General features: G+C 41.8%; 4 protein-coding genes and 2 long non-coding RNA genes across 16 annotated transcripts; 5 read left to right on the top strand and 1 right to left on the bottom strand.

Moving 5' to 3' along the window:
- Window positions 1–2,964: 2,964 nt before the first annotated feature.
- Window positions 2,965–36,172, top strand: CILK1 (ciliogenesis associated kinase 1). Of its 2 annotated transcripts, none has more exons than XM_067565444.1 (15): window positions 2,965–3,060; window positions 3,951–4,000; window positions 9,485–9,748; window positions 14,178–14,232; window positions 15,377–15,498; window positions 17,806–17,885; window positions 21,722–21,854; window positions 22,911–23,082; window positions 23,687–23,854; window positions 24,862–25,176; window positions 25,704–25,894; window positions 27,524–27,675; window positions 30,351–30,479; window positions 32,975–33,088; window positions 35,697–36,172. In XM_067565444.1, the coding sequence occupies exons 3-15, from the start codon at window positions 9,648–9,650 to the stop codon at window positions 35,852–35,854; spliced, it is 1,890 nt and encodes a 629-aa protein (XP_067421545.1). In that variant the 5' UTR covers window positions 2,965–3,060; window positions 3,951–4,000; window positions 9,485–9,647; the 3' UTR covers window positions 35,855–36,172. The 2 variants fall into 2 exon arrangements, with proteins under 2 accessions (XP_067421545.1, XP_067421544.1); XM_067565443.1 differs by having other exon boundaries at window positions 2,973–3,185.
- A 4,016-nt stretch (window positions 36,173–40,188) lies between these two features.
- Window positions 40,189–42,584, top strand: LOC137164595 (uncharacterized). Its single transcript, XR_010923136.1, has 2 exons — window positions 40,189–40,351; window positions 41,934–42,584. It is a non-coding gene; the product is annotated as an uncharacterized lncRNA (long non-coding RNA).
- A 25-nt stretch (window positions 42,585–42,609) lies between these two features.
- On the top strand, window positions 42,610–57,648 carry LOC137164591 (glutathione S-transferase 3-like). Of its 4 annotated transcripts, none has more exons than XM_067565451.1 (7): window positions 42,610–42,634; window positions 46,182–46,288; window positions 48,182–48,233; window positions 49,691–49,823; window positions 51,774–51,915; window positions 54,210–54,341; window positions 56,781–57,648. In XM_067565451.1, the coding sequence occupies exons 2-7, from the start codon at window positions 46,202–46,204 to the stop codon at window positions 56,907–56,909; spliced, it is 675 nt and encodes a 224-aa protein (XP_067421552.1). In that variant the 5' UTR covers window positions 42,610–42,634; window positions 46,182–46,201; the 3' UTR covers window positions 56,910–57,648. The 4 variants fall into 4 exon arrangements, with proteins under 4 accessions (XP_067421552.1, XP_067421550.1, XP_067421549.1 ...); XM_067565449.1 differs by lacking the exon at window positions 42,610–42,634 and adding an exon at window positions 43,981–44,396; XM_067565448.1 differs by lacking the exon at window positions 42,610–42,634 and adding an exon at window positions 43,982–44,401.
- LOC137164594 (uncharacterized) lies at window positions 46,943–89,960 on the bottom strand. Its single transcript, XR_010923135.1, has 3 exons — window positions 89,801–89,960; window positions 59,969–60,042; window positions 46,943–47,088 (listed from the first exon to the last, which is right to left on the bottom strand). It is a non-coding gene; the product is annotated as an uncharacterized lncRNA (long non-coding RNA).
- Window positions 63,878–87,240, top strand: LOC137164592 (glutathione S-transferase-like). Of its 6 annotated transcripts, XM_067565452.1 has the most exons (8): window positions 63,878–63,919; window positions 64,038–64,085; window positions 74,673–74,779; window positions 74,989–75,040; window positions 80,838–80,970; window positions 81,681–81,816; window positions 85,902–86,033; window positions 86,404–87,240. In XM_067565452.1, exons 3-8 carry the CDS (start codon window positions 74,693–74,695, stop codon window positions 86,527–86,529), a joined length of 666 nt encoding a protein of 221 aa, XP_067421553.1. In that variant the 5' UTR covers window positions 63,878–63,919; window positions 64,038–64,085; window positions 74,673–74,692; the 3' UTR covers window positions 86,530–87,240. The 6 variants fall into 6 exon arrangements, with proteins under 6 accessions (XP_067421553.1, XP_067421556.1, XP_067421557.1 ...); XM_067565455.1 differs by lacking the exons at window positions 63,878–63,919; window positions 64,038–64,085 and adding an exon at window positions 65,950–65,966; XM_067565456.1 differs by lacking the exons at window positions 63,878–63,919; window positions 64,038–64,085 and adding an exon at window positions 65,951–65,966 and having other exon boundaries at window positions 74,678–74,779.
- A 1,208-nt stretch (window positions 89,961–91,168) lies between the features above and the next one.
- Window positions 91,169–103,610, top strand: LOC137164590 (glutathione S-transferase-like). 2 transcript variants are annotated; one of them, XM_067565447.1, is made up of 7 exons: window positions 91,169–91,284; window positions 94,191–94,297; window positions 95,393–95,444; window positions 96,128–96,260; window positions 97,194–97,335; window positions 99,718–99,849; window positions 102,347–103,610. In XM_067565447.1, exons 2-7 carry the CDS (start codon window positions 94,211–94,213, stop codon window positions 102,476–102,478), a joined length of 678 nt encoding a protein of 225 aa, XP_067421548.1. In that variant the 5' UTR covers window positions 91,169–91,284; window positions 94,191–94,210; the 3' UTR covers window positions 102,479–103,610. The 2 variants fall into 2 exon arrangements, with proteins under 2 accessions (XP_067421548.1, XP_067421546.1); XM_067565445.1 differs by lacking the exon at window positions 91,169–91,284 and adding an exon at window positions 92,321–92,344.
- The last annotated feature ends 207 nt before the right edge of the window (window positions 103,611–103,817 follow it).

The following is a 103,817-nucleotide window of genomic DNA, read 5'->3' as shown; positions in this document are numbered from 1 at the left end:
TTGCATGCTGGGAATCACTATTTTTTTAACAGGCCAATCAAAACAAGAGTGAGCCCTGGCTGCTGGGACGTTTAGTCTCTGATGATTAGTCTCAAATAGAGAGGGGCGCAATGGCTGCTGGGACCTGTAGTTCCTGCGGGCTGCACCCCTGCAGTTAGGAGCAGGGCTAAGGGAGAAGGGGGCTGCAAAATCCTCCTGTTGCAATAACATGAGTGTTTCTGCCAGAGCTAGGTGCGTTGTCTGCCCGCCTAAAGGCCAGGCCCAGGCATTGTTGTCAGGCTGCGGCTCTCAGCCTGATACTGCCCAGGCTAGTGAGGTGGTCTCAGGACCCAGGAATGTCTCATGGGAATTGCCCAGCAGACATAAGGGTAGCCCCAGGGCCTAGCAGCTCTGGATGGGATTGAGTTTGGGCTCCATTCCCGCAGGAAACCTCTTCCTTGCCTGGGGTTCCCATGAAACACTACCAGCCTGCGATTCCCTCGGTACATGTGAATACAATATCATGTCAGTGCCTGCTGCCATGTGATGTAACATAAATTACACACCAGTCATGGGAAGAAAATTTTGAAGACCCTATGTTGGATTACTCAGTGGACCATTTATAATGGCCCACTAATACAGCACCATTTTCAACCTGTGAAATCCAAAGAATATAACAAACTTTATATGAATCGTTTTACCCGCCACTGAAGTGCAGCCACTTCTGGGGTAAAAATAGGCAGCTGTCTAAGAATGTACACAACAGTGTAGGTCCCAATCCTAAATTGATATCAGCTAGCCCAGACCTTTGGAGCATGCAGGTGCAGAAGTCCATGTTTTCTAGTGGATTCTGATGCAGGGTCATGGCCAACCACAGACTTTAAGTAGCATAGGGAAAGTAGAATTGAATATCCTTTCGCCACACAATCATGAACAGTACTTTACTACTTGTATACTGTATATTCTCCCAAACCCATTTCACTTGTGGTCTGAGAATAAGGATGAAAAGTTTCCATTTAACTTTTTATATCATTTTCCTTTTATAAGGAAGTGAAAATATGAATTTAGATCATATTAGATCTATTAGAATTTAGATCATCCTTCAATTGCAATCCATTGCAAAACTCCCTTTGACTTAAATGAAACAGGATCCAGGCTTCTAGGATTAAATTCTGCCCTTCATTGCACAAATGCATCTTAGTGCAAAGTTTGTCTCTTACAGTACAAGTTCTTTCAAATCCAAGTGACCTAATGGTATCATATACTCTGGCTGGCAAAACAGGACATTTTATCTGTAGCTCTGACTCAGAATCCTATCCTACTTCCCTCCAAGTCAACAGCAAAACTCGAAAGACCTCAGCAGGAATACAACTGAGAGCCAAAAGATTATCTTTAAGGCTCAGAGCCTGTAACTTCTTTCATGCAGGAGGGCTGCTATAACCACACACAGCCTCACTGTCTTCTCTGGGGCTCCACATGGGCACCAGAGTATATCCATATGAAACAAGTTGCAGAATCTGGGCTTAATTTTGTTAAAGCACAGTGCTAAGTATATTTAGTAATAGTCAAGTTTTATACATATTTTCTCTCTTGAGAGCTTTTAAAAAAATAATTTTCAGCAAAACTCTCCAGGTCACCTGCTTTTTAATAAATAATAAAAAATGTAATGGTGCTCAATTAGTCAAATGTCAAAATGAGTAAATTTGGGTAACAGAGGTTTCTAATACCTGTAGAAATTTCAGTGTAAGTATAAACAGACATCAGGGGATATGACCCTGATTTAGATACTTGAGAGTTTTAGATTACTGCAGAGCAGATAAGATTGCTGTGTATATGCAAGCTTTGCAGAACTGTCATGAAAATGTATCATCCCACACACAAAATATACTTGTGTGTGGGTCTCAATAATAATTATGAAAACATTAATTATATTCTTACATTCTTTTTACAGATTACCCCAAGTTAATAGGCTAGTAGAATTTTATAAAACTGGGATATGCAGTTATATACATAGTTGTGAGATATTACAGTAATGATTAATGCCAGATTCTTCCCTTCAATAAGCATAGATTACTCCTATTGGTTTCACTGGGAGTTACGCATGCTTATCTGCGGGCAGACTTTGACCCTTCATTTTTTGTTTTAAATTTAAAAATAATAAATGCTGCAAAGCCTGGATTTATCGATATTTGTGTCTGGCACAAACTCTAGCTTCTCAAATGTTTAAACCACATTTCTGGAAGTTCTATCACACTTTCAAATTAAGGCAGTTTGAGAAAGCCACTGTGAAATAACTATCACTGGATGTCACTGAGTTACAGTATATAAAGTCAGGCTTTTGAAAGATATGTATTCCACTGCACAATACATTGAAAGGCTGAGCATGTGGTACTCCTGAGTTCTGAGTCCAAGTCAGACAGTGCACTGTATGGTTGTGGAAAAAATCATTATATGCTTCAGTTTCCCCATTTTTAAAAAAATAAATAAAAATCAGAGTGGGGAAGAGAGAAAAACATGCCCTCCTTGCAAAGTGTTGGTACTTAAGTACTTGGTGCCCAATTTATTATTCTCATCCATTTCTCACTACTTAATTCAGCCCTCTAAAGTCAGAGGTAGCTGTGAGTGCAGAAGGAATGAAAGATCACCTGGTCCTTCAGGTTTGTACAGCTATGTAGGGCCTTGATCTTCTCAGCTGCTCTGTGTTGATGAATACCTGGGCAGCTCACTATAGGATCAGGGCCTAGCTGATAATTATAAGATATTTACACTTGCTGGCTTAATATTAGCTCAGTAACAATCTATTAATCGTTTATTTTTTGTATTTGCTTGTTGTTTTTATATTTAAATTTGTCTTAAAAAGTGATTGGATTCTCTCACATGGAGATTGTTTTTCATGAAACAATCTAACCCTGTCTATAGTAAATGAATCCCATCCTGTTTGGCTGCTGTGGAGAGAGAGAAAGAGTACTCTGCAAAGAACAGGCCAGAGAGGGGAGCTGCTGGGTAGCTTTCACCAGGGAAAGCTCCTGGTTGTCCCTGATTAGTAGCCACATTGTCTATTGTTTGTTTTTCTGCTGGTTGGTGAGTGGAAAACTCCTTCTCTTTTCTTCTCCGCCTCAGCGCAATGATCCTCTGGCAGCTAGAGCAGCCTTGGCTTTTCTCAGATGGACTTGCTGCATGGCTTCTTGTAGCAGGGTTTGTACTGTGTACGTTGTGATTTACTAGTGCAGTTTTCTCCTAGATGTAAAAAGCATGTTTTACAAACTGTCTGTTCCTCTTAACAGCTTTTCTGTTACTTTCAAATTGCTGTGAATCCCTTTTAAGGGCTCTACGAGCAATTAAAAATGTCCTTTTAGAGCAGTATTGGTAGGGTTGTAATGTAAATGTGACTAGACATGACAGATTTGGAGGCTCCCGTGAATCAAGTTAATTCTTTGTGTTTCTCTTTCCAGTCATGTGGGTCTTACCCTGATTCTAATAACTGGGTTTAGAAGGAGAATGTCAGTTGCTTTGGATTTGTGTTTACCTTGTGTTTCTTTAAAGTCATTTGTCCCCCGCCTTCAACCCCTCTCCCTACACACACCATGATTTTAGGCCTTTTCTGGTGACATTTAAAATAGAGCTGGTCATGAAAGTTTTCTGACTTGGCCTACATCTGCCTTGGGAGGGATTTCAAAATAGGAATTTCTTATTTAGTAGCAACCATTTTTCATTTGATTTGCAGATAGTGTTTTGATTTAGTATGACCTCCTTAATATAAGTGTTTATGAAAATTATTCTATGGGGAAAATATCAGTTGGCCTAAAAATATGACCAATTGAATTAATACAGATTGTCTTTTGTTTTTACTTTGAAAATGATGATTTAAGACTGTTGGCAGACAAAGCATAAGGCAAATGTTAAATTGTTTCTCTGCTTAGAAAGCTATACAAAAAACCTCTTATAACTGAATGTATCTATTCTTTTGATAGAGCTGTGTAATACTGAGTAACTACCATACAATGGGCTGGATTCATCAAAGGTAAATGGTTTTTAAATTTACTAATAAATGGCTTGTGTGTTCATGGAAAGTGCTGTTAACTAGTTAAGACGCTGCTAGCTATACTTCTATTAGACTTCGGATAAAGCTTTTTACAGAAAGCCAGAATTTCATAAATACTGTTCTATTATCTCCATCCTGGCAGGGTTTAAAAACAAATAATGAAACCCATTCATAGGCATTGCAGTCTCATTTGCTTTAGATTTATTTTTAGAAATAACTTTTGTTAAACAGCAAAGCAAAATCCATCATCAATACATACCATCCTCACATGAATCCAGCTCAGTATCACACATGTTTGTTTATAAATTTTTCCTACTCTTTCTAAAGGCCTGATCTTGTGCACATGGGTAAATTTACACACAAGTAGTCTCATTGGAGTCAGTGATTTCAGTTGGATTACCCCCTGCATAAATGTTTGCAGGATGGCACTCTGAATCAGTCATATTCCTTCTTTGGGGGTGATGGTAGGGGTGAGGAGCTTTGCCAGATGTTTTCTGGCATTGTGCCTAGCCTACTGTTAGTAGCTGAAAGACACATAAATGAGTTTAGAGGATGTGACCCATACTTGGACAATTTGAGAAGAGTTTCTGGAGCTTTTCATTTTTAAAAGATTCTTTCAAGCTAATTTGTATAATGTTCTTCATATTATATCTCAAAATGCTTTACAGATACACTTGGAACTAAACAGACAATGTCAACTTAAAAACCATATATAGTAAACCAACACATTTATTTGCAGAGATTACTGACATTTTAGATTATCACAACTGAAAGAATTTTTAAAATTGACTTATTACTGTTTATGCTGTGCTTTTTGCATTTCTCTCAAAATGACAGTGAAATTAATGAAATCAGTTTCACTTAGTTTATAGTCAGTTTCACTTTCAGATTCTCAGAGCTGTAATGTTTGCCTTTTAAAGGCTAGAGAGGAATATTTATTAGCTTAAATACTATTTCATTGACATTTTTAAAGGTGTTTTTAACTCAGTAGAAATTATTCTAGGTTTTACAAAAAGATGTTGGGTTGAATTTCAGTTCACAATATGCTGTAAATAATAATTAACCCTGTTTTTTGGGCTGATCTGCAATAATAAAGTTTTTTTTTATTTTGTTGGAGTTTGTTTTGTTTTAAGGGATTTTGTCCTTTTTGACTTAAGCCAAAAATTTAGGATTTGTTTTGATTTTATTTTTTCTGTTTCTAAAAAACTGAAAATCATTAGTCTTTAACTTTTTAAAATTACAATAAAACCGCTCTTTGTTAAATTCCAAGCCAAACCCTACCCCCCCAAAAAAAAAATTCCTGCAGTTTTTACTTGCTGCACGGCAGCCAGAAAGTAAATCAGATAAGCAAAAGTGAAACTGTCTAGGGCTGCTCTACACAGGCAGCTTGAGCTACTGCCAAGTCACATTGACTTCAATAGGGCTTCACCTGCATGGAGCATCCTGCAGGGTTCGGGGTTGGGCTGTCTTCATGACCCAAAACGAGAGAACCATAAAGTGAAAACAGAGCATAAATGGTGAAAAGGAAATTGGATACTGAAACAAGTTTAAAATCCTAAAGCCTTTACAGCAAGAAAACTGTACTGATTGAGATAAATCACTTTACAGATTGGCTTAATTAAATGGGTACAATATGTTCATGTTGACAAGGCCTGCCTGATATTAGTGATGTAGGTATGGTCAAGTTTAAAAACTCAAAACAAGCATCTTTTTTTCAACTTGACCATTGCCTGCGTGTGCCTCTGTGTCCAAACAGTTAGGCCAAAAGTATCCATTCATTTTGGTGCTTAAATTGCTGTTTAACCAATTTGAAACAACTGGGGCCAGATTTGCCAAAGTGTAGAGAACATAGGATTCCAGTTGACTTCAGGTTCCAGACTTCTCCAACTGGCATCCAAAATTAGGCCTTGATCCTGCATTGAGCAACACATGGGTGGATGTCTGTGGCCACATGGAGCCTCATTAACTTCCATGCACAATAGTGTGATTTTTAATGCACACTTTTATACACAAATATATATTACACTTCCAACCTTTGAGGCAGGCTGGGATTGTGAGTTAAACATATTTACTGGTTTATTTCTGCTAAAACTATAGAGTGAAATACTCTGTTGACATTTTTTTTTCTAGTCTCATGGTTTTGAAATTTGTATCTAATCCCTCTCATTAGCCATGTAACTGAAAGTTATAGTGAGAGATGTATAGGGATGCTGTCAACCACACCATAGGCCTAACAAAATCAAAGGGAGGCAGATAGTGATTTAGATCCCTACAGGAAGAGATGGGGTGGAAGCACAAAGGAGAAGGAGCATCAGTTCTGCTGCATGATCCTCCCCCTCTGGGAATGTTCAGTTCCACTACGTCAAGGCTCTTAGGCCTGCTCTACTCTTAAAATTTAGGTTGACCTAGCCATGTCACTCAGAGGTGTGAAAAATTTGCACTCCTGAGCTCCATAGTTAAGTTACTCTGTACTCGCATACAGAGTTGATGTGGCTAGGTCGACACAAGAATTCTTCCATCAACCTAATTACTGTTGCTCAGAGAGGTGGAAAAACCCTTCTGTTGCTGTAGAAAGCATCTATGGTACAGCGCTACAACGACACACCTGTTTTAGAACCAGTAGTATAGCCCACTGCCCTAGCCTTAGATTTCATAAATTCCAAAGCCAGAAAGGACCATTGTGATCATCTTGGCTGACCGCATGTATAACACCGGCCATAGAACTTGCCCAAAATAATTCTTACAGCAGAGCCTTTAGAAAAACATCCAATCTTGATTTAAAAATTGCCAGAGATGGAGATCCATTGTTCCAATGCTTCATTCCCTCGCTGTTTAAAAAAAAAATAAATGTATGCCCTATTTCCAGTTTGAATTTGTCTAGCTTCAGCTTCTAACCAGTTAATCGTGTTATATCTTGGTCTGCTAGATTGAAGAGCCTGTTATTAAATATTTGTTCCTTATGTAAGTAGTTAGACTGTAATCATGTCTCCTCTTAACCTTCTCTTTGTTAAGATAAATAGATAGACTCAAGGAGCTCAGTCACTTTAATCCTTTAACCATTCTTGTGGCTCTTCTCTGAACCCCCTCCAATTTATCAACATCCTTCTTAAATTGTGGACACCAGAACTGGACACAGTATTCCAGCAGCGGTCGCAGCAGTGCCAAATACATCCTGATCAGGGAGGGCTGCCAAGGGGTTGGGAAGCTGTTGCTGTAGTTATTACTCTTCATGCCTTCCCTTCAGATTTTTGGAGGTATCCACTCTGCACTTGCAATCCCTTGGGGATGGAAATATTGTGTGGATGATGGGCCAACAGTAGCTTAACACCAACCTTTGGCTGGGCACCATAGATCATGGATCCATATTTGCATCCACTAAGATTAATACATCATAACCCTTTCATGAGGAGAGTGTTTGCTGGGAACTCCACAAGGTCTGCCAGATTTTTCCTGTGTTTAGGTCCAAAATTGGACAAAGTCATCTCTTGTGCCATTATTATTTATTACACTGTCATTTCTGGAAAACACAAGGAGTCTTGCTTTGTTGTGTAAATTTGATATTGAGAGACCTGATCTACTGGTCTGATCACAGCTCTGAGAACCAGGAATTAGTTATAATCCTGAGTCTGCCACTGACTCCTCGGACGTTTGTTAAATCACTTAAGCCAAAATTTTCACACTTGAATACCCAATTACCTGATAAAGTGGCCAACAAGCAAGTTGTACTCCAAAGCTCCGTGAACTGCTGCTGCTATGGACAAGGTCTTCAATGTTCCATGGCGAGCTGTCAAGCAAAGCTACAATCAATACAGTAGACACTCTTTTTATTTTGTTTGTTTTAATATATATATATATATATTACACTTCCAACCTTTGAGGCAGGCTGGGATTGTGAGCTGTACCTGTTTACTAGTTTATTTCTGCTAAAATTATAGAGTGAAATACCCTGTTGACATTTAAATTGCTATCTTCAGGTTTCCATTAGCAGTCTGTTGGGATGAATGGGCAGTTCACACCTCTCAAAACCATTGATTCAGGCTGTGCAGCCCAGCTGCATGGTTTGCATTTGGTTTCCATTTCAAGGTTAAAAAGCTTGATGCTGCAGCACAATTGTTAATCAAAGTGTGTATTTTGAGGCAAATTCTGATGAATCATGGAGTATGGTAGGGAGAGTGATTCTGTCTTCTCCATAGGTGATACATAAACTGACAAAAGCTGTTTTGACATTAACGGATTTCTTTCCCACATCAGATCAGGTTTACAGATCAGATGGGGATGCAGACGCAGCCTGTTTTAGGCAGTGCTTAATTGCTGAGAAAAAAGGGAAACCTTTGTCAGCACCTAAATTGATTGGCACCGTCCCAATGTATTATAATAGACTGCTGTTCATGCCAACTTGCAGATGTGATTCTTCTTCCTATTATTCAGCTTCATTCCAGGGTTTTGACTAATTTACATACTGTAGGTCACTTTTGTTCCTTTTTGTAACTAAGTTGATTTAGAGAAGCTAATAAGTATTTTTCATCTTTATTTTCTATGATTCTTTTATTTGTGCTGTGTCAGGTAATTTGGATATATAAAATATTTCCTAGAGCCAAACTTCTCCCTGGGATAACTATCATGGGATAAATGTAGTCCTGTCTGTCTTGAGTGTCTTTCCCTGTTTGAGCAGGGGTTCTCAAACTGGGGGTTGCAAGACTCTTAGGGGGGTCATGAGCTGTGAGCCGCGGCACATCCCGGGGCTCTAACTGTCAGCTCCGCACATGCCAGGGCTGATAGTCCAAGCCCTTCAGAGCTGGGGGGCTGGAGAGCGGCAGCAGCTGCTGGCTGGGTGCCTAGCTCTGATGGCAGCGCCATCCCCAGCAGCAGTGCAGAAGAAAGAGTGGCGTGGCATGGGGGGTTCATCACAGCCTGAAATATTTTCAGAGAGGGTCTCAGCAAAAAAAGTTTGGGAACCCCTGCTTTAGAGGATATGTATGACTATCACAGAGGGATGTCTTAGAAAGTTAGGAAAGTAGTTTGTTTGAGCTGACTGCAGTATGACCTGTGAGTTACTGACCCATTTACTGGATAATTTTGCTAAAACAGATGCCCTGCCATAATTAGAGATGCGCAGTTCCTTTGTTGGGAGACTGCTATTTCCAGGCCATGAGAACTCATTCAGTGCCTCAAGTAATTGTAGTGTTGCTTATTGCCACCCATCGGGGTTGCCATCAAGTCTGATGCAAATTACAGGCCCTGCAGTTGCAGCTGGCCTCTGGAAGGGTGTAAAGGAGTGGATGGTCTCCTTGCGCACATACCTATTCCAGGCCAGACCTGATTTGGCCCTTTATTTTTATACAACCAGGAAAAGAGCCCGTTTGTACTCATTAATGTCTTTGGGGGAAAAAAGGAGGCTGCAAACAAGCCAACTTAGAAAAATGCAAAAAACCCACATTCACTGGATTGTGTTCTGTATTTCAGACCAAAGGCTGACCCTTGAAAACATGACTCTTGTGGCAGTCCTGAGTATTCTGTATTTATGCTGCCACAGAAAGAACTGGTTACACTCTGAGAAAAAACACATCCGCTGCAGGGAAGTGTGTACTAAAGATTGAAATGAATTTGCGGCCAAAGGATCCCCGTCATGAATAGATATACTACTATCAAGCAGCTTGGCGATGGGACGTATGGCTCCGTCCTCCTAGGGAGAAGCATTGAATCTGGGGAGCTAATTGCCATTAAAAAGTGAGTTGCTTTATTCCTTAATGTAATAGTATTACACTGCTACATAGCCAACTATACATCATGTGTTCAGTTTTGCAACCAGGTCTGAGAATATACACCTCTGCATCTTAATTCTCAGCCACTATACATGGAATATAAAAAGAATATTCTAATCACCCAGTGACAATTATTGTATTGAGGGGTGGACCGATTAGGTCACCGTTGTCTGTTACTTATGTCCCTTTGTAATACACAGTGCTGAGTTTCCCCATATATTTCACCCAAATTGTTTGAGAGACCTACTTAATTTCCCTCACTTAACTGCTTCAGAGACCACTTAGTTTTTAAATGGTCCACCTGTCTAAGGCCTGATCTACACTTAAAATGTAAATTGACATAGCCACGTTGTTCATGGGTGTGTAAAAGTGAGTGCCATAGCTATGACCACCAAACCCTCAGTGTAGATGCAGCTAGGTCAACGGAAGAATGCTTCAATTAATCTAGCTACCGCTGCTCAGGGAGGTGGATTACCTATAGTGATGGGAGAACCCCTTCTGTTACCACATATTCTGTTAATATAGAAGCGTCTATACCATGGCACTACAGCGGCATAGCTATGACACTGTAGTGCAGACAGACCTAACTGTGATAGACACAGAGCCCTGCAGGTACCTTCCCAAAATACCAGTTCTGATTCAGTGACACAATTAAGAGAACTGGGTAGAACATAGCCACCATAACAGTTTTGCATGAACATCCAGTAGCTAGTTCAATGGCTCAGCAGCCTGCCACGCAAAGGGAATTGAGAGTGTTGTAATTAGCAGGTGTCTTTCCTACCCCCTCATCCTTCCCGACAGCACAAGGGGCAAATTTGTGAGTTACACAGTGTCGTGGGACAGAACAGCTCAGCAGTGCTATTCTCATGGCCATTGCGAGGATCGTGAGCAAAGAGTCATACTAGTAGAAAGCAGAACTACTAGTGCAAATCTGTCATGAGAATATTGGCAGGTAAAAAGATCTTTGATCATCTCATCAAATATTTGAAGGTATTCTAATAGCTACTCTATTAGAAAATCCTATCTTGAGTGAAATGGCAATGTCCTTTTATACTGGCCCAAATATTTGGGGAGTGTCTACACTAGCCTTTAGTAATGTGTTAGAGTACGTCTACACTACGGAGACTATGCCAGTGTAACTGTTAGCGTAATCCCTTAATGTAGACCCAGCCTACACGGATAGTAGGATTTGTGCCATCCGTGTAGGAATGCCATCTTCCTGAACAACAGTAGCTATGTCAATGAATGCAGTCTGCTGTCGACATAATTGTCTGCACTGGGGGTGAGGTTAATGTAGCTATGTCTGTCAGGTGTGTATTTTTCATACACCCAACCGAAGTAGTTAAGTCAATGTTTAAGTGTAAGCCTAGCCTTAGTTACCTCAAGTGAATTGGCAAAGTCAGGTGTACATCAACCTTTGAAAGGCGAAGGCTTAGATGAATTTACCTCCACACACACACACCCCGTACCACAAATGGTTTGTTTCCTGTTTCAAGAGTTAAGTGTGTTCTCTCTGTAACAGATGGAAACATTCTGTCCTGAACGTTTGCCCTTGTTGCTGCTTGGGTGTCAAGACTACTCATCTGGAAAGCATTTCTTACTGTTTCCATAGCAGAATGATCCAATATTATAGACTCGCTGTGCCAAATTCTTGGTGTAATTGTGAAATAACTGTTGATTTTTGACAATGGAGTTATTCCGTATTGCCACCAGACTTACGCCAGTGTAACTGAGGACAGAATTTGGCCCCATGTTCCCAAAGCTTCTATTGACTTTGTGAGTATCTGTGTGGAGTAGGTTTCTGATTGGTTCTGGGTCAAATGTTTTGTTGCTTGTAGAAGATCTCAATCCACTACTAAAAAAGTGTTCTAGCATAGACACTACCTGAAGCTTTCACACTGCTTGTATAGCCATGTTAAAGATTGCTGAAGCTGTGTTTTCACTAGGGGAAGAAAAGCGTATTTTAAATGTTAAACTAATCCATTTTACATACTAGTGAAGACACGTGGTAGTTCTACCTAAGGGTTTACCTCAGCCAGCTAACATGGGTTAAAACTACAACTATCTTATCTTCACTAGGGTGTAACATAGGTTGGTTAATAAAGGTCAGAAGAACAATGTTTGACAACTGTTTTCCACCATTGTTGTAGTCACCATAACTGAAACATAGTTTCCAAGTCAACTTGTGCAGCATGGTTGGGTTTGGTTTTTTTGCTAACCTAAACCTTGCTAGAGATGCCTTCCCTTTGAGGTTTCAGCATAACCCCAGCCAGAACCTGCGGAACAAACCAGGACAATGGAAGAAGCAATAGTCAAATCATGTCATCTTCAGGCACAGGGCAGTCACTGAAAAGTAAAAACAAACAAAACAAAAGCCTATTGGAATGATTTTTTAAAATGTCAAAATACCAAGGTCAGATCCAAGCTGTAAAATGCCTGCAGTAACAGTTGGTGATTTCTTACTGAAGTGAGACAGAGCTGTTATGCACACACTCTGGTTCTGCTCACAGTAGGGCATGTGTCTGAAAACACTGGGCCCATCTACACTATGGAAATTAACTGCGTTTTAAAGAAATTACCATACTTTACTTATAACACACTATGTTTACACAGTTGCTGCATGGTAAAAAGTCCTACTACAGGTTGGAAGTAAAGATGAAGCATCTCTTCTATGAAACTGGGTGCATTAAAGCAATATTGTTTGATAGGTTGAAGAGAGAGGCTAAACAGGACAGGAAAACAGGTCTCAGCTGGTAAGGTTAGTGGAGGAGAGGATCTTTTCAGGGGAAATAATTAAAAAGTGTGGGGAAACCTGGATACTGAAAAGTGAAGAAATTGAGGTATAGAAGAGGGGGAAAGGAATAGAGGGCACAAGAAGAAATCAAGGTGCAAAAGAGGAGGAAATAGCAAGGGAAAGAAGGAACAAAAATAGTCCTAGGTATAATTGGATTTTTTTTTTAATAGACTTGCTTTGTTCAACATTTTGAATCTGATTTAACTGCTAAGACATTTACAAAAACAATCAATTTCTCCTTCCTTTGGCTACATCTGGGGACCGAAGTAATTTACCTTGAATTGAAAGGTGTTTTAATGCTTTAAAAAAGAAAAGTATACGAAAGAATACAACTCTGTAGAATAATACTTAACTGCCATATAGCATAGTTTCTCAGCCTGTGGTACCTGAGACACAGGCAGGGGGTACGTGGCAGTCGCCTGGCTTCGAAGGCAGAAGGTACGCGGCAGCCGCCTGGCTTCCCACCCTGTCCCACCTCCTAGCTGGGACGCTGAGTGGCAGCCGCTGGCTTTTTGGGATGCCGGGCGGCAGCCTCCTGCATCCTGCCCAGTCCCAGCTCCCAGGTGGGAGCCCAGCAGCAGCCTCCTGCACCTTGGGAGCTGGGCTTGTAGCTGAGTGGCTGCCACCTGTGCCCTGGCTCTGAGCGAGAGACAGTCTCCCACACCTTGGCTTGAAGATGGGCAGCAGCTGCCTGCCCACATCCCTGGGTCCCAGCCTGCGCAGAAGCCTCCTCTGCCCCAGCTCGGATTGGGTGGCAGTCGCTCACCTTCCGGGCTGGCAGCCAGACAGCAGCTGCCTGCAACTTGCCCAGGTGGTAGCTCCCCTCCTCAGCTCAAAGCCCGGTGCCCCGAAAGCCAGGTGGAGAGCCCAGTGGCTTGCCCAGAGCCCAGTGGCTTGCCCAGAGCCCAGTGGCTTGCCCAGTCCTGGAGCCAGCTGAACCCACAGGTTTACTTGTCAATTTCACTGCTCTAGTTGAGCAGTGAAATTGACAACTATGACAGCCCAGAATTTATCAGTATAAAAATCTTAAGAGGGGCCCACAAAGTGTGATTTGCCCCAGGCCTGCACTTCCCTAGACCACCATGGGGAGCGCTGCTATTCACTCTGGTGGGCCACTAGTGCTTGTTCATCCCTCACAAGTTCCCACCTGTGTGAGGCGAACACCACGTGACCCCACCATCAGGCCATAGTGAGTGACTGGCGTTGACCTTTGCTTCTGTATGGAGGAAGGGAAGGAGGAGAGAAACAGCAGGGGATTTTGTGATCTGCCACAGCCACACAGCATTGCAGAGCTCTCCTACTTTACAAGAAATAGTCGTCTAGCGGTAAAGGGGGAAAAGATTGTATTTCTCAGAGTGGAAAATTGAGTGTTGGGATACTTATTAAAATTTTCAGAAGTTAGAGGGCACTTGCTACTTAAAAGGTTGAGAAACACTGCCATATAGCACCTTTCATCTAGAGATGTAAGGTGCTTTGACAAAGGAAGGAAGTATCCTCATCCACTTTTTTCCCTGATGGGGAAACAAAGGCACAGAGGTGACTAATGGAGTTCAGACTGGCACTGACTGTATTATTTCTCTTTTTCCCCCTCATCCCACAGGATGAAGAGAAAGTTCTATTCCTGGGAGGAATGCATGAATCTTCGAGAGGTTAAGGTACTTTTCAACCCAGTGTATATGAAGCCTTTTACAGTAGAACAGTTTTCCTTCATGTTTTTAGGTAACCTAAAACACATTCTGGCTCTTTTGCTGAGAAAGACCTCATTAGCCCTCCCTGCAGTAAGAGCTGTGGAGTATATTCATGATAGAATGAGGAAACGACAAAGCTTCCTTTAAACTATCACAAGCTGTTTTGTCGTCACATAAAAAACTCTTTGCCAGATTGTAGCTGGTGGTGAGAGGGGTCCTGCCAGCAAAGCTACAGTCAGCAGCAGCTGCCCAAGGGAGAAGATAGTCATCTGATTTCTAGCTCTTCCCATGGTAGGGCTGCTCTGCAAGAACTCTTTCAGGAGCTGGGAGTAGCATTGTAGTGTGGATTTTAGGGTTGTATATTATGCCCTTCACTTACCAATTGCTTTTGTGCATACACTTCTTTCCATGCAGGTCAGTCCTGTTCTTGGATAATTAGGCTGGAGACACAAATAATTAGTGTGTGGTGCTGGTGCCAGCTAGAGTTTGCGTGCACACTAAGGAGATGTCAGCACTAGCTGTTGTTCCTTAACCTCCCACCATTGCTACCACTAGTGCAGCTCCAACAGCAGCAGTGCTAATGGGAGCAAAAGTGTTGACAACTTCAATCACTTCTCTTCGAACCATGCTTAAAGCCGGATTTGTCTGTGTTGTTACTACCACTGGTTATAGTAAAGGTGGGGAAATTTTAGAGGTAAAAGACGTAAAGGTGAATTAAGGACTGAGTTCAGTCCAAAATCTGATCTGGCTTCTAGCAGTGTAGGTGGGCAAGTAGAGTGGAAGGTCTTCCAGTGAGAAGTTGTGTTGGGAGAAGATACAGCCAATCAGGTGTGTAGCAGTAAGCCAGTTGGGTGTGTCTAACTGGCCAGCTAAGCACAATTAAAAGGTAATATGTTTGCCCAAATCAACCTGTACACATAATTCAGAGCACTTGCAAAAGTATATGTCAATTGCTTTCTTTGGAAATCTGGATTTAATTCTGTAGCTGCCAGCTACTTATACAATTAAACAGCATTTCAGCTTAGCTTGTGCAATAAGGGCTTCAAGCTAAGAGAAATGGAATCCTTTCTTCTAACAGTGCGTTACATTCTTTTGTATTTTGTGCTTCTAGTCTTTGAAGAAATTAAACCATGCCAATATAGTAAAATTGAAAGAAGTTATCAGGGAAAATGATCATCTCTATTTTGTATTTGAATACATGAAGGAAAACCTTTACCAATTGATGAAAGAAAGGTATGTACATTACATCATAAACACATTCCTGATACAATCTTATCTATAAAAGTAATGAGTTCATGTTTCTTGGGTGTCTTTGACATCCGTGTCCTTTAAAGGATGCTGTTATGTTTAGACTCCAAATGTCAGCTTAGTTTAAAGTTGTATATTACAGTAGAAAATGTGGCCCTTGCTCTATTTTAGGGTTCATCGACATGAGGGATTTTTGCACCCGTATAACTATATCTGATGCAAATCCCCAGTGTGCACATATTACACCAGTGTAAAGCAAAGCACATCTCACTGGTGCAAGCCCCTCTTCATACGGGTGCAGCTCATCTGTACTGGGGATTTTCAATGATGTAGCAAAATCAGTGTAAAACTCCCCAATGTGGACTAGCCCGTAGTAGAGTTCAACTGATAGGCCAGGCTTTTCAGAAAGTGACGATAAAGATCTAGAACACGTTTGTCCTTTGCATGCACAGATACTGCAATGGCATACACAAACTAGGCATTTGTGCATATGCAAATGGATAGTTAGATACTAAAATAACATTTTGGGTGCACATGTGGCATGCATGGATGTGCATGTACATGGTGTGGGTCAGGTTCACTAAATTAAATGGACAAATGTGTTTAGGCCTCAGGCCTTATTGTATGAAATTCTGAAACGCAAGAAAATGAGTATGTATTTTACAGTACTGTGATAGGCTACCCCCTTGGGGTGAGGATGGGCCCCATCTCCCCTTTGATGTCCTTTTCCTGAATGCTGACAATGCTGTAGAACTGGTCTGAAGGTTGGGTGTGGTCCTCCAGCTGTAATTTTAGAGACAGCCCCCCATTCTGGTGGCATAAAGCAATGCAAATGAAACAGACAAACAAAATAATCCTCCTGCCCGCAAAACGGTCCAGGTTCACACTGCTGTTCTCCATGAGGCAAAAGGGGAGTAGTCTCAGGGGTGGGAACCCAGATCCCCTTCACAGAGTGTCCGTAGGCCAGGCCAACCGCTCTGGGCTCTAAAGAATGAAGCTGAGCAAAGGTAGCCCCTTTCTTTCTTCAGCTTTGCTGATAAGCAGCCTGTGCTCTGTGGTCTAGCTCAGCTTATATCAGAGTGCCACCCTGCACTGGGTTTGGATCCTCCCTTTTAGGAACCTGCCAGTCTTCAGGGTTGGCAAGCCTCACAGGTGTGCCAGGTTGGGGCTGATTGTGCCCCCAAAGCTCTTTAACCTCTTCCTGACCGGGGGAGAGGAGGAGGGACCTGACCCACCACAAATACAAATTATACCTATCTGGTATCACAAAATGCTTTTTAGCAAGGATCTGTGGATTTTTTTATTTATTTTTAAATACTCATGGAAACAAAGGGCAATAAACGGAGTTCCACGTGTGCATACAGGAATCTTACAGTGCAGGAAATATTGCATGGCATAAATCCCACAAAAGTATAAGAATTTTAAACATAAGCCTGTTAAACTATGGTCATTTCTTTAAACCTAAGCTACAACTGTCAATTTTTACACATTGGAGAGGAGAGAAAAGAACTCTGTACCACTGCAGTTTAAAATGGAAGTCTGGCTCTAGTTGATGACCTCACTTTGGTCTGAATGAGTTCAGGGAGAGCTCAAGCACAGGGAATTCAAGGATGCTCAGGTCTCTTCGTTTCATTCTGGGTAGGCTCTTTCCAGTGAAACTTGTAACTGATTTCTTCAAGCTACTGCCTCTTCCTATTGAAAGAATTGTTTAGCCCATGAGTCTTGATCTTCCTTTCCTCAGTAGCAAGGGCTGCCACTAAACCTGCTGCCATGGCAGCTCCTCTTAGAGGCTATTGCAAGGGGAACTGCCTGTGGGGAGGGCTGCCTTCATGAAAACAGAAAGAAAAGACAAACAATAGGAGCCCAATACCAGGAAAAGCTTAAAGTAAGACTTCTGCTCTTCCATATTGCAGAAGTGAGATAATCAGGAAAAGTACCATGAAAAGTGTTATAGTGAGATGGGATCCTTCTGAATCCCTGCAATGTTGTGGGAGGTGCTTGAAGCCTTTTTTTGCTTTTGTTTTGCTTTAAGCGTCACATTATGTTGTGCGATTTGGCTAGCTTTTTTACTTGCGGCGTTTGGTCTTAAAGGTAGCTTGAATACCACAGCGTATGGCACTGCCATAAACGCTGCTCAGTTCTTGTTGAAAAGCAAAGTACACTGAGGTGCTTATAATTGCTTTCCTAGCTGTTCTTACTGTTTGGTTTTTGCGTAGGTGCCAAGGAAAAGATAAGAAGTTGATGCAGTGACACAGCGATTAACCTTTGTTTTTCCTTTTTTTTACCCTACAGAAACAAATTGTTCCCTGAATCTACAGTTAGGAATATTATGTATCAGATCCTTCAAGGACTTGCATTTATCCATAAACACGGTAGGCTGTATTTTTGGCTCTAAATATTTTGAACTGGAGCAAGATAGTGTCTCTGTGTTAGTTTTAAAATAAATAATGAAATTCCTCCATTAGATGGGGCTAATAATAGGACACAGAGCTGTATGCTTTCAGGTCACTGATTCCAAGTTGGGTAAGGTTGCCAGTGACCACAAATCATTCTGTGTAATAGCCTGTGATGTTCAACTAAACTGGCAGTTTGTCCAGTTCCTAATGGATAGGATTCCACATCACAAAACTACCACCACAATTGGCATTATTGGGCATCCTTGTTGACAATCTCAGAAAAGACCCCAAAGATCAGGCATGGAGACTAAATTATCCTCTTCCCTCTCCAGGTGGTAATTTCAGGTGAGGGCTAATACATGTTGGTGGGACAATGTGATGATGTTTACACTGATGTTACTTGTGCTCTCAGTGTAAACCTACCTGTGCTGTACCTGTTCTCTGGACAAACAAAGGTTTCCACCTCCAGAGTTTATCACCTTGCACGTCTCATGACCATTATATTTCACACACACACACTACATAATTTATCCATACATTATTACACTTCTGGTAAAATATCCCTGTGATAAATGGCTTTGACAGCCTTAGAATAACAATAAGAACTGACTTTGCCTGCCAGCCAGCACTAATAAGACCTGCCTAAGTAAACCAACGGTTGAATCAAGCAATTATTTCTTTTTTTAATTGTAGAGTTTACTCGCAATGTTTTCCCCCGTGCATTGCAATACTGTCTTGTAAATTTTTAATATACTTACAACACTGGGTGTGAATCCTGCAAGCCCTCCACAGGCAGAACACCATAAGTGGAGCTCTGTGCGTGGAAGGCTTACCAGATCACAGTCTCAATGGGACAAAATGGCTTATGGAAAATAGAGCCTGTCAAACTGACTTGATATCTTTTTTTGACAAGGTTACAAGTTTTTGGTTGATAAAGATGCTAGTGTTGACATAATATACTTGGACTTCAGTAAGACGTTTGACTTGGCACCACACAACATTTTGATTAAATAAATTAGAATGATATAAAATTAAGGCACACAGTAAATGGATTAAAAGTTGGCTAACGGATTGGTCCCAAAATGTAATTGTAAATGGGTAATCATCGTTGAATGGGAGTGTTTCCAGTGGGGTCCTGCAGAGATTGGTTCTCAGGCCTATGCTGTTTAACTTTTTTAATCAATGACTTGGAAGAAAATATAAAATCATCACTGACAAAGTTTGCAGATGACCCAAAAATTGGGGGGAGTCATAAATAATGAAGAGGAAAGGTCACTGATTCAGAGAGATCTGGATCACTTGGTAAACTGGGGACAAGTAAATGATTGTTCTAATATGGCTAAACATAAATGTGTACAGCTAGGAACAAAGAATCTACAGAATGGTGGACTCTATTCTGGGAAGCAGAGACTCTGGAAAAGACTTGGGGGTAGTGGTGGATAATCAGCTGAATATGACCTCCCAGTGTGACCAAAACAGCTAATGCAATCCTGGGATGCATAAACAGGGGAATCTCAAGTGGGAGTAAAGAGGTTATTTTACTTCTGTGTTAGCCACTGGTGTGACTGTGGCTGGAATACTGGGTTCAGTTCTGTTGTTGTCCACAGTTCAAGAAGGGTATTGAAAAGTTAGAGAGAGTTCAGAGAGGAGCCATGAGAATGATTAAAGGATTACAAAACATGGCTCTTAGTGCTAGACTCAAAGAGCTGAGTCTTTTTAGCTTCACTAAGAGAAGGTTAAGGCATAACTTGATTACAGTCTAAGTATCTATAGGGGGAACAAGTTTAATAATGGGCTCTTAACCACTCTTCAGTCGGGCAGAGAGAGGTATATAACGCAATCCAATCGCTGGAAATTGAAGCTAGACAAATTCACATTGGAAATAAGGCATACATTTTAAAGGGGAGAGAAACTAACTATTGGAACAAGTTACAAAGATTAGATGCCCCTTCATTAGCAATTTTAAAATCAAGATTGGATACTTTTCTAAAAGATCATAGAACCATGGGGTTAGAAGGGACTTCCAGGGCCATCTAGTCTAACCCCATCCCAAGTTGCAGGGTTTGTTAAGTCTAAACCATCCAAGGCAGATTGCTGTCCAAGCCTTTTTTTGAAAACCTCCAGTGAAGGAGATTCCATGACTTCCCTAGGCAGTTTGTTCCATTGTCCTACTGTTCTTTCAGTTAGGAAGTTTTTCCTGAGATTTCATCTAAATCTGCTATGCTGTAGTTTGAACCCATTGCCTTTTGTCCTGCCCTTTGTCACAAGGGAGAACAATTTTTCTCCATCTCTAGGAATTCTAGGATATGCTCTAGGAATTCTAGGATATGCTCTTTGTGGAGGTTCCGTGGCCTTTGTTAGACAGAAAGTCAGACTAGATGATCACAATGGTCCCTTCAGGCATTGGAATCTATGAAAATTACTTAAGTAACATACTTAGATTGACTTATAAAATGTGTCCCTGGTAATGGCCCTATTTGCCTCCACTCACATTAGTGGGTCTTAGACATGCCCGTCAAAGGGAGCAAGAAATCTCTACCTGTCACAACAGGAAATCAGATATTTTAAAACATTAATGTAAAATGATCTGTGGACAAATATCTAACTCATTGGTATAACCTGGCAAAGAAAGCCCAAGTATTCAGGATGTTTTGTATCTCTGTCCTGCATATTATAGCTGTACAAAATGTAACTGATTCGTTCTGAACAAACTGCTGTATTATTTTGCTGATCACCTGCACTCAGGATTGTGAATGATTTTCTGCCAAGATGTTGTGAAACCCAACTCTTCCTTGTGACTGTAAGATTTTGCCATAGAGGAGGCAATATGGTCATAAGACTCTGAGTCCTGAGACCTGAGTTCTCTTTTTGTATTTCTGCAACAGTCAGACGAGTCACATAAATTCTGTGGCTCTGGTTTCCCCATTTGTAAAACACACATAAAAATCAGGATATGACAGTACTCAAGTATATTGATTTCAATTTTTTTCCACTTTATTTGGGGCTTACCCGGATCTGAGCACCTTCCAAAACTTAAAACCCACAAATCAAAAATGTCAGTATGAAACTTTAATCAGTTGTTCTACTTACAAGTTTACCAGTGAACAGACTGTCTCCTAAGCCACTCCATCCAATCATAACCCAAAACCCCACTTAAATCATCCTCCAGCCCCTCCATTTGAGACCCTAAACCTCTCTAAATGCCTGCAAGAAAAGGACAGACTTTCAAGCATGCCCAAAAGTTTAAGAAGTCCAGGCTTTGGCAGAGCAAGAAGAGAAGCTAATTCCATAGTCAAAGACTCTGTATGGTGAGCACAATTTTAGCAACTCCCTCTCATTTGTATCTGCTCCACCTCAAGTGCCTTGCTCATCTCCACTGTGGCTGGGAAGCCAAACGTTTGTAAAGTGTTTAGAGATGATTAAATGGAAGAAACTGTAGAAATAAAAAAAAAATCATTGTTTTTTCCACAGACTTTTTTTAATTTAAACTGGGGGGAGATTTTGATATTTTAGCCACACACCTTCCATTTAAAATTAAAACAAAATAAATCTGTATATCTTCCATTAGCATTAAAGAAAGATGGGCAGGGGGTGCTTTGAAAATCTCAATTTCTGTATACTTATCCTCACTGTCTGACTAAAATATGTAGATGAGCAAGGTTAAGATTATTTAAGACTATTGTGATCTGGTTTTGGACCTATAGTAGTGGCAACTGAAGTGAAGGAATCTAGATTGGGGGGGGGGGGGGGGAATAAAGGCTACAAATGGGTGTAAAACTGCAGTGCAGACTGACATTTAATTTGAATTGCAGGGTTCTTTCACAGAGACTTGAAACCTGAAAACCTCCTTTGCATGGGACCAGAACTTGTGAAAATAGCGGACTTTGGCTTAGCCCGAGAAATCCGATCTAGACCTCCTTACACAGACTATGTATCTACAAGATGGTAAATGCAATGTAAATGTTTGGCTCTGATTTATGAAATTATGCAAATGCGGCGCTCGGGAGACGAGGGGGAGTGCAATTGACTCGCTGCCTGAGGGCACGGTAACTGTGGCTCTTTGTCTCTCACTGGTTGGCCACCCCTGCTATAGAGCTACTGAAAAGACTTTTACAGCAGTAGTAGTGCTGCTCTAGTTGGTTGCTGAGAAATAGCGTGGGTGGTGGGAGAGAATAACAGTCAGCCTAAAAGCAAGCATGGGAAAAGAAGACAAAATAACCAAGTTTATTCAGTGGTTCCTGTCACATGCTCACCTAATCCTAATAGATGACCCCCGCTCATCCTTTTACTCTTAAACCAAAAGCATCCAAACGTCATTCTCAGCTTCCTTCATCATTCCATCTTGCTTCAGCAAAGAGGAGTTGGCCAAACACATCTCTGAACTTTCAAATGTATTCCAATCTGAGACCAAGAACCAAATAGGCAGGAACACTGGTTTTTCCTCATAAGTAGGATTAGAACCTTGTCTGATAACACAAGCTACGCTGAAAATTTTGGTCAAGTCCATATTTTTATTTTTTTTTAACATTTTAACTGACAATCCACTTTAAAAAAAGAAATGAGTGTGAGGAGAATTGCCACACAACTTCAGTTGTTGAGAATAACTCTGTACTTTTCACATAGGGCCCTGTTCTGTGACTTGCTCAGCACTCTCCACTCTCATTGACTTCTCTAGGAGTGCTGAGCACCTCTCGGGGTTGCTCAGCATCTCCCATGTTTGGGCCTTCAGCTCTTAAATTGCTTCATGGTGTGAAGCGCCTAAGAAATATGAGAGAGTGTGAGAAGGTGAATGAGGCATGCTGGGAACATTGCGTGCCTTCAAACCCTGACTCTAAAAGAGATGTGGTCTTCTGTATTGGTGGGGGTTGCTGGGAATCCTTTAAAGGATCTTTTTCTGTCTCCAGCTAGGCAGAGAATGAACAATCACAGGCTGTCTCACTTGCGGTAACCATGTTCTGCAATACTTTGATTTGTGAATGCTATAAACTGTTGTTTTTATAGGTATAGGGCTCCTGAAGTTCTTCTGAGGTCCACTTGCTACAGCTCTCCCATTGATATCTGGGCTGTTGGCTGCATCATGGCAGAGGTTTATACATTAAGGCCTCTCTTCCCAGGTGCCAGTGAAATCGATACTATATTCAAGATTTGCCAAGTACTGGGGACACCAAAAAAGGTAGCTAAGTGAGATCCAAGTCTTCAATGTATATTGCTTAGTGCAGCAATGATCCTATGCCTAGGGTATAAAAGAGACTGTCACTTGATCATCTTCATACTTGTTGCCTTCGTCTGGTACTGATCTCAGAGATTAATGTTAACAAAACATACATTTTCTGGGAAGTCAACAGTTTAAATTTATACCCTTGAAAACGGTGGTGTTAGAAAGAAAAGACATGTTGAAAGGAGAAGAATTTTATCAAATAATTTTTTTTAATTTCCAATGTCCTCAAGCCCTTTCAATGGAATTAAAGTTTTGTTTACATTTGGGGGCACATGTCTTTTCTGGTTCAGTGGCTAGAACAAACAAGGAGGGAGGGGGCTGACAGTGTCTTCTGATCCCATTTCTGCCATTGAGCTGGTGCATGATCCTGTATGGCAGGTTTCCTGGTTGGTTTAAAAAAAAAAAATTGTCACAGCAGTGCTTTGAGGTTAGCTAATTAAGCCTGTAAAGCACTCCAATCTCATTGGATGAGGGTGCTGAAAGTGAACAGTATTGGTACTTAGGCATCATAGCTCTTTATGTTTGGGTTTTTCAGTGATCAGAATACTAATTCTTTCAGAACGACTGGCCTGAAGGCTACCAACTTGCAAGTGCCATGAATTTTCGCTGGCCCCAATGTGTACCTAACAACCTAAAGACCCTAATTCCTAATGCTGGAAGTGAAGCAGTTCAGCTCATGCGAGACATGCTACAATGGGACCCCAAAAAGCGACCCACAGCTACTCAGGTTTTCATTTTCTTCAGTATGTTTTTGTGCAGTTGACAGTTGCATTCACAGCACTTTGCCTTTGCCCCATTAATTACCCTCTTCTTCTAAATTAGAGAGGGTGTAGACAAGAGCCACAGGAATGATTAAAGGTTTAGAAGATAATGCCTGATGATCAAACTGAAGGAGCTCAGTCTGTTTAGTTTAACAAAGAGAAAGTTAAGGGGTGACTTGATCAGTCTAAACAAGAAACAGAAATTTAATAATAATCTTCAGTCTAGCACACAAAGATAAAACAAGGTGCAAAGGCTGGAAATTGAGGCTAGAGAAATTCAGGTGTACATTTTTAATGGTGAGAGTAATTTAACCATTGGAACAATTCATGAGGGTTGTGGTGAATTCTCCATCACTGGCTATTTCTAAATCTAGAATAGATGTCTTTCTAAAAATTCCTGTTTGAAATAGAGCAATTTTTTTTAAGTCCTATGGCCTGTGCTATTCAGGAGGCTTGGCTAGATGATCACAATCCTCTTTTCTGGCTTTATAATCTATTAATTTAATCTTAGAAGAGGCTTGATTTTTTGCAAGTTGCAAAGAGCTGAGGACTCGGCAGTGTGAATGATGGGTTCTAAATGATTAGTATTGCAGATAATGGATGAGTCTTCGGTTCTGAAGGAAATTATTTTTCTTACATACTATGCAGTGCCTGATCCTGACCAGTGCTTTTGCCCACTATTGCACAACAAAGCAAATAATATATTGCTACTGTACCAAAAAAGGATAGAAAGGAAACATTTTTAACTCCTTCTATGTTAGGTGCACAAGCTTTTGTGTAGAGGTTAAGGCTTCTCTAGTACTTACTCTAACCTGAAGCAGTAGGATCTGTTGTACAGAGTCATACCTCCATAGTCTGTAACACATGGGAAAGGAAAAGAGTAAGTTAAGACTGGACCTGTCCTATATGACTAAGCTAAGGCAGAGATTCGGGCTTTCTCTGTTGAATACTGATGCCTTTTATTGTGTTTTAGGCACTTCGATATTCCTACTTCCTGGTTGGGCACGCACTGGGCACCTCTCACTGCATTCAGGAACTAGGCAAGCAGCCAAAAGAACTCCATGATAAAGCAGCATTGCACCATGTTAAACCTGTCCCTCCTGCACAGCCCCCCCTGAAACCCCATGCCCGCCTCTCATCTAGACCATTCCAGCAGAGCCAGTCTTCCCAGTACCTGATGTACCCATATAAGGCAGATGCCTCGGTGACTGACCACGTGACCCATGTAAGAGAGGACAAGCCTACTCAGGTGCTTTTGCCAGCACTTCATAGTCAAGTTACTCAGCAGGTGAGCGGTAGTCTGGGATAAATGATAAACTTGCTGATGACTTTGTGCGTTTTTCCTTAATTGGTGGTTTTCTGGGGGTTTTTTTTGTTTGTTTTGTTTTTTAAATCTTAAACAATGCCATTCTCATACCTTCATAAAAAAGAGAGAAATGGGAATGAAGACTAGCTTTGCTCTCTTCTGTCGCTGATGTGAATTGGGAGCAGCAGCACTGAAGTCGGTTGGAGTTTTTCACAGTGGAGTAAAACAAATAGGTGGGCCTAATTCTCATTTACTCCAAGACCACTTTGCATTGTAAAGTGGCCATAACTGTAGCTTACTCACTTCAAGTCATTTTACACTGCCAGAGTGGTGTAAAGTGATCAGTGGTGTACATGAAATTCAGGCCCAATTTAGAAGAGAATTGGGCCCACGAGCATTGAAACTAAGAGTCAGGTATTCAGCAGAGCCTATAACTGATCTTTGCCGCGTGCATATGCAAAATTTGCACAAAGTGCAAACATTTTTCTTCTTCTTTTTTGTAATAACAGAAAATACCAGTTGGGCTAGAGAACACAAATGGTGAACTTAAACCAAAGACTAGGCGAAGATGGGGACACATTACTAGAACAATGAACGGTTCTGAAGATTGGGATGACTTGGAAGACTTTGATTTTAGCTCTTCCCTCACCAGAACTGATCTGAAAAACAAGAGGAGACTGAGTGATGAAGCTCTTTGTAGGTAAGCTGATGTCTTCTCAGCCCACCCCAACTAGATATTTGCTCTATTTCCTTCTTCGTCTCCTCTTGCTCCCTAGTATTTTCTCCCTGTGCTCTCTCTGCCTACGTAATTACAGTGGCTCCTAATGTCTCAGTGCCAGTAATGGATCCTCTATGTTTATATTGGCTTTTTTATTCTTCCATGTGGTCCCTTATGCTTGGAACAGCCTTTATGTTTGTTTTATTGCACTAGGCTCCACCCTTTTGTTCAGTTTCCCTCTGACTAACATGCTTAACTTGTGAAGTCTTTCAGTGCTGATCTCTCAAATGTATCTTTACTACTTCATGTTTTGATCCATCTCACTGTGTAACACATCTCAGCTGTATTGTGTGTCTAAATTCGGCTGCCAGTTTCCTCGGGGCAGGATCAATGGGGAAAACTTTCAAAGTGCCCGAGTGATTTAAGTGCTCTTAAAAATGGGACTTAGGTTCTTAAGAGCAGGTCTACACTTAAAACTCTGCTTCAGCACAGCTTCAGTGCTTAAGTGAAGACACTCCTCTGCTGATGGGAGAGCTTCAACCGTCAGGATAGTTAATCCACTTCCCTGAGAGGTGGTAGTTATGTTCCCAGGAGAGGCTGTCCTTTCAGCATAGCAAAACACCATGAGCGACACAAGCGCTTATGCCAACAAGACTTGTGTGAACAGCACTATGTCGCCGGGAGAAGCTCTCCCGTTGACATAGTGCCGTCTACATGGGAGGTGTTAGGTTGGTATAACTCCTGAAGGACATAATTATACCGATATAAGTCTGTAGCGTAGACCTGGCTTAAGTGTATGTTTACACTGCACACTACGGGCTAGTCCCCTCTTAAAACTTACAGCAGCACAGCTGTATCGGTGCAGCTGTGCCTCTGTAAGAGCGCTTGTGTAGCCACATTATGTGGATTGGAGAGAGCTCTTGCTGACATAATAAAACCACCTAAACAAGTGGCAGAAGCTATCCATGCAAGTCTTGCTGGCATAAGCACTTGTGTTGCTCAGGGGTATGTGTTTTTTCACATCCCTGAGCAACAAAAGTTTTGCCGGCATAAGTGCTAGTGTAGATAAGGTCTGTGCCTGGGCTCTGACTCAGGTTTGAGGTCAAGCCCTCTTCTATCCCACACACGTAAGTGAGGTGGGTTAGCAAACGCTCAGGACCTGGTTCTAGGACACTGCTGAGGGGGAAGGAGAGGGTCAGCCCAAGTCCCAGTGGGACTTCAGTCCAAGCCCTGTCATTTTGTAGGGTGATGCTGCCCAAACCACAGACTTAAGTCAGAAGGTCTGCGTAATGCAGTATGGACTTGCTGGACCTGGGTCTCAGAGCCATACTAACAAGTGTAAGCCCAGGTTTACAATGCAGTATGAATGCTCAAGTGCAGGCTTGGAAACACTGAGTCCACAAACCCCGTCTTGCAGACCGGGGTATACAGTGCAGCACAAACATACTCTTAAGCCTTTGCTGATGATATGCAACGCCTTCCTTTATTTGTACCCCACCAAACCTGTTTTGAAGAAATAATTTTGTGGTGGCAAGGTGAAGGGAACACACAGTGTGAATGAAGTGTACCCGTTGAGTTTGGGGCTAAGCCCAGTGGTTTCTCTTGGTACAGATTTGAAAGCATTTTGGATCTGAAGCCTTCAGAGAGTCTGGGTTCTGGCAGCAGCGCACCTTCCCATGCTTCCTTTCCACGGCAGGACACCCCCACATTGCGAGTTTCCGCAGCCAAGCAGCATTACTTGAAACATTCTAGGTATTTACCTGGTTAGTAGAAGATATTTTTCTTGACCTTTTGTAATGGTGGTGGGAAATGGTAATGGATACTTTGGGCCTGATCTTAGGCTTAGAAAAAGGGCTGTTGCTTTAAAGAAAAACAGAACACTGAGGTGGGAGAGGCTGCCTTGGTAAAGGAAAGATGCTTACAACAAAGAGAGAATGTTCTAGCATGCCAGAAACAGAGGTAAATCCTGCCCGCTGGCATGCTGGAAAGGGATAAGTGCGTCAGGAGCAGCTCTTCCGCCTGCAGTACGAACAGTCATGCAAAATAGCTCTTTGGCACACAAGTGTGTGCTAGAAAATGTGCCCAGCTGATGTGCCAGGCTCTGCATTATGTTCCCGAGGCTGGTCTTCTACGTGGGAGGAGCAGCATATCCCCAAGATGCCTAGTGACTATGTAGTACTAGCAGCAGCAACTGGTAGGTGATAGCAGGTTGACATTCGCTTTCCTGCTGCCCAGGGCAGGTGCTAAGTTCACCCTGCAGTGTACTGAAGTTACCCAGTGTGTGGAATCCAACCCTACACTTTCGCAGAGGAGTCACCTGCCTCTATGTCTGCTGTACGTCCTCAATGTGCTGGCACCAGCAAGGGGGCAGAATCCAAGTGTGCATGGGCACACGTACGCCTAAGCTTCTCTTGCGGCAGTCAGATGGTATGCATGATCTTCACTGGGAGTGAAATGTCCCTATTTGTGGCATCGTAGGACTGGGCCCTCTCTCTTGTCCATTTGTGTCACAAGGTTTTAGGGATCTGTTTTGTGAGCATCCAGCAGGCAAGTAAGCAGCTCCTGACCTCCTATTTTTACTGAATTTATTTTGACTGAGTTTCACTGTGGAATTCCAGAGTGAAAAAGATTTCAGCTATGCACCTCTGGAAGAACACAGTACAAGTAGAGAGACCAAAGTACCAGGTGCTTAGTGGGACTTCACACGAATGTTAGGGGCAAAGCTCCTCTGTTAGGTTTAGAGATAAGTGAGCAATTGATGTTTCAGTTTGGAGGCCAAACCAAAAAATCTGGGGAAAAATTCAGTTTGTTTCAAACAACTGGTTATTTCCATTCCTCCCGCTTCCCTCCCCCCCCCCCCCCAAAAAAAACAAACAAACAAACAGAGAACTAACAAACATTTTGTTTGGGTCGAAAATGAAATGTTTTGAATGTCAAGTTGCTAGGACTTTATTTTGGCATGGAATGTCACTTCATTTTTTTTCTAAACAAACTGTTTCTACATTTCAGAAAATTTTGGGTTTTTTGGCTGAAACTATTCGCCAAAGTTAACCTGAATTTGTGCACTGTTTCAGTGCTCCAAAAAAACCTGAAAAACTTTGTGCAGCTCTAATTTTGATGATGGCAGACTGAGTCTTAATTTTTTTCCTCCCTTCCCTTAAATACAAATGTACCTGTAATTTTAAGATGATGATTACAATTTTGAACACTCAGTAGTTCGTGTTTTAATGGAATTTTGGGATTACTAGTTATGCTGCTAAATGTAGATCTTAAAACACAATGAGCCCAAACCTTCTCTCTCATATATTATATTGTATTGTGCCCAAATGTGTGCTAGATACTCCCTACGTAAAATTTAAAAAACAAAACAAAAAATACTTGGCCCCTGTCTCAAAGAGCCTACATGCACACAACTCCCACTTACATCACTGTGCACAGATAGGAAAGCAGAATAGGGTACTGTGAGACCCTTAAATTGCCTTTCCGAACTTGAGTGTTTAAAATGGTAACCTGGTACTAGCATGAAGTGCTATATTTAGTCAGAACAATCCTTTGCAATTATGTAGCATTGTTCATCCACCAGGATACCAAAGCACTTTAGGTACTTGTCCTGGTCCTACAAGGGGATCTAACTACCTTGGTCCTTATTCTCACATGGACTCCCACTGACTTGAATGGGACTCAGTACAGTAGTGAGGGCCTAAATATGTGGCTATCTTTGCAGGAACCGGGCCTATGTATGTATGTAACACAACAGATAGACCAGTGGTTCCCAACCTTTTTGAGTGAAAACCCCACTAGTTAATATTAAGTAAAACACCCCCTCCTCCCCACCGGCCATAAACACACACAATTCCTATAAACACTGAAGATGATCAGACTAAATTACATTAATAATAATAAATTACTCTTACCTGAGTAAGAAGCTGAGCCTTCCCTGGTGCAGTTGCCACTGCACACCCCTTGTGGTCCCGCCTCTTCCCAACCCTCATGGACAGAAGGTAATAGAGGCAGCGGGTGCTGGCGGGTTGACCGGGGCTGCTCCAAGCCCCCACCGGCATGGGGCTTGGAGGAGGGGCTGCTCCTCTGCTCTGGCCAGCGTGGAGCTTGGGGTGCTGCGCACAGCTGGCACAGGGCTCGGGGGAATGATCTAAATATTACTGAAACCTCATGGTCCCCCTGTAATCTTTAGCATGCCCTCCCCAGGGGGGTCGTGCACCCCAGGGTGGGAACTGTTATGATAGGCAACTGGTGTGAGTGGATAGGCAGTAACCCAGGTATAGTAGGTGCTGCTTAGTGGAGTGTAGAGAGATTTTTGGCTAAGGTCACTGGGGCAAACACCTGCTCAATTTATATCTCTATGCAAATGTAAACCGGCATAATAGTGAATGATATGAGGATTTCTTAATAGTTAGTTATATCTTCCTTTTCCCAATAGGAATAAGCACAAGGAATAGCATAGTCTCCAGTTCAAGCAAGGATTCTGTTACGTCTAATCCGTGGCCCAGTTCTACTTTGCCTGGAAAAGCTTCGAGTGTGGGAGCAGGGGTCAACGGAATTAATTCAGGTAAGAAGTGGGATTCAGACATTCTAAGAGAACTGCAAATTTTGTAATGGCCTCCCTGTTACCCCAACCCACTTTAGACCTTTGGCTCCCAAAGGCTGAGTTGATCTACTCCATGTTTAGGATGACAGACGGCTTGAAATCTAGTCAGTATCATAGCTTTTCACATACTATCCCAGCCCGAGTTCCTTTGCCAGTTTTTGTGAAATAATTTTCCTATTTCCAACTCTCCCCCTTCTACCTCCCCCCACCTTTTGCCATGTAAACAACCCACACACAGATGGGGAGAGCTGACTGCATAGAAGAATGAATTAAACTGACTACACAGAGTGATTTCAAATCCATAAAATAATCAATTTTTTTCATCTAACCTCTTTCAGTTACATTAATATTAGGTGGTGTTGGAACAATTGTAGCTAAAAAGAAAAATTCAGAGGGAAGCATGATTTTAGTTGGTGGTTAGAGAGACAAGGTGGGTGAGGTAATATCTTTTATGAGACCAACTTACGTTGGTGAGAGAGAGAAGCTTACACAGAGCCCCTTGTCAGGACTGGGAAACAATTCAGACTTGTCTATATTTACAGCCCTGTGGTACATAGTGATGCCGCCTTCTATGCTGAGGGAGAAGACTCCACCTCCCCGAGATCCAGTAGCTCTGGTGGTGGGAGAAGCCTCCCCATTGACGTAGCACTGTCTATGCTGGGAGTTTGGTCGGTAAAACTGCGTCACTCCAATATGGATTTTCCACACCCCTGAGCGACGTCGTTCTACTGACCTAAGTTTGTAATGTAGACCAAGCCATAGGTCTAGCCTACACTATAAACTTACGTCTGTACGTCTCTCCCGTCGGCATAGGTAGTGTCTTAGCCTTGCAGCTGCTCTGCTGTAGCGCTTAGCAATGTCTACACTACACTTATGTCAACATTATTCATCCCAGAGTGACATAAGTTACACCAACATAAGCGCCGGTGTGGACAGCGCTAGGTCAGGTGGGAGAGCTTTTTCTGCCAGCATAGCTTCTGCCGCTCGTGGGGGCTGGAGCAGTTAAGCTGACGGGAGAGCTCTCTCCCGTCAGCTTCGAGTGGCTACTTCAGAGAGCGTACAGCAGTGCAGCCGCGCTGCTGTAAACTCTCACGTAGCTATGGCCTCACTGCTAAATACAATGTGGAACAGATGTTTAGCATAAGTAGTTAGCACATGTTTCAAGGGACCATTCAAGGAGAAGTGGCCTGTTAACACCTCCCCAGTCAGAGAGAGGAAAGAAGCAGGGAGGCTTGTTAGTGGGTTATAGATTGTTGTAATAAGCAATAAATCCAGTGTCCTTTTTTAAAAAACATTCTTAAAAATAACATGTTCCTTTTTTGTTTCAATCCCTGTTACTTGATTTGGAGTAAATAATAGGAGGGAGTTCTTTTAAAAAAAATGTAATTTAAATATGAATGACTATGTATTACTACCATAAATGATGGTCATAAATAGTCACCGGGCCAGGGAAAGAGAGGGAAAATGACTCTATAGTTTGACAGACCGGGCACTCACTTTGGTTCTTAATATGGCATAGCTCTCACTGATTTCAGTGAGAATTTTGCCTAGCAACAAAGAGCCTAATCTTGCAAGATCATAAAAGGCCCCTAAGGAAGACACTCAGCGCATTAAGATCAGCGGTAAGGAAGGACTGCTAGAATTGGGCCCCCTAAGTTGTCTCTTTTCTGCTAGGCCATGTCTAAGCAATTGGTGCTACAGCAGCACACTTACAACACCGTAGTTATGCTGCTGTAGCACCATAGTGTAGATCAGTGTTTCTCAAATAGTGTTCCGGGTTCCGTGGGCTGAGTTGAAAGGTTCCGCAAAAAAGCGGAACCATGGCGCCAAAATTAACAGAAATCGCGTGCTGCCAAACAGCTGTGATCGCGCCGCCGAACAGCTGTGATCACACCGCGGAAAAGCGCCGCCGAAACCACCTACACCACGCCGCTGAAAAGGGGAAGATTTCCTGGACTTGTCGGTGGAGGGTATGGCATGGCCGCGCAAGGGTGCCATGGCGAAATATAAATGAGAAACACTGGTGTAGATGCTTCCGACAGCAACGGATGGGGCTTTTCCACTACTGCAGGAACTCCACCTCCCCAAGCAGTGGTAACTAGCTGTGCCCGCGCTGGTGGTGATTAGGCTGACATAGCTATACCGACCTAACTTTCAAGTGCAGAGCGGGCCTGAGTGTTTGTTTCATACAGTGCGACGGTGCCAGCCTTCTATCCAAGTACCCAACAGGCCAGATCCACAGCTGGTGTGAATCAGCATAGCTCCATGGACTGACTTACACCCCAGCTGAGGATCCGATCCAGTCTTTAGCGTGCACCACCAATGCACCATTTGTGAAATATCTTCAGAAGATCCACAGTAAGGTAGCAGGTGTGGGGTGGGTAGGTGACTGTGGGTGGGTGTGTTCCATTGTGCACTGACGTCGAGTATTTCTCATCATTGACGCATTCTTTCAGGGCACTCGGGATCAAGCGGGCTGACAGGAGGTTATATCCCTTCATTTCTGAAAAAGGAAGTAGGCTCTGCTGGGCAGAGGGTTCAGTTAGCAGCAATTGCAGATCCATCTTCTAGTAAGTAAAACTCTGTGCTTCCTTGTTTGCTCGTTTGGGTAATAATGCTGTCCGTTGATAAACTGTATAGTCAAAATTATTTGACCACGCTTCGGTTCATTATGAAATATGCTCAAGAGACCAGATAACCAATGCCAGTCAGGTTTATTAATATGGAACAGGAAAAAGGTTCTTTATGATACCAATCTCCAAAGAGCAGTCCCGTGCAGCAACGTTACATTCACCTTATGCAGAAGGTGTACTCCCTGAAATTACTTCCCTAAAGCCATCTTCTTATTCCCTACTTGTTTACCAGTAAAAGATACTATATACATCACCTGAAACCACATTCAGTTAATTAGCTTTTTATCTTGTTTGTTTCTCTTTTGTTTTGAATCCACACATTTCAGGTAAGGATGCACCCTTATATTTGTTCTGGGTGCATGTATTCCAGGTACCAAGGGGCATTAAGACCCCCTCCTAGGCCTGTACCAGGATAAATATATCTGTGAGGAGAACTCCCTTTTGCTGTTGCTATGAAGAAACAATTGTATGTCCTGATACTGACAGTTTTCCCATCTACTTAAGCCAAAGCTTAAGGTCAAAGCTTACGTCAGCTAATGCAGATGTTATGGGATACTTAGCATGAATGAACAGAATTGTGGGATATCTGGGTGTAGTAAGAAGTGAGAGCTTAAGGCCTGTAAAACAGGTACTCGGTGTGTTGGTCACCGATGTTTAAGTGTAGGCTGCGTGCGTGTGTCCCTGTGTAGGATAGGACAGTGTAAACTGGGGTACTGCTGTGCCCCCTTAGCTCCCTAGAGTGGGTTGTCTCCCACACTACTTTGCTAGTGACAAGCAGTAAAACCCTCCAGGTGCTGTTAGTACTCAGCCCTACAGTAGCTGGAGCCCTATGCCCAGCTAGATTGCATGAATGCTCTCAGAGCCACTCACGAATCAGTCTCACAGAGAGGCCCCGGGCCAGTTCACCCCAGTTCCTTGCCCTTCACCCTGAAGTTGCCCTGTCCTGCTCTCATCAGAAGTCTGACCAGTAAGTTTATTACCCAGTTTGCCCCTCCCTCAACATGGAGAAGAGACACCAACTTTTGTTAACTGAGTCGGGACTTTTCCAAACACTTCACTGAAACACATTGTTTTAGTTAAGACTATAAAACAGGTTTATTAACTACAGAAAGGTGGACTTTAAGTGGGTATAAGTGGCAGGCACAAGAGATTAGAGATAAACACGCAATCTAAATTTTAAACCTCTAACATCAGGTAGCATCTAGATTAAGCATTTTTCTCACCCCCTTTGGATGTTCCAGTTCTCCATATACAGGCTTCTCCCAAGCCTGGGATCCAGTCTTAGTGTTTCAGCATTCCTGTTGCTTTTAGCATAGATGAGGGAAAGAGAAGAACAGAGGCTGCTTGCTTTGTCCTCTTCTTTTATGTCTTCTGACCATGTGGCCAGTGGACATTAGTCCAGGCATGTCCAAGTGGGTTCTGCTGAGCCACTAGGTTGCTTAATCCCTCCCATGCGAGTGAGTCATAGAGTGGAGCAGTCTCTATTGTATTGTCCTGTGCAATGGCCATTTTATTGTGACTCCTTTGTTTACAGCTTCTTTGCTGATTGATGGCTGCTGAGCCCCTCCTGAGCGGTGGTGCCTTCTCTGCTGTTACTAGCAAGTTTATAACCTATTGTAATAAAAGCAAAATCTTATAACCTGATGTATACTAGCGAGATGCATATTTTGACAGAACAATGAGTTTTAGCAGATTATGACCTTTCATTAGATATCTTACTTGGCGTGTTTAATATGAATTGTTACACCTGTACAGAAATTATGGATAAGGGGTTTGCAATATGCTGCTATACAGTGTGTCACAGTGGGATTTTCAGAAGCACCATAGTGATTTAGGAGCACAAGTCTCAAAAACCCTACCCTAAATTGTCTATTCATTGTAGAAAACAATGAGATTATTTATTTGTAGCTTGAGTAAGGACAGAGGAAACAGTGGGGCATAGATTCACACTTTGCTCCATCCGTCCTGTATTGCTTTTTGGCAGCCCAAAGGGGCTGGACAATAACTACACCTCCTCCGCTTGGGATTCCCTCATCATGGGGGACTCTACAGCTGGCACAAAGCCAGAGTAGTCCACTTCTATGCCACCTGTCACTTGCAGCCCCCAGTGAAGGAACTACTGTGTTCCAGTTATTCTCTGCTAGCAGGCAGCCCTTTGTGACCATATCTAGTAAAGATATTTCAGTGCAGCCTTGAGGCTGCTCTAAATTATGCCAGAATTGGCATAGAATTGGCCCCAGAATGAGCGAGCTGCAAATTGGTTCCTTTGCACCCTACCTGTTGCTGCATCCAGCAGATACCAGGCTCAATAGAGAATCTGGCCTGAGTAAGGATCTTGGCATATGGCCCACCATGTAATTATTTCACATATCCTGATCGGTGTTGTGTGTGGTTTTGGTTTGTTTGGTTTTTTTGGCGGGTTTTTCCGGCTTCTTACTGAAAGAGTATCCAGACCCCGTATCCAGTGACTTTTTAAAGAGCAATTCCTGCAGCTGAACCACTCACTGAAACTTTATCTCATGGCTTTTCTTTCTCTCGCTTGTAGATTACGCTTCTTCTCTGAAGTCTGTCAGACCCCATATTGGGCGGCCATCATTTAATACACCTTCAAAAAGCACACCAGGATTAATGCCACGTCCACCGTCAATTCAGCCAGTCCATGGACGCACTGACTGGTCTTCAAAGTACGGCGCTCACCGGTGATTTGCAGAAAGCACTTTTTGTTGAACTAGTGCACATTTCTCATGAAATGGTGACCAATGCTAGACAGTTTGCCATCACTTTGTAAGCCTGAGATTTTAAAAAAACCTTATCATCTTTGAGCAAGACATTTCAAGACTTTTTTAGTTTTATTTGTATTAATTTGAATGCAATCTTATACCTTTTTTGTATAAAATTGTTTTGTTATATGATTGGGTCCAATTATTTTCTTAAAACCAATACATTTTGTATATATGGCTTGGGGTTTTTTGGCATTTTATACGATAAACTTTGTAATGAACTTTATAAAAAATTAATTTTTCCTTTGTCAGGTCCAAATATTTTATACAAGTAAATAAACGTAGCAGACTGATGCCGTATTGCAATGTAGGTGCAATTGTGAGAAAGGGGCATTGACCAAATACTGTTTTGTGATCAAGTTACGTTCTGAATGGGGCATATTAGACAAGGTGATCAGTCAGACTGAATAACCACAGGCTTGTTTTAGCACCACGCTGCCCTGGCTGGATGCTATTGTCCATCCTTTCGCCTACTTTGGGCTGACTTAACACGACCGACCAAGAACCTGAATTTGCTCTCCTTGAGGTTAATTTGCAGACTTCTTGAAAGGTGTTTTCAGCTTTGGCTGGCTATTGTCTGAAAATTTGTCTTCACGCTGTTTGTGCTACCTATAAATGTTTCAGCTTTGGGGCCGATCCTGCAACCTCTAGGCCAAATCCCCGCTAACTGCACTGGGAGTTTGGCCTGGATGAGGCCAGCAGGATCGGGCTGCTATTTTGACTGTATTCAGTCTGTTTCTAATACTATCTCCATTCAATGAGGAGTATTCTGTAGGTTTTGCTCATCTGTCCTGAAATGCCATTTCAGACTTAACTGTTGTCATCTTTCACAGTGCTGACAAAACATGCTGTATAGGGGCTGCTCCTGCTCCCATTAAAGTCAATTATAACATCCCTAAAGACTTCCATGGTACAAAGTCAGGCCCTATTTTTGTAGGGGCTGGAGAAATATTTGAGGCACTATTGAATCTGACAAAGCTGGTTCACAGGCAGAGTAACGTAGTATTCGTGATACACCAGCAGCAACATTTAAGAAACTATATATACAGCTGACTTAATTTCTATGGCTGTTTTCCAGCTTGATTTTCCCTAAATGTATCCAGATGTTGTTTTCATAAACAGGTAAACATCAATTGACAGTTACAGTGATTTAGCTTACCTTCCTATCTTGTTAACTTGAGATCTGTTTCCATAAACAAGGTCTCATGGGCTATTTTGTTGTAGTAAGTATTTAGGATCAATCAGATCCCGGTCCCAGTGAAGTCCACGGCAAAATGTCAATTGATTTCATTCAGATCGGAATTTGACCCTTGGAGAAGGAAAAAGTAACATGGGAGAGAAGTTACAAGGGAAACGAATGGCTTATTGAAAGAGAAAACGGACAGATAATCCAGGTACCAAACTGAGTGGGGATTGTCCTCTCGATTCTTAATGCTTAGCTTAAAAAAAATCAAAGTGCACTGGAAAAGGCTACCTGCCCTTTCTAGCAAAAAGGAAAAAAATTAAGTTGTGTATTTCACCACGTAGAAAACCCTCTCTGATTTCTCAGGGATAAGGGCTTGGGAATGGTCTTGTATTCATGTGAAGCCTGATAATCCACAGGGATACCTGAGCCGAACCCATCCATGCAGAATGTCTCTTTGCACTCTTTCCAAGACCCTCTTCCCCTGAGCTAGCCTAGGGGCTCTGCTGCTCTTGGGCTTTCCCAATCTCTACCTACATGCTGCTACCTCTTCCAGGGGGCAGAAGCTGGATTGGAATTCTGTACACTAACTTGAAGCGGGGGTTTTTTGTAAGGGGGGAATGCCCTAAAGCAATTTCTCACAGGCTCTGCCAGTTCCCCACTGAAATCAGCAGAGCACACCAAATGTGATTTGTTCGTGTAGAAAGAGGGAGCAGCTGTTGGCTCGGCTGTAGGTAAAAGCATGATGGATAGGGGCCACTGGCTTTCTTCTATGCATTGTGACCATGTGTAGGGAGTATATGCTGCTCTCCACACAATTAATGAAGGAGTAAAATGGCCTATGCATTGTTTGAAAATTAATATGTATGTAGGAGCTTCACAGAACAACATCATATCTCTTTAACCCTCCCCACCCCATGCTTAGTTACCATTTAACTAACAAACACTCATTTCAAACATATAGGTACCTGCAAACAGAGCTGTGATGTTGGTGCACACGTAAGGATATAAAACAGCCATTTTGAATTATGCAGCATTAGAGAGAGAGATTGTGGGGGCTGCGGTGAGAGGAGAAATATTTGCCAAGTGGAAAATGACAATTGTATATTTACATTTCTTAAAACTATTTAGAATAAATACTGACAGTATTCCTCTCAAAATCTGCATTTATATTTAGATATTGTTTTAATTTATTTCTAACGGAAGAACTGACCCTAACAAGGGAGATGTTTGGACCTATGCTAATATGTAGCTAGTTGTTTGTAAACAGAGTCTATTCTGCTGTGACCACATGCCCCTGATTCTCATTAATGGTCATGGGAGTTGCAGACTGTTCACTTAAAAGCCCAATCCTGCAACCCTTAACTCAGGCAAGCAAGTCATTTGCCTGAGTAAGGGTTTCACAATTGGGACTAGTCCTGCAAAGGGATCTACAAGAAGGCTTGTAAGGTTCTCTCTTTGCAAATGTGGGGCCTTCATGGGTTAAACCTAAACAGCTCACATCAAAAATTGCCTACTCTAGTTTTAAGTTAAACAGACATAATGTATAGATTCACTGAGTAGCAAGTGTATCATGGACTCAATCCTACAGTCTTTACTCAGGAAAATTTGCATTGAGCTCAGTGAGACTTTTGCTTGAATAAGGACTCCAGGATTGGTCTATTTTTTTTTTTTTAAAGTATAATGTCTTCTCTGATTTGTGCCATTTAGATGGAAAAAAGTAGAGGCTGTAGATTGCATTGAAATCTGACCAAAAGCAATATATTTGTAAGAAAACTTATCACATGCGAAATATTACCTATTTCTTAGCAGATTCTGTAGCATTTTTTTATGCTAAGTATATGATTTTGATTTTTAGAATTATTTTACAATTTACAGTTTCTCATACTTATGTGTAATATATAATGACCTTAATATGAAAGAGTCAGACCTTGGGTTGGCATCATATTAAGCTGTATTTTTCTTAAGTTATGTGCAGAGAAATAAAATGAATTAGCATAGAAACCCTCCCCATACTGTTTACAGATCCATTAAAAATGCTTTAGTGAAACAGTACGTACTATAAGGTGAGGAGAAAATTATTTATTGAAGGACATGAAAACCCAGCAGATTTTCTATTTGTTTTTCAGTGTGTGTGGAGTTTGGGGGAAGGGAGGGGTGGGTAAATGTTTAAAATGTTTAATTCCTTCAGTGCAAAGAGCCTCCTGCCCACAATAAAGCTACTCTTGAAGAGATGTTGACTTAAGTGTTATGTTTTCATTTCAGATTCAAATATATATGGATAGTTAATTATATTTTAAAATAATAAACATTGCATTCAATCCCTTTCAAATTTTGCACTACAACTTTTGCTTCTCCTACCAAAGAGGAGAATTTGTCTGCACGTGCCAGGTTATGATCTTCATCTGCATATATAACTTTTATGTGACACTTCGTAAGCTTCTGACCCTTACAGTTCAATAGTGGAGATCAACTCCATTAAAGCCATTGAAAAGACTTGCATTTAATTCAAATGGGAGACCAATGAGGCATTAAAGAAGGGAATACTTTTCTTCAGTTTGCTGCATATCTCCTCCCTTCCGTATTTCCTCCCTCTGCTCTCAAGTCAATAAGAGTTGATGGTACTCAGCATCTTGCAGGATCAGGCCCTTAGTTAATTAAGATGTATGCAATATTCTGACTGAAGTTGCTGGTGGATTGTTCTCATATTTAATTAAAAGTAATCTGTTGCCCACCCTATCTAAGACCTGTTACATGGAACTGCAAGGGGAGGGGTGGGGGAGCAGGATGTAGATGAGACCCAACTGTATGTCTTAATACCATACAGCTGGGACAATGGTTCAGCTTTTCAGCCAATATCTGGTTGAGATTGGGGCCTGGATGAGAGAGATCTGGTTCATTTTCAACCCAGACAACAGTGAGGTGGTGATGGCAGTTTGGGAGAAGCAGCCAGAAGAGATGGCAGAGAAATGTTAGTTCCTTAGATTTCAGGGAATGTGTCTGCCATTTGTCATCAGATCTTAGGGCTTACAGATGCCTTAGGGCAGGCTTTCAGCTGCTGTTAGATGGCCACATTACAGCAATAATCAAGTTGGCCTCTTACCAACTGCACCTGGTCTGGATGTTACAACCTTTTGCTTGTGGAAGCAGACCTTGCTGCTATTTGTCATCTCAAGACCAATCTATCACAATGGGCTAGAGCAGTGGTTCCAAACCTTTTAATCACCCACCAACTGCGTGAGTTTTTGTTTGTTTGTTCTCTGGTTTTTTTGGCACCCCACCCTGCCTCAGGTCCAAATGTGTGAGAGGGCCCAAAATCATAGGCCAGGGTCCTTCTCCGACTCCACCACTGCCTCCTCCTCACCTAGCCAAGAGGGCATCAATCATCTGCAACAGGACCTTCAACCCTGGCCCCACAACCCTAATCCTGGCCCACTGTGGTGGGGAGGTCCAAGAGGTGACAGGTTTCAGAGAGCGACAGATTGATGGCTGGGCCAAATCTGATTGGTTCTGCAACCCCCAAACACCCATCTACAATGCCCAGAATGGGAAGCTGTGCCCAGCCCCTCAGGGCTAGGAGCTACTGCTGTGGGGTGGGCTTCCTCTCCCATCCTTGGTTCTCCTTGAGCACGTAGCATAAGACTCTGCTTTAAAACCATTCAAAGACTGAAGCTGGTGCAGAATATTTTTTAAGTGAGACATATTGTTGGCAGTACACGGTACCAGTGCTCCCACTTGGATAGTGTTTTTAAGATGTTCATCATGACTTGTAAAGCTGTAAATGGCCTGTGATCTACCTAGGTGAGATCACCTCCCCCTGTCACATGCTGCCACAGCTGTGGTCAGTGGAAATGCTCAAGGTAGACCTGCCTTCTTAAAAAAGCAAAGGTGCAGGTGCAGGATACAAGAGCCTCAGGATGCTGGAACTTGCTTCCTCCTCCCCACTTTGGTCCACAGCCTGAATCTCATTTCCTTCTGCCAAAGTCATTTAGTTGAAAGAGATTTTGAGGAAGGCTGAAGGGCTTGTTCCTGGCGGAGAGGAAATAGAGCTTTTCTGTTTTTGGAGTTATTCGTGGGCTGAGTTAATGTACTCTGACCTATTTGAGTCTTTAATGCTCCCAGTGGTCATTGTTGTGGCAAGTTTGGTTACTTGTTAGGACACCTAGAGCTATTTCCCCTTTTTTTTTCTTTTTTAATGTTTACATCTAAAATTGCTTAATGCAAAATATTTTTAATAGTGCTAAAACTTGTTTTGCAGTATAGTGAAGTAAAACATACTAGAAATATTTTACTAATAGCCATAATTACTGTTCCATCTGGAGAAAAAAAAAAAAAAAAGACATCTGCTGCATGTTAATGTGTCCTGATTAAACACCCAAGCCAGGAAATGACAGTTAAAGTTACCCATGTATCTTTAACAGCCCCCATCTTCATATGGGCCAGAACTACAAGGCAAATGGCGATGGGCTAGGTGTCAGTAACATTTCACTATTGCTCTCTGGTGCAATTCATTTGTATTTCTGTTATTGCAGCACCTCATACTTTGTGTGATTTGGTTGGGGCAAATCATAATTTCTGCCTTAGCTACCTATAAAATTAGTATAATAAGACTTCTTTTTCCCCCTGCTTTTTGCCATGTCACCTTAGATTGTTTAGCCTGAAACAGCTAAAATCTAGAGCCTGATCAAATGTTACTAGCTGGGATTTAAACTTTCCACTGTTGAAAAATAAAGTGTATAAAAGTGCTTTAGAAACATAGGCAGCTTTAAAAACATAGGATATTTTCTACTGTTTTCTTACTCCTCCTATATTTAAATAGGCAATCCACCAAAACACTGATGTAGTCGTGTTGGGTATAGAAAAGAAAGGCAGACTGCCACGTGCAGCGCCTCATTTGGATGTGTCTGGAGTCTTGGAAGCTTGACTACCCTACGTTCTCCTACAAATGGACCTTGAGCTTGTTTGGAGGTTCTAGCAGGGGAGCGCAGCTACCGTATACCCTTGACCGAAGAACGGTACTCCTCTATCTGGGAAGGTCGTCCTCTTCGACCGAGCGCGCAGCTTCGGGAGGGACGCACATGGAGCGATGAGGGAGGAAGGGGACACCCGCCTAGCCAGCCAGATCAGCCGAATCAACCCTGGCGATCAATGGGGTGACAGATGTCGCAGCCAGATCGCCCTCACATCCAAAGCAAGAGAGAGCAGTTTCGGTATATAAAGGTTGATCATTCTAATTATTTACAAATTACGGTGAGCCGAGCTGTGGCCTCTGAGACTCATTAGTGATTCTGTGCTAGTTTGTCGCAGGCACAAGAATGAGTGTAAATCGCTCCTATCCAAGGAGAGCCCCCAATGTTTTGCACTATATCTATCTCCCAGAAGCCTTTTCAGCATTTGCAAATTAGCGGCCTCCCTATTGGCGGCTCGCCCCGCTTGCCCCCGCCCACTTGGGGGCGGGTGGCGCGCGCGTGCCCTCCTGGGTCTCTAGGGTGCTCGCAGCATTCTGCCAGTCCAGAGTCGGTAAGTGTGAGTGACTGAGACGTGCTAGCGGCTTTGGGGCGGGGGACTCTGCGTTCCAGCGCGCGCGCTGGGCCAGTCCCAATGGTCTGTGTAACCCCAAAGCAGCTCACCTGGGGCTGGCTTTGCAGCGTTTGCGGGGGGCGGGGCGGGGTGCACGGGACTTTCGTTATATGTAGACCGATTGCCTCGGTGCAGCAGCCCCTCTCGCCCCCGGTGGCTGAGCCTGTTAGTACTTTGCAGTTTCTTTGGGGTTGGGTTGATGCAACTTTCCCTGGGGGCAGAGGGGTTGTTCTAATGCGTCTTTCCTCCTCTCTAAGCAGCAGTAAGCAAATCAGTCCCCGTCTAGAGCTTGGTGAGGGTGGAGGGAGCATTTCTGTGTCCCGTAAAGCGTGCTTTCAGTGATCTTCGTTTTGTGACACAGCTCGGGGGGAGGAGAGGGGAAGGCACAGAGCAACAGCACTGCCCCCACCCCAGTTCTGAGATCTCCAGCTTTACATATTTCAAGGAAATGTCCAACAGTTGGTACTTCTGCCTGTGAATCCCCACACAAGGCTGGCTGGGGAAAAGGGTGCCAGTTTTGTATGCGAAGATCCTCTGCCTTCAGTGGAGCTGGGCTTTCGTATAAGGGAAACTGCCTGTGCGGTGGGTGTCCTGAGCTACAGAGAGCAGCCTGAGGGGAATCCAGGCATGTAGGATAGAGCTGCTCAGCATATGTGCATATCGGGGCCACCTGCCCTAACAGCTGGCAATCTTATGTACTGCTGGGGTTCCTTATTTAAATCCCACTAGTCGTCTGTAGCAACCTCCTTGGAATGTGCTGTTTGTACCCAGATCAATTCACACTATTATGGCTCTTTTGGGTAATGTTAATTGCTAATTTGGCTCTGAACCACTGAGGTCTGACTGTCACCATGCTATAGACCATTAAAGACACTTAAACGGCATAAATAGTGAATACACTGACTTTTGTATTTTGTTGAGCTTAAAATAATCACTGTTGCTTTCTGTTTCTCATGTACTTAAACAAAGCTGCAATATTAGGATTGCAAATATTACCAGACAGTGTTTCTTTCCACTGACTAAGAGAGTAGGAGCTGGCCCCTGACTGTTTGGAGTGGCTAGCTAGCCTCAATCACTTTTATTCCTGCGTCATGAGTGGCCAGCTGGAGTCTGGTGTTTGGCTTTGTTTTTATACCCATTAACTAACAAGTAGTTGTCATGAGCAATAGTATAGCTATCTTCAAGGCCGTTCAAAGGCCGCTTTTTCCCTACTCATGAGGGACACTGCAACATTGAAAACTGTAGTCTATTATTCGCATGCCAGCATACGCTTTCCCAGATCGCTGCAGCTGTGTTTCAGAAACCTCCTACAGACTGAAGCATTCTCCACACCAGTGGAGACTTTCCATTATGCAGTTATATGCGCTGTTGATGTAGCCATGTTGGTCCCAAGATAACAGAGAAAGAAATTGGGTGAGGTAATATCCTTCACTGGACCGACTTCTATTGGTGAGAGCAGTTAGTTCGTTGAATTGCTGGTGGTGCTGGATCTCTACACTCTTTTGGCTAACGGCTGCAGAATGGAATCCAGCTTCTACTGAGATCCAAACACTAGTCTATTCAGTACACAATTAAAAAAATAGATTCCCAGGCTTTCATTTTTCTATTGGTGTACAGTAGCTCCCGGCTGTTTGCATTCGGCTCTTTGAAATTGAGAAACTGCTGCCGAAATTGACGGATCAGCAAGAATTTTCTGCGGAGGGTAAGGTAAATGTGACTCTTTGCGGCTCTTCGTCTCTGACTGGTTGGCCATCCCGGGTGTACAGCATTCATCTTCAGCTACTAAGCAGTTCTGGTACATAAGAGCTAATGTAATCCCATACTTCTGATTATCATCTTGCCTCCTCTTTGATTCAGACATGCTTTTTAGTGGTTATTAACTTAGAAACATCTAGAGCTAGGGCTAATGCTTAAACCTGTTTTCCCAAATGATTTTTTTAGAGTTTGATTAGTGATCGTTTATTTCTTCATTTGTTTCCCACCTATTAGGGGACAGGGGAGTCCCCATACAGGCTGCACTTTGAGACATTCCTGTGTCCCCAGGATCAGGCACCTTTTACTCTTTCTTGTTTTTAATGGATATTTTTTTCATCATAGGTGGAGTCACGGTTGGGGCATGTTAACAGGCTGTATATGTGCCTCTTGTTGGATGCATGCATAGCTTAGAGTATTTGAGTGTGTTAAGAGCTTCTCTGTGTGGTACAGTGGTGACAGACTCTAGCTGGGGAAACAGATTCATCTGACCATGGTGGGCCACCCAGTAATGGGTGAAATTTTACTTACTTGCTATAATTGTAGCCGAGGATCATATATTTCAATCCTGTTGTAGTTTTCAATAAGGGTCTCTCTCGAACTTGACTAAATTGCTCTGGGGGAAGGGCAGTTTGTAACAAAATCAACAGTTTGGTATGGATTACTCAAACACCGATATTTTTATGATGTTTGGTTTATTTGAACTAGCAGTGGGCTGTTACTGTTTTTGCTGATAGTTTTAACTTTTTCTTTAGCTTCCTTTTCTTGCCGCCTTCCAAACTGGGTTTTTTGTCCATGCATTCTGAGAAATGCTTTTTTGCCAATAGTTTATCACTAGATATAAGATTTTACTTCAAATATTATTACAGAGATGGCGATGACCTAATATTCAAATTCTGCATTGTGTAGCATTTCTGAGGTATGTGTATCTTCACACCTATAAAGATAACAGGTGTAGAGAAACCCATACTACCAAATTCACCATGGAGGTATTTGATGTAGGATGACTATAATGTTTATATACGTGTTAATGTGGAGGGGACCTTGTACATTAGTAATAGTGCACAGTGCGTAAAGCAACTTGCATGATCAGATTAAGGACATAATAACTTGCATCTACTAATTTCTCCTACTATAAACTTCTAGAGGAGATCAGGCTAATCCAGAGTCTGGCTGTCTTTAGGAAATGCTACAAAACCTTCCTCTTTGAAAAAGCCTTTCCACCATAAGAACGACATTCAGCACTGACCCGCTTGTTCCTCTCTCCCACCCAAGCTTCTGCCTTAAAACCCCTATCCCAAACAGCGTTGTTAGTTTTGGTTTGTTTTCTCCAAAAGGGAGAAGTGCCAGAGACTCCATGAAATCCGCTAAGGACTTTGCAATTGCTATTAATTTTATGTGGTAGGCACTCAAACTGCAGTGATGGGCAGGAGTATAAAACCCTAAGGTAGATAAATATTAGAACCATTGCTGCAGCCTCCATCTCTAAGAAACCAGTGCTTATATTGCTCAGACTTTTTCTGAAGTTCTTGGAGTGTAAAGAAATACTCAGATGCAATTAAATGCCGTACATTGATAAACACAGCTCAACTTAGAAAAAAGTACGGTGAAATGTTTTCTTTAAAACTAATTCAGCATCTCTCTATCTCAGACAGGCACCCTGCAAAGCATTACTCTTAAAAAATAATTTACTGGAGATCCTTGTAGTAACTCTTCATTTCCTTGTATTTGTCAGGTGACCAAAGTTTTGAAGTCATGACTGGAAAACCTAAACTTTATTACTTTGATGGGAGAGGCAAAATGGAATCAATTCGCTGGTTGTTTGCAGCTGCTGGGATTGAGGTTTGTTTTGGTATCTTGAACTACCTTTCTGTATACCTGCCTCAAAGGTCAAACTTAAAGCTGTGTGGTTTAAACAGAAAATAAAGTAACCAAAGTGGAATTAACTGTGTACAAACAAAACAGCATTTCTTAGCACCTGCGCTAAATGCTACTTTAGTCTGGGTAGATAAAGGAGTGTGACCTGTGACCCTTCCATGCCTAGGGCAGCCACCTGAAAATGCCATGGTCAGGGCAGGCTGCAACAGGAGAGCAGATTCTCCCAGCACTGGTGCGTGGCACTGAAGCCAGACTTCCCAACCAGCCACAAACTATGCTTTTGATTCCCTACACTGGTTATCAAGAAGCCAGTATACAAATACATACAGCCCCCTTTACTGCATTCCAGTCTCTGGCTTCCAATCAGCCACTAGATCCAGTAAAGAGACCAGTTATTTAAACTCTATGCTCTTTACTAAAATGGTTCCCTCTGACCCCAAAGGGTCAGCCACATTACCAGATCAATATAAGTTTGGATCTTACCTAAAATACCATGCTGCCAGCCAATCCTTTAGTAACTAAAACTAATGGTTTATTATAAAAAGGAAGAAACAAACAATAAGAGAAATGTTAAAGGATTAAAGCAATCAGATACATACAAATGATTTGGAAGTCCATATACATCAGGTTTCTAGAAGAATTGTGGAGTTTGCAGGCTTATATAGTCCCTCTGGAATACATCCAATAATTGGATGGGTTTCAGTTCTTTGTTGCACAGCTTCAGTTGCAGTTGGCTTGATCCAGAGGTAGATAGGTGCTGAAAGCTGAACAGGAATGACGACAAAATGGATTTGAGGCTTTGCCTTATATACCCTCTGGTCCTTTCCATGCTGCTTGTGGAATTTCACAGGAACCCAAATGGAGTCCAGAGTCACATGAGCAAGTTCTGGTGACTCATCAGGTATATCCCTGGCTTCTCCCCCTGGGCCCCTTGCATCTGTGGATGTCTCAATGGGCCATTAAGCCAGGCTATTGTCCTGCCGCCACCCTGTCTAGGGTGTGTCTCAGGTAGCACAATTTGACATAAAGATATATCAAATATATCCATAACTTCCATTACACATATAACACATGAACATAAGTATTCTCATCTTACTTAGCATATCATAGCCTTTCTAACAGTACTAGACATGGCATATCTTACATGAATTATGATTTTTGACATACTGATGTCAAACAATATACGAAATACCCCTTCCCCCCTCCAACACAGCCAGCATGACAACCTATATATTGGCAAAGCCATTTTAAACCATGCTAACGAACAATTTTGATTCTGAATACTCGCTACATTAGTTGTCAGGGTAGTATTTAATATCCAGCTGATCAGCTATGGTGATAACATACACAATCTGGGGCATGCAGGTCTGTCTGCTATATCTTCTTCTTTATCTTTTGGTCTGGTCTTCCAAACTGATATTCAGTTTTTACCAATGTGACTCCTACTCAAGTTTTGCAGCTTCAACTGACTGATGAGTTCTCCGGCAGACAGTTGGAATATTAATTGCATCACAAAAGCATTTTGTTTTTACTTCTCTGATATGTATGAGGCTGAGCAGGGAATACTGAGCAAACTGAACATGATCTGTTGGAAGCTACACAGATCTGAGCAAAGGGGGAAAGCCAGTAGACAAGTGGAAAGAAACTGACATTAGCCATAGTAATTTCTAGTGTGGTGTTGGATTTCTAACTTCTTGATAAGAAAGAGCTCAGATGAGCACTTCCATTACATCTGCCTCTCTGCTCTCCCTCCCTTTATAGTAACTAACTTGAGGTCACACTTAATGGATCTCTTGGTTCTAGTGCTCTGAAAAAAGTTCTGTTCATATCTTGGGTGGCACTTTTTTCTTTTTTCAGTTTGAAGAAGAATTTTTGGAAACAAGGGAACAATATGAGAAGCTCTTACAAGGTGAGTCCAGATGAAATCAGAAATATTTGACCAAGTTTTTCTTAGTGTAGGAGAAGAAGGGCTAAGGGAAGATTTGGTAGTTTGAGGTCCAGTCAATTGCTTCCCTCCCATACACACTAGGGAGGTGGAATGGAGTACTGATATCAGTAGATGGGAAGGTTGCCCTACACTGACAAGCATGCTCTTCAGAAAATCACAGTGACTAACTGAGGATTAATACACCTATCTGAGTTCTAACGTCTAACCTGTCAGAAACAACTTCTCCGGAGTATGTCAGTGTTCTGTCCCTCTCCGAATCAGCCAGTGTAATGGACATTAATCCTTTGTCACAGCAAAAATCACACAAGGGATGAATCCAAAATTGTCATTCTAAGTGGCCTGATTCTCCACTGTTGCATAGTCATTCAAACCTGTGTAAAATGCTACCATGTGGCAAATGAGGCCCTGTTATTTTTAGTATGCAGTTAATGTTGAAATTGGACATAGTGATTGCCTTTGTTTTGTTCGGCTCGAAACCATGCAATTCTCCTTATAACCCAGGCAAATATCCAAGAGACTCCTACTTCTGTCTAGAATTGTATAATGTCAGAAGCCTCTCCTAATCATGAGAAAAGCAATGCCAGAGAGTAAATTAGTGTTTTGAGATTTGTTTCCTTCCCGTGAACACTTTTATATCATTTTAACTGCCTGCAAAAGCTTGCAACAGCATACACAGTGCCAACCAATCCTACATTACATGTGCTAATAAAGTTTTTTAAATTTCTGTGCTGCAGGGGAACATCTTATTTCCTGGGAAATCTTGTGTTTAGTAGAAAAGCTAGGTCAGATTTCTGAGCAATTTATCTATTTTGGTCACTTTACTGATATTTAATCCTAGTTTGATAAAGCACAACACAAGATATATACATAGGAGCTAAACACAATTCATGGGTCATTCAAAAGCCCCTGTGTAGAATAGTATTAACTGCCTCTCCTCTGTTTCCACCTCTGCTCCCACTCTGCTGGGAAATATACATTATTTAGATCACTTTGAACATTGGCATTCGGAGTGTCCCTATAGCATTAAATAATTTGCATTCTTGTTGAAGCTTTTAAAGTAGCTATGCGCCATGGTATTACAATGCCGACATAAATGCTGATGTGTACAATCAAGCCTTGGCTGAGGGAGAACTTATTATTTTTAAAACCAGGTTTGCTGAACCAAAGTCATTTTATTTCCTTCATCTATGAAAATAGCTGGGGTCCTTCCAGCAACTTAATGACTTTCTTTTGATTGTCTCCACTGTTACAATTTTGTTACTGATTCCCATTGACTGATCACATCTATTTCATTATCCAAGTAACAGTTCTCTTGAAGGCGACAGGGAACACACCAGAGTGTTATTGGGCCCCAGTTCCAGGGCAATAATAAAAGATTGGGGTGGGACTATGTGACTGTTTCCTTTTCGTTTCCAAAGATGGAGACCTGCTGTTTCAACAAGTGCCCATGGTGGAAATCGATGGGATGAAGATGGTGCAGAGCAGAGCCATTCTCAGCTACATAGCAGGGAAACACAACCTCTATGGGAAGGACCTGAAGGAGAGAGCACTGTACTGTAACAGCACTATTCTTACTTAGTCTCCTGTAATAACCAATTGATTAACAACCAGAGCTTATCTAGCAAACTTTGAACTTGGTGCCTCAATGGAGTTACACTGGTGTACCTGAGATCAGATTCTGGCCCACTAATTCATTGTGTTCTAATGATTTATATCTAACTGAGCTCTGAGCCAGTAGGTTGCCATGCTCCGATTTTAATGGAACATCAGTCTGACTGGGCAGCCACTATGGAATTGGGCAGGGGTTTATCAAGCAATGAGGTGAAAATCCAAGTCTCTTACAAAGAAAAATGGTTTGGCAACCAGATCTTCAATTTTATTCCTGTTGCTGCAAAATCAGTCTTTTCATAGTGTGATGTTGCCTTCAAGTAGCATCACATTACACAGCAGCAATATAAAGCGTACATTTTCAGTGTTCCCTCAGTAGGTGGGGGGAAGGGTGTTTAATATTTGCTGGGAGATGTTTGGGTTAATTTGAAATTACATCCAGATCTGGACGGGGGGAGGAGTGTCCACTAGTCTAATTGTGACCTGTTTTCTCTGAGTCTTGGAGCTCTGGATATTCAGCCTTTGAATGCCTGTCTCCTATACTCTCTTCTTTAAGGCATACTGAAAGTTGGAAGTAGCATTATTGTTAAACACTTACATAGCTGTAATACCTAGAAGCCAGTTAATTCAGGACCCCGTTTCTGTGGGCATTTTACAAACATGGGAAATGACCATCCTTGCCCCAAAGAGCTGACTCTAAAAGACCAGAAATTGCAGGTGGGAGAGATGTACAAATAGGCGAAGGTGGAGGGAGATTCAGGAAGGCAGGATGACAAAGAGGGTGTGGGCAATTCTTAGCCAGTCAGAAGCAGTAATCACAGCTCACTACCTGTCTCACATAATATAATTCGATGTCCTATGGTTCACATATGTAGTAAGCCACAACTTCCTATAGCTCTGATTACCTGAGAATCTTTCTTCTAGCAGAATATCTCCTTATTAATTACCTCTAGCTTTAACTTGAGATGCAGTCTTTACATTTTACCATGTACTACTTCCAGATGACTTGATTCGGACTTTTATGGTAGGCAACCCTATTACTAGTTGCTTGTGGCTGAAACTTTTTGAAGTGCCTTAGAATGTATATGGGGAAGGTTTAAAAGAGCTACCAGTGATTGTCCCAGAGTAATCTGTGCTAGATAACCAACCTAATGGGGCCTACCATCATAATTTTTGAAGTCAAATAAGACCCCAGTTTTGAAGCTGACAGAGGCTAAAGTTTGCACTGATATCTAAAAGTGTCTTGTAATTCATGAATTTGGTCCTTTCTTAAGAGAGCTTTTCAAGAGACTGTCCCTTTAGAACAGAGGGTGGAATTAGAGTTAGCATACTTGAGTCAGTCTTGTGTGATGAGCCTCTAATGTCTACTGAGATAGCCTCCTTCGTTCCATTCAGCCTATCTCACCAGGTCATCTTAAATTGTTAAAGCCTTCTGGTATTAAGTTTGAGTCAATGTCCAGATATTTTAGACCCAGAAAACTGGATAAAGGGGGATATCTGAAAATTGCTACACTAAACTAAATCTGGCTAGGTACTGCAGTCTACTACAGTGCAAACTAAGGAATTGCTCCAACACCAATTGAAGTCAGTGGCAACACTTTTATTGGCATCAGGGATGTTAGATACCTCCATATAGTGTTGTTTAAAATTGCCCACTATTATTAAGATCCCTAAAATGGGCTCACATGATGGGAGCAAGAGGAGCAGCAGTATCAGGGCCAAAGAATGAATCCCACAGCCTCCTTAGGAACACCAGATTCCCTTTTTAAACAGGAGAAGCAACTTTTCCTGCTAGAAAATAATTACACTTTTACTACAGCAAAGCAAGGCTGACTAGTGATACCTTTTTAGCCTAAATAGAAATGTACTTTAACAATCTATATTTCTCTTTAGGATTGACATGTATGTAGAAGGAACAACTGACCTAATGACGTTAATTATCATGTACCCTTTCTCATCGGCCGAAGATAAGGAGAAGAAGCGCGCTGTAATAATCCAAAAGGCAACAAACAGATACTTTCCAGTCTATGAAAAGGTTTGGCAAAATACATTTGTTCACTCATGTTACCCTTCAGAGTTCTGTAATGATGCAATGCAGGATCACAGAGTGGGCACAACAGGAGACGGGGGCACTGTACATATAAGATACCTTTATCTGATTTAAAGTTGTTGATAGTTCAGAAGAAGAGGACCTGCTTTTGGATCAGTATTGTAACTAGTAAATCACAAGACGAGATACTGATGGGGGTCTGCAGACTCAAAATCAGATGAAGGAACAGAATGAGCAGCACCTTACACATCTGTTTATAATGTTTAGAAAGAACAGTTGTGTTATGGGGAATTTCAATCTGGGGAACATGCTGCCACTACTAAAATGGTCTTCACATTCATAAAAATTATAGATTGCAGTATTACATGACAGTAAATTAAAATCTATTGGGAGTATTTCTATAAAAGGTCTCATTCTGACCGATAGAGGAATTAATCATTCAACTAAAAATTGATGGGTGTCGAAGTGCAAGTGCTCACAATTTAACTTAATTTGTTATGTGGAAACACAATATAGTCCTATTCAGGAAGCACCAACTTCCCAAAACTGAAAATAATCATGAGCAAAATTGAGTGGGAGGAAAAACTTAAACATAAAAATCTGAATAGTTGGAAGTTGACTAAAAATGCTCTGTTAGATGCTTCTTACCCACCCCTCCCAATTCCAAAATCATGAAAGAAGACTTGTTTGGGTTGGCTTGTTCTTCAGAAACCCTGGTTAAGAAGTTAAGTGAGTAAAGTAATAAACTTCCATATATAAAACAAATAGAAAAATGCGGAGGTTGATAGCAGTGAGTATAGATTGGCAATTAAGGAATGCAGTCAGTTGATAAGGGAAGCTTAAAAAACAAACAGACAAAAAAAATCTGTGGCCAATAGAGATTTGAGGACAATAAGAAGGAATTATTAGCAGAACAAACTAAACCTTAACAAGGGTATAGATCTCCTACGATATAAGGTTGGTAATTGCCAATCATGATGTAGAACAGGCAGAAGTGATCAGATATTTGTGTTGTTTGAGTAAAAAAGTGGGACAGTTTCTTCATATCTTGATGAAATACTTTCTAATCCATGATTAACTAGGGAGGATGTTAAACAGCAACTATTAGCCAATCGTGCAGATTTAAAAATGTTTAAATTTGACCCAAGATTCACTTACGGACTTACAAAATATTAACAAACTAATGAGCAGTTGCTTTGTGAAGTAGGTATCTCTTATCTAAGGTACTTATGGCCCCCATCACTGTAGTATCTGAGCACCTCACACTCTTCATTGCAATTATCTTCACAACACACATGTGAAAGGTAAGGAAGTAATCTTTGTCCCTGTTGTACAGATTGGGAACTGACGTACAGAGAAGCTAAGGGTACAATCCAAAAAGGTGCTGATGTCCCAGTTTTAGGCACCACTATGATCCACAAAACCCCTGCTTGGCTATAGAGACATTCTAACTTTCTGTCAGGCATAGTTAATATTTACTTCAATTATTTAATGTGGAACAACTTCAATAAGGCAAAATGAGAGAGTCCCACTTCAGTATATTATATAGCCTAGTGGTTGGGGTATTCCCCAGAGGTGGCAGATCCATGTTCAAATCTCTTGCCTTCACCAGGAGGGGGAACTTTGAACCAGGGGTCTCCCACATCCTGGGTGAGTAGCTAAACCACTAGGCAAAGGGCTATAAGAAAGACCCGCTCCCTCCCGCCACGTTTTGGGCCCTGCATGCAAGTTAAGTGGCTGAATCCACATCTCCCCCAGTTTGTGGATTGCAAGCAGAGCTAAGTGCCTAACTCTGTGAGAAGGGCAGGGCTTAGGACACACCCTTCTCTTCAGCATCTCCTATTGGCTAGCTTAGGCAGCTCGCTGCCTAACTGACTTTGTGCATTCGAAGGCACCTGTCTCTCCCCACCCACTTATAGGAGCCTACATGTCTAACTCAGGCTTTCTGGATCACCTTATTCCTGTGGGGTTTTTTTTTCCTCCTAGCCACTTAAAACTTTTATGTGGTGCTCAACATTGCAACACCTAAGTCCCTCCCTATGTACCTTGCCAAGGGTTCCACAGGACATTTATGGCAGAGCAGGAATTGAACACACTTCTCCCCGTGTTATCTCTGTTGTACAGTAGAGAAAGATAGCAGCAAAAGGCTCAGCAACTTCCATAAGAGATGGGTGGCCTAGGGAGTGAGACATTGGCTTGAGCACTTTAAAAGGTACTAATCAGAGTTCCCTGTGTCCAGACTGTGGCATTTCTTTGTGCATGTATCTTGTATCTTGCAGATTTTAAAAGACCATGGACAGGATTTTCTTGTTGGCAACCAATTCAGCTGGGCAGATGTTCATCTGCTTGAAGCCATTTTAATGGTAGAGGAGAAGAAGTCCGATGTTCTCTCAGAGTTCCCTCATTTGCAGGTAACTCCACTAACCAATAATACCAACATTTGATAGAAATGTCACAGAGCCATTTGAAAAATAAATCTTTGCAAATAAAGCACTTTTTTCAAAACACTGCACAAACACAAGTACAGTAGTTCTCTAACTTTGTCCTTCTGTGGGCCCTTTGTCTACTCCCCTTCCTTTCCAGTCCCTACTGCTTCCTTCTGGAAAACACCTTCATAATTCAAGAGATTAAAAACCAATGAAAGTGATATATCTGTTCATAGAAATCCATAATTTGGCTTAAATTCTGTTCAGTGGTTTTTCATTCTCTTTTCAATTCTGTGGGGCAATAGACAATATCTCCAGATCATCAGATGTGACTTGTGTGAGGAGATATTAAAATTACAGATGACTGATGCTTTCCCTTCACTCTTGTGTCAATACAGAGTAGGAGATATCCCCTCTGATCCCTTTTCTATTCCTGAGAATAATTAGATGGATTTGGGTGGGGGGATGGGGAAGGTTGGTTGCTAGGTTAAGTGTCCCTTTTGTGCCATTGTTTAGTCCTTAAGGATAAAAAGCTTAAGTTGCATGGTTAGGATAACATAAGAAGAAACATGCTAAATTTCACTAATGGCTTGGTCTAAGAGAGTGAATATAAGAGACCCATTCACATAAGCAAATAGGGGAATCACATACAGGAGAGTACTAATACTAACCTATCCTGAGTCACATCCCTGATGCAGAACATGTCTCCAAGACTGTGGTCCAGGCACTTGCGCAGAACTGCACTGACACTCTCAATGTTTGGGATCCCTTCCTTTGTTGCACCAGTTCAGCTCCCCTGGTACTAACAATGGTGAGAGTGTGGCGAGGATAATCAGGGCAGGTGTTGACAACACGTTATTAAAAACACTAGCGGCTGGTCTACTCTAGCCCTCCCACTTGTTGGAGCTGGACTTGTGCTAAAATGATGGTGGGAGAATTCCTTAAAGTGGCCTATGTAGACCAGGCCTAGGGAATGTGGGATCCTCAAGCGTCAGTCTCTGCACAACTTCTCATGTACCTTTAAGGTGCAGGCAGCCCCTACAATTCTTTTGAAATTACTAAGGTAACAACCCTTCTCATTTTCCTATTTATCACTTGTACACTTCTTAATTTTATTTATTCTGCCAGAAATGAGGACAAAGGTGGGCATCTTCTGTTACTTTGTTGCCACTTCCGTTGGCATCCATTGTTTTCTTACACTAAGATTAAGTGTAACAGGGTGGCTGAGCCTAATTTCTTTTAATGGTCCCGCTCTCCTGTTCCAGTCCAGATGTTCCCATTTGGCTAGTTAGGAGGCTGGGAGAGTACCTCGAGCTGTAAGAGGCCTAGTAAGAAAGACTGTGAATAGACTGAGACAAGAAAAGGACAGGAGGTGAGAACTGCTAGAGACAGAAGGTGGTTTCTGGAAGAAGGTTGAAGTCAGGAGAGCAGAAAGAGGTGTTTACCCGCTGGCGTCCGCAAGCCAGAGAGACAGGGCTGAAAGAAGGGGGAGCAGCAGAGGGGCTTACCCACTGACAACTTGCTGAAGAACTGGATCCTGAGGAACAGTGAGAAGGCCAGGGAGCTGATAAATGCTCCCCTGACAAGGATGCTCCCAACAAAAAGGCTGGGGGAGCTCCCACTGGGTAGAGTGGAGTTGCACCCCTGAAGGAAGGGCTGCGATGGTGGTCCTGGCAGAGGGATGGAAGAGGACTGATCAGCTGAGCTGTGATGGAAGGCACTGGGGAATGGTGAGAACAAGAACTATATGCAGTGGAGTGATACAGACTGTGTTTTGAGACTTCTGTTATGGACTACTTGCACTATGTTTTGTCAATAAACAATGTTGATGGACTAGAGGACAAGCTTGTATGGAGTTATGAGGGACCTGAGAGGAGCGCCCAAGAGGAGGCTATGAGATTTTTGATATTGTCTTCTGGACAGCATTTCCCACACTTGCCTGAACAATGCAGAATTGCAGGTGGTGGCTTCTCTCCCAGCATAATAAATTCTTTATACATTTCAAGGTGAGAATACCCTTTCCTGGGATGGTAACCTCCCCTCTAGGAAGGCTTTTCATGATAATCACCTCTTGAGGTTTCTCAGTTGGCTAACTATAAAAGTTGCACAAGGTGACAAGTACAAGAGATACCCATCAATGTGTTGGGAATTCTGGATTAGCTGCTGAGAACTACATACCTTTTCCAGACCTGAAGAAGAGCTCTGTGTGGTTCGAAAGCTTCTCTCTCTCACTAACAGAAGTTGTCCAATAAAAGATATTCCCTCACCCAGCTTATCTACCTTAAAATCTGGCATTCTTAGGTTAAATGGCAACCAAACACTGTCCTCTGCAGTCAAGTCCTCCTATTTTTGCACAAATTGGTTGTAAGTTTTTTCTCTTACTTTCTGGCCTTTAAATGTTGTTGTTGATGTTTTCTGTTTTAGGCTTTTAAAGCAAGAATAAGCAACATTCCCACAGTTAAGACATTTCTGGAGCCTGGCAGCCAGAGGAAACCTGTCCCTGATGATAAATATGTAAAGACTGTGAAGAGAGTTCTCCAAATGTCCTTTTAATGCAAAGGCAAATTAATGTGGCTTATTAAAATAGCAATGATGAGCTCAATGCTAGCAAATACTTACACTTAAACTGTACATAAAAGAAACTGCTTAGAATATACATGTGCTGTAAACTGCAGAGAGAAAGCTATTCCATTCAAGTGTGATGTGGCTAACTGAACAATAGGTGACAGAGAGGTGGATAACAAATACCAAATACAAGTATTAATTACTAAACTACTTTTAATAACTTACTGCATTTGAAGATGCATTTTTATTAAATTTCTCTTGCTGTTCTGAGTTAATGAAATGAATACGCATTGTCTAGCTAGAAAACTTTGATTTTCTGGGGGAAGTTGAAGCCTCCAGTATAATTACTTTTCACCAGTGTAAGTGTTTTCTGCCAACTCCAAGGGTTTACTCTAAAATCCAGATAAGATTTCAGTGGGGTGGAGGGTTCTGTTTCAAGATTGCACTTAGCTTTCTGATGGGGGACTTAATCCTGGAAAACAACAAGAGTAGTTTTAGAAGACTGGAGAGTGTTAGTAGATAACTCAAGCTTTGTGGGACCCAAGCATATAAGCTAAAAAGTCCACATCCTGCATTTGTATCAGACTTGTATCTCCTCTTGCCTCCTAGCGTTAATCATTTTAGGAAATAATATCTAACATATCATGTGAGTGTAGCACTCTCGAATCAAACTTGTTCCAATAATATGGAAGGCCTTTTCCAGCCTAATAAAATACTTTCATTCTTAGGTAGTAGTATTGTTTGTTTGTTTTTTTAATTAGTTGAACTAATCTTTGTTTTACCGGGTGCACCATGACTGTCCTTCTTTTCAAAGCTGAAATATGTTTTAAGTTAAGTGGACATCTGATATGAGATATTTGTGTGATTTTAATAACCAGATATAATTTTCCTCCCCCCCACTTTCAAAATACAAACTATACACATCTCCTGTGCACATGGGTTAATAAAATCCCTAATCCAATGCTCCTGCTATTGTAGACACAGACAAGGCATACAGGGACAGGAGAGAAAATTAACATGCACCTCTGACCTCAAACCATGTTTGGCTCTTACTACTGTTTTGTGGAAAATGAATCTTCAGAGGGATTTAATATGCATTTATCAATTCTTGAGTCCAGTGAAGTACAGTTACGCTCTGTAAAATGCTAACAGTGCGTTCCATATTTGTGATTTAATAATCTGTGTCGAGAGTTCTTTTCACAGGTAAAAAGATCTCCTGCCATTCCTCTTTTGGCACTGTTCAACTTCTGCAACAGTTGCAGGATAGGAAGGGAGATGCTGCTGAGTAAGAATAACCAATTTATGGGACAACTGCAGTGTATGGGAAGCATATTCACATTCTTGCCAGCACCCTAGTGGATACTCCTCAACCTGAAATTGACCAGAGACCTCAGCATTAGGGTTGTATTTCCTTCAGCCCCAAGAGAAGTTCTGGGTGATCTACCCACCTTGGCTCATGTCTGTTGTCATCTGTCTAATGCTAACTGCAGCTCCCGTTTAATCCTTGGCTTAATCTTAGAAACTTGAGCTAGATGGTACCTTGAGGTGAGGTCATCTAGTCCAACCTCATGCACTCAGGCAGGACCAAGTCACCTAGAATATCCTGGATAGGTGCTTGTTTAAGCTGTTATTAGAAACCTCCAATGATGGGACTTCCACAGTTTCCCTTGGAAGCCTGTTCCAGTGCTTACTTATCCTTTATCGTTAGAAAGTTTTTCATAATATCTCATCTAAATCTCCCTTGCTGCAGGTTTAAGCCCATAACTACTAGTCGTATGTTCAGTGAACATGGAGAATAACTGATCACTGTCCTTTTTAGAACAGCTGTTAACATTTTTTAAAAGTGTCAGGTGCCCATCAGTCTTTGTTTCTCAGGATTGAACATGCCCAGTTTGTTTAACCTTTCCACATAGGTCATATTTTCTAAAACTCATCACTTTTGTTGCTTTCTCTCTAATTAGTTCACACCTCTCAAAGTGTGGTGCCCAGAACTGGACACAGTACTCCAGTTGAGGCCTCATCTGTACCAAATAGAGCAGGACAATTACTTCCTGTGTCTATGGCATTCCTTTTAATACACCCTAGAATTATATTAACTTTCTTTTGCAACTGTGTCATGTTTGCTGTGACACTCCCCAGGGTACAATCTGGAATGTTAGACATCTGCATCCCCATAACTCTCTAATTTGAGTGCCTTTTACCCTGCTACATTGTGAAAACAACCACTGCTAGTATGTTTATACGCAGCCTCTAGCATGCAAAATCACTCCCTGCTGAGTGATATGAGTGCTCTAGCCTGAATTATATTGCAGTGAATTCCCAACGCACAAACCCTGTTACCTCAAATGGAGATTTCCAAACACATATTGGTTTAGATCAAACAAGTTTATTAACTACAGAAAGAGATATGAAGTGATAACAATGAAGAATAAAAATCAAAATTGGTTACAAAGAAATAAAAGGTAAAATCCAAACTAATACCTAATTTATCAAGCTGAATGGATTCAAAGCAAAGATTTCTTTCACCATATGCTCACAGCAGTCTGGCTGGGATCTTTCAGCCAGGACCACTCCCTCGTTCAATGATGCTTTCTTTGTCTTTCAAATGTTGTTAATGTCATGCACAGGGGTGAGAGGTGACTATCACCTGCTTAACAGCCCTTCTTTGGCAGGAAGAACAGTGTGAGAAATTTACATATTGGCAAATAAAAGCAGTCCAAAATGGACTTCCTGTTGCCTGAACCCCAGCGGCAGTTGATTATGCTGACCCCCGACTGAGATGTTGACTAGCTTTTTGTCTCTGAGGAATTGGTTTGGGCTGCCTTTCTAACTTGGAGCATGTTTCATCAATGTCATACAGCCCAGAATCTTAACTCCTACAAAGCACATGTATGTAGAATCTTAACTTTATATACAATGTTGCTACACACATTTTAACAAGACAATCATGATCAGTGGGGAACATAGGGTACAGACTGTCACAGTTATTTCCCATTTTGTAGTGTGTATTTGATTTTTCCTTCCTAGGGGAAGTACTTTGCACTTACCTTTATTGAATTTAATCATGTTGATTTCAGACCAATTCTCCAATTTGTCCAAGATGTTTTGAACTGCCACCATTCTATAAGAGAACACAAACAATCTCATTTACCTTACTGTGACAAGGTGCTAAGAGAGCCCAGCCTGATTCAGCCCCCTTGCTATTGGGGTCCCAATTGGAAAAGGCTGAGTAACCCTGCACAGCGTGGGCTGATGAGCAGCTGCCAGACTCATTAGCCAGGCACTATAAAAGTGAAGAACCACTGACACAATTTACATACCCTTGTAAGAAAGATGAATTGGATGTATGAACTTGTCAATATGCGATGTTACCCAATAATAGCATTAATTCTACCATTGTGTACATTGCACAAGGTTGTGTTTGTGTACGCACACAATGTACCCAAGATGTGATTAATGGAATTTATAAAAAAGATGTTAATCCTGTCCAAAACAAATGTTATTGAAATGTTGTTGTATTGGAATTGTGTGATGTAGTTTATGAAGTATCAAAGAATATATTTTAGTTAGTAGTAGTAGATATTAATGTTGTAGAGTACATTCAACTTGTGATATTGGGAGTCAATACTGATTTGGTACAACGCATGCTAACACATTCAAACATGATAACCCTGCTTACACACATTCAGGAACAATTGAAGACCGTAAATTTAATAGTCAAACATGGTGGGACTAAAGTAATCCAAGTCCTAGATGCTGCAAAAGCTGCCACAAAGCACAGTTGGTGGGAAACCCTACTGGGATGGTCCACCACTGCCACTGGGATTTTAAATCTAGCATTGCATCCCATTGTGTTCGTGTGTGTATTGCAGATAGTTTCTATAATGGCTGCAGTGAGACTCTTTTGGTGGACTAGAATATCCCTAAAGCGACTCAAGGGCCTAAAAGATCCCCCGAATACGAGTGAGGCAGCACTCTGCGATATACTCTGCCGACGAGAAGACTGCTAATCGTTCGGACCCTGGCTGGGGTGCCTTGAGCCATAGTCGGAGGTGTGTATCAAGGAGTCATCGTGGTGGCCTATTAAGCTATGGCGGCTACCAAGGCTGGGAATGGTGGAGACCCAGTACAATTTGAGTTGCTTGACCACTGTACTACAGGCCTAGCATTGCTTCAGTTGCTTGCTTGGCTATTCTGACCCTTGACATCTTCCAGTTGGCAGAGATGAATAGGACTACTGAATAACCTTGCAGATGTCTCAGTTTCTGCATACAAAGGCACATAAGACAAAATACACAACATGTATGCTTGCAGCTGCACATAGATAATGGTGATAGGAACAAGAAGTTATCCTTGAATGTCTGGGGGTACACTGTTTCATTGCCCAGGGGCATATTTTTACTCCGCCCCTTCTATCACCAGATGTTGTTTTGATGACCCCAATTATCATGGGGAGAATGGAATGTAGTTAAGTGTGAAAACCCAATGTAGGTAATTAGCATATATGATAATGAGTAGATGAGTAATTAGGTGAAAGCTGTTTATGGAAGGGTATAAGAAATCACTACTTAGACAAAGGGGTGCACTCCATCAATACCTGACTCCATGGGCAGTGCTACTGGTGGGACCAGAGGATCCACTGACTCCTTGGCAGGGCCCTGAAGAAAGCCGTTCCTGTATACAGCCTTCTGAGTAACTGCTTAGCTCTCCAGGCTTAGTGAGTATGATATATTGTAGTTAATTTTAGGTTTTGTATTCAACTAGTATATATATAGAAAACCTTGCACATTAAACCTTATTGATCTGGAAATCGGGCGTACCGTGTCTCTCTGTTATTCACACTGATCACTAAGTGTCTAGTATCAACAGACCTGAACAGCAGAGGAGGCCAGCGTGAAACTGCTGCACTTACCGCCTTCACCACGTGAGCTTTCCCTACAGGCTGTGGTATCTTGATACAGGAGATGTGTGGTGTGACACTGATATAGTTTATCTTCCCAAGCCTGAGATCCAGGAAACTTAGCAGCTGACAGGTGTTCATCTTCTGTCCCTGACATTTGGCTCAGTAGCCTGTAATGTTTTCCAATCCCAATGGTTTGCTGCCACCAGGTGGTTGACATGTTACTTTCTAACATCTTTAATTCAGGATCAAAGGGCAAATTTCAGCCACTGTGTGAGAGGGAGGCTGGATTTTTCTCACTTTTTGTGTTTCTTCATTGCTAGTGCCAGGGTTTTACGTCCAATATGTGTTTTACGTTAATCTTATTTGCCACTCTTCTTCCTGTCACAAACAGAGAGGAGCAGAAACTACTCAAATAGTTCTGGGGGCCCAGACTATGATGGTTCTACAGCATCTCCCTTCATGTCTCTGAACCTGGAACTGTGCCATCTTCACGGATCTAGCGAGGACAAGGTGAGGGGAGTTGCTGCCTGGCTCTAAGCCATGAGGCTATTCTGAAGGGGCATGAATGCTGCTCAAGGTATCAGTAACTCCTATGCTGCACCTTCCTGCCCCGTGCCCCCCTGGGAGAAAGAGGATTCTCAGACATGCAGGCAAAGTGTTGAGGTGGTGGCTACCCTTGATGTGGGCCTGTGGTCAGGCAGCACCATGGAGGGTGCAGCACACAGCAGGGCTGCAGCTCCTGTTCCCTGTGGAGTTTTTCTCCTCTGCAGCCCTGCCCTTCCCCACCTCTCCTCCCATGAGAAGCCTTCGAAAGAAACATAGGGTCATTCTCCCCATTCATGTAGGTTGAAGCCTGGATTCCATCAGGTAGCAGTGGATGGGGGTGGGAGAGAAGGCTAAGGAGGCAGCAATCCTCACTTCAACACTGTTCCTACACAAGCCTGCCAGTGTCTAGTTCCTCTGTCACTAGAGCCCCAAAGAATATTAATTATTATTCTCCAAACTTTGGGGAAGGAAGATCTGTGAGCTCAGTTCCAATCAAACCACTCTCAGTATAGAGGGAAGGGGTAGTAGACTAAAGTCCACTGCTCTTCAGGAGTCCCTAGTATTTAATAACCAACCAACCAGAGCTGTAAAATAGTGAACCATGCCCTAGTGCAGCTCCATGGTGGTAATTATTAATGGGCTTTGGGCAGCTTTGGTAATATAATTGTAAGACACACTGCAGTCTTTCAGCTCTGCAGCCTCCTAAGGCAAAGCTCCTATTCAGTTGTGAACATTGAGGGATCAGAACCCTTAGTGTTGCTGACTAGCGCTAGTGCAGGTAGATCTTTCAGCTTCATCACGCAGGAATAAGTACTGCTTAGCAGAAGTAAGGGTCACAGAATCGGGCCCCAAGCGACAGTTTTGGGTGCAGCACTGGTTTGGAATGTTTGTGTCCTGGTTCAGGGCTGAGTCATCCCTGTGAGTGCTCCTCTAGTCTCTGTGGGCACTTTTCCATGCGACAGGCCTATCCGCACTCCTCCCCGAGCTGAACTCTGTGGTTCACCCCGCTGTAGACTGGATCACCAGGCTATAACATGCACTGCTCCTACCAACCTGACACCCCCTTTGCAGCCCCTCCAGAATGCACCCCTCAGGTGACAGGTTTCATTACCTTCTCCTTTCTTCACCTATGCTTAGACTGATCTCAGCGTGGCAGCCCCCTCTCTTTTGAACTGTTCAGGGGACAGGCCTGATTGTATTTGGCACTTGTAAGAAATGTCCCTTCAAGAGCCTGTCAGCAGTTAATTAAAGTGACTCAAAAACAGGGTCTCTAAAACAAATGAATTTTTGCACAAAGATACACAGCAAGCAGGGAGAAGGGTATTAAACAATAGTCACTAGGCAGCTGGCCTCATCTAAACATTACCCTTTCTTTGCCCAACTACCTCCACCTCTGGGCTGCGGGGGGAGACTTTCCTCTTGCAGTATTTTCTCTCACCGCTCCCACAGCAGCTGCTGCCACTCACACCCTTCCATTCTTTAATGGTTTAGTGCCCCTTGGCTCAGAGCTGGGAAAAGTTTACCTGTTAGTTTGGTTGCAGCCAAATGGGTATTTCCCAGTTAATAGCTCCCCTATTAAGCTCCCCTTAAGGACCCTACGGATTCTCTTTGATGATGCCTTATCTTTGTCATTGTTTTGTTTGCTCTTTATTTCCCCCCCCCAACAGGGTCATTTGATTCAATTCCGGGCAGTCAAGCAGGATAACATCGAACAGGTAAGCTGAGGCATAGATATTAATTAAAAATAATACAGCTAACATCTCATTCTCCACAGCTTGCACTTAGCAGGAATTTGGACAGTGTTGCTTCCTGTACTTAGGATCAAATCCTGCTCTCATGAAAAATCAATGGTAACTCTTCCACTGACTTTAATGGGAACAGGATTTGGCCCTCAGTACACATGGTGGCCAAGGGCTCCTAGTGGTGCAAGGAACTCTGGGACAAAACAAAATGCATAGAGTTGTCCAGTTGTATGGCTTGGTAGGGTTGTGGTTAGGCCCAAGGTGCTTAGGCACCTCAGTAATGAGACCATAGACAAACTTGGATGGAAAGCATGCGGAGATAAGACTCCTGCACAGTACCTGTATGGGACTGGTGCTCTCCCCTACTAAAGAAGCTTTCCCAGGTGGCTCTTGGCACACGGCTACCTTATGGCAAAAATGAGAAGAGAGCACAGCAGGCAGGGGTCAGGCAGGTTCAGACTAAAGTAACACGGGGGTTACTTCTTAAAGCAGGGGCACCCTGGAAGTTTTTTTCCATATTTAGTGGGAAGGTACTGAATGAGCTCGTTTCAGTTTGTTCGTTTGATGGCAGTGTTAAGTGGGGTTGATAGCCATTAGGAATAATTTGCAGAGAGTGCTAGACACTTAGGCAGAAGCATGGTGAATATCACAAGAGGCTTTATCATCTGAAAAGTCATTACTGCCTCCGTGCACACAACTCAGCCTGACCTTCAGTAGGAGCCTAGCTGCCCTTCTGCCTTTGAAACCCCTCCCCGCCCCCCGGGTCTCATCATTTTCTCCTGTTTAGTAAAGGTTGCAAACCTTGCAGTCGCCACATATCAATATAGAGAGATCAGGCTCTCAGTCCTGCTATGAGGTACTTTTCTGACTATACAAGAATTAACAATTTTTAAAAAAGCCACGACAAATATTGAGTAACTAACTCTAAGTCCAGTAGAATTTACCTAACAAACCTCCCCACAGCCAGAAAAGCTGCAATGAACTATTGAAGAACTCATGTTTGTTCCAGTACCTCTGCCCATTGTGAAGGTCCGGCCCGGCGCTTACCCACTGCTCCAGCCCCACAGCCCAGTGCCGGCTCAGACAGGGCAGCCTAACCCTCCTGGCCGGCCTTCATGACACACAAGGGGTGGGGGCGCAGAGGAGCACCCCCCACCACCTTGCCCATCGTGAAGGGCTGGCCTGGTGCGTCCCCCTCCCCGCCCCACACTTACCTGCCACTCGAGCCCCACAGCCCAACACTCACCCTGGCCTGGGAGGAGGTGCTGGGCCAGCTGTTCACGATGCATGAGGGGGGGAGGCGGCGCTGAAGGGTGCCCCTCAGAGCCTCCTGCATTTCCCGCCTCCTGCACATTGGTGAAGGGCCGGCCTGGTGCCCCCCGCAAAGGCTGGCACCCAGGAGCCTCCCCCTACCTCGCCCCTTGGTATGCCACTGATGTTATTGATAGTAATAACTGTTCTTTTAAGAAAAAGGGGAGTTAGTTGTGATGAGCTGGAGCTGCTGCTGTTAAAGTCTGATTCCATTTCCTTTAAGACAAAACAAGACAAACACACAGAAAAGGGAAGAGAAAAGAACAGCAAAGACAGAAAATGCAGCTTCTGTCTGGACCTGACTCTCACTTACAACCTCACTGTTGGAAAAACACAGGCACAACACAGGGTCTGATCAGTCACTTTCAGACATGGCAAATTCGTACCAGCATTGGGCTGGAAAGAGGGCTTTGCTTTTAGCAGCCTCTTTCTGGTCACAGGCTCACAGCAGTGTTGCAAAATATACAGTCTTGGCCAGCTAAGCCAGACTCTTATTAGACAGAAGGAAAAAAGGAGCGAGAGAAAAGAAAGAGAAGAAATAAGGTAGGAAAAGAAAAGAACACCGTAGGTGGGGATGGGAACAAGAGAGACAAAAATCTCACATCCCAGGTGGTGTTCGGGATTCAGCTGGAGCTGGTGGAGGTGACAATATTATCTGGCTCCCTCTCTCTGGCCTGATCTGGTCAAGATCTATTTTAGGATTGGGATGGAGAAGGTGCATGGTCCCAGGAGATAGTGGGGGTGGCAGCCATGCTGGTAACACTTGATTCTTTTTCTTCTCTTGTCTTTTAGTCAGCCAGCATTGTGGTAGCCAGCTTTTCTCCCCAATATCTCTTTTCAAGGACCCTAAAAGGGGATTGATGGGTGGAATAGCTTGTCTTTTTATTATTTTGTCCACCAGTTGGGCCTAATTTTTGACACCGTAATTTTGGTTCACTGATTTTTCAGTTCCCCACTTTTTGGTTTATCAAGCATGGTTTTTAACACAGTCCTTAAGTCAGTGGTTCCCAACCTTTTTGGCTCGAGGGCCACAAATGTGATTTTTTTACAATCCTGAAGGGCCACCACTCTCCACCAGCAGCCCTCTTTCCTACCCCACTGCCAGAGGGAAGGAGTTCAACAAGGAGGATCTCCCGTCCAGCCAGCTGCAGCAGGGAAACTGTGTGCTCCACCTGGGTCCCTAGGCAGTGGTTCCCTTCTGCAGCCAGGGGGACGGGAGATCAGTGCTTCCCTTTTCTGGCTCCAGCAGGGACCCAGTACCTAGGGACCCAGGTGGAGCACTTTGCCATGCTCCCTGCTATAGTGAGGGAGAGGGAAGCGCTTATCTCCAGTCCCCTTGGCTGCTGCAATGGGGTCTGTACTCGCAAAGTGCTCCCCATGGGTACTTAGACAGCGGCTCCCTTCTGCAGCCAGCGGGAGAGGAACTGCAGGCCACTCTGAAAGACCCCGCGGGCCACGGGTTGGGAACCCCTGCCTTAAGTTATATCAGTCAGGCTTTTTGTTTGGATTAATTCAATCTTTCTGTCTTGTTGTACCTTTTTTAAATCAATATTTGTTGTATTACGTTATTGTAATATTTTATAAACTAACACTTACTTTTGACAGTTAAACGTAGTTAGTTACAATTTGTTGGCCAAACTATTACAACATTGCCTGGCAGCGCCTCAGACCCTTCCAGAACATAGCAGTTACAAGCTGAAAACTGACACCACTGAGAACCAAGCAACAAAACAAAAACATGAGAAAACAAGGAAGTGCACATTTAGGGTAATACCTCAGGAATTCACTTCACTTGTGAACTGAATTAAATCTCAGTTAATTGAAATAGAAATTAGACAGAATATTGTGCCAGTTCCAACACACGCATACTATTGCTAAGCTGGCACCCACCCCTAGTTCCCCCCAAAGGTCATAATGCTCCGGCTTCTTGCCCCTCTAGGCTGTTGAGTCTCCAGGACTTGGCCACTTGCACTTAGGTGTCATCTGCTGGCTTACTGCAATATGTATTATAAATGGGCCCAGTAAGACAGAAAGTAGATCAGGAGCATCTGTTCTCCATGTCTCAACACAAGAACAAGGGAACCTTCAATGAAATTAAAAAGTGGCAGATTCAAAAGTAAGAAAAACACTTTTTTCCCCACACAACATGTAATTAGACCGGGGCACTTATTATCATAGGATGTTGAGATCACAAATTTAGCAAGATTCAAGAAGGACTGGATAATAATATGGATAATAAGACTATCCAGAATTATAATAGTTAATACTAACACATTTTGGAAGGGATACTAAACCAGAAACCTCATGCTTCAGAGTTTAAACCAATCTCTAACTGTTACAGATCAGCAGGAGACCTAATGTGCGGGCACAGATTCTAACACCTTCCTCTGAAGTATCTGAGGTTGGCCACTGTTGGAGACAAGATGCTGCACTAGTTTGACTTTGGGTTTGTCGACATGGGACATCCAGGAAAGTTAATCCGAATTAACTACTGGTATCAATTTGAAGCAGATTAGTTAAATCGCATGCAGCCCCTTTGTGAATACCCTCATGCAGAATTCAAGTAGCCATAATTCATCTTACCTTAATTCACTTCCAAAATGAACTGAACTAAATCATGTCCCCATGTAAACAAGCCTGATCCAGTATGACAAAATCTATATATATAAGCTTGCGGTTAAAATTTTGTCCCCGTTATTTTTAGTAAAAGTCATGGACAGTTCCAAGACAATAAACAAAACTTCACGGGAGCCCTTGACCTGACTGAGGCTTTTACTAAAAATAACCAAGGGGGAGGAGGGAAAGGGTGAGGAAGGGGAGGAATGACAGCTCGAGCCCCTGGGACAGACTGACAGCCCAAGCCCCACTGCCCCGGCCAAAGCCACTGACAGCTGAAGCCAAAAAAGTCACAGAAAGTCTGGTAAAGTCACAGAATCTGTGACTTCTGTGATTAAATCATATCCTGAAAAATGCTCTTTGAAGGCAATATGTTCCATAGCCTTCAGTGACTAAATTCCCTCTCTTGATAACCCCAAACACTATAAAGAAGTAAGCTTTTTCTATTTATATTACTGTTGAAGAATAAAACTACATCATATGCTCGTAGAAAGCTGGCTTCTCATGCACCTCCAAAAGAGTGGAGGGAGGAAAGGCTGCAGTTTGCAAGTGAGCTGATGTTTCATTCTGAGGCTCTCTGATTGGGACCAAGATCAAATCAGGCCTATTTCAGATAGTTTGTTTTTATCAAAAATCATCAATGAAACGTTTCCCTTTTTCACTTTAAGAAATGGTGCCACTTCCTATTTTAGGGTTTTAAAGCAAGAATAAGCAACATCCCCACAATTAAGAAGTTCCTACAGTCTGGCAGCTAGAGGAAGCCTCTGCCTGATGAAAAACTTGCAGTGATTGCAAACAGAGTTTTTAACAGGAAATAATAGTTGGGTTCCTTTTAGTGTGGTTATTCCGCTCCTCTTACTGTTCTAAACTTCTCTGGGAGGGAACTGTCATTTGCATTTTCTATAGTGCTAATTACATACTAGACACTTAATAAAAATACCATATTAACTGATGCAAGTATCATGTGAATGTAAATCAAAATATTTATTTAAACTGTTATATGTACATGCAAGAAAGGTAAATCTATGATTAGAACATTCTCCACAAATATTGTGTGAAACAACATACTGTAGAAAGCATTTTGAACAAAATTACAACTCAGTAAATATGCAGTATCTAAAAATCAGATAATACATTCAGATTTCAAAAAATATTGTTTCCTCATGCTTCTTGTTTCAATTTCCTTATGATGACAGATTTAGATAAAAGTTGATTTAAAGAAAGGAGAAACAATCTGTGTTTGAAGACAGAGTAATGGTGAAATATGCAATTAGTAGGGACCCATCTAATTCCCACTGAAGTCAATGAAAAGACTTCTCAATGTCAGGGACGTAACAGAGGAAATGGACTTGTCTATAAACCTAATTCACTTATCTAGAGTTTTAACCAGAGTTGATTTTTAAAAACAATAAAAAAAATTCACAGGAAATCTTTGAAAAATTTTACCTCTCTTTTTTTTTTTTTTTTAGAAATTTGAAACATATCAAAATGTCAGTTTTCTGAGTGTCAATTTTTTTTTGACCAACTCTAACTGCTTTTAAAAATATACACCACATTTTAAAAAATAATTTGATCAATTTTTTTCTCCATCAAAAAATAAAATCAAACTTACAATTTTGAAAATTTTCACAAGCTCTCATTGTAACACAATATACCTAGTTGAAGTTCCATGTTATGTTAGAGACTTTAAAAGTACTGTACCATACATACATAATAAAATAAACTGAGGATATATTTACACTTCTATAAATCAATCAAACTATGTCTATATTAGAGAGCTCATCATGTCAATAGATTAGAGAAAGTTTATTTCCAATAAGTCATTGAGGGCTTGAGCCTGTAACCTTTATCACTTAAATAGTCCCTGTCAATGGAACTATTTATGTGAGTAAGGACTGGAGACTGGGCAGTTGCAGATGAGACACTCCCCTTGCTGGAGGTCTTTGGATTTATAAACTTTCAAGAAGATTATGCTAATTTTAATAGGTTTTTAAAATGCTACAGATTTTTGGGCCAGATCACTGGGTGTATTTGAGCCCTCAGTGCTGCACCACTGTTCTATTTTGGCAACAAAAGCTTGCTAAGTGGGCCAGGAAGGATCAACCCACCCAAACATATGCAGTTGCATATAGCTGGTGTATAGGCTTGTATAGCACATGACTTCTTCATAGACATGAAGGAGGGCAAGGGGGTGTGGTCAGGTGGAACTGGATGTGTTGATCCAGAGCAAGTTGTTTGGTGCTTTGTGACCATCACAGGCAGACATACCTTAGAGAAGTCCCTGGGCTGTCCTAACACACAGCACATGTTAAAGAGTATACACAGAACAGCACAAGTGGAAGCATTACATGCCAACTTTGCTCACCAGCTATGGACACTTGTTCTGTGTATTGTGGGTGAAATTTGCCCTGGTCAAGAGGGCCAGAACAAGTCTATGCACCACTTAAATCCAAGTTATGCCTTTCGTCTGAGCACTTAAGTAGGCCTCAGGCCAGCTCTTTATGAGTATCTGAGGAGCTGTCCCTCAATAAACATTAGATAAGAAAAACTTGTTTCCTTCTCTCCTGTAAGGATTTGTGGGAAAAGTTAGTAAATGAATAGGCGACCTGGTGGACATTGCATATTTGGCTATGTGAAAGGCTTTGCAAAGTTCTCTTATACAAGGCTGTGATGGAACATAAATAACTACAGAGAAAGCGATAAAGTCTTGTTTTAGAATGAAAAATGACTAAGCAGTAGAACTCAAAGCGGAATAGTGAACAGCTGCTCCCAAGGTGTAGAGAAGCTAACTGTGGGCTGTCTCAGAGACTGCCATTGGGACTAGTGTTAGTTTAAAATAAATAATTGAGAAGAGGAAATGGAAGGGAATTACTGAAGCTGTCTGCTGATTGAAGTGTCAAAGCTATAGAGCAGGGGTCCACAGGTGGAGCCATCCTTTGCGATGACTTAGAAAGTTTCTTTCTCTCCCCACTTTCCCTAATGCCATGGCCTGGCACAGTTATCATGTCTCTATTTCTTTCTCTTTCTTCCCCCATTTCTTCCATTCACTTTTCCTTCAACTTATTTTTCCCCCTTGTGTCATTTCCCCTTTGTGCTCTCTATATTTTTATTCACTTCCTTATTTCCATGTGCACCCCACACACCCTGGGTACCTATGCTCGGAGATGACATTCACTGGTCGCTCTCTGAAGCCAAGAGTACACCCCAGACTTCTGCTTTCATAGCTATGTCAGTCAAGGATGTGAAAAAGTGTGATTCCTGACCAATATAGTTGTGTGGGGAGGAGTCCTTAACGCAGACAAAGTTATACTGGCAAAACTGTGCTTTTATCAGTATAGCTTGTTTCATGGGGGGCTATAGCTTTACTATATTGGTGTAAAGTTCAACTTTGTCAGTATAGCTGTGTCCACATCAGGAGCCGGTATGCTTATACCAGTAATGCACTCCTACTTTAGACATAGCCCTATAGCTAGAGTTTACATGTGGCCAGCAGCATTCGTACCTGATACAAGAGCAGAGATTAAGTGACTTTCCCAAAAGCATGCAGAGAGTCTGTGGCAGAAATGGGAATTGGACCTTGGTTTCCCAAGTCCTAGTCCAGTTTCCTATCTTTCTACGCATTCAGTTTGATGTCCAGATTCTAACATTTCACCTTAAATGCAAGCAACAAGGCCAAAAAATTGTATTGCATGGAAACTGCGGGTAGGATCCTAGACAAATTGAATTTTTTTCCATTTATGACTCATCTTAAAGTTTGTAAAATAGGCCTTATTAATTAAAAACATGGGGCCCATTTGTCACAGAAATTCCACATCTATTTTTCATGTCCAACTACCATGAATGCATGTGCAAATCAGATTAACTGCATGTGTGAATGTCAGAATCTGACAATCTGATTTTTAAAATCAGACCCAGGTGTCCCACATTTCTTATACATTGCAGCAGTGGGAGGACAAACCTGCATTGCTGTTGAAAATTCAGATACGGGGGCCAGAACACATTGGTTTCATTTTTTAAATAGACACCATCAACTTGAAATATAGCCAATTAAAATATCTCCGGTTTTCTAAATGTTTTCCCCCTGTTGCTGCCTGAAAGACCCATTCAAACAACAGGAGATACTGACTATGTAGTTATGTAACCATGAAACTGACTATGTAACCATGAAACTGACAGACTCTATATGTAGTCAAGTAAACAAACTGAAAAGAATAGAGAAAGATATTTTTCTCTGTCACCCATGGTAATTTTATAACTGTTGTAGTTACAGCCACATTTTAAAATGGCAGTGTAACTTTTAATTGGTGGGTCTCTTTAGGAAGTAGGGAGCTTTTCTTTCCTGTTAGGTATGAGAGTGACTCCCCCCTGAATAGGAGGAGCTCCAAGCTCTCAGAACTTGAAGACACAACTTCTGCTCTCCTCAGTTACGGAGGAGACGAACTCAGCCTGGATCAGGACGTGAAGAAGATTAGTACTGAGGTTCACATAAAAAGAAATTACTGTTTGATTTATTGGCCTCAGTGAAGCTACTTTTGAATATATTAGCATAACCGTTGGTGGTGGTAATATAAAATCTTTACCAGTGTTTCATTTGTTCCAGGGCATGCCAGGGCTGAGCCCCAGCACCTCTAGGCTTGGAAGTTCATAGCCCTGACACCTCTGGTCTTGCCACATCAGTTGTGAAAGTAAAAAAATTGCTTGCACCTCTTTCATTATAAATTAAGCACTGATCACTACTATATTTAGCCTGCAGCAAAGGCAGTTCAAATGCTGTTTGATTCCTATACTGAAGGACAAAAGAAGGGAAAAGGGACAATTTAAACACGAAATTAATCCAGAAAATTAGTTCAGACTGGAATAAGGTATGTTGTAAAGTGAGGCCAAACAGTGAGAGCAAAAGCCAAAGGAGAGGGGAGGAAGAAAGCAAGAGAGATGATAAAGTTCAGAATTGCAATGAAAACCTGGAACTTAAAGATGATTTCCTCTGGATCTGAACATGAAAGTTGGCTGATATAGCATGCTGTGCTCTGCTCTGAACTACAGTGGCTGATTGAAGAATACTGAAAACCTGTTTCCCACCAGAGGGGTGGATGAAAGTAAAACCTTCTGCTGCTTTATACTGGATGCAGACAATGTTGCTTTTGACAGACTTAACTTTATTCCCTGATTCTTATATAGTGAAATGGCTGCTGCAGAAAATCCAGTGAAGACGCAGCCACAGAGCTCATTGAAGAAAACAGAATGCTTTTGGACAAAAGCATTTAAAACATTTTCTGTCATTTTGTACATAGCCATGCACCATTCTCATCTTGGTTGACAATAAAACACACATGAAACTTTCCACCAAAAATGGGGACTGTACATTTTGCTTTCGGAATCACTGGTGTAAATTCAGTTGATTAAAGTTGATGGAGTTATTCTGGATTTACAAAGATGTAACTGAAAGCAGAATTTGGATGTCTAGGTTTGACTTTACTCTGGTCACATTCAGTGCCACACTGTTTGTTATTACTTGGCTATGTTAAATGATCCCTAAAGCTTTTCAGTCCATTTGTTCTGTTTACTTGTACAACGCACAATCCTTCATGAGGATTGTACTTCATATATTTGATGTGGATACAAGATTACAACAGGGTATCTGAAGAAAAGGGTCTTTATTCCACAGTTGTGGTTTAAAAGCACTTATGAGATCTTTGGCTTTCATAGTAATGCACACTGTATGTTGTTGCAATGTGTGTTGACATGATATAAAGGGCAAACAGTATTTATTAAATATGATAACATATCAGGGAGTATCGGCTGTTGCCAGCTGTACAGATAGCAAACTGCCAGCATGCACTAAACAATCTTTACGTGCAAATAACTACAAAGTTATAAAATATCTTTCTTATGGCTAAAATACCATGAGCTGCCTCAATTAGTTATTTGCTTTAATAAAAAGGAGGTGATGATTTCTATTTTATGTTTACTTTGAATATAGTCTTAGTACCAAGACACAAAACTGAGCTCTTGGTTATATATATTATGTTAAATGCTTTGATTCTTAGAACTGTTTAAAAGGCTATTGTCAATATGAATTATTTTTAAAGGGCACTCAATCCAAAACTTGACTTAAACAGTATGAATGAATATCCTCAGGGGGAAAAGAATGCATGACGCTTTTTAGTTTTCTTGCTGGTGTTTATAAGGGTCTATCCAGTAGGAGTGAGTGGATGGGCTTGAGAAGAGGAATACCATCAAACATGCTCAAACCCATCCTTTCTCCCTTCCTGTTCGTGTCCTACAGTGCACTATGCCTTTAAGAGCAGAGATTTCCAAACAGGAACCCATCAGAAAACCCGCCAGCCCTGGAAAGGGTAGACATCAAGAATTCTTCAATGAACCTAGCTATCATCTCTTGAAGGCATGGATTTACTATAGCAATGGGAAAACCTCTTCCATCCCTGTAGTGTGTATGTTACAGCAGCATACTTGTAGCACTGCAGCTGTAGTGCTTGTAGCATAGCCAAACTCTGAGTAAAAGGCGCTCAGGAGAGCTGCAGCGGCCTGAATTTTCATTGCGCGGTAGACATTCCATTGTAGCAAAAAATCATTTTTGTTCAGAAACATTTTCTTTTGCTAAATATTTGTCAGGGAAGCAGAAACAAGGAAGCATGCCTGGGAAACCCAAACTTACCTACTTCAATGGAAGAGGACGAATGGAATCAATACGGTGGCTGTTGGCAGCGGCTGGGGTGGAGGTTAGTCCAAAGAAATGCAGTTGCTCCCAAGGGATTGAAAAAGGTGCTCTTGTTTAGACTCATTCAGGATTAGCCATGTTTTAGTCTGTTATGCTGGTGTATTATTCTGTGTTTCGGGCTCATTGTTGGGACAGGGTTGCTTCCTAAAAAAAAAAAAAAAAGCTGCCTGAAATATAACCATGTAACCTTCTACATCTTTCCTTTTCCAGTTTGAAGAAGAATTTTTGGAAACAAGAGAACAGTATCAAAAGTTAATAAAAGGTGAGAGTGCAGACTGGGGGCTTGTCTACGCCCACGGTTGACCAGTTTAGCTAAAATTGGGTTTTACATCAGTTTTGTTAAAACTAGCACAAACCCCTGTGCGGCCACACTTAAATCTGTTCACATTGTATATCGATTCATAAATCTACAAGGTGCTAAGCATCCTTCACTGCCACTGGAGCCAGTGAACATTGAAGGAGCTCAGTACCTTACAGGATCATGCCCCTGGTTATTTTTATTAGATCTATACTATAGGGGCACCCAAAAGCTCCAATTCAAGTTGGGAGCCCCATTGTGCCAGGTGCGGTACAAACACAAAAGAGGCAATCCCTGCCTTGAAAGGCTTATAGTCAAAACCCACAAACAGATGAAGAATAGGGGTTTGGAGAGACAACATACACGCAGATTAAACTTGTGAAGAATTGGCCCAGCTTTGTTAGCTATATAGAATCACAGAAATGTAGATTGGGAGGAGACCTCAGGAGTCCATCTAGCCTAGGCCCTGCACCAAGGCAGGACCAAGTAAACCTAGACCATCCTTGACAGGTGCTTGTCTAATCTGTACTTAAAAACCTCCAATGACAAGGCTTCCACATCTTCCCTTGGAAGCCTATTGAAAGTTTAGCTACCCTTATAATTTGAAACTTTTTCCTAACATTTAACCTAAATCTTCCTTGCTGCAGATTAAGCCATTACTTCTTGTCCTATTATCAGTGGACATGCAGAACAATCAATCACCATCCTCTTTATAACAGCCCTTAACATATTTGAAGGTTGTTCTCAGTTCCCCTCTCCATCTTCTTTTCACAAGATTAAACATGCCCATTTTTTAAATACTTTCCTTATAGGTCAGGTTTCTAACCCTTTGATCATTTTTGTTGCCTTCCTCTGGACTCTCTCCAATTTGTCCACATCTTTCCTAAAGTATGGTGCCCAGAACATGTACTGTAGCTCTTTTATTTAGGATTAGTGGCAGGGAGAAAGGAAGAGGGTAGGAAAATAAAAGACACGGAGGAGGAACAGTCCATTTGTCACATGCCTAATCATGATCAGTAGGCTGGGTTTCACAGGTAAATCTTAATGAAGGATTTGAAGGAAGAAAAGGTAGTTGCTAATCAGATTTTTTCAGGGTGTTTTCCCCATGTTTAAGAGTCAGCATGGGAGAAAGCACAAAGTTGCATAAAGGTGAAGCTGACTTGTAGGAGTTAATGACTAGGATTGCTGGTGGAGTGAAGATGCGAGTTGAGATCACAATAAGTTACTGCATCAGCTAAATAAGATGGGACTAAGTAATGAAAGGCCTTAAAGATAAGAAGCTAATATCTGATAAGGGGGACCCAATGGAGGGACTCAGAAGCAGTCGAAGTGGTCAGAGCATTATGGTGACCCCTACATGCCTAGGGTAGCTACCTGAAAATGCCAAGGTCAGGGCACACTACAAAAGGAGAGCAGATTCTCCCAGCACTGATGGGTGACACTGCAGTCAAACTTCCCAATCAGCCACAAACAATGCTTCTGATTCCCTACACTGGTTATCAAGAAGCTAAAACAAAATATACACAGCCCCCTTTACTGCATTTCAGCCCCTGGCTCCGAATCAGCCACTAGGTCCAGTAAAGAGAGAAGTTATTTAAAACTCTATGCTCTTTACCAAAAAGGTTCTCTTCACCCCAAAGGGTCAGCCACATTACCAGATCAATATAAGTTTGGCTCTTACCCAAAATACCACGCTGCCAGCCAATCCTTCAGTAACTAAAACTAAAGGTTTATTATAAAAGGAAAGAAGAAACTATAAGAGAAATGTTAAATGATTAAAACAATCAGATACATACAAATGATTGTAAAGTCCATATATATCAGGTTTCCAGTAGAATTGTGGCATTTGCAGGCTTGTATAGTCCCTCTGGTATACATCCAGTACCCAGATGGGTCTCAGCTCTTTGATTCACTGTTTGATAAGCCAAGAAGATGATTTGAGCAGAAGCTCTCTGAATAGACTGGAGGGAAGCAAGGTTGCAGTAGTCAACATGTGGGATGAGGGCTTGGCTGAGAGTTTTGGATGTATAGTCAAAGAGGGAAGACTGAGTTTAGAGATGTTGTGTAAGAAAGAGTGGCAAGAATTAGAAATGGCTTGAGTATTTGGATCCAGTGGGAGGGCAGGGCCACATTACAGTTGTCAACCAGGTGAGGGGCCCAAGTGAGTGGGAGAATGGCGGTGAGAGGGGAGGGCTTGTGGAGGCAGATCAAGAGCTCAGCTGAGTTTAACCTTTTGTTAACCCTTAACCATTGTTAAGCAGTGAGTTAAAGATGACAACTAAACATCCATGAAGAGATGGCAGAAAGACATGCTACACTCCTAGATTGGTTGAGGGGAGATAGCTCATCAGCAAAGCAGCAGCATACCGTGCATCTCCAGCACCCAGGAGCCAAGCCTGCATTTGCACCCTCCCCCCACGCAGGCCAGGAGGGATCCTGGCACCAATCCCCAGCTGCCACGGGGAGAGATCTGTGCCTGCGGGAGGGGGGTGAGGCCCGGGACAGGAGCAAATGCAGGCTTGGCTCAACTGGCTCCCCCTCCCTGCCTGCCTCTCCCACTCCAGCCCCGCAGCCCGGTGCCGGCTCAGACGGGGTGGCCTCACTCCCTGGCCTGGGAGAAGGAGGCCGGGCCGGCCTTTCATGATGCACGGCGCAGGGGGGGGGTGCAGGAGGCTCTGTGGTATGCCACTCCAGCAGAGACAGAGATTGTAAGTCATCAGAATCAAGAAGTGGAGTCTGGAGGCATAGGGCTTCCCTTACAGGTTATGGGACTGACTGGTATAAACTCCTTTCCCCTCCCGTACCCCCCAAGATTTTTTCCCCTCTTACTGCAACCTTGGGTGTGGCTTTTATCTTGCACATTGTAGGAAGTAAGAACAGGTTTGAATTTGTCCCCTCTTGTTAGTGTTCTGATCCCACCTGTCACTCATGTATTTGTTACACTGAAGGCTAAAAGAGGGCTGGTACATTAGGTATTATTTGAGACTCGGAATAGAAATGAATGCTCATGAAGGAATGTCTGAATAACTTCCCATGTTGCAAGAATGATTCTTATCTTAATGCACTGAGCTCAAATGCTATACTCCCTGAAAGCAGACATGTATTTACCTTATAGGAAGTGTTTACAATTAAACATATCCTATTTTCTTGGTATAGCTGTTCAGTGTTGAATGATATGACAGTTGACTGCAGGCTATTGTTTCAGTGGCCTGGGTGTGTAGGGATTTGTCCAGGTAAGAAGGTATGTTTGAATAGTTTTGTCAGTTACAGATTAGGCACCTGTGGGTACGCCTATATAGCAAAAAAAACCCGCGAAGTGAGTCTCAGAGCTCGCATAAACTGATTCAGGCTGGTGGAGCTCACACTCTGGGGTTAAAAATAGCAGTGTAGATATTTGATCTCAGACTTGAATCCAGGCTCTGAAACCCAGCGAGGGGGAAAGTCTTGAGGCCCGGGCTCCAGCCCAAGCCCAAACGTCTACACTGCTATTTTTAGCCCTGCAGCAGGAGCCCTGGGAGCCCAAGTCCGTTGACCAGGCTCTGAGAATTGCTGCCGTGGGTTTTCTTTTACTGTGTAGACGTACCCTGTGTCAACTATTTTTTAAATTAACAGAACTTTTTTTAACCTTAAAGTGTTTTGGGTTTGGTATTGTGTTCGCAGCATACACACAGAGAAGTCTGATAAAAACATGCTCTTGCTGCAAAGTTGCAATGTAACGGTACTTTATTTCTTAGAATTCAGAATAACACACAAGAACCCCAAACCAGAAAGAGACAAAGCAGGCTGATCCCTAAAACAGAGAAGCAGAACTCACCCCACCTTACCCTAGAGCTAAGACAGTTGTCTGCAAAACTGACTCTAATCTCATGCTTCCTTATAGACTGCCCCCCCCTCCACTCCTGCGAGTCAGAGCAAGAAAACCCTTAATCTCAAAGGGATAGTGTTACATTTTTATTTTGGGCAAACATTTAGACTGGTAACTGTCCAAACCTGTGCAAAGCTGAGGAGGGCCAGCAATTGCCGGTCTATCACAAATCTCACTTGAGCTGATAGCGTGTTATGGTCATCAAGGATAAATTAGGCCATGTCTACACAAGTGATCTTACAGCGGCACAGCTATACTGATGCAGCTTTGCCGTTGTAAGCTCACTCGTGTAGACATTCTATGCCAAGGGGAGAGAACTCTCCTGTCGACATAATAAAACCATCTCAATGAGCAGTGGTAGCTATGTCGGCGGGAGAAGCTCCCCTGCCAATATAGCACTGTGCACACTACTACTTACGGTGGTGAAACTTATGTCACATGGGTGTGTTTTTTCACACCCCTGTGCAACATAAATTTCGCCAACAAAAGTGGTAGTGTAGACACGGCCTTGGTACTTTTGCTACTAAGGCCTGGTCGACAGTTAGGTTGACCCAGCTACATCACTCAGGAGTGTGAAAAATCCACGTCCTTGAGTCACGCAGGCCTAGGCCCTTGACCTAATCCTTGGTGTGGACAGCACTAAATTGATGGAAACATTATTCTGTTGACCTACCTACCACCTCTCAGGGAGCTAGATTACCTACAGCAATGGGAGAACCCCTCCCGTAGGCCTAGGTAGTGTCTACACTTAAGCGCTACAGCGGTGCAGCTGCATCAGAGTTTCAAGTGTAGGCAAGTCCTTAGAAACTAATCACTCTCAGTTTATTAATGCTCAGTGCACTGACCTGCCAGCGAACTCTTTGCAAGTGGTTAGGAAATCCAGCTTTTATTTTAGTACAGATTTCTGGTGGGGAAAAAAAACCTTGGCCCTTGCATAACTGTTAATGATTTTTTAAAATTATTATTAATGAAAGGGCCTCTGGTAGAAAAGGACATTTTTCCTAAATCCTTATTTATCCCTTAATCTGGTCAGATGAGCTCTTGGGAAGTCATAAGGACGCACAATCTTTATATACATGTTTACCAAAAATGATTATGTGGACAATCAGTTTTACACAATTTTATTGCACTATGAAATTAAATGCTTTGCAACAACCAAGGGACCTTTTTTTAATCTTAGGCTACTGACATACTTTGATTCTGTGCAAACCAGAGCTGACACCAAACTCTTGTTAAAATGATCTTTGCTACCTAGAAGAAGAATGAAGTTAATGGATTAAAATCAACTAAAACAAATAAGAGGGACTTAGAACAAATACTGTCTATTAGTAGGTGCAGCAGCATACAGGCCTACTTGGGGCCTAATCCTGTGTCACTTAATTCAATGGGAGCTTTGCCATTGACTTCAGTGGGGGACAGAACCAAGCCCTCGAAGCACAGTCTACATATATAATGTAATTAACATTTAAATTGGAAGTGCTTCAGGGCAGGGAACATCTCTAAGTATAGACTAAACCTGTACATGTTTATTCTTTCCTGCATTGGTATTTTACTGCAGGAAGTTTTAGTATAATGGCAAACGTTGAAGATCTCCTAAAATACAATCAGACTTGACTTAGATATTTGTCTCAGTTCCAACATAATGATGATGCTGTAGCACAGGTGCTTCCTACAGTGATGGAAGGGATTTTTCCATCACTGTAGGAATTTCACCTCCCTGAGCGACAGTAGCTTGGTCGATGGAAATTCTTCCATTGACTTAGCTGTATCTACACCAGGGGTTAGAGTGGCATAGTCATGGCACTTTGGGCTGTAACGTATAGCTCTGCTGACATAACTTTTAAGGATAGAGCAAGCCTAAGTTGTTTTACACTTCTTTTATTTTCCTTTCCAAAGATGGAGCCCTGCTGTTTGAGCAAGTACCATTGGTGGAAATTGATGGGATGAAGTTGGTACAGACCAGAGCCATTCTCAGCTACCTAGCTGCCAAATACAACCTCTATGGGAAGGACCTGAAAGAGAGAGCATTGTACTGTAACACCCCCTTTTGCTTAATAAATGACAAAGAATATCGATAGTATTACCAGTTAAAGTTTATGTAATACTGTAAATTGAGTATGAAAGGGTGAGAAAAAGCTGTTCCACAATAAGGGGCAAACTCTCTAGCCCTGGAGGGGTTTTAACCATTGTTTCTGAAATGGTGTTTCATTGTTTCTGAAAAGGATAAGGCCCTTAGTGTTATGGGGTTCTGTTTTTGTTTTGTATTGTGTTTCGCTGAGCACATTGGGTAGTAAAGGATTTGAAGTATTTATTTATTTATTTATTTATTTTGCTATGGATGAAGCTCCTTTAGTACAGGCAGAGCAGTCATAACTTGTTCTGTGATACAGTGCTTTAATGGTTTTGCTGCCCTTACCTGACAACAGTGGTTCTGTGGATGAAAAGGACTTGAGTCTCCAGGGCTGTTCATCCAGAATCTTTGATAAGCAATAGGTTTACTTTAACAGCAAAATTAAGTGAATAAGAAGTACCACCCACAAGAAGAACTTTGCTTGCCTGTCTGCATTGACATTAACAAGGGAACAAGGCATGAATGTAACAGTGAATTTTAACAGCACTATAGTATAACACAAAAGCTGATTATACAAACATTAGCTGATCATAAAGAAATGCTTTTAGTAATTTGCAAGAAAAACCTAAAATAATTTGAACATGCTTTCTTCTGTCCCCTCCCTCCAGCATTGACATGTATGTGGAAGGAACAGCTGATCTCATGGGAATGATCATTACCTTTTATTTCACTCCGCCTAAAGAGAGGAACCTTGCCTTAATCATTGAGAGGGCTACAACCCGATACTTCCCTGTCTATGAAAAGGTAAGTGACAATGAGGCAACAGTCATTTCATTACATATCATTGAATGAAGACATACAATGGAGGCACTAGAACAAATAGCTGTGATTACAATGAATAATATTCTGTTGCCAAACTGAACAAAAGGAATTGAATAACCACTCCCCCTATTTTAGATAGATATCTGAAAAAGGCGTAGACCTGTCATTATAATTGCTCAATGTTCTGAATGATTTGTAGTTTCTCAGCTGCAATTAAAGTTATTGGGAATTCCACAGCTAAATCCCAGTGTATTACTTTCAAACTGCACCCCTAATCACCTACAGCAAGACACAATAGACATATGGGATAGGAGTTTCCTCGTATGGAAGTTATTCCATATTCCTAATAATTTTTGTTGCCATTCTCTGTACTTTTTCTAATTCTAAGATATCTTTTGTGAGATGGGGCAACCAGAACTACACACAGTATTCATGGCGTGGATTTATCGTGGATTTATATAGTGGCATTAAGATATTTGCTGTCTTAATATCTATCCCTTTCCTTACAGTTCCTAACATGTTAGCTTTTTTTATTGCCACTGAACATTGAGCAGATGTTTTCAGAGAACTGTCCACAATAACTCTAAGATCTTTCTTGAGTGGTAACAGCTAATTTGGACCCCATCATTTTGTATGTGTAGCTGTGATTATGTTTTCCAATGTGCATTACTTTGCATTTATCAACCTTGAATTTCATCTGCCATTTTGTCACCCAGTTTGGTGAGATCCCTTTGTAACTTCCCACAGTCAGCTTTGGACTTAACTCTTTTTAATAATTTTGTATCATCTGCAAACTTTGCAATCTCACTGTTTACCCCTTTTTCTAGATCATTTATGAATATGATGAACAGCTCGAGCCCCAGGACAGATCCTTGGGGGACCCCACTATTTATCTCTCTCCACTATGAAAACTGACCGTTTACTCCTAGTCTTTGTTTCCAATATTTTAACTAGTAACTGATCCATGGGAGGACCTTCCCCCTTCCCGCATGACTGCTTACTTTGCTTAAGGGCCTTTGGTGAGGGACCTTATCAAAGGCTTTCTCAAAGCTCAAGTACATTATATCCACTGGATCATCCTTGTCAACATATTTTTGACTCCTTCAAAGAATTTTAATATATTGGTGAGGCATGATTTCCCTTTACTAAGCTGCGTTGACTCTTTCCCAACAAATCATATTCATCTATAAGTCGGATAATTCTGTTCTTTACTATAATTTCAGCCTGGTACTGAATTTAGGTGTACCAACCAGTAATTGCCAAGATTGCCTCTGGAGCCTTTTTTAAAAATTGACGATAATGGGGGGCAGAGTGACAGCAGCTGGCTTCACCTTGTGAGTATGCTCAGTACAAGCCAAGCAGCAAATCTGGGGGGGGCACCTGACTCCACGTGCCCAACCATGTGTCACCTCTAAAAATTGGCATTATGTTAGCTCTCTTCCAGTCATCTGGTACAGAGGCTGAATTAAGCGATAGGTTACATACCACAGTTAGTAGTTCTGCCTTTTCATATTTGAGTTCCTTCAGAACTCTTGGATGAATATCATCTTATTGTTTAATTTATCCATTTGTTCCAAAACTTCCTTTATTGACACCTCAATCTGGGTCGGTTCCTCAGATCTGTCACCTAAAAAGAATGGCTCGGGTGTGGGAATCTCCCTCACATCCTCTTCAGTGAAGACCGATGCATTTAGCTTCTCTGCAACAGCTTTGTCTTCCTTGAGTGCTCATCTAGCACCTTGATCCTCCAGGAGGCCCACTGACTGGTTGTCAGGCTTCCTGCTTCTGATGTACTTTAAAAAAAATTGCCATTAGTTTTTGTGTCTTTTACTAGTTGATCTTCCAGTTTACTTTTTGGCCTCCCTAATTATATTTTTACACTTGACTTGCTAGAGTTTATGCTCCTTTCTATTTTCCTCAGTAGAATTTGAATTCCAATTTTTTACAGGATGTCTTTTTTTCTCTATCCACCTCTTTTACTTTGTGCCTTAGCCATGGTGGCATTTTATTGGTCCTTTTACTTTTTTTTTTTTTATTTGGGGTATACATTTAGTTTGAGTCTCTGTTACGGTGTTTTTTAAAAGTTTCCATGCAGTTTGCAGACATTTAACTCTTGTGACTGTTCCTTTAATTGCCATTTAACTAGCTTTCTCATTTTTGTACAGTTTCCCTTTCTGAAGTAAAATGCTACTGTGTTGGGTTTCTTTGGTATTTCCCCCCTCCCCCCATAAGAATTTAAATGTAATTATTTTATGGTCACTATTACCTAGTGGTTCAGCTATATTCACCTCTTAGACCAGATCCTGTGTGTCACTTAGAACTAGATCAGGAATTACCTTCCCCTTGTGGGTCGCAGGATTAGTTGCTCCAAGAAGCAGTCATTAATGGTGTCTAGAAATTTTATCTCTGCATCCCGTCCTGAGGTGACATGTACCCAGTCAATATGGGGATAATTGAAATCCCCTATTATTACTGAATTTTCTGTTTTTGTAGCCTCTCTAATTTCCCTGAGCATTTCACAATCACCATCCCCATCCTGGTCAGGTGTTCAGTAGCCTATTTCTATTGCTATACTTTTACTATTCAAGCATGGAATTTCTATCCATAGAGATTCTATGGTACAGTTGGAATCATCTAAGATTTTTACTATATTTAACTCTATGCTTTCTTCCACATATGGTGCCACTCCCCCCCCCCCCCCCCAGCACGACCTATTCTGTCATTGTCTGGTATTACCGTGTCCCATTGATTATCATCTTTCCACCAAGTTTCTTTGATGCCTATTATGTCAATATCCTCCTTTAATAACAGGCACTCAAGTTCACCTATCTTAATATTAAGACTTCAAGCATTTGCATATGAGCACTTATAAAATTTGTCAATATTTAGTTATCTGTTTTCATGCGATGGAATTGAATGGGACTCTTTCATTTGCCTGTTTCTCTTCGTTTCTACCTGAGCTTTATAAATTGCTGTCTTCTCCTCTTTACTAGGCTATAGAATAACTCCTTTTATATGTCTCTGTCTGAACTACGTGTTCCTCCACACCTGTAGGCTTTCCCCCAGTCCTTTGTTTAAAAGCTCCTCAATAACCTTTTCAATTTCACATGCCAGCAATCTGGTTCCATTTTGGTTTTGATGGAGCCCATCCTTCCTGCATCGGCTCTTTCTTTCCCAAAGGGTCTCCCAGGTCCTAATAAACCTAAGTCCCTTGTCTGAACACCATTGTCTCATCCATGCATTGAGACCCTGCAGTTCTGCCTGTCAAATTGGCCCTGTGTGTAGCATTCAGATAATGCATGGAGGTCCTGGACTTTAATCTCTTATTTAGCAGCCTAAATTTGGCCTCCAAGGCCTCTCTTTTGCCTTTACCAATGTCACTGGTACCTACATGTACCACAACCACCATCTCTTCCCCGGCACTGCACATAAGTCTATCTAGATGTCTTGAGGTCTGCCACCTTTGCAATTCACCATGCAGTTCTCATCACAAACCCAACTAGCTATATTTCCAATAATCAAATCCCACAGTACTAATACCTGTTTCTTCCTAATAATTGGGGTCCCTCCCCCAGAGGGCTATCCTCAGTGTGAGAGAATACCAGGACATTACCTGGAAAGAGGATCCCAACTAGGGGATCATTTCCCTCACTGCATCTTGATGTTCTCCTTGCCTGAGATTTTCATCCTCCTCAACAACACAGAGGCTGTTGGTCTGGGCATGGGACTGCTCTACTGTGACCTGGAAAGACTCGTCTCTGTACCTCTTGCACCTAGGTACAAGAATTCAGACTTTTTCTATTGCAGCTATTAATGCTAGGGTTTTGTATTTGGGGGGGAGACGGGGGTAAGGATTTGCCAAAGTACTTGAGTTGTTGAGGAGTACAAGGGCCAAAGAATCACTTAAGGGCTTCTGAAAATCTCACCCAAATGCTTCATGCAAGATTGTTACACAGAACGTGACACTTTCAAAGTATAGCAAGGTCACACTGAGCTCAATTGTCAGTATTTATCCAGTGTATGTCTCCTTCATACCCATAACATTTGTGTTCCCTTGTATTCTGTAGGCTTTGAAACAACACGGACAAGAGTTTCTTGTTGGCAACCGATTCAGCTGGGCAGATGTACAGCTGCTTGAAGCCATTTTAATGGTAGAGGAGAGAGAGCCCACTGTGCTTTCCAAGTTCCCTCTGTTACAGGTAATTCTGTTACTAATGCTCAACCAACCAGAGAACTGTGCAGTCCAAAGACTTCAAGATGAGCATTTAACAAAAGTCCCTGGGCTGTTTTTGACCTCATTAACATTGTGTAAATCAGTTGTAAGCTCTTTGGAGCAGGAATTGTAATTTTCTGTATGTTTGTACAGTACCAAGCACAATGGGGCCTTGATCTGGTTGGCCATATAAATGTTATGTAATAATAATAGAAGTCTATAGAATCAAGGTGTTTAAGTTTGGCTACTTATGTAATGAGCTTTGTTTCTTCAAAACTAGTGCGTGAAGTTTATATTTATGAAGTAGCTGGATGTTGTTTCCTTGCTCTTAGAGCTTCTGTTGTTTCTCATTTCAGGCTTTTAAAGCAAGAATGAGCAATAAACCTACAATTAAGAAATTTCTACAGCCTGGCAGCCAGAGGAAGCCCCAACCTGATGACCAATACGTGGCAACAGTGATGGAAGTTTTCAAAAAAGACTAAATGCCAGGTTCCACTAAGAGAGGTCATCAAAATCCCTGGAAAATCTAAAAAGAACGGGGCAGTTTAGATGATCAGCACTACCATAATTAAAAGCAATTATATTCCAATGATAGAAAATAGTATCTAATTACTCATGCTGTTTGAGTGGTTTTTTTAATGAGCATCAAGGCCTCGATAAAATATGAAAACAACAGATCATTTGGTACAGTGTCTTCATCTTCCTCTCCATTGGGTAGGAAACTGACATTGTTGCCATTATCAGAATATAAATAATAATAAGAAGAAGAAGAAGCTTGTCTCTAGATTCAGATAGGTGTTAAAACCTCAACTCTGGAGCAGGAGATAAAAAAACTCCTATTGTTATGACCCCTTAAAGACACTGACCTGTAACTTTCTAGTGTGGTATATACTATATACACAGTTCTGAACCTATTAAGCAATAATGGGCCAGAATCATCTTTGGTTTACAGTGGCTGCAGGGTACAGTCCCAGAGTATACCCCACTGTGTGGCACTACAGTCACCCTGCCGCAGTTTCTTCTAATCCGCATAGATTCTTATGACCTTCAGCATGGTTCATGCTACAGCAGCGCAGCTGTGTCACTGTTGTGCTTTGCTGTAGGCACTACCTATGTCAACAGGAGGAGTTCAGCACCTGCAATCCACCTCCCTGAGAGGCGGTAGCTAGGTCAATGCAAGAATTCTTTCGTCAACCAAGCGCTTGTCTATACTGAGGGTTAAATTCACTTAACTACACTGCTCAGGGGTGTGGATTTTTCACACTCTTGAGCAACATAGTTAAGTTGACTTAATTCTGTAGTGTAGACCAGGTCTGTGTCACAAAAGTACGCACCACTTTGGATATCAAAGTCCAAACAAACACAAAACAAAAGTCTCCCACTCCAGTTTTAGGCTTGGTCTCCACTAGAATTTTATGCTGGTTTAACTACTTCAGTCAGGAATATGAAAAAATCCACACCCAAGTGACATAGTTAAGCCAATTTAAGTCTCCGTGTAGACAGCACTAGGTTACTAGAAGAATTCTCTCAGGGAGGTAGATTAACTACAATAATGAGGAAATCCCTCCCATCAGTGTAGGTAGTGTCTACACTGAAGTGCTTCCCCTCAGATCTTTCCTAGTCCCAGTCCTGGGCTCAAACTTCTTTTCTTTTGAAACTGAGTACTCTCAGCCTTACCTCCCACCCCCGCCTTTCCTGGGGCTATTCTTCAGTGCTGGCAGGCCTCCCCAGCCCACCATGGGCCTGTCTATCCCAGGGGATGTCTCTTCTTGTTGGGTTCTCCTGAATCCAGACTCCCCCTTCCTGAACTCACAACTAAGCGGCTGCTCTAATTTTCCCAGCAAGCCTGCTCTTAGTCACCTGACCCTTGTTATACAACCTCATTCATCTCCTCCATCTGGGGAGGCAAACTAAATCTGGCACAGGTGCGACTGTGCCCTAATCCCCTTGAAGGGCCAGCTCACGCTGTGACAAGCAACTTCTGAAAGCATTGACCACGGTGTAGTGCCGTCTGGGGACACATAATCCAAGGCGGCGGGGGGGGGAAGGGGTTGTGGCAGTGCAAAGCAGGGGCCTTCACACAGGGCCAGGGTAGCCCCAAAAATGGGCAGCGAGTGATGTTCTGATTTAGCCCATCTCCTCAGCAGACTCCATTAGTGACACTTCTGGGGAGCCTTTGGTGGAATTAAGGCTTTCTTTAACTAGCAGAACTTCTGATGGAGGGCAGGAGTGGGAGCACTACCTGTCCCCCCTCTAGGGTGAATACTTCTGCAGCACAGGTTCATCTTCTCCAGCTTTTTCCTACACCCATGAGAACCAGAGACTTACCATTTGTTGGTTGGTTGGTTTGGTTGGGATGGGGGGTGTTGTATTTTCTTGGATTTTGAAAATGAAAGCTGTCTGCAGGAGTTGGGGCTTTAAGACAAATACCAAATATCACAAGACTCATGATAAAATCACCAGAGCTGGCAACATGGAGATGCATTGGGACTTATTTTTATTCCTGTCTAGGTCTTTTTCCACCTTTTGCCTCTTCCTGCTAATAGTCTCTGTTTGAGCAAACGAGTTAGTATTTACCCAAGAATATTTACCCAAGCTTTTTAGAGTTAATATGCTTGTAATACCAATTCCACTTTTTTTAACTGTTTAGAGGCACACTTTTAACAACCATTACTTCCCTTCAACATAGCATAAAAGAAAAATTAAATTAAAATTACATCAAAGTCAAATCAAAATTAGATAAATCAAAATTATTTTTAAATCAGGTCTATGCAAATACATTGAGGGTATTAAATTTTTATAATGCTTAGTTATATTTGGGGAAACAAAGGTGGAAACCTGTTGAATTTGTTTGGTTAGCTTTAACATTTTTGCAACATAACCAGACATAGGATATATTGTTATACATTTTACCATGTTTGCTATAACATTCTTATAACTATATTTCAATATTTAATAAAGGTGCAAACAAGTTTATAAACACCCAAACAAGAAACTGATATTTGCTAATATTACCTTTACAGTACTGTTGAGATTTCCCCTTACATTTTTTCCTTTGAATAAAAAGTTGTGATTAATAATTAAAAAAAAAAAAATTTTTGTTTGCAATTGCATTATTTGTTGAGGCAAAAATATATATGTACATATATTTATAAGTGAGGCCTTTTTGAAGTTTGCAGAAAAATTGATATTATGATGGTTACACCCCCAATCCTAACATTAAAATAGTGTGGTACCATTTATATTTTTTAAAAAAGTCTAAAATTGACTTTTGTTCCAATAAAAAAAAAAATTACGTGACACACAGCACAGAACACAGGACAACCTACATGACATACAGGACAAATTTACAATTAAAAACAAATGGTGCCAGCTATATTTATAACTATACAAGATAAGATATTAAGAGCTAAAATTATTAAGGCAATGCATTTTAGAAAATAGACAGGTAAACCAAAGAATTAAACATTTAAATAAGCAAGTTATTACCTTTTTATTTAAAAAAATTAATAAGAATCGATAAAAAGTCATATCAAGTTATTTCTAAATTTGTTGTGTTAATTTAGTAATTTAAGGCATTTACTTTATTTTAAAACTTTTTTATATTGACTAAGGAATGTCCATGTTTTATATTAGTAAGTGGTTACGGTTAGAAGTAGTCTGAATTTCTGTTGCTTTGCAACAATATCTTCCAGAGAGTTGCCTGGTATTGCCTGGAAACATTCCTAACTCTCTGGATGTAAAGTTTTTTACCTGTTTTTGTTCTGTTCAGTTTTCAGTTGCTTCATCTTTTTAGGAACGGTGGTTTCTATAATAACTACATCTTTTAACTTAAAGAGCGAGCACAATTGAAGAGAGGTGGGAGCGTGGGGGAAGAGCAATCTCGGAAGGGAGGAAGACTTGAGCCAAGAGAGAGATTAACTCTATCAAGGTATCTAAAAGTACAGGCAGCAACAGAGATTTTAGCAAACAGAGGTGATATAAAGGAAAACCTAACTGGTATGTAAAAATATGTAAGAAAGAAGGTTTTAGCTCTGAACGAGGAGTTGGGGTGGGTTAAAGCAGTCGGGAACCAGCACCCCTGGTTTTTATCCTGGCTCTGAGAGGAGAGTGCAGGTTCTTACCTGCTTCTGTAAAACTTTAATTTGTTCTCCCAGCATCTGTTGCTTTTGCCTGCAGTAGTTAACTGTTTCTGGGCAACTCCATGTGTTAATGCATTAATTTTAGATGTTAGATTCCCTACTCTTAGTTTTTCACTTTGAAATTCTTTCTATCTAGTCCCCTGCAATCAAGTCGCAGCTCCTGTCTTCTAATGTGCTCTGTGAACTGTTCCAGTTTCTCCTTTATCTGATTTACCAATCCAGTGAAAGTATTGTTTGCTACTTTTCCCTCTTTTGCACTTACTTCTCCCATTCTGACAGGCACCAGTCTAGGTCTCGATTTAAGTTTTACCGGAACCTGGCTTTTATCATATGGTGATGGTTACAATGTGGTGGCCCCTGGTTCATTTTTAATTTTGCTAGAGCCACCTTTTTCCATTTCTGTCCCCACATACCAAGTGGCTGGATTCCGCACCAAGCTAGGGAACAGGGGGAGTCATAGCCCCCAGAGACTGGGACCAAGCAGGGAGTCCAGAAGGCAGCACTCCCCAGGGAATGACTGGCAACTGGCTGGGATGCAGAGGAGAGTAAGTTAACCAAGGAAGCTGATTTGAGGCTAATGTAAGGCATCACAGTGTGAGCGAAGCCAAACCAGCCTCACAGAACCCTGGGTCAGATCCCAGTGGAGTGGGAGGGCTCATGTTCCCCTACCCACCTCCCAAGAACTGTGCCCACTAGGCAGGGCTGCTGTCAAAGACTAACCATTGGGTGTAACTGTCACCGTGGGCCCTAACTGCTAGACAGGTGAGGCTGCCTCCCACCCACGGGGTAATGGTGAAAACATGGTGAGTGAAGTTTTCCACAAACAGCTGTCCCAATCCATCATGAAATTTTTTGTGAACCTTTAGGTTTGTGGATTTGCCAAGTGTGCATCAGGAAGGTTCTGATGCAGGTGACTAGTCAGAGAGGAGCCAGAGCCAACTGATTTCATTTGTTTAACAGTGCATTAGGCATATCCCTTACCTATAGGACAAAACTGGACTCACCTCCGAGTAGGTGGAGCTACAAAACCTTATAACTTTGAAGGCACGATTTCTTATTCAAGAAGCGTGTGGACTGGATCAGGAGTTACAAAAGGTTAGTACTGATTTTTTAGAAATGTACAGGGAATTGACCAAACTGTTTAAAAGTAACTTCAGTGAATGAGTCTAATGGATTAAATATTAATAGAATTGTTATGCTAACTTTCTGATACTAAGATCAATGTGCATCAAAGCAGTTCAGGTGTTGATCAACTGTTTGCTGTGGCACAGGGAGAAAAGGGGAATCCATAGGTCAGACATGTTAAGAGGAGAAAGGAAAAAAATAATGAGCTCTGGGAAGATCAAGACATGTCATTTCTGAGGGCAAAATGAACACCCGGCATTTGTTCCCACAGTTGCTAATGCCATTCCAGCTCCATTGTTGCCACGGCGTTAGCTACTGTGGAAGATCTAGCATGCACTTGGTATTGCCAACATTTTTTCCACTGAATCAGGTAGACCTGCTCTGTGCAGAGTGAGATGATAGAGTACTAAAAATGCTACACAAGTGCTGCCACTGTTGGTCCTGCTGGTGTAACCTGAAAAGGTATTAACAACGATAGAAACATAGAAATGTAGGGCGAGACGTGACCTCAAGAGGCCATCTAGTCCATCGTCCACCCTGCCATGAGGCAGGATTAAATATTCTTAGACCATCCCTGAGAGATGTTTGGCTAACCTGTTCTTAAATCCTCCAAGAACAGGGATTCCTCAATCTCCCTCGGTAACCTGATCCAGTGCTTAATTATCCTTAGATATTCGGGAAAAGCTTTCTAACTTTAACCTAACTCTCCCTTGCTGCAAATTAAATCAATTACTTCTTCAGTGATGGGACATTTTTCCGAAAAGAGAGACTAGACTGGATACAGTTTGGGAGCACAAGATGAGGGAGGGGAAGGAGCAAGGGAGAGAGGCAGCAATAATTGGAATGCAAGCTTGGAATGGAGAAAGTGTTTTTATTGGACTCTGCTTGGCTGACAGAGCAGAGGAAGTAAAGAGACAATCTAAAATGATCAAACAAAAGAGAACTGAGCTCCTCCATGACAAATACCATAACACCAGAAACAGGAGGCAGCTGGGGCTGGTGAAAAAGACCTTTGCACTGAATGCAGAAGGTAGGAAGATATCATTTTGCTTTAGACTTTTTTTTTCTCCTGCTACTACAACAAACTGGCTGCTAGAGAAAATCTAAGGACAGCCTCTTCTGAGTCTTTAGCGTCTACATTCCTTTAGTTATAAACAGGCCACAGTCTAGCTTGTTGAATAGCTGAAGGTTTGCTTGCCAGAGCATACACCACACCCCACAGCTTTCTGGTTAGAAAAAAAGCATTTTGTGAGGGAGGGGGTTCTGCAAATGGACTCTGTACCTTAATTTAGTCAGATCAGTCTCTGACATGTGGCGATATTCCAAAGCACACTACATTTATCTAACACACCCACACACACGTCCCATTTGTAATTGCATAACATCCCTGGTGCAAAGACAGCAATTGCTTGCATGGAAAAGTAATCCTAGAAAGGTATTCCATGTGTATTTAGCATTTGTATCACATAGATTAGCAGCTGGAAACAAGAAGGAGAATTAGCATCCATTCCTGTAATCACAGACTGCAGTTTGAGAGCAGCTGTTTGAATGAATTACAGGTAACTATCACCATCGGTGGCAAATTCATAAAAAAGTAGGCTTTCACACACCCTGGGTAATACTTCATTTGTTCTTTGAAATGATGGCCAGATTATCAAAGGTGCTGAACAGTAGCAACTCTCTCTAACTGATTAATAAAACAATAACTTGTCCCTTCAGATTAGGAACTAAAGGAAGATGGAAGGTCAAGCAAGTTCCACAATGACACTTTCAGACCAGCTTCTCCAATAGGCCTTTAATGCTTATATTTATATTCTTTGGAGTCACCTTCCTTGCCCCTCAATCTATGGTAAATCCTCTCTATTGGTGGATATTATAGTTTGCAAAAAGAGTGTATAGGTGCCGTCCCAGAGTCCAGCATTGCAACAGCTTCTAGTACTTATTGCCTAACTTACTTGGTTTGATCTTTAGTCCAATCTCCTGGGACAAATATTTCACACTTCATAATTAATTTGAACTTCAGAGTTTTAGTCTCTTCCTTTTGTTGATTTTAAAGCAACAGCTTTCACATTCAGCTCATTACACAGGTATTTTGTATGATTAGGATCTTTTAGCAGAACTCTTCACAGCTGTTAGAGAATGAATAAAACTGAATCTAGTGCTCTTTGGAGAGCCCTTATTCACTTTTGATTTGGGTTGGACAAAATCTTACAAGACTAGCTACATTCCTGTTATTGGCCCCAAATAGCAAAAATCTCACAAAAAGCAGTTGATCTCATGGCATTTCAGTCCATTTCAGTGACTTTTTCTCCATGAGGCAACAGGAGCGGTAGCAGAGCAGGGAGCCAGCCAGCTTCCCTTTAGGGGTAGGTGAAGGGTAAAACCAACAGAGGGAAGGGAACAGGAGAAAAAAGAAGGAAGGGTTCCATAACCTGAGATTTTATTTATTCCAGCATTCATGATGTTGAAACCCCCTTCCCACAATATTAGTGGATGCTTTTCTAAGTCTGTGGGTCTAGTATTTAGCTACAAATCCCTCCATCAGTGCATGCCTTTCTGAGCCTTTTGCTCCAGCACTGAGAGAGGTGAGTTCCAGCATTATGAGAAAACCTACTATTCCTGGATGGTCCTCAGTGTTTTGGTTTGGGTTTTTTTTTAATATAGCCAGCATCCAGCATTATTTGTTGTTTGTATAATTGTAGCAAGTAGGAGCCCTAGTTATCTAGACACTATAGTGACAGGTGCTTGAGAAACGCAAATTGATTAAACACAATGAGCAGGAAGACTTGAGAATGCAGTGCTGGCTTCCTGAGTCACAGATACTGAGCTCTCTCATGTTGATTCTTTGAAATCTTTTCCTTTATTTAATTTAACAGGAAACCAGACCCTTGGAAGCATGGCTGGGAAACCCAAACTGTACTATTTCAATGGAAGAGGCCGAATGGAAACGATACGGTGGCTGTTGGCAGCAGCTGGAGTCGAGGTCCTTTTCTATTATATAAAGAAACCAAGTTGGCAATGCATAATCTGGTGAAAATGACATGTTGCAAATGTGACCAACTGGAAGTCATTAATTCGGAACTCACTGCACATACACAAGTGACAGCCATAATTTTACATGCTGACTGTGAAATGTGTGTGATCGTATCTCCCTTTAGTGGCTTTCCCTGGCGCCAATCCATACTTACAGTTAGTGGAGCTGCTCCATTAGGTCAAATAGTAGGGCCTGGGTTCTATCTTCGCTGATAACCATTATGGTCAGTGTTTTATATGCCCTCCCACCCGTTCCTGGTCCACAGAGGATGTGAGTCTTTCACAGCTTCACCTGTAGAGCCTGGCTTTGTACCTCAAGCCATAGAGACTCGTGCTTATAACTCTGGAAGTCCCCATTTCAGTGCCTGATATTGGCCAAGATGGCAACCATATCATGTCTGTCATAGAGGGGCTGGGGCCCCATGCCCTACCCAATACAAATAGACAATACTAATAATGAGTGTCTTGTAAAACTAACTGCTTTAATGTTAATTCTGGAAGCCACATCAGATGGGTATATGGCTGCTCTGACATGCTAGTTGGCAGTCAGCCAGGAAGTTTCTGTGGGATTCCTGCTGCTGCACAAGCCCTTCTCTTCCCTCCCCACCCATGAGTTGTGGCAAAAAATTCACAGAACAGCCCAACAGCTACTGTGTGTGCTTTCCCTCCTTCTCCATGCTTGGCTCTGCCTTCACCCCACCACAGCGAGCTAGCCACCCCATTCGTTGTGCAAGAACATTGTGGCTGCCTCTTGCACAGAAGAAAGTTTCTTTTGCCCTCTGGTCACCTGACACACCTGGGGCAGAGCTAGCTATGATCTAACAAAGGCTCCTACCCAAAAGGCATTTGAATTAAGAGTAAAGGGAGAACATGAGAGAGACATGATTGTATCTAAATACAGAATATTTCAAAGTCAACTGCTTTTTAAGTGAAAAATCCTATAAGCAAATTATCCATTAATCAATATTGCCTCATGTGATCCCTAATCTAAGACACGCAGTAACAATGAAACTGGTTGGTTTTTTTTAACCCATTTGTTTTCCAGTTCGAAGAACAATTCTTTGAAACGAGGGAAGATCTTTTAAAGTTACGGCAGGGTGAGTTTCTTCAATTCATTTTTTATTAGAACCGTTTGTGGATCCTAATGTGGAATTTCTGAAATGTAATTGTCTTTTAAAAAGAAAATCTGGACTGGATAGTGAACGTGATGAATCATAATTGCACATTGCAGTAAGACCATTTTGTTTCATTCAATGCACTCCAACCTCCACTCTTACACCATTTTTATAACCGTAACATATGTTACTTTATAAATTGCTTGATAATGTGTTTTGAGATGGTCAGATTAAAGATATTGTATAAAATTATTATTTTAGAACGTTCATATGAAGCATGATAAAAATTTTCTTATTCTGGGCCAAATCCTTCAGTCCTCCCTTATTGACGTCAGTGGGGATTTTACCTGAGTAAACTACACAGCACAGGATTTGTTCCTTTCTTAGAAACACTGGTAAAGGTTTTATTTTGGAGACTTTATTGGATTTGAAGCAATTCTAAGAAGTTTATTGTTATAATCCAAGCTATTAGTATGTTTACTCTTTTCCACAAGAAATGGCATTCACATTTTAGTTTAAACTTCCTTCATTTCACAGTATAAGATATAAGACCTTCAAAATAAAGAAAATAGCAAGTTTGAGCTTTTCTCAACTCCACTTTAATTATAATAGTTTAGGGAAAATAACTGTAATTTGAGTCATACTTCTCACCTTTCTTTTAAAAGCTGGATATCTGCTGTTTGAACAAGTGCCCATGGTGGAAATCGATGGGATGAAGATGGTGCAGACCAGAGCCATTCTCAACTACATAGCAGAGAAATACAACCTCTATGGGAAGGACCTGAAGGAGAGAGCACTGTACTGTAACATCACTACCTTTTTCTGATAGCAATAAAAAATAATTATTCTATGTGCGGTACAAGAAAAAAAAAATCCTGATTCCTGATAAATTATGTGATGAGTCAGCACATTTCGGTTTACCTCCAATCATGGTCAACAATACTAAGGTCTGGAACAATGTTAACTAACTAGATTAGAATATAGATATGCAAAAAAGTACTTTTGAGTTCATCTTGATTAGCTCATCAGAGGTCATTGCAGTCTTCAAAACTCAGTCAGATAACACATGTACTCCAGCTGCAGAGGTCAGTATTTCTACTGATGTCGCTTTCCATTTCCAGGAAGACTGCTGGTTTACATAACCTCATTACTTGTCTCCCACAGGTGCAAGCAAGCAGCATACAGTTCTCGGAGGCTAAGAGCCAAGGGAATCCTTGCCTTTTGTCCCCATGAATTGCACATTTAGCAGAAAGGGAGATTTCTCTGTCGAGCACCTATGTGTCCCCAAACTCTTCAGATTAATTAGCAAGGGCAAATAAATTGTATTATTGTATGATGAGGTAGTGGTTCTGAATACATATCACTTATAGCTAAAGTGATGTACCAACTTAATTCTTAATTGATAATATTGTGTGTCACTAATATTAGGTCTTGCCCTCTCATTGATTTCACTTAGGTGCCTAAATAGACATTTGAGTGACTTAGATACTCTGCTTAACTTTTAGAACCAAAGTATAAAAATATTGGCCCTATCTTTAATACCGCTGATTCCAATCATCTCTGAAAGGAGGTGATGTCCGACATATATTGATTTTTTTTGACTGGGCAAATACAAATTGGTCAGTGGTAAGCCTTCTGGCATTTAGTCTCCTGACCCCGGAGTCATTTTGTTGCAGGAATCTACATGAATACCAGTTGCACTAATCAATGTGAACGCACTTTGCCTTTCAGGATTGATATGTATGTGGAAGCAACAATGGATCTGAATGAAATTATCATGCACCATCCTCTCCAGCCACCGGAGGCAAAGGAGAAGAATCTTGTCTCAATCACTGAGAAGGTCACAACCAGGTACTTCCCAGTATATGAAAAGGTATGTGGCAGAAAAGCACAATTTACAGCCATTGGAGGATTGGGCACTTGATAATATATCCTGGATGTATGCTAGTAAATGCACATTTAGTATTGCAGGAGAACAGATATATTTGGAGTGCCCCTGGAAGAACTAGTTAAGGCAAATATACATTTATGACCTTGATGGGATTTTCTTAGCCTCAAAGGTGAGAAGAAATAAGGGCAGAGCTGCACAAGAGCCAGGATCATTTTTGTACCCCAAACTTCCAGTGACATGTTTTTAGTAAGCTCCTTTAAGAGGGACTTTGTTAGATGCCAATGTTATGTCAGCATCTCTTCTGTGCTAGGTTTCTTCCTGAAGAATTCTTAGTCCATTGCACCATCTGTACAATGTATGTGCTATATAAAGTGCATTACAGTTCTGCCTGTAGCACACCCAGTGTGGGGAGCCAAGCACTAATTGGGCTTCAAGAACAAACTGGCATTAGATAACTGTGTGAAGCTTCCAACACTATACTCACCTCTCACCTCTAACTGGGGAGCAAGAGAAAAGGACACTGTGCGCAGAAATAGGTGAAGGGGGTCCAAGATATTCTACTGTTCATTGGACTGAGAAAGTTGTAGTGGCTGGGATGCTCTAAGTTTCTTGCGAACCCCCTATAGTTATTTGGAATAACTATCGTGTTGCATAGAGCTTCAGGCGGCGGCGTCAGATGTGCCTTATCTAGACTGCCCTATTGATAGTGTTTGGAAACTGCCTTGTGCAAACATTTAAGATCAATGTTCAGTTGGCACCTGCGTGCACCTATGGAACTATATACATTACAGTATTATTCATAATTATAGCAACTATTAAAATAATGGGCTTTCCCACCTGACCTATAAAATGTTTGTTTGGATTTTTTTAGGATTATGCGTTGTCCACACTGGCAGTAAAATTATTAGCTGGAATTACTTAAGGTCACTTCTTTATTTTAAATGGTTTCTAAGCCTGGTCACTCTTGTATTGAGGTGGAGAACATGAAAAGGGACTAGTAAATCCCCATGCCCAACCTATTGCAGCTGTGATCAGAAAAGCTAGATTAAAAAACTCCTACTGTGAAGGAGACCAAACCTTCCTGTCACACCCAAAGCTCTGTTATTTTGAATGAGGCTAACACAATGGTGAAATTGAGTTTTCTGTCTGTTCAAACTGTGACCTGTCCTGTGCCCAGGGTAGCCACCTGAAAATGCCAAGGTCAGGGCAGGCTGTAAAAAGGGAGCAGATTCTCCCAGCACTTGTGGGTGGCACTGAAGCCAGACTTCCCAACCAGCCAAAACTGCGCTTCTTAATCCCCACAGAAGCCAGTATACAAATACACACAGCCCCCTTTACTGCACTTCAGTTTCTGGCTCCCAATTAGCCACTGGGTCCAGTAAAGAGACCAGTTATTTAAACTCTATGCTCTTTACTAAAAAGGTTCCCTCTGACCCCAAAGGGTCAGCCACAGCACCAGATCAATATAAGTTTGGATCTTACCCAAAATATCACACTGCCAGCCAATCCTTTTAATAAATAAAACTGAAGGTTTATTGTAAACAGAAAGAAAGAAATTGTAAGAGAAATGTTAAAGGGTCAAAGCAAAGCAAATACATACAGATGATTGTAAGTCCATATACATCAAGTCTCTGGAAGAATTGTGGAGTTGCAGGCTTGTACAGTTCCTCTAGTATACATCCAGTACCTGGATGGGTCTTAGTCCTTCGGTTCAGTTGCAAAATGAATAGATCCAGAGGTAGGTGTGTGTCTGCAGCTGAACAGGAACAAAGACTAAATGGATTCTGTGGCTTGGCCTTATATGCCCTCTGGCCTTGGCCATGCGCTCTTGTGGAATATTACAAGAACTAAAATGGAGTCCAGAGTCACATGGGCCAATCCTGGTAACTCTTCAGGTATGCCTTTAGTTTCTTCCTGGGCCCCTTGCATCTGTGAGTGTCTTAATGGGCCATTAAGCAGGCTATTGTCCTGCTGCCATCCTATCTGGGGTGTTGCCCAGGCAGCACAATTTGAAATACAGATATCTCAAATACATCTATAACTTCCATTTCACATATTACACATGAACATAAGTATCATCTGACTTAGCACATTATAACCTTTCTAACAGTTCCTGACATGGCATATCTCACATGAATTATTATGATTTTGACATATTGATGTTAACCCATATGTTAAATGCCCCCCTCCCAATCTAACCATCATGACACAAACAAGCCTCTATTTTTATATTGCTTCCTTTCAAGGCTAACTCTTACAAGATCTACATGTGCTTTGAAAATGACGGATTGGGTTTAACGTTATTTATCCAGAGCACAGAACGTCTAATTTATATCCATAAATTCATTGTCTCCTGTCCTGTAGGCTTTGAAGGACCATGGACAGGATTTTCTTGTTGGCAACCGATTCAGCAGGGCAGATGTACAGCTGCTTGAAACTATTCTAATGGCAGAAGAGTGCAAGTCTGATATACTCTCCAAATTCCCTCTCTTACAGGTACAAGAATTAACAGCTCTAGCAGGAAATGAAACATGTAGGGACAGATCTTCACTGAAGTCAATTGAGCTATGTTGCTTTACATCCTCTGACAATCTGATTCTTAAACATGTACAATGGTTTCAGATATTGCCTAAGTTAAAAACTCTAATGAACAAATCATGTTATGTAGTATAAGAATACGGGGTCAGATTAATCCCTTAAACTAATGGAGTCACATCAGGGATGAATTTGGCTGGATGATTTAAACATGTGATAAAGATGCCTGATTTTGCCCTCCTTTATACCACTTTTACACCAGAGTAGCTACATGAATGTCTGTGGAGCCACTCTTGATTTATATTGGTGTAAACAAGAGCAAAATCCAGCCCAGAGCATACCAATGTCCAATGCTTTGTCTTGCAAAGAGAAATGAGCCTGAACTAAAAGAGCAGATCGGAACCCCTGTGATCTCTGGAAAAAATTGGATCTGGATCCAAACGTCACAGCTTGGACCTATCTCTACGTTCCAAAGCCCCCATTTGACAGCAACACTGGTTATGAATCCCCTCAAATAATAGAGAAAAATTAGATTCACAATCAGATCTGAACTTGGTGGCTTGTAATATCATAACCATCTCTCAGCTGGTTCTCTTAGAATCGGAATAGAACAGAAAACGAGAAATATGGTAATTCTCCTTTGATGGATGCAAACAGTATCAGAGAGTTCCTTAAATGGGCCTGAGATACCTGCAGGGCTAGATATCCCAATGAGTGCTTACAAATTACTGTGTGTTTCCTTGTATTCTCAGTCCTCCAGGACCAACATTCTTCTAACATGGTGCTCAGGAGCAGTTCAGATTAAAAGGTCCTAGTACTTCCACTGCACTTCCTCCCACAACTTTCCTTTTCCAACTGCAGCGGCTGCTCCCTCCATGCAAAATTAGAATCATAGGATCTTAGAGTTGGAAGGGACCTCAGGAGGTCATCTAGTCCAACCCCCTGCTCAAAGCAGGACTAACCTCAGCTAAATCATCCCAGCCAGGGCTTTGTCAAGCCGGCTTAAAAACCTCTAAAGATGGAGATTCTACCACCTCCCTAGGTAACCCATTCCAATGCTTCACCACCCCCCTAGTGAAAAACTTTTTCCTAATGTCCAACCTAGACCTCCCCCTCTGCAACTTGAGACCATTGCTTCTTGTTCTGTCATCTACTACCACTGAGAACAGCCTACCTCCATCCTCCCTGGGACACCCCTTTCAGGTAGTTAAAGGCTGCTATCAAATCCCCCCTCATTCTTCTCTTTTGCAGACTAAACAAACCTAGTTCCCTCAGCCTCTCCTCATAAGTCTTGTGCTCCAGCCCCCTAATCATTTTTGTTGCCCTCCGCTGGACTCTCTCCAACTTGTCCACATCCTTTTTGTAGTGGGGGTCCAAAACTGGACAGAATACTCCAAATGCTGTCTCACCAATGCCGAATAGAGGGAAATAATCACTTCCCTCAATCTGCTAGCAATGCTCCTACTAATACAGCCCAATATGCTATTAGCCTTCTTGGCAACCAGGGCATACTGCTGACTCATATCCAGCTTCTTATCCACTGTAACCCCCAGGTCCTTTTCTGCAGAACTGCTGCCTAGATCATTGGTCCCCAGTCTGTAGTTGTGCATGGGATTCTTCCGTCCTAAGTGGAGGACCCTGCACTTCTCTTTGTTGAACCTCATCAGATTTCTTTCTAAAGTTGCCATATTTAGGCTGCAAACGCAACAATGGTGGGTCTATATGCCAACAAAAAATTGAATTTGATTTTAAAATATATTAAAACATTTATATTAGGGTTACCTATCTGGGGCCACTGGAGCTGGCTGACAAATGTTTGCAAAACCTTTTTTTAAAATGACATTTGCATTTTGTTAGGAATTTTCTTTAAAAAAATAAAATATGTTCAATGAGAAGTTTCTATACCCGTTCTGCTGCTGCAACACTCACATGCACATCTATACAAAATTGGTTGTGTTTTTGGTCGGGGAAAATCCCATTTATTCCTTTTATAAAAAGCTGTACTAGAAAATGGTGGAGACAAAGTTCGTTTATGTCAGGGTGCATTTGGGGTGGCAGGGAGAAGAGAATTTTGGGTCTACCCTTTTCCCAAAGTGGAGGGGAAAAAGTTACACTAAGTAAGCCAAAGTGGATTATTTCCTCACAATTTGAAAATGAAACATTTGATGACAATGAAATTTTTCCAGGACAATTGGAGTTGCTGTTAAAAGCCCAATTTTCAGTGAAAAAGTTCTTCAGAAAATTTCAACCGGCTCTGAAGGCCATGATTCTACAAGTCCCAGATGGACAGTGCCTGACACATGCAGAGAGTCAATGGGGCTTTGTTGCCCAACTCACATACAATTCATTGCAGGGTCAGGCCTCAGGGTCCCTTTTAAAAACATGATTAACATATATCCAAGTATCTTTTGCTCTGTTACTTCTTTCCTATTAAATGTTGGACCGTTTCTCATTTCAGGCTTTTAAAGCAAGGATCAGCAAGATCCCTACAATTAAGAAATTCCTGCAGCCTGGCAGCCAGAGGAAACCACCGCTAGATGAAAAAGTACTTCCAAAAGTGATGAGCATTTTCAACATTGGCAATGAATAATGGCTTAAAATCATGGCAGCTGTATTACTGTGGCTGTGCATTAGCTGATAAAACTGCAAAGTGCAGTTAATTCAAAGTGTGAAAATTAGAGCAACAAAATCAATTAACACAAGCTAGAAACTATGAATGCAAAAATGTCCTCAGTATATCCACATAACTGCACTAGCACCTGAAGTGGTTAATTGAATTATAGGCTGCACAGAGCAAAAGGAGTGACATTAAAACATTAGCTTTAAGAGAATAAAATTAAAAAAAAATCTAATTACTCTTGTTGTCTGAGTGCACTTTATTTAAAGAGTGCTAGACTTTGATTACACAGCTCAGGGCTCCCTACCCTGTCTCTTTCTGGTAGCTGAACGTGTCCTCATGAACCATTAGGTAACACCACACAGTACAGGGAAGTCTTAGAACACTACAAACTGCGAGTCACAGCATATAATTTCAGAAAAAGCCAGGCAGAACAGGTAGATATTGGCATAATGGGCAGGAGACACGTTTGAGGTTAGTCCTGCTTTGAGCAGGGGCCTGGACTAGATGACCTCCGGAGGTACCTTCCCACTCTCTGTATGATAGAATCATAGAATATTAATCTTCCTGAAGCTCACGTGTATTCAGGTATGAGGTGATGGTTCAGGCCAGCAGTTTTTAATTACCTTTCCCTCTGCAGTTATTGCTTTATGGATGTGTTCCACATGCTATCTTTTTTAAGTGAGCCTCTTCAGTACCTATTCTATTGCTGCAACACTCAGACATGCACATTTCAAGCAGCTAATGGGGCTTTTATTGATGAAAGTTCAGCAGTTCTCCATCTAAGTTTCCATTTGAGAAAAGAGGCGCTTGATTGTGTCAGGTACTAGGACTCTGGCCGGAGATGTAGAATTCTTCTTCTTCTTCACACTGATGTTCAGTAAATTCAACTGAAAAATAATGGATGCCTTTCTACAGTTCAAAAATGAAATAACGTGAAACAAGCTACACTACAGAAATATTAGCAAGACAATTCAATAAATGCCTTTGATCCAAACAGTGAATATCTGCAACACCTAATCCTCTTTCAAAGTTATTTAGTAAAAAATTAGTACCACACATTTGAAGTAGAACAAGTTCAGGGCAATAAAAATTCCCTTGACAATCATTTGAGAGTCCTTGTTAGATTTTAGTAAAACAAACTTATTTGGAGAGGGTGGCCCTGCATGGTATTTCCCATTTTAGAAACTAGTTGGCTTCCAGCATAAAGAAAGGAGGAGGATCAAAGGAATTCTGCGGCAGCAAGTGTGTATTAACCAGAATTCACGTACCCACCGAAAGTTTCTAATCAACAGTAACAACTAATTTCACA

Source organism: Emydura macquarii, unplaced genomic scaffold (genome assembly GCF_026122565.2).
Source record: "Emydura macquarii macquarii isolate MOO-44397 ecotype Brisbane River unplaced genomic scaffold, CSIRO-AGI_Emac_v2 contig_2680, whole genome shotgun sequence".
NCBI lineage: Eukaryota > Metazoa > Chordata > Testudines > Chelidae > Emydura > Emydura macquarii.
Note: the sequence above shows the minus strand (reverse complement) of the source record. Positions and strands in the feature narration are given on the sequence as shown.

Coding starts and splice junctions, on each gene's coding strand:
- CILK1 (XM_067565444.1), top strand. CDS start 9,648: ATGAATAGATATACTACTATCAAGCAGCTTGGCGATGGGACGTATGGC. Junction 25,177..25,703: donor ATAGTCAAGTTACTCAGCAG/GTGAGCGGTAGT, acceptor TTGTAATAACAG/AAAATACCAGTTGGGCTAGA. Junction 25,895..27,523: donor AGTGATGAAGCTCTTTGTAG/GTAAGCTGATGT, acceptor CTCTTGGTACAG/ATTTGAAAGCATTTTGGATC.
- LOC137164591 (XM_067565451.1), top strand. CDS start 46,202: ATGACTGGAAAACCTAAACTTTATTACTTTGATGGGAGAGGCAAAATG. Junction 49,824..51,773: donor GACCTGAAGGAGAGAGCACT/GTACTGTAACAG, acceptor ATTTCTCTTTAG/GATTGACATGTATGTAGAAG. Junction 51,916..54,209: donor ACTTTCCAGTCTATGAAAAG/GTTTGGCAAAAT, acceptor TGTATCTTGCAG/ATTTTAAAAGACCATGGACA.
- LOC137164592 (XM_067565452.1), top strand. CDS start 74,693: ATGCCTGGGAAACCCAAACTTACCTACTTCAATGGAAGAGGACGAATG. Junction 74,780..74,988: donor TGGCAGCGGCTGGGGTGGAG/GTTAGTCCAAAG, acceptor TTCCTTTTCCAG/TTTGAAGAAGAATTTTTGGA. Junction 81,817..85,901: donor ACTTCCCTGTCTATGAAAAG/GTAAGTGACAAT, acceptor TGTATTCTGTAG/GCTTTGAAACAACACGGACA.
- LOC137164590 (XM_067565447.1), top strand. CDS start 94,211: ATGGCTGGGAAACCCAAACTGTACTATTTCAATGGAAGAGGCCGAATG. Junction 94,298..95,392: donor TGGCAGCAGCTGGAGTCGAG/GTCCTTTTCTAT, acceptor TTTGTTTTCCAG/TTCGAAGAACAATTCTTTGA. Junction 97,336..99,717: donor ACTTCCCAGTATATGAAAAG/GTATGTGGCAGA, acceptor CCTGTCCTGTAG/GCTTTGAAGGACCATGGACA.